We start from the raw sequence: 144179 nt of genomic DNA on the forward strand, positions 1-144179 counted from the left end.
GGCAGCCTTTTTAGTTGTGTTCCAGTGATAACGCTCGTAACAGCGTATTAGCAATCATTATAAAACCAGCTTTTTGTTTTCTTTTTGACGTATGATGTCATTGGTTATGACAACGGAGCATTCAACGCTCTTTCATCAACGAATAAAACAGTCAGAAGTTTTCATTTTCAAGGAAATATTTGTACCCTTGTACTATCAATCTCACAAGTCACATCGTTCATTTCTTTAACACATGAGTATACTCAGCTAATAAAGTTATTTCAATAGGATGTGTATATTGTGTGAACTTGCCAGGCTTTGTTGAACCGTGGGTTTGAATAGTTACCACAACGGCCTTTCAGTCGTATGAGGTCAGGAATCTGCGCAGACACTCAGATTATTCGCCTGAATGTAAACTAGACGTGGCGATCTAACAACAGGAAATAATTGGTTTTATTTATTCGTTCTCATATACACCAAACAATACATAACAACAGCACAGTGCTGTGATCTTCAGACATTGTCTCGCGGGTCGTTTAGAAGCAAAGGGTGTAAATATTTGATGTTTGTGTTAAGTTGTGCTTTGTTTTGATGTACCATGGATGATAGTAATGTGTATTTTGTTTAGGAGCGTCATGTTCTACCCTGCAACATCTACTGCATGTTACATGAATACAGACATATATATCCTCTCGGTAGATATATTGGCGTAATATATGAATATTAAATTTGTACTCTTACATGGCTTTTCATAGACACTAGCTGTGTAGTTGTTTCTCATTACACATGCTATTGCACGAGTAAACCAGAATATAACCATATATGGCTTGTATCCAAGGACAAGGTCACACTCACACTGACCACAGTTTAAAAATAGAATATGACATTATACGTGATAAGATGCAGCATTATAAACTTTTGAACAAAATATCATTTAGCGTGTATTTATACATATGAGAAAATATACAGTTCGTGAAACACTTTCCGTAATGGTTTAACAAATACACTTTGTATCCGTGAGTGCAAAAGGTTACTTTAGACTAAATTCCTCCCGAGAAAAGATAGCAAACTTTTAATATTTCAGTCCATGTGGTCTAAATATGTTCAGAACTGTAGAAAAATATGCGTAAAATATCCGATTTCAAAGACTCACCAATTCCAAAATTTAAAGCCAGCAATCGCGGCACGGTGCCCGGTTTTCTGTTTTCGCAGCGGGGAAGGGAATGGTTGATGGGTGATGGTTCGCGCCTCGTTTCGTCTCCCCATGTTCAAGTAGCCAGGTAGCATCTTTGCCCTTTGATTAATTCACTGAGTGGTTCCACCAAATATTTTAACTTTTAATGGATGGCTTGTGGGACATGAGCTCCTCCACACTGGGATTTGCTGGGTTGGTGTTTACTTACCGCTTCAAAACACGGCATCGCAAAGTAGATTGACGGTGTCCTCTCGATCGGTTTCACGAAGGAATAAGAATGCGGGATTCCATTGTCTTCGACGAAATAATCTGGTTTTGCTAAGTTTTTCAACTCTCATATCGAACCATAGATTATAACCCACAAGAGATTCAGTATCACAGTTTTAATATCAACACACTACTACATGTACAGACTTTAGATATAATGGTATCAAACTCCTACGAAGACGGTTTTGTTTGTGTCGTCGGGTGTTGCGTGAGCTCATTCCTACGCAGCAATATTTACAAAACAGGAATTGTCTGCGTTAACTTTTAACTGTTAACTGTTAACTGTTAACTGTTAACTGTTAACTGTTAACTGTGAACAACGTAAACAGATGTGCTCATGTCTCTAATTGTGGGAAGAGAATAAATGTAATTTTCCTTTCCCCACCAGCGGGACCCTTCCGTGCTGATTGTCAGCAACAATGCGTTAAAAGGACGGCATGATCTTCATCGCCTGAGAATAATTATTGTGGATTATGTGTGCAACCAGATTGGGGATAAAAGACAAAATATCAGTATAAAAATTAAAGTAAATGGAAAAATGAAAACTACATAAGATCTTTACCACCCCTGCTTATACCGTACCATGACAGTTGCTGCAAAAAATACATTGTATATTGAAATGAATGTTACCTATTTGACTGCCTCAAAACATCCACGGCTATTCTAGAATGTCTGCAGTATTACATTTGTCACTGCGGAATGGAACGGATAAAAAATTGAATTGAACTTAATATAAACATTATAGTGTACGTCCTCTATTAAATACTGTGTTAAGAGCTGTTTTAAACAAACTGTTTTAAACAGCTACTCAACCTCTTCTTCTTCTTCTTCTTCTTCTACTACTACTACTACTGCTGCTGATGATGATGCTGATAAAAGGTATACTACTAATACATTTATGCACAACAATGCATGTCGAATAAATATTTATTACGTGCCATGGCTATGTTATCCATGATCAACTGATAAGTGTGCAAATATAACTCAAATACGTCGGGATTAAAGTGTTTAGTCTGATAATGAACCGATCCACATTTGTGAACCATTTCATCAAAATAATTATAATAATTCATTATCAATCCGTCCTCAGGTTGTATTCAGGCATTATAATGTTAATTAATTTTCAATTCAGTGACAGTCCTGCAAAAAAAATATTATCAGACAAAAATATTCCAAACAGACTAGTATTATTAGTGTTACGTGATATGATTAATATGAATTATTAATGGCATGTTTTGTGACATATTTACTATTTCAGGTTGCATAATATCGTCATTAAACATTTGTGTTGATCACGAGACAAATTACACGTGTGGAATAATTTATAATCCAAATGGTCTTTGTACATCCCAATGTTAGCAATACATTATTATTGAGTCATACCCTTTATGTTGTCATTTTGTTAGTGTATCTCTTCATCATATCCAATTGATTTACTATATTTCTTTTATCGATTTGTAAATATTTTAAATTACATTTATTTGTAATAATTTTACCTGATTTTTGTGGATTTGAAAAAGTAGTATCTAATTGATATACATTTCTGCTCAAAAGAAGGATATTATCACTGTGTACAAAGGGGTATATATATCAATTGTTCTGTCGTGAAATTGAAAATTGTTTCCGATTTCAATTGCATGATTTATCTAGCAACATATTTGTCCGTTACACATGTCGCGAATGTTGAACCATCACTGAACATAACGGGCTATTTCGGTTTCTAATCAAACACAAATAAAGGCGCACTACAGTCCCTTGAATCCGTGTTTGTGTTAATTAAGGAACGTTTTCGATCTCTTTTGCCAATTAACACCCTCTGCCGGAAATCGCAATGATTACATGCGCTTATTTGAAGATTGGGCATGCGCAAACAAATGTAAACCACATTTCGGAAGAGGCTGTGATCTTAGCTGTAGGCGATGTCTCAGAATTTGCCGCAGCAATATGTAAGTCGTTGAGGAATTTAGTATAAACCAGACTGTCAAATAGTTTTATAACGACACTGGTTGCACTGGATCCAAGCTGGGCACAACGGTAAAATTATAACGGTGTAATTACCTTGTAATTTACTAATAAATAGAGTAATGTTTAGAGAAAATATTAAATAGCATCGTATTTTTGTAACAAACCGTTCCCTTTTCTTTTATTTCTCATAGAGTATTTGTACATGGCGGACCAGCTGTCTCGTATGTATCTGAATACTGCCTGACATAAACACCAAATGTTTTAAATGTAAATATGTTCTCATGCAAAAGATGAATATTGCTTTAATAAACAATCACAACCAACTTCCATCACGCAGGAATAACAATAAACAGCAAAATAGCAAGTCCAACACTAACTTGATACAAGTAAACATTCATACAAATCATAACATTCCAGCCAAATCTATATTCTCACCTCTCCAAGCACGCGAAACACTTCACACGGCGTTCTCTCTAATTCTAGGAATGCTAATACTTTCACGTGTCTACTACGGCCATGATTTGGTCAAAGCGTAGCTCCAGACATAAAAAGACTATCACTTTTTATTCCTAACTAGTTAGCAAACTGCCTCCGATTGCGACTTGACGATCCATCAATCTGCGAGACGATGGAGTAGAGGCAGTGCTCGCTGGTTCAATGACTCTAATTCTGAACACCTCGTTCTGGTGCCCCGACCTTTCTCAGGGTGGGTCTGGCTGGGCCAACGAGGGTGGAGACGAGAGGGGCGCGCTATTTCCTAAATCGAAACCGAAATTTAAGTAATTACAAAATTTATTTATGTATGTATTATTTGTATTATAACAAAATCGATTTATCTATAAGAAAATACGCCGAAACTGGCACTGCATTGCATTTAATTTGTTTGGGGCTGAATTCACAATTGAGCATCAAGGACTGAGTGTTCACTAGATAATACTGGGTAAAACAGATTTTCTGTACAGTTTGCTTGAATGCATGTTACACAATTGCAGGCTGATAGTAATTTCGTTTGCTGCTGAATGTGCTTCCTCGCTGTGTTCTATTAATAAACATCGCAGCATACACACTGTACGTAGGTTATCAATACTAGTTGTTTTGTTTTCTTTCTATAATAACGTAAAACAAATTAATATTACCTTTCTTATCATCTATTATGCTTGCTAACTCTTCGCACAAAATTTTCATTTAGTGAAAGCAAAACTTAACTAAATATACGACACTATTAATCCATATCTTCATCATTACAAATTCATTTTTTTCTCGCCATTTAAATTTATTATTTATCATCTGACACTCCTTCGATACCTCACTTGTTTATTCCCGAACCAACCCAAGTAAAACTCACTCCTTCACTGACGGACCAACTCACCAAACCAACTCACTCGTTCATTAATGCAATCATAATTGTTCGTGATATTGCACAGTGATGCCTCTGTCAGATGATGAACCCTAATATACTTCCACTTTGGAAACATTCATTTAAGCTATCGTAAAATTGACATAATCCAATTAAATATATAATTGAAACACATGATTGTGATCGTAAATGGAATTAGGATTTTCTCTTCCATTGTAAATTGATTCAATCAAATGAACTAAATTTCTCCAGGTGTTCGCGTTAAAAAGCAATGAAAAATATTTAGCATGATTGCATGTCATTTTTAACTGCTGTGCGAGTATATTATTTCCATTCAATTTAAAGTTTTTTAGAAATGAATATACTTTACATATTTGGTTTAGTGACTACAAAGTGAACGACAGTAGTTGTATGCAGGAAGGACAAACCACAGTGCATTGTTTCGTTGTAGGTATTTTGAAATTAAGATATTTTAGATATTCATGAACTGTGAACAACCAAACTTTCGTAAATCCAATCTTTACAAATAACCAATAAATAGTCCTTCATAGTTGGAAGTGAAACAATGTTCGTATCAATCTCTGCTGAGCTAAACAGATAGGAATATACATGTGTATCAATAGTCCGCCATGCAGACCTGAACCAAATATATGCAAGAGAGCCCACACAAGACTAGAAGATGTGGCAAGTCTAGATTTCCTTAGTTTCAGGAAGAAAGTCTCAGGGCTCCATTTCATTATATTTTATTTATTTTAAAAAAACTATGAACGTTTTCCAGTAAAATATGTTCATTTCAGAGACTAGTTGTCAGTGTCTATAATATACCTATCACTCTTGAAATATACCATCTCACCAATGAATAATGAATTCTCTATCATCACGCAGACTACCTTAAGATCAGAACACTTTTGGCACCTGAACACAGCCTTGAACAAACACCGCGGAAAAAATATTCACAATGATAATATGACCCATATACGTCGTCACTGTTAAAACGCGTTCTGTATTTCTAGAATCCAATCGCACGATCTTAAGCTTGTACAAATACAATCAAGATAAACAGATGACGAATTGAATACGTTTCGGCATGAACAGATCGTCTTTTATATACTAAACGTGATGCTTGATATGTAAATTCTGTCATTCCGAGATTATTGTATCACATTTTATCATACGAATTCAGTGGAATATATTACCATTTACTTGAATAAACCTCACATGATTTACCTGTGTATTAATGACTTTCATATCAAATAACAAGCAACACGTGGCGGATTTAATCTTTTGGAAAATTATATGAATTGCAAATGTGAAATCTACAATAGGTTCTCGCTTTGTCCGCAGAATGTTGGCAAGAAAACGTTGACGTGTGATCTTTTCATACACTCGATTCTCTTTTAAAGAGATTACGTGCGCTTTATACCAATCACAGAATGCGATTTTTTTTAATTTGAAAATTGTTTTACACATGTAAATGACTATTTGCACTGACGTTTATGTAATTATATAGAAATATATATTCATAAATTCATACGTGTTTTTGTCTTTTTATGTGTTTTGGTTATTATGCCTTGATTATGATGATGAATATGGACGTCAAACCATTCCCAAATTTCAATTTTCAAATTTAAACAAATAATGTTTCTATATGGAATACATCACTCAAAGCCAGAGATTACAAGCGTCATTACTGTGTGATATATGCATTATGATTAATGCCTACTTCAAATTGACATATAGAGTGCTTATGAGTTCCTGTAAAAATCAGACACCAATTTCATATAATACATTCATACATGTATACATACATACATACATACATACATACATACATACATACATACATACATACATACATACATACATACATACATACATACATACATACATACATACATACATACATACATACATACATACATACATACATACATACATACATATGCGTGCGTCCCTACATAAATACAGTGTATCAAATATGTTTATAGTAATTGATTGAACGTTCTTTGTATGCTCATGTGTAAGTGTACGTCCTATTTCATATATTGAAACATGAACTGATATATAGATGATTGCTTGCAGTCCTTATATTGGCTCATATAATTCTATATGATTGTTTGTATAAAGTAAATCTCATTTAGGTACATATAATTACAGTTGATTGCGTGTATATAGTAATTCATAAATAGACATATATAATTATGTATGGTTGCTCATATATCCTAAATTGCTTGTATGCAGTAAATCATATATAGGCACTCACAATATTTAAGCACATATAATTACACATGATTGTTTGCATAGAGTAACTCATAAAAAGGCACATATGATTATGTATCAGTGCTTGTACACACTATATCTTATGTTAGGCAGATGTAATTATATGTCATTGCTTGTATTTAGTAATTCAAGATATACATGATTATATATGATTGGTTGTAAATAGCAATTCATATATTGGCACATATAATCAAGTATTGAGGACTTCTTTAGATCATGTAACTGCATGTATTGATTTTTGCAGCAGTAGTCGCAGTAGTCGTGGTGGCGGTCGAGACATGTAGTAGTGCCTCTGCTGCAACAGTGGTTGTAAAGTTCTCAGTTACGGTGTATGTTCCACATTATATAGAAGTTGGTCTTGCTGCATTAAATGTTTTGGAAACGTTTTATATTGCGATCATTCTTGAATTACCTATGTTTCTTTAAGAAAATTTGCGTAATACTTCATTATTAAATTAGGGTCTTATTGCCGTGAAAGCAACACAACATTTACTCTGTGTGCTTTGTGTTTCAAACGTCTAAATAGAGCATAATTTCCAGCAGAGTGTTTTGCGTATGCATTGATGCAGCAGTTATTTCTACATATGTTTGTACATTGCATTTGTGAATATTCGATTTTGAGCATTGTTTCTGAATTCAAAATTTAGTCTTCCTGTAAAGGAATCTGTTTCTGAAGATAGTCGAATCTAGATATTCTTTTTCATTGAATCATGGTACGTTATCAATAAATATACAAACAAGTAACAAATAAATTAACAGATAATCCAATCAAAGGCATTATTATTTACCTCTGAATCGTTCACTTTGTAACGTTTGCTGCTGATTCTTAGTATACATTCATCCCACAAATCATTTTCAACTGCATACATCCATACAGTCATTTGTCATTCAAAGAACACATTTAACAGTACATGTTTAATACAACCAAACAGATCTGATGATAGTATTGGTTAAGACTGGTTCTCAACCCGAACGGTGGCAACACACTACCTCCTGAGAGCTTCTCAGAAACAACGTTTACCGGTGTAATTGAAGGCTGGCGACAGAGTCACGTCAAACCTCTTTCAATGGTCATTTGAACTGCTCTGCTTTATCGCGCGATCGACGTGGGGATTGAGTAAACGTTCATGTGATGGCACTTTGTTAAGTTCGGTTGGGTAGTGTTGAAATGTTGGAAACACAGTCAGGCTGAGGGAAATAGTATTTACTTATTCTCTGACCTCCTGTCCTCTGTAATTGTCAGTGTTGATGTTCTTCCCTCTCTCTGAGGTAACTGATTAACCTTGCGCTATATATCACCCTGAATGTGCAGAGTACCTCGGTAGTTGATGTGTTTCAAATTCAGCGACAGAGTTCAAGAACATGTCACTTTTAAATGGTTTGCACAAACTGTTTCGACGTTTGAAACTGAACATGACTTGACTTGATATCCTTGACTAAATTTTCTTTGGACAGGAAATTGATTGAAACTACGTGTATTTATCAGCTTAACATATATGTGGTGGAAGGATCAATGTATGCACGCACGCACAGACACATATACCATACGGATGTGTCTATTGTATAATGTTTGATGTTGTGTATTATTTACGTGTATCGTTTGTGGTATATTAGTATTATCTCGTTATGATTATGATTATTATTGTTGCTTATTTATATACATATTAATATTGATTTGAAGTCGACTTGAAATCTAGTGTATTGAATTGTCACCGAATAATTGACTAACCTTGATATCGTTTCTTTTTCATCTTTTTTGCATGTTTTGTGTTTATGAAATATCTCTACTCAAGTAACTAAACAACTAAAATGGTGGTACGTGAATGTGTATTTATAGAACATGGTTTCGGACAATTGTAACTGACATGATATGACAGGATTTTGCGCGAGCAACAGGTAATATTCACTGATAATTTATAAGGCACAAACTGTTTTAAAGCTTTATGTGGTATTTCTATTTTTCCCCATTCTGTATAACTCGCCTCACTGGGTTCCGAATTTCAAACGAAACAATTTTCTCAAAATAGCAGAAACGTTTGAAACGAAATTCGTAATCATTTTGGTTGTTTTGTTAATATACTGGGAATATTTTTACATAATTTATTAACTTAAACAAACATTTGTCTTTTAAAATAAATTGCAAATATGCAAATCATTTAACACATACAGAATACACTGCAGTGGTTTTACCATAAATTAAATATTTTCGCGATTGATTTCTGTTTATCTAAACAACAAAACCTTGGAGTATTTCGGCAGTTTGTTGGTTTTGTTTTTATTACAGACACAGGTCTTTGTGCAAGTTTTCAAACCATGAAAAACTATCATTGTATGATTAAATTAAATTCCAGTTGAACATGCCCCATGCATGAGAGGAATCTACAGGGATCGCAGCGAGATCTCTATCACCTGTCACACTATTGTATATATAATGCATAGAATTTTAGTCATTACTCATTTACCGTTTACCCATTGTTAAAACGCTGGGGGAAGTTTTGAAATGAAGTAATTCATTTGAGCTTCGATATTTTTCATTACTGTTTTGTGTGTGTGTGTGTGTGTGTGTGTGTGTGTGTGTGTGTGTGTGTGTGTGTGTGTGTGTGTGTGTGTGTGTGTGTGTGTGTGTGTGTGTGTGTGTGTGTGTGTGTGTGTGTGTGTGTGTGTGTGTGTGTGTGTTGGAGGGGTGGGGCTCTAAATGTTTCCAGTATAAACCAGGTCAAAATATATTGTGACAATTCTGAAAATGGAACGGTTACTATACTTTTATCGCATCCACAATTCTTCATAGAGTTCATGTTGATGACAGAAATCCTGTAGTATATACATGTAATAGATGTCAGTGTTGAGATACCTTGAGGGGTCTTTTCATTCTCTTTTTTCGATTCTGTGCAGGTTTTTTTTTTTAAAAAAAAACAAAACAAAACAAAACAAACTATTTTGCTTTAAAGTGTCAAAATTAGTTGACGCGGACCCCATTCACTAGCACAGAAACGTTATTTTTTCAAAGCTGAAATGCCCCCACTGCTTACCACTGCTAGAATAGCATACACGTTCCAATCAGAATTATTGGATTTAATCAGACACATTTTCATAAAGGAACAAGCCTGCAATGGATGCCTGTGGACAATACAAACGGTTTTGTTTGGGGTCCACCTTGGACAATACTCAAGTGACGAGTTCATTGACATCTGATAATCCGCCCGCTTAAAACTCTCCCGTCCTAGTAGATTAATTTGCCTGGGTAACAGACTATGTTCAGTGACCGTGAGTTTGACAAACAACACAAGCCATCCGTAGACTCCCAGGACACTGCGCTCACCCAACCGAGGAAGAATTCTCCACAACCGTGAAGATTATCACATCAGATAGATTGCACATTTAGCAGTGTTAGGGATGCAAGCATTCAAAAACGCTGCTTTGCTGGACATGCTTGAAAATCACTAAAAGGAATTGATTCAATCTGATATTGTACGAATCTGGTTTTTAGTGTGGCTGAGCAAGTTAAGGTTAAGTTTGGTACTTTCTTCCATTAGTCGAAAAAGACATTCATACTCCTTTGGAAAAGGAAAATAATATAACAATCTGAACAAAATCCTTGCTGTTTGTCCCTCGGAATAATTTCTGCATTAAAGCAACAGCTATTTATCCAGTTTTCAATTGGAGCAAAGAATTTAAAAGCAGCAAATTATTCTTTTCCGCAAAAATATAATCAAACGAAAAAACTGAATGAGTTATATTTATCGTTTCTTTCTTCGTATCAAGAGTTTTACATTGATATTACACATGTTTATTGCTTTGCCATATTTTCATAATGTGATCTATGTGTATAGCGTGCACAGCGTATCATTCATATAGAGGCACATTTAGTTCTCATTATTATTCCTGTAAAGGAATTTAAAAGCGTCGAAATATACTTTTCCGTAAAAACAGTATCAAACGAAATATTATATCAATCATATTTATCATTCGTCTATTTGAATCACGTCTTTACAATGATATTATATATGTACATTGCTTTGCCATCTTCTCGTGCTGTGAAAACTAGTATCATGCACGGTGTCTCATTCATATAGAAAGACATTTGCCTTTCATTATTCTTGGTATTTTCTCCGGGTTGCATGCCTGTTTTCCGTGCATGAAAAAGTAGTACTATCATATTCACCAGAAACAGCAGGTATATAGAGCTGTATCCCACATCCATTCACCCCATGCTGTCATCCTCTTAGTTATGTATGCACTGTACTGAGGACAGAGACACCGTGATGGGAACAAAACTCGTCAATCTCATCTCATGTATACACAACGAATAGAGATAAGCATAAACTCTTATTTGGTGTCATTTGTTTCTAACTCTCGGTTTGTGTATGATATATCTACCAAAAATCTCTAAGATACCGCCACTACCTCCCAGGAAGTTGGTACAAGGACATCGTGCGTTCTTGCAGGTAGTCGCAAGTACTTGATAACGCCAAGAGCATAAGAGTCACAGGAATGAGAGTAAACATTCAAGCAATTAATCCCCAGAGCATTAACACTACAAGGTATTAAATAATCATTTTTTAATTTTTTTTATCACCAAACAAAACTATACTGATTATCTAAAAACATTTTGAAATACCATTACATAAAATTATACTCAGGAGCACAAATAAGGGAACACATGAAAAAACAAGTACATGTATTCCTATATTCTTTTCCAGAATTCTTAACAAGGTATGTATTGCACTGTGGGTGAAACTTTATAAATAAATAAAGGAACAGATGTACATGTACTTTCATGAGTTCCTTATTAGTTTTCGTAAGTATATGTCTGTATGGAGACTGCCCGACAAAAGAAACCGAATATCTGTTTCGAGGGAGTAAAACTGAAACATAAAAACAAGACATGTTTTTTTCGATAGTGACGTATTTGATACAGATAAAATATCTGTGCTTTTGACCTAATTCTTTCAATTTTCAATTCGTGTTTTCAACCTAGTTAAGTTTTCCATAACGAGTGATCACTTCCCCCCGTGTAGAATAAAGCTGAAGGTAACCTGACTGTTGGAGTGTTCTAGTCATGAGGGGCGATGGGGTAGCCTAGTGGTTAAAGTGTTCGCTCGTCACGCTTAAGACCTAGATTTCGACTCCCCACATGGGTACAATGTGTGAAGCCCGTTTTGGTGTCCCCGCCATGATATTGCTGGAGTATTGCTGAAAGAAGCGTAAAACTAAGCTCACTCACTCACTCACTCATTCTATTCATTTAGTGAGTGCGTGTATGATGTTCGGATCCTGGAACAGCTTTCAATTCGTAGAAAGAACACAAGATCACTGTACCATATAAAGGTAACCTTTAAACTACCACAACATAATTACATATTAATTACCGATTAGTGTAGTCTGATCTTAATGTAATCGCACATCGGCAAACGTAATTTGAATACGTGTTACTTTAGGCCTTCCAGCCTTTTAATGTGACTCGATGTTTATCTCTTAAACCGGGCAGTCGCAGAATGGTACCACGGTATACACATAGGACATATGACAAATGTGAAGCGTATTCAACATAATAAAATCTAATTAAAGTTGTATATGGTAATATCAGAGAATGATCTACATTGCATGATACAATATTCTTGTATTGTGCATTTTTCAAAGATGCACACAAAACCTGAGTCCGTGACACACTTTATGTATGACTGAAAGAGAATGTGTGAATAAAATTCAATCCCAATAAGGACTTGTGTGATAAATACAGCTAATACACATAACAAGGTGACTGAACAAGAGAATGTAAGGTATGGAACCTCAGCTTCAAGATGAGCGGATTGAAACTCATCTCTAGACCTGTGAAATGGGCAGTTAACTCGATTCCGAATCAACTGAAAAGACAGAACATACCCATGTGATGTTTACGCGAAATGATCGCAATATGGAGAATAAACATCACATTTATATTACCATAATGTTGAAACTGTAAAACTTGTTTAATGATAAACTATATTACAAATCAGATATGCTATCATTTAGAATCTCCCGAACGCTAATACATACATCTCTTCCAAGGCATGTAGTATTACATGTTATTCACTGTCCGTCATTCAACAATCAGATTGGTGTGAATCAGGGGCACTACCTTTTCCCCTGTGTTTCTTTGCCAACAATTGATGAAAAATTCCCGTACCCACTTCACCAGAGAATTAACTACAGTAATAAACTCCCTCCAGAAAAATGACAGACATGGATTTAGTGGAAATGTGTCGATCTTTGTTATTGCGGTTCCAAATAAAGTCAAACACAGCGTTATCCCTTTCACCTGAAATGTTGGCTTATTAAAGAAATCGGATTACAAAGATTGGGTTATAGAAAACCAGACGGCTTCACCTGAGCACGACTAAATTTCTAGAATTCGTAAACCTCGATTTGCATAATTGAAAATTTGAATGTTTATTTAAGTTTGATTAGGAATCTGCATGTCTGAATACATTGTTTGGTCGTAGGATTTATTTCTACTTTTATTTTGAGTTGTATAGTTAGTACAGATCAATGTCTGGGGTATTTTCTATGGTGTAGGTTGTTTCACTCCCATGATTACAAAACAAGATACAGAACCGACAATAAAAAGCGCAGAATGATTCAAGTTAAATTACACATTTCACTAACACAAAGGGAACATGTTGGTCATTAACGACCTTAAATCGAAATATCAAATAGTGTATGCGTGGGGTCGCAAATATTGACAATGAACGCATCGCAATCAGCTGCTTCGCTAAACAAACCTGCAAGTGTTTAAGGGAAATGTACGAGAAAGTACAAACAATTGCCCAGAAGTTAGTTCCAGTGCTGGGTATATGTACCCTCCGCACAGCGGAACGTCACAATAATATTGACAGTGGAGAAAAATGTCTGAATTTTACAGACACTTTCGTAACGCATGACGAACGTCGCCTTGCTTTGTCGAAGCCCACTCACTCGAAGACAGTCTATGATATCAATTCATCACTTAACTTTATAATGTAAAATGCATGTCGCGCCTTGACAGCCTAACGTATTACACTGGTGGTTATGTCATTAAGAATGACAAAATGCAAGTATGAATGAGTTGTTTATAATACATGATGCAACTAAAACAACACTGTACATAAATACGCTGTTTCCACATCCGACTGCCACCAGCAGTTAAAGAGGTCCTGATTCAGTTTCCATCTGAGACTCCACCGGAGCGGCTCCACACAAAAACAATCATTTTTCTCAATCAAGGCATTTAGTTTCACCTTTATTTGAAATTAAGACACAGAAAGACATAGGAAAACAACAGATAAAATCATGTATAGCTCAACTTTCCCCCAGTTCGCCTAACGCAAAAGAAACGCGGAATACAGCGATGGAAGACGATCGGCAGGCGAGAGGACGCTTCTGAAAATACCCCGCGAGAAAGTTAAGAACTTGAGTATCTGATAATATCCTGACAAGCATATTTGTTTATTTATCTGGATGTATACTTTTCTCGTATAGCACCTCGCTCGCACCACACTTGGAACCGGAGTTCCCCAATCGCTGAAGCAGCACAACCGATCTGCTCGAAGTACGGACGGAGTCCACCTGTCTCCCGGCGTTCGTGTTTTACATGACAAAATTCTGTTTCTTCCGCTCAAGGAAACGGTGAAAAAAATGTGTGTGAGAGAAGACAGAACATTTGTCGTGTCAAACAGCTAAAGATAATAGCTTTTGTTCCTGTATTTCTGAGTAGGACGCCTCGGGGTGTGCGGAGCACATGTTCGCAGATGACTTGGTTTTATTGGCGATATGTATTCAGAACATACACGAGATAGGATTGTATAGCCCGTGGTTTGCTTGCACTTCCTATCGCAATCTCATACTGTTCTAATCAAGCATAACCAAATTTGTCAAACCTTTTTTGTGTTTTCTTCTTCATATTTTGTTTGTTTATTTTGTTAAATGTTCGGTAGTGTTGCCGTTGCATGTTTTGTATCATAAGGAGTCCAGTTAAACTAACATATATAGGCTTCAAAGACAGGGCGGTAAAGAATGATGATAAGTTTTGTGCTCATTCCTCCTCCTCCTTCTCCTTCTCCTCCTCCTCCTCCTCATCACCATCATGATCATCATCATCATCATCATCATCATCATCATCATTGCAATTATCATTAGTGCACCAACAGAACTTTTACCGTGAATGAACCTTATGAAAGGTGTGAACGGAAAAAGAACGTATGGTGTTAAATACCGTTACTGTGCGTCCTCTACCCCCAGTGTCGTAGCGCTGTAACATTACCTACTGTGCTTTAAAATAATGTTACTTCTCTCTAGAACTGCCTTGAAGTGCTAGATTGTGACTTGGCGATGTTGTCAATGTGCGTTGCATAAGTCACATTGTTTCTGAAAGATATACAATATGTATTTACCATACATTTATGGCTATATGAACGTAGTTACATGACTGCATGGTTTGACTCTGTCGTGTTCTGCAGCTGATTCTCCGATATGAGAATGGAGCCACCGGGCTTAAATGTCTTGTTTGTGGTATATTGAAGTGTTTTTCGTCACAGATAGAACTACGCTTTTTGTTCACAGATTGGTTCTTCACGACTACCGTCAGGAGTCGTCCCGCGTCTACGTGTACAAATAACCAGAGGTTGGAGCATGGAGCCGTCGTGCACATAGGTGTATCAATAGCCAGAGGTTGGAGCATGGAACCGTCGTGCTGGTAGCTGCGTCAGTAGCCAGAGGTTGGAGCATGGAGCCGTCTTGCGGGTAGCTGTATCAGTAGCCAGAGGTTGGAGCATGGAGCCGTCGTTCTGGTAGGTGTGTCAGTAGCCAGAGGTTGGAGCATGGAGCCGTCGTTCTGGTAGGTGTATCAGCAGCCAGCGGTTGGAGCATGGAACCGTCGTGCTGGTAGGTGTGTCAGTAACCAGAGGTTGGAGCATGGAACCGTCGTGCTGGTAGCTATGTCAGTAACCAGAGGTTGGAGCATGGAGCCGTCGTTCTGGTAGGTGTATCAGCAGCCAGCGGTTGGAGCATGGAACCGTCGTGCTGGTAGGTGTGTCAGTAGCCAGAGGTTGGAGCATAATACCGTCGTGCTGGTAGGTGTATCAGTAGCCAGAGGTTGGAGCATGGAACCGTCGTGCTGGTAGGTGTGTCAGTAGCCAGAGGTTGGAGCATAATACCGTCGTGCTGGTAGGTGTATCAGTAGCCAGAGGTTGGAGCATGGAACCGTCGTTCTGGTAGGTGTGTCAGTAGCCAGAGGTTGGAGCATGGAGCCGTCGTTCTGGTAGGTGTATCAGCAGCCAGCGGTTGGAGCATGGAACCGTCGTGCTGGTAGGTGTGTCAGTAGCCAGAGGTTGGAGCATAATACCGTCGTGCTGGTAGGTGTATCAGTAGCCAGAGGTTGGAGCATGGAACCGTCGTGCTGGTAGGTGTGTCAGTAACCAGAGGTTGGAGCATGGAACCGTCGTGCTGGTAGCTATGTCAGTAACCAGAGGTTGGAGCATGGAGCCGTCGTTCTGGTAGGTGTGTCAGTAGCCAGAGGTTGGAGCATGGCGCCGTCGTTCTGGTAGGTGTATCAGCAGCCAGCGGTTGGAGCATGGAACCGTCGTGCTGGTAGGTGTGTCAGTAGCCAGAGGTTGGAGCATGGAGCCGTCGTGCGGGTAGGATGTAAGACTGATCTATTTCAAGAACTCTGTATCTTGTTTATAACTCTATGGCGGTAGTTTCCAGTATGCATATATGTTTCTGTAACGGTAATCCCTTATATGTCTTTTATGTCTCTTCATCAAAATGTAAATACTATTCACAATTTAAATCTTTACTTAATGTTGAACACTACTTGTCCTCAGACCTCCTACCATTTCAACGGAAAGTTCTAGCTATGTTTCGCTGTAGCAACTTTAGATTAGCAGTGGAAACCGGTCGCCATACAAATACACCATATGATCAACGTCTCTGCCTCTACTGTCACTCTGCTGGTTTGAGCTATGTTGAAGATGAGTTTCATGTCCTGCTTATCTGTAGCAAATACTCAGAAATAAGAAATAAGTGTTTCACAATCCAGCAGACCCATCCTCCTACAATTGAAACCTTTGTACGTTTACTTACCTGCACCAACATTAAATGTCTTAAATCATTAACTACATTCCTCTCCACTGTATTAAAACTAAGAAGTAAATCCACTACATCAACAAACTGACCATGTACTTCAACCATTACTCTACACCTAGCATGTATATATTATATATTTTTGCATGATATTGTATTATGGGCCAGTGGCCTACATTACTGAATAAAATGTCTGTCTGTCTGTCTGTCTATATGTCTTTTCTCCTTGACAATACATCACGTGTTCGTTGCTCGGCTGCTAGGTGCATAGTCCGACACCCCGGCGTTACCCGGGGTAGGGTTTTCTCTTGTCTCTTTAGTCTCTTTATGACATGTCACAAAGAATGTCACTTGTAATAATAACAATAGCATATGCCATTTTGCTCATTACCTTCGTGAGATTATATTACACAGGTACATTGTTTACTTAAGTCTTTAAGAAGTTATGTTATTCAGATATGTGTACACATATTTGAAGTCATTCAATCATCGTCTTTATAAATACAATACATAACAATTTATATATAGATACAGATATAGATATAGATATAGATATTGATACAAATTCTATGTATCTACCTGCCTGCTGTTCATCAAATATGTATTAACGTGTGCATATACATTGTGTAAGCATTGCTGTTACTTCTTCTTTCACTACGGAAGAAAATATATTAAACTCACAATCCGTAGCCTGTGGTTAATAACGGAGGGTAACACCCCTATTTCATGGCAGTAACACAGACATCGCGGATGTAGCTGTACCAGAGATCAGGGTCTGAAACATGAAACCATCACGATTATAGTTGTGTCAGTTACGAGTGGCTGAAGCATGGAGCCATCACGGTTGTAGCTGTTTCAGTGACCAGAGGCTGAAGCATGGAGTCATCACGGTTGTAGCTGTTTCAGTGACCAGAGGCTGAAGCATGGAACTATCATGACTGTAGTTGTACCAGTAGCCAAGGCCTGAAGCATAGAACCGTCACGTTTTGAGATGTGTCAGTTATGGCAGCACGGAGCTTCTGCGGTATCAGCTGCATGTTAGCCACCGAACAAAGCTGCTTCTTCACTAGTGGGAGGCAAAAACTAAGACATGACGGTGCTGTCAGTAGTGTAGCATGACGTTTGTACAGTTGTTGTAGAGTGCACAAAAAGCCCGATGCTTATTTACTCATAGTATTATCTTTGGCGTGTGCTGGTGTGAGATCCCATCTAGGTTAGAGGTTACCCATCTTAAGTTGCTGTAGTGGTATTGTGTAACAATGTCCTTGGTTCGCCCCGAGTTCGACACCAGTACCCACTTCACAAAGAGGTCTCAGATATACGTGTGACGTAAGACTACAGTGTAAGGTCTTCTTAGTGGTAGGGTCGTTTGTGGCATGGTCCTCAAAGTCGCACGTTAGAAACAAAGATATATTTTAGGAACATCGTTAACACATGGGATGCTATGAATCTAAGGATGAACATAATTTTATAAAACAACAATTCTTATCTCCATGTTGATGAGTAGTACGTAAACTACCGTTCTTTCAACATTGTGATCCGGAGAAATCTTAACCTTGAATAAACTTACAATTGCAGATCGGGATCCATACAGTAGGTTTTAGGGTATCAAATGATCTGAATGATACATTCAAACCTCTGTAACATATTGTTACCAAGATGAATGGATAGTTGAACCACTGTAATTGCGAGTCAACTTGATATTCATCACATTTGTCTTCAACGGTTAATGAATGCTAATTAGTGTCGAAGATTATTTCAAATAAATTGATGGCGTGGCATTGCATTGTCCCAACTAGTAATTTACAATTCTGTTCATGGTTTATAAAGCGTTTTCGGTTAAAAACGAAGATGTTTAATAAAGCATACTTTTGAAGAGTTTTTGCCGGAGATTTTGTGAACAGCAAGGCGGTTTGTAGCTGAACATTTTGGGTGTAATTATTGACAAATGGTAATTGGTATCACACTGGGGTTAGGTCCTTCACTTAAACAGCTTTCCCCTTCCCTCTGTCCCACATGTCACATCGACCAGAGATCCATAAATTCTACGCCCTGTCGAACCTCCTCAATAGTCCGCCATGTTGTGTCACTCCGCCTCACTGACCTCATCACGCACTATGAATATTCTCTATATTGATCGTTCCACGAGCCGATCATCTCGCAATATAGCGCTGCTTTAATGTGATTTTCATTTAGATCCGCGATTTGTCCCCAATCGAAGAATGCTGAGCCCTAAAATCTCCGAAGGATTGGAAGAAATCTGGACTGGAGCCCCTCGCAAAATCTCATGCAATGGCGTAAATCTCGCACTACCGGCGGAGGATTTGAGAGTTGAACCCGGTGTTTTTGACATTTGGCCTCCTCGAGAACTCTTGGACTCGTTGGTGGAAGTTTTTAGTGAATCCAGAATTTCTTTTCACAACCATCATCAGCAGTATTTTCAGCATTTACAGACACCGCCTTCACTGACTTCAGTAAGACAATCTTCATTTGATCTCATCACACAATAAACTAGATGCTTGTGGAGTATTTCACACATTACTGACTTCAGTTATTTTTGTTTCAGTGATCACATTTTAATGAACCATTGTTTTCTTCGTGTGACCAGTTTGACCAGTTTGACCAGCTTGACCAGTTTGCGACGCTGTTACACGTCCTTGACATTTTTCAAATGCAAATCCATCATCATCATCATCATCATCATCATCACCTAAGATCTAATAGGAAATGTTAACACATTTATAACTTTTCAAATGATACAGTCCATCAGACGGGCAGAAATGTATTTCAGTTTGTTTCACAGTACTTGAGTTCTAGTACACTCTTGTGCCCCAATCACGTATGCATTGTTTTGAAAACAGTGCTTCTATTTGATGATCAGTCGTTCGCCTTCATTTAATATTAAAGAACAAATATCAACAACACTGCACGAGAGGAAGAAATGTGTTGGAGGAAATATGTTAACTTTCAATCACCATTCATCACCCAGCAAATGGTTACATAGGAAACATCGCTACAATGCATTCCGTCAAACTTCCTTTTGTACACTCAGATCAGAAAAGGTTCCAAAACGTTCAAAGAATGATCTGAGTGATAATTACAAAAATCAGCATTGGGTAAACGTCGAGATACTTGTTTGTATGAAAAGACACATGATTGAAACTCAAGATTCAACCCCCATATGCCTTTACTTGTGAAACATAAAACAACGACTGGCATTTGAAGAGGAAGCTACCTGGCTGACCACGGATGGAAGCTGCCATTGTGCGACTTCATTACCAGACATGCATGGTTCAACGGCTAATTGGAGCGGGAAATGCAGCAATAACAAGTAACGATGATTCCAGGACTGCTTTCTTTCTTTCTTTCTTTATATTTTGTCTTTAATGTATATACCAGCTTTGTAGAGTATCCTATTCTAGTTGGGGATAAGTGATACGTCTCTCGTTAATCCACAATCTCAAACACAGTCTTGGTTAAAAGCTGAGGAATCACACATATAATAACATTCACATGTTAAAATACAAATTTAAAAAAACATCAATATGGTATCACTGGCCCCAGTAGGTTCAGCTAGGGGAGTTGGTGTATGGTTCATTCATGAACCATCGATTAAACGGTGTAAGCTGTATTTTTTTCTGAATTGCAATTAGCGTTGTTTTGTTGGCTTTATGTGGACAAAATCTTCTCTCACGGTTGATTAACCGTGAGTTGTGATCGGTTTTCCGTCAGTACTAGCCAGTCAGTGGCGTGTAGAGATAGCTGGGGAAATCTCACCCTCAAACTCCAAGAATGAATTCAGTCGGCGTACAACACAATGCATCGTTCCCGTCCATGCTGGTTCAAGATAAGCCTGGCAGTCCCACCCTTCAATGGTGCTTTCAAACGTTGGACATAGGCGTACCGTATTAAACGAAAATTTTCTCACCCAAACATAGAACATGCAGTTTCGTCCATTTGACGTGCCAGTGACGTAGTAGGCAAGAGTCTAGGTTCGTGAGTGAGTTTACAGTCGAGTCTGCACCAGATAATCCAGTGATCAATAGCATGAGCATCGACCGATGACATGTGTGATCCAAATGAGCGAGCCTGACCACCTGATCCCGTTAGTCATCCCTTATGACAAGCGAAGCTTGCTGAAAATGAACACTCTAACCCGGACCTTCAGAGGTCTAGATCTAGAACGTCACTGACGGCTCGGGTTCGATTCCCCACATGGGAACAATATGTGAAGCCCATTTTTGGTGTCCCGCGCATTGATATTGCTGGAACATTGATACAAACGGCGTAAAACCATACTCACTCACTCATTTGAACTTATTATCAATAGCAGGATACCAGTGCCTGTTAGTTTCATTAAGAGGGAAACCTCTAATAAGGCTTTGAGTGGGCCTTGAACCCACATCAAAATGGCATACAGAAACATCTGCCCATTCATTCATTCATTCATTCATTCATTCATTCATTCATTCATTCATTCATTCATTCATTCATTCATTCATTCATTCATTCATTTATTTATTTATTTATTTACTTATTTATAAGGGGGTATATTAATAGCAGGTGAGTGTGCAATTTACAAAACAGCATTTTAATGCAGCTAGTAAACACGGAATACATACATGAATAAAAGAAAGACAACAGGGCAACTGGAAATTCGAAATCACGCCTGAGGGACGTCGGTTTGGGATGGAAGGCCGAGCTGAAGCCACAAAGCGCGCTTTTTGTGACTATTACGGTACGACTGCGTCAGCCTGTGCAGATCAATTATTTCTTATCACTTCACTCCAGTTGACGAAGTATCGACAAAACCCTCTGAATTCCTGTGCCTGCTCACCCTGATAGCGAGAGCTCAGTCTTTAGACTCGGAATAAATTCATCTCAACCGACCCTATCTCAGCACCCGAGTTTTTGTGCCATGTTTCTGATAATCCAATTTAAGATAAGGTGAAATTTGTGCAGAGTGTGGAGCAGCTTGCCAGAGTGTCCTTTAGGACAGTTACATCCTCGCTCTCTCCTGCTCATCCGGGGAACTGAGGTTTCATTCAGGCAATCACTGGATGCAGCTTATGGAAAATCTCATATTGAAGCATCGAATCGTTTTTATTCTTCAAATTCGCGACTTTATTATATCGTTTCATATCATAGGCTGGGGTAATATGTAGTCACGTACGTTACGATTCATGGGAAGAAATGTTCAGGTTTGAGGGTAGAATAGTGAAGGTTCAAAGGTTGAATAGAGAGTATTGACTTGAGGAATAGGACAGATGAGCAAGCACAGATTCAAGGGTGTATAATAGGGCATGTTCAAGAGTAGAATAGCAGGGATTCAACGGTTGAATAGTAAAGATTCAAGAGTATAGTACGACATGTTCAAGCGTGGAACAGTACATGATGGAAGAATAGTAAAGATTCAAGAGTATAGTAAGACATGTTCAAGCGTGGAACAGTACATGATGGAAGAATAGTAAAGATTCAAGAGTATAGTAAGACATGTTCAAGCGTGGAACAGTACATGATGGAAGAATAGTAAAGATTCAAGAGTATAGTAAGACATGTTCAAGCGTGGAACAGTACAGGAGAATAGTGCCGATTCAATTGCAGAATAGGACTGACTCAAGGGTGGAACAGGACAGATTTTAGAGCGGAACGGTAACCATGACTTCTTGACCGGGTGTGTCATCACAACTATCCTCGTGGCTACATGTATGATACGACAGACGACTAAAGCTTTCCTGTAATTGTTCCTGACGTTGAGCAGTATCCCAGCAGCTCCAGACAATGGTGTCTACCTTACAAACCTCCTAAGGTCCAAACGAGCCTGGCCCTCGCACGATGATTTTCAGCAACGTCATATATTTTGTGACAATTTCCAAGCCTTAGTAAATCTTTTTAAAAATTCATAATTTGACACAATAATCACAAAATGTATAAATTTCACAGATGGTTTGAAAGTTATAACCGTGATCAAACAGGTTTTAAGCATCCGTCTCATATTTCTGATTGAAATCTTGTGACTGGGTCTTTTGGAGCGTTCATAGTGACTGTGAAAGGTAGAGAATGGAAAATAAAAAAATGATCGATGTACCTTCAGTTTTAAGTTACATTCGTGGCTCACTTGTTTTGCCCTTGATTATGTGAGCCCGAGCAGAATTCGCGCTTTACAGAATACGACCGAAAAATGTTTACAAAATCTGTGTATTTTTATTCAGCTTAATTCAGATATCTCTAAGCAGTCATAATGAATTATTGTGTAATTGATGTAATTGTCATGACCTCAGAAAATATAAAATATTTGAGAATCTGTTGTCTATGCAGAATTTTCAAATTCTAATTTTCTACCAAGAACAAATTTTGAACTGATGTAAATCACTTGAAAGAACACGTGTAGCATGCAGTATTCGCGCAGATTTTATGCAGCTTTTCTTAGAAATATCTTCGATTAAACGCGGAAATTTTGTCTCTTGTCCCAAGAATCTCACAAATGTGTAACATAATCATGACTATTTAATGTCGCTTTTCAAGAGAAAAATCCTGAATTAATCGGAATCCTACTGAAAATGATATTCATAATTTTGTTAAAACGAAAGACGTTAGAAAACGGGTTTAGAAAATTCGTTGTCAAATATATTTCTTCAAGACATGAATGTAAGTAAATAATTGAATATTCGCCGCAGCGTTCGAATAACATGACAATACTGGGCAATCAGAGGTAGCCCATCAGCATTTTCCTGTCCTTCGGATGAGACTCAACCCAGTAGGTGAGAAACATTCGGAAACGGAAATGTTCTAAAACAATGTTCAGTGTCAAATACTGCCCTAACGAAATGTCCGATCTTTGTAATAAGTGGTGTTGGCACCGGCATGAGCTATTGTCCCTGTGTTGTGCCAAATTCCATCAGTGATCTCCGTCCGTACAGAAAGCCCCAATCAATAAATGGACAATGGGACAAGCGGAGAGAAAACGGTTCAACATGACGGATGAATTTCTGAATTACACAACTAACTAGGATGCCTGGAGCTGTCACTCACACACGGCCATACTGCGTCTCCGTCCACATGCTTTCCAATTTCATCTGGACTTGGGTCGAATGGCCATTTTGGAAATGTCAACGGCTTAGCCCTGGTCGTGACTCAGGTCAGATGTTGAGTTTATTTAAACAGCTAATGCCCTACGATACTAAAAGTCTTGTGATGAATAAAAAATATTAAAGTATGACTTCGCTGTTACTTTGGTCAATTTCATTTTTCAAAGAAGAGACGGGTCAATTTTGGCTCGAGGAGTACATTGTGATGGATGACCCTTAACCTTATTGCTTTGATCACGTCTCAGGAAACATGTCATCCATTCTTTATTTATCATAAAGGACATGGCAACTATCCTGATGGCTCTAGATGAATGAACATTTCACTTCAACGAAAGAAATGACATATTTCAATTAGTAGGATTAAATGTAATAATTGTAGTGTTTTATCGCAACAATTTGTGAAATTGATATCCATCAAGTGAATAGATATTTGTACATTAATCAAATCCGTTGCTGCTGAAACCTGCTGATGTATGCCACGGAAAGTGGTTGGCCCTGAGTTGTTGCGGTCTTTGCTTTAGAGAGTTAAGGAACAGACTTCCATCAGTTCGAGAAACATATTTCTACCGTACGATCATATAAGTATTCAAGTTATTAGTTTGATGATATAATATTTTAAGCAAAACAAATGAATTGTTCAGGCCTTTGGGTGGCATTTAGGAGTAAAATACAAAAGGAAGAAAATTTTGTGGATGTCGATTTCCTTAATTTGAAAAACACAGTTTCGGAGTATATCATTCTTCTTTGAGATTCTCTTTCGAATCATTCAGTGTTTTGTTGCTTCACGTTGACAATAAACATGACTTGCCTACAAAAGAATCTCCAATATTACAATATGTTTCAGTGAAAGCAGAGGCAAATATAAAGTAAGGAAAGGCGGCGTTGTCTTTGTAGCAGATCAACACCTCTTCACTCAAGGATGCCATCCATCTTGTACAGTTATTAGACCACACTGGTAAGAAAAATGCTCTTTTTAAAGCGCTTCTGTAAAAATAGATTCACGTTAAGTGTCTGACACCTTATATTTGATTAACAGGCAGTTTTTTTCTCCCTGGTCTGAGAATGGAGCCTGATCTTATTGAGCTTTAATGAACTCCTAAATGTCACCATTTTCCTTTGTGAACAACGCCCAGCGGGGACTTTGTTGCATATTAAGATGGAATTGTTGGTAGGTGACATGTTGAACCCAGGGTTTTCAATATGGATTAAGTTGTAACACCTACAAATATTTCAATTTGTTCACAATATTTGCTTCATCGACTTCTAGCAAAGCTGCCTTTATTTTTCGCCTGTATGAAGAGCGATAACAATTGTGTAGGGAAGCAAACAGTAGCTTTACTGCACTCACCCGTGTACCAAGACACAGTGTTTCTAAACCCAGATTAGTCCCAGGATGAATGGTCAACGCTGGCTGTCTTTCAGACAAGAACGTCGGGACGCTGTCATCGAAATTACTCTTAGTTTTACCCAGTAGGGGTCGAACAGGGATGTCTTAGAATGAGCGTTAGTTCATAAGACGATGGTGATCAACAATAGAGACAGACGATCCCAAGTCTATGATAGCACCCCGACAATTATCATCCAATTTCAGCCCCGTCCCGACACCTTCAGTGCTATTGTTGCCCTTTTAGGGACGCTAACGAGAAAATCTCATTCCTTTCATGTGTTTGAATTCGTCTTGCGCTTTTGCCTGCTTGGCTTGGAAGAGATGCAAGCATATCCATTTATAGGAGGGCAGGTGAACAAACACCCTCTCTTGATGGTGCTGCCCGCATGGGGCTTCATGGTATCGGCGCCGTACCTCCAGTCGGGCATTCCGTAGGTTACTATTATTTTTTGAATTCCCCTTTGACACGTTGACAACCGACCCGTGCCCCCTATCTGGTGAGCAGGGCTCATGGCGCGAAGCCATATCCCTCGATACGACGCCATTTAAAACATATCTTGACCTATGCCTGGGAGTTAATTAAAAATCCGGTCTCTTACAAACGAGCGAACATCAGGTTTGTAATCAACGAGGCATCAGGAGCACTGGGTTGACCATTTTGACAGAGCTCTGCTCCAGGGAGGTGCACGATGCTCCGTCATCCTACTCAATTCCCTGACGACCGCTAGATGGCGCTGACTACGACTCTGTCCGCCATGATGAATTGCGCGTGAGCTCACTGCAAACCAAATCCATTCTGTTTGAAGATAATCTAATCGCTATTCAGACGACAGGCTGAATTTATATGATTACGACTGTCAACGCGACAAAGTCTATTACTGATGTCTTATTTTGTAGCAAGGCGATTAAAACATGCAATTCCAATACAGCTGTCAAACAGAGGAGGCAGCCTTGTTTAATGGTGAATGCTTGATAGTTAGGGATAGAGAAAAGAGCAAGGAGAATTTATTGAATTCGATGTTTAAATGATACATTGAGAGTAATTGACAAGTATTTCCATCTACAATGGACGAAAAACTCAACATGGTAATGAAACGTCACCAAGGGAAGTTTTATTAAACATGATTGATAACTTTGCGTGTTCAAGTCTGCAAGATGTATAACGTCATTTGAAGAATAAAATGGGAATTAATAGGGTAGATAGATCTTCATTGCAGTACCTTGAAGGTCACAGGTAAGGTCAATGTCAATATAGAACTTATGTAAAGGGAAACTGTAAGCGAACTGGTGTCTATTTCAGGTTAAATCCAAGTTGTGACGGTAAATTTCAGGCAATGTATCTGTGAGTGAGTGAAGTTTTACGCCGCTTTTAGCAATATTCCAGCAAAATCACAGAGGGAGACGCCAGAAATGAGCTTGCCACATGGTATCCACTGGGCTTACCCGTCCCCCGTCTCAGTGCAGCATGTGTGATCACATGTGATCACATTTGAACGAATTTAGTCAGGTGCCCAGTAAAAGCAGGTTTGCAACCTCCTGGTTTTGTTGGAAGTACTAACTTGGCTTTTACTTTCACAGCACTTGGAATTACGTCTGGAAGTCGCCGAACTCTGAGCGTTTTTGAGCCCTGTGTATCTTCTTTGAGGTCTGTGCTTTCTTGAGCTGTGTACTTCTTTGCGTTTTATACGTTAATAGCACTCTACGTCTCTGAGCTCTGTGTGTTTCTTAATCCTGTACGTCTTTGAGCTCTGTAGGATTCTGAGAGCCTTTCAGACTGTGGGACTTTTGCAGCGAGGAGACCAGCCAGCTTTGTACGCCACTAGTACTGTGCTCCTTTGAAGTATGCACACATGCAGAGTTTTGTTCATAAGCTGTCAGGAATTGTTTCAAATTCCAAGACGTACCACTCTGTGGTTTTAACACCTGTCCTATAGTGCTGTCATGACTGGAGCCTGATATTACCTCTGTGACTACACGTATCTTCGCAGAATACCTACATGTCATAAACAAGTCTTATCTGCAGAGAACTGCATTAGCAACCGGAAGCGGAAGTGATTGTTCAATCCTGAGCACCAGCAGCAAACCATGGTATGCTATCTGCTCCCTACTCGTGTTTACGGGGGAGAGTAGATATCTTGGTGTAGGTAGTTGCCTGCAGCAGGCAGCTAGATAACGCCGCCACGCACCTGCCTGTTTCTGGATTGTGTTGCGCATGTCTGTCAGACAGGTCTATGGCAATCTGGAAGCGTCAGGCATGCGTGGTTTAATATGACGACATGGCTGTTCCATCATATCATCAGTGTGAAGCCCATTTTCTGGTGTCCCCCGCCGTGATATTGCTGGAATATTGCTAAAATGCGGCGTAAAACTAAACTCACTCACTCACTCACTCATATCATCAATCAAAATTGTATACAGCGTGTCTGATATTCCTGGGACATCTGTGGTCACCCAAAGTTGTCTGGCCCAGTGGTATCAAACCTGAATTCCTGTGTTTGAAACCACAGTGGTTATTGTAATAACGAAACATGCCAGGATAAATTGTTATTCCACAGCGTATTTGACTTACGTTTCTTACGTTGCGTTTCTACAATCACTGACACTAATGGATACATTAATATTTCAACAAGGGCTGAATTTATTAAAGTCGCTTGAAAATGAAAAGGTAAAATGCACTTTTGTACTTTTAAAACATTGAAATTGCGTTCAGTTTGAATGAGCGTTGTCTATTTTCCAGTTCAACGATTGACTGTAATGTCCTAAAACCGGTGTTCAGACTATGTGATTGAGACTATTGCGATCCGGCAATGCATTTGATTATTCAGTTACCACGAAACGGAGCCCAAAACCGCCTGGAAGGAATACACTGCTTGTAAAACTGGTAATAAACCTGGTAGTCGCCATTTGCCTTCTTTAAATGTCCCTTATCGGCTAGCGGCCACTGCAGCGGCTAGCTATCACTGAACAAGAATACAGTGGAACTACGATAAACCTAACGGCACATCATGGTTGCATAATCATTGCCAGCTGTTAATTCCGCACAAACGGCAATCTAATTATTGATGCCGAAACAGGCACTTTGATTCGATAATACCCGGTAATGATGTACTACTAAAGTGACAAATTTATTGTTACCCAGCGTTTGGGACTTGGGCTCTTTCACCCTAGCCCAAGAGAGCCTGGGTAATTTACATGATAAATGACTCCAGCACAAGCCAATTTTCATACGACTGCATGCGCCGTAAGCGATGACGAACTGCTCCCGGGAGAAACGAGTCGAAGACGAAGATTCCTAGAAAGATTATCCTTCCATTTTACCGATATAGCATTAATTACCTCCCTTTGTATAACTCTTCATAACGGAGGAAGAAATATAACTTCCAAAATGGCGTCCTTATTCGAGCCTGACAGATGCCGTTTGAGAGATCGGAGAGATTTTCTTCGAAAGAAGAGCGATCGAAAAGTTGGGAGAAAATGATCCGATCGGTATCTAGGATTATCACATACAAACTACCAAGACAATAGTCCATTTGACGCGTGTGTTAGCTGATGAGCTAAATGATACCCCGTTCCGACCCGACCCTCGCCAACCATTACCTCAGTTCCGAATGTCCGTGACTCGGCCCATTAGGAAGCGAAACAGTCAGTGTCCCGCTTCGTTCTAAACGGTTTATTGCGTGGAAATAAAAATTTGAAACCAGATATTTGCATCTGAGGTTGAGAAACTGCAATTAAGGAAATATTTTCCTCTTAACAATTCAGTGAGGGTGCTGTTTTATCCAGAAATCACTAGTCTGTGTGTTTAAACAGATTTCCACGCACGTGAAATTAGCACGTGGAGGGTTCAATTAGGTCATAGTATTTCATGCTTGGCCGGTGTTAAGGAGCAGCGACAACTAGATTCAACCTCAATGACATTAGAACGGTTCGTAAGAGTTAATCACTTTCTGAGGCAAAGCTGCGTGAAACGACAACTCCCTGGAGACAAGCGGTACCCTAACGCGAAACATGACTTTAAACAATGTAATTAATCTGCTTGTATTTTAATACTACAAAATACAGAATGTTAAATATACAATTATGTCCAAACGGCAACGACTGAGAGTCGATCTTCATCATCTACTGTTCCCGTAACTAGAACGTGATTAAATGTAACGCATGTAAGTACAAATGTTCCTTTATTGTTTTCCAGGTTTATTCATAAGGTATGTATTGCACTGTCATTGACATTTTGGAAATAAAAATTTTGATAATGGAACACTTGTACTTCAATGTGTTCCTTATTCGATTCAATAAGTATATTTTGTTAGGTTGTTCCATTCAGCATTAAGATTCGAACCCACACTTTCAGAGTCAGGCACATGATCGCCAACACACAAAGTCGGCCATCTAACCCACCCAGCCACCGCGACGTCCACATAATCTGTACTCTACTGAGAAATTGTAATTGCAAATATTACATGTGTTCCATCATCTACGGCAATAGGACATGATGAAATATCAATGAATGCATCACTAAAACAGTGACGGCACCAGGTGTTCGCTGTTCGCGAACAGGGAAGGTGTGTTCTGTAGTACTAGTATATGGTCATGCTCTGACATCAATTCTTCATAACAACTTTAACGAAATATCTGTCATCCAAAACTCCAATCAAAATAGGACCGTGTTCATTTTCTTTCCCTTTGCTGTACATACGACCAATTCCTGCAGTCATGGTATAGTGGTTCCTGCTGGTAAGTTTACAAGAAAATACCATACTGTCAAGAATACGGAGAATTAATGAGAAACAGACAGGAATACTGTATAGCTCTGATTGTCACACTGTGGTACTAAATTCAGTCACCCGTGCAATGATTATGACAACAGGACTCGGTACCCTTGCTCGCATTTCTTTTGATGCAATTTCTCTGTTCCCAGATCTTTGATATCGTAACGTTCTCTCCGAACCCAACAAACATATATATGTTACAGCTTGAGGAACCGTCATTGCAGCTTGTTCCTGTCTATATATCAGGCCGAGCTCCTGACAGCGATCCTTCCCATAACGTCGTGAAGATTACACACAGAATCCTTCTCATCCGCGTTATCTGCTGTAAAATTGTTTATGTCGAAATCTGAGTATAAAACAGAAAAGGGTTGTTTAGATACTGACTCTTTTAAGAATGTTGTAATTTCTGATTAACTGTAAAGATCTCATTTCGGAATATGGATTTCGTTTGAATTTAACAGATTTTTTTTATTTAACAGATCCGAGCGACCGGTTTTGTATCTGCTCTGTATGGATATGTTTTGTACATGTTAACACATGGAGTTCCACAGGTGCAGTCTAAATGACAGAGTACTTCTTAGTTTTCAGTTGTATAATGCCATCGATTGGATAACCTAATGTTCTTTTGCGCCACAACGTTTTGCGCCACAACGTCTACACATGATATTAAATTTGCAACAGATAAAACTAAGGTTGGGGTGTTCAAAAGTGATATCTTAAACAATGTATTCTTTGATCATGCCTTTCTAGTGACCTAGTTTCCATAGCTTGACCGAGTTTCGGACTTACGGATCAAATCACTTCAATATTTAATCACAGGTACATGTATTTGTTTTAACGGGAATACTGCATGATTTACGCGCTTGTCCAGGATGTTTGGTGTCACTTCAAATCCAGTTCTTGCAGAAAAAGAACCTGAACAACTGCACCACAGAGCTATCACAGTGCCAGAAACCTGTATACACCTTACACTGGAGATGCAATTCACGCACTAACGCACAACGGCAGTTTCTAAATATCTTAATGAAGTAACAAACTGAACTTTGTGAATTATTTTCGTAAAATATTTTGTGACAATGGTCGACGCATCAGCATGCCATCGTACACACACTCGTCCTGAGTTTCACTGACGTCACACTCGTCCTGAGTTTCACTGACGTCACACTCGTCCTGAGTTTCACTGACGTCACACTCGTCCTGAGTTTCACTGACGTCACACTCGTCCTGAGTTTCACTGACGTCGGTCATGTCGTAGCCGAGACATACTGGGCACATATTCAGAAGACATTAAGAGAGGACATTAATGGGGAAACAGAGCATCTGTTGAAAACGGCCGTTAGCACCTATCTCGAACACACACCACCATTAGTCTGTAGTTTACTTAAAAGAATACGTTAGTAATTATGTCCCTCAATTTCCTTGATTGCAGCAATATTTATGCCGTACTCTAACGACACAGAACATGCTACTTGGCTGCAGACGAATTGGCAGATAAGCAACACTTAGTGAAATAACCAGACTTCGTACTCACATACAACTCAACTTCATCGTATACACACTGAGATGTTATGCCATGGATTGGTCTGGAACTGTTAACTGGCTATGTGTTTCTAAAAGCATTAGCAATAGTGTGTGCATTTGCGTCATTTATATTATGTCACTGTCGATCCTCAGAATCGTTCCAAAGCACCACGCCTTATTACACACCCCTAACTTACGTCTCTTAATCTCACTAAATAACGTCGACAATGCTCTTTCCACAGCCATAGGAAACACATTCTAAATGCAGAGTCGAAAGTACGATTTCAGCATGTGATGAGCGTGTGTTAAGGAATCACTATCAATAGAGATGACACCGGGTGTTCTCGGCAAGGTGAGCGTATCTTGATCCACTGGTGGAATCCGTCATGAACACATGCAGAGACTAGTCAACTGAAACGAATGATCGAAATCAGAATAACTGATTACACTGGACTGGATTTTGTCAGTGATCTGTGAAACTTGGAAATGCTGTTCAATTGTCTGCTATGGAACACTTTATGCCTTGAATGATGTAAGCTTAATGGAAGAGTTTATGACGCTATTTGTGGACGCAAGGAGCAAGTGATTGTACCTTATACGTTGTGATGTGTAAAAACTAAAGGCTGCGGCTAGAAGACTGCTCGACATAAAGGGAAAGCTGACTACTGGAATGTTGAAGTTATTCTTCTTATCATCCTTGACTAAAGAGCCATATACTATAATGTATGTACCTCGAATATTACGAATTATTGCTTAACCCTTTCCACGATGATGTTCATCCATCTGGTTTTTGCATGCTGCTTTGTGCGTTTCTTCTGCTGGAGAGTGTATTGTCTTTCATTGTCCAAAGTTAAAACTGCCAAAATCAAGACGGCGCCAAAACTTTATGCAGATGCTAGTCTGAAGAAGAAGAGAGTAACTCTGTACAGCAGTGCATGGAGACTGTAACACAGTAAAACAGTGCATGGAGAAAGTAACACATTGTATTTATCAGAGCATGGAGATCCTGCACTTTTATAAAGTTTATCGAGACAGTAACACAATATATCAGTTTATGGAGACAGTAACACATTATAACAGTACATGGAGACAGTAACACATAACAGTACACGGAGACAGCAACACAGTATAACAGTTTATGGAGACAGTAAGACCGTATAACAGTAACATGGCGCGGGGCCGTGGGGAGAACACATGTTCACCGTGATTAAAACAGAATGGAAATGACAACGATTGAGCCCACGCTCTGTGTTAATCCCTGATCCTCCAGTCCCCGCTCGCGTCAGATGTCGTTATGTCCGCCTGGTTGGACATCGCTGTCTGACCATGGGTCATCGCACAGGATTACAACGCTTGATATCTGGTCATCGGATCACAGACACAAGAGAGAGGGCTCGGGTTTCCTGAGGGTCAGCATAGCCCCTGGGGCGGAAGAAGGAACAAAAATAAACAATACGTGATTATCTGCCCTTAAATGCCCACCCGGACGAGCATGCTGCATGTAATGAAGGGGCTGTAGGTAGGTATATTGAAGATTTACAAATACAATTGGTACGTTCGTGTGTGGTTATTGTGGTATTGTTGATGCAGAAGCGAGAAACGTGCTTTAAACACGTGGTATTTACGGAGTCTTGACTACATCAGAGACCATACATCGGTATATGGTCCCTGAATACATTGATGTGCTGTACTGTAACACGTGATTATATGCCAGAATGAGTACTGTTTAACATCGTCACTCACTCAGCCACAAACTCACCCACTCGATCGATAAGTTTTACTTCCGTTTCACCACGACTTAAGCTAGTCTCACAGGTCTCTACCCGAGAAGCCCTAATCCCAACACGATGCTGCTCGCTACGCCTGTATTACATTAGCTCCACTGGCCATTGGTCAAGCAGAACATTCAGTCCATGGTTCTGTCTCCGACCTCTTCAGCTCTTGATGACTGCTCTCCAGGATACTTCCAGAACTAACGCTACTGTTTCAGTCCCCGAGAACGTCCAGAACAGAATACTACGTGTGGTGTCCCTACCCTGTTCTGGAAGTACATGCTACTCGAACAGGGATAACAAGACACCTTCGAATCCTCGCGACGTCAACTTAAAACCTTTTCCTTATTGCAAGCCTACTGACTATACACACACCTGCTGTCTTGTTATTAAGGCTGGGTGCTATAATAGTGCTGTAGTCGTAATCGTAGTAGTAGTAGTAGTTGTTGTAGTAGTAGTAGTATATAGCAGCTGTAGCAACAGTAGTTGTAGTAATTAATTGTGCTGACATTGCTTATAAGCAGTAATAGTAGTACTAGTAGCTGCAGCAGTAGTAGCACAACCACCACCACCACCACCAGCAGTAATAAAGTAATAAAAGCTGTAGCAGACGTGGCAGCAGCAGCAGAAGTAGTAGTAGTAGTAGTAGTAGTAGTAGTAGTAGTAGTAGTAGTAGTAGTAGTAGTAGTAGTAGTAGTGCCACCACTGTGTAAGTTAAAGTTAGTAAAAGAGACGAACTCCACAATCCACAATTCCTTAAAGAAACGCAAAACGTTGCAACAAATTGAGTCACTAAATGCATGTCGACAGCAATGTAATTCGCGCACGAACATCATATGATCATAAAAATCAATTAAGCAAACACAGGAACACGAAAAGCACAAGGATGTCCCGAGGCAGCGTCCAACAACGTTACTGGACCTGACACACGAAATCAACATTATGGTAATCAGCCGATTAATTAACATCCGTGTAGCCATTGTAAGAGTTAATTACAAAGCCGTGCCTCATGTACCTGGATAAGGGTAGCATTGGGCAAGCATCACCAATACGCCTGTATTTGTGCACATGGCCCCAAGCCTGGATGATGTTTTGCTTTGAGCCCACTATGATATTTCCGCTCGCTCCAACCCGCATATATCTCCATTTTCCCTTGTTCAATCTCGTGCAGCGATGTTTAATTAGTTTATGAGAATATCCCATCTCTCAGCGTGAAACGTTCATGTCTCCTTTTACCCAGTCAGTGTATTATTTTACGTTATTTAATAGGATACGAGGAATATAATATGGTCTTCACTTTTCACTGGTCTGGATCGAGAACCGAGTGGGTACGAGGACCCAAAATCGATAAGTTCCTCGACCCGCGAGCCATGGTCCTCGGTTGGATACAAAACTAGAATCGCTTGTCTTGTAGCAGTGTCTAAATATTTGATAGATTCGTGTCTCTCAAGTTTTTAAAAGTTGGCACCGTTTTAGATGAAGACTGTGGTAGCTTGTTTGTGCCAATGGTTTGATATAAATATTTGACTAGAAATGTCTGTGATCGGTGTCAGTTACTCCGTCCTAGCGCCGTTGACCCTGTAGCAGGGAGACAAATCTCCCGCTCGATATATTGTATAAAACACGACGACAAAGTAACTCGACTGATCTTCTCTTGTGAGCGTTTGACGTGATTACAGGAACCTCAACCCTAGTTATCTCGAATTTCATTCGAATACAAGTGCATTCTGTGAATAATTCATTTAGGTTTTACACCACGTTTTGCAACATTCAAGCTATATCACGACAGGGAACACCAGAAATGGGCTTCAAACATTGCACTCATGTGGGTAATGGAACTAATGTAACGAGCGAACCCTTTAAGCACTAGGCTACCCCAGCGTTGCTCGAGTACATTCGAGTTAAGCATGGTTTGGTACACGTGTAGTTCCTGGAATTAACTGTGGCACTAATGCCGTCAACGGATTACTTCCCTTATGCATATGGAACCTAGACTAATACCAGCCAGGATTATGTAAAGGGAGATATCAAGGTTTCACTAGACAGACTGACGTCATGAACACGAATGATATTTGGGATTATCTTTAAAAAATTGAATAGTTTTTTGATTGTGACAAACAAGTCAATTTTACGATTGTTGATACTTTTGATAATGACCACAAAGCACCAAGTGTAGTTTCTTTCGTACCTCAGTATATGATTGTATCCAGACTGAATGACTTAAGCGGCGTAAAACTGGGCCTGCAACGGGGTGGGGGTTGTGTGTGCGTGTGTTTTTTTTTTTGCTTGTTTTTGTTTGTTTGTTTGTTGGGAGCGGGTTGACACACATCTACATAACGTTACTGGGCGTGAAAAAGTGCCAAATAATATATATATATAGAACAAGAACAACAACAGCCGGGCGCGGCCGCGGAAAGAATACATCCACACCCCATAGCGGCACGAAATGGCTATTCGGTCTATATATTCGGTCTATATAGATATATGTATTATATGGGTGTGGGGTGTGGATGTATTCTTTCCGCGGCCAAATAATATATATATATATATATATATATATACTTCCGCGGCCAAATAATATATATATATATATATATATATATATTATTTGGCCGCGGAAAGAATACATCCACACCCCACACCCATATAATACATATATCTATATAGACCGAATATATAGACCGAATAGCCATTTCGTGCCGCTATGGGGTGTGGATGTATTCTTTCCGCGTATATATATATTATTTGGCCGCGGAAAGAATACATCCACACCCCACACCCATATAATACATATATCTATATAGACCGAATATATAGACCGAATAGCCATTTCGTGCCGCTATGGGGTGTGGATGTATTCTTTCCGCGGCCGCGCCCGGCTGTTGTTGTTCTTGGTTACTAATGGAACTAAAATATTACCTGAGTATGTATGAGACACGTAATAAGGACAAGGTGCGAAAATGTCATTTGCTGGTATACTGATATAGTGAGTGAGTATGGTTTTACTCACTTTACTTCATTTACTTTTAGCAATATTCCCGTAATATCGTTGCGGTGGAGGCTTCATACTGCAGAAATAGGCTTCAAATATTGCACACATATGGGGAATAGCGAACGCTATAACCACTAGGCTACCCCACTTCCCTGGATACTGACATAACACCTCACTTACGTAAACATTACCGGTAATAATTCAGAGAATACGAGCGAACCTAAAATATTCCAACAATAGATGGGCAGGAGACACTTTATGTTGGCTTCACAGATTTGGGCGATTTTGGAGAATCGACACCGGGATTACATCACTTCAGCATCCGTTGGAGAGACATATGTCAGATTGTGCATAGTACAGTATAGTGCAGTACAGTATAGTACAGTACAGTACAGTACAGTATTGTACAGTACAGTATAGTATATCTACTTCAGACCCCGGATGCAGTGTGTAAGCAGACTCTGTCAGATAGTAAGACAATGCATGCAGATTGTTTTTATTAAAAGAATACCAATGCAGGTAGATAATGGGTTTTTTTAATTGGATCCTTGGGTTGTTGTAACATTAGTCCGCAGTGAACATATTGTGTTTCACCTTACACAGTCTGGCATGGTGTAGTAGGGTGTACGATTTATGTCACATATGCCAATCGGCACTGGGCCATATAATTGTTATTCATCGAGGCATATAAATGGAATTTTTGGGGAAAGTGCAATAAGTATTTTATATACATCTACAGGGAGTCTACCACGCCCTGACTGACCCAGGCGGCTGATGCGCGGAAACTCGCTGTGCAGAGTTGTCTACCCTGGGTGGGACGCAAACGTGTCACTGTGCATTGTGCGTGAACATTCCTAACGCAAACGTATGCGTGTTCCATGCCTGAAAAACGTGCTGCGTACAGATATTTAGGTCGCTTTTAAATTCTAAATACGTTTTGGATTTAAGGACGTTTCGTAATGTGTAAAGAGATAAACCCGGGTCTACCATGTTTAGGGACTCGTAACCCCGATGACCAGGGTACAATGTATAAAACCCATTTCTGGTATCCCCCTTCGTGATATTGCTAGTGAACTGGAATAGAAGCGGCGTGACATTATACTCACGCCCTCACCCTGACCATGATTAGAGCCTTACAGTGTCTTGAACTGTTTCACAGTGTTATTCAGAGCACAATGTACTACTTTCTGTTGACTAATCCAACGCACTACTTCCTGTTGAATTTCTCGATCCGAAATACTTTCTGTTGAATAATCCAATGTACTACTTTCTGTTAAATACCACAAAGCAATACTTTCTGCTGAAAAATCCAATGCACGTTCTGGGGAATGACCCACTCCTGTAAGAAAACAGAATGAAGCATGATGCTATCAAATGCTGTGTTCGAGGCAGTGTCTGGAGTACCTAACGGGACATTGTGTACATAATGATAATAATTTGGATAATCGAGGTTGTCGGAAACTTTGACCGGACCGTGATGACAATGAGCTCATCACATTTTATACATCAGGATTATAATCCGATGTTTTCATGTTTTTAGACCCTGAAGGTGCTCAGGAAGAATGGATGAAATTGTTTATTTCGTTAAGATTTAAACCCGTTCCAACTTTTGATCTAAACATGTGTTTTATGTGTTTAGGTTTCTAACTTATTTTCACAATACATTCGTCCGAATCGACAACCATGTCTGTTTTGGATTGCCTACTTTCGTTTGATGTATCAAGGTGCCAAACATCCAACTCCTGCCTCTCAGGCTCAAGGCTTCGTCAATTCACCCACTCACTCACTGCTGACCAGAGCACCTAAACGCAAATAATTATAATTTACAGGCACTTGTACAAGTGATATTTTAATGGGTAATCATATTCAATAAATACATATACAAATAAATCGACATAATATTATTACTTTGTCTGTGGTGCCTTTTAAAGAGCAATGTAAATTTCTCAAATCCTTTTCTTGTTCAAAGTGCAATTCTGATAAAGATATCAAAATATCCCGATAACCCACACCCGCTCTTCCTCGCACGCCTCTCCAGCACCCGCTCCCGGTCAATCCCCCCCTCCGTCTTGAACCCCATTTAACCAGGACTGTAACCTCCAACCATACAAGATGTTCGCCCGTTTGATCCTAACCCGTTAGATCATGGAGTCGGTATCTGTAAAAGAGCTGTTGTGGAGCTTAATACGCGCGCCAATATCTGTGGATTACTGTAATTAATGGGCCGCTATGCATATAATGCGAAATATGATTTCAAAGAGAAGTACGTTCACGTGCGCGCGGTAGGAATCGGTCTCGTGGGATCTCGCGGGATTGTGCGATGCTTTGTTCTACCGGCAGTTCTGTCATTGCACGAGTCTCATTACCACGTTAGTGCTACGGTTTAGATAGAAAATCCATTTTTCGCTGACAGTAACGGTTAAAGGTTGTACTAAGTCGTTTGTGCTTGTGAAATAGAAAATGGAAAATAAATGACAAAATACAACAGCATGGACGAAGAGTGGACATCAAAAAAAGATTAAACAAAGTAATATGGTAAAAGGGATAGAAAACCGACTGACCCCGCGCATGATGGTAATACCGTTATTACGGCGCTCGATAGGGGTCGGTGTGGCCCTCCCGGGGGACTCACAGGTAAATACCTAGGAGAGAATCGTTAAAAGCTGAGTTTGAACCGCAAGGGGGAACTATTTGTAGACTTAATGACGAGACATACAGATCGATACTAAACCACATAATTCATAGACAAATCAATACAACTTCCAACATCCGGGTAATGGTCCTCTGGACTGCAGAACACGCCAGAGCAACAGAAACAGAACATGCCGAAATAAATACATAAGTTACGAAAACTGCTTACAAATGGTACAATTACTATTTTGTCTTAACGTTTTACATTTGGACAATATTGGCATTTTTATCGGCACGATTGTAATACCATCAAAGATATTCTAGCTTTATATTTTAGATTCATCCACAAAATACACTGATCGAACAATAAACTCTATTTGACAATTAGCGCAGATCCTTATATATCAAACTGAATTACATTCAATATGTATGTAAACATCTTTCGTCTTGAAGGTCGTCCTCCCTTACATATATATATACATGTGTTCCTTATGCACGTAACATAATGACTTGGCGACATTAGTAAAATGACATCTGATTAAATAGTTGGAAAGTTTCGTGCTAATGGCAATGGCAACTGTAGATGCATGACCAGGACGAATACACGTATATACAGACAAAGAACTGCCACTACATGCTGTTCTCCTTTCTAAACTATATGATGTATAGTAATATTCCTCCAACACCCCCGCGTCTACTAGTGAGGGGTTATTTTATATGTCAAAACAATTCATTTCACCATCAAAATGTTTACTGTAAATATTTACATTTACAAATGTTAACTTGTATATTGTAATTAAATCTCCATATATATGGAATTTAGATTGTAATGTAGGTTGTGTGAGTATATTATAACATGGGACATGACACCGCAGAGAACGCGCTCGTCGCAATTTCTCGCCACAGTAATGAGTTAAACGAATTCTTTCTTTTGCTAGACAGTTAGGCTTTATTTATGCACTTAGGTCATAACAAACTGCACGTTGACGTGTGCTGAGTCTCGGTATTTCTACTGTTTCTTTGATCGTATATGTAAACTTTAGGAAATTACCGCTCCAGTTAAATAGGACATGCATTATATGGGCAATGTGTGACAGAATTCCGCCATATTCCCCGCGATTTGGTCTCAGATTTTATCAAATTGAAAAACGTACGAATCATAATTTATAAATTTCGTCATAAACCAGAATTTATGAGAGTGCGAAGTGATAATCCCGATGAAAAACTACAATTTATCACCATGGATGAAATAGCCAAAATTAATCTTGAATAGAGAGTTAGAGACACTCGAAAGTAATGACTTCCAAACCAAGTCCTGCACGTTCCTTTGATACCGGTAACATGAACCAAGTCTGGTTATATCAATTATAAATATACCGTTTGGAAATCTCACGAACCCACGACACAGGGTGGAAAAAAAGGAAATTTATTTCTTGAAAAGAAAACGATCCATCACATTTTATGATGTAATATGTCGAGTGAGTAATTCATGCATATCTGCTTCGAGATAAACTGATTTTTTCAGGTAGTTTTCTAGGCTCGTAAGTTGCTCTTATCTCCTCTCAGAATGCTGAAAGTGTGATTAAAATGGGACGTATCTAATCTAAAGTTTCAGATATTTAACTTATCAGCTGTATATAGGACTATCACCTTTAACGTATTGTAACATTGTTAAGGCGTCTTGGGGCACAAAACAATGTAGCATTGTTAAGGCGTGTTGGGGCACAAAACATTGTAGTATTGTCAAGGCGTGTTGGGGCACAAAACAATGTAGTATTGTCAAGGCGTGTTGGGGCACAAAACATTGTATTATTGTCAAGGTGTGTTTGGGGCACAAAGCATTGTAGTATTGTCAAGCCGTGTTTGGGGCACAAAACATTGTAACATTGGGCATACAATGTAATGTTACATTGTCAAGGCGCGCCTGAGACACAAAGTATTGCAACATTAACAAGGCGTATTATGTATGTTTATTATTATTTGACAAGGAATTTTTAATCTTTCTTTATTTTTTGCGATATTTCTGAAGTTTAACAGTGACACGTTTTATTTATTTTATTACCTGATATATTGGTGAAGAGTGTGCGACCTGTGTCGTGATATTGCTGGAAGATTTCTGAAAGTCGTTGTACCCACGAACTAACTCACTCTTATGAGAGAGTATAACAGTGTTCATGCCCCCATGAGATTCGGGTTTGAACTGGTCTTCAACACACGATGGCCACGCACGGATGATCGGATGATCAGGTTTGTTAAATTGGTCGGATCATGTCACCCTACACCAATCGAATGATGTTCATGATATCAGTCATCGGTTTGCCTTGTTAAGACCTGATTATCTTCACACCGTTACCACACAGGTGACGAATTGCTGGGTTAATATGTCCCGTTTTCACTGATGTTGACTGAATAGTATTATACCCGACACCCTGTCGTATCATGCCTTGATGAAACTACATGACAGGTAAATTGAACCTGGAATAGTCAGTGGTTATCAATGTCTGCTGATTCTGATGAGAACTGTTCCACAAGACGGACACCCATACTAGCTGCCCTCCAGTGAAACCCAAGTCTTTCATCTTCAGAAACAACTGACCGATGAACATTTCCGTCCAGAACTTTGTATCTAAAACCTGTGAAGATCGCGGCTAGACATGATCTTCAGTAACCCCTGCTTGTTGTAAGAGGCGACTAACGGCATAGGGCGGTTAGGCTCGCTGACGTGGTTGACGTGTCGTCCTTTCCCACTTGCGAGGATCGATCCTCATCATGTTGGTCATTAGATTATCTGGTCCAGACACGATTGCTAACAGACTTCCGCTATATAACTGGAATATTGCTGAGTGCGGCGTGAAACTACACTCACTCACTTGTATATACGAACCCTATCCTAGATGGATTAGTGGGGTTTCCGGATAAAAAGGTTTCTTGTGTGTAGAAATAACACAATCGCACAGGCTCGTATCACCAGGACATCTGCATATACCGCCCCTCTATTACATTTCTACATACATATACTGGGAATAGCTGGTGCCACACAATCTACATAAAGGACTATTCGTCAACAAGAATAGCCATAGCAAAACGTCAATACAGAACCGTTGGTGATACCGTGATGAAGGTGTTGACATCAATTACTTGACACTGACAGGAGAATACGGTCCAGTATTGAGTCAGGAACAGGGAAATATTCACATGTGTAAGTCACTTGACGGATATTCATCATCTAGTCTCATGACTTCCCAATATTAATCTGGTCCATGGAACCGGCCATTTCAGTGTCTCGTGTGGCCTGGGCAGTTTTTTCTTATATTTTTTTCTCTTTTTTTTCTCTTTTTTTTTGTTTTGTTTTGTTTTTTTTGTTTGTTTTGTTTTGTTTGTTTTTTTGGGTTTTTTTTGTTTGGTTTTTTTTTTTTTTTGGGGGGGGGTGTCTTTTTTGTTGTTGTTGTTTTTTAAACAACAATTTTCCTGAGTTTGCTGGACATTAATGATTTTACCTACCTATAAACAAACTGAATCAGTGACTGGAAAACTATTCTTGTTCGATCCCCCCTCACCTTCTCGCCCTCATGGATACGCATTTGTCGGACGCTTGAGTCAGAAAGGGTGTTCCATTTTCGCCAATGGTATCGCCTTCAAGGGATATATATTGGAGGTGGTCTCGGGGATGGAAACGAAAACTGATTTTTGTCATTATACATTAACCTGCTTCCGACAAACTCTCAACAAGCAGTTGCATGTAAACAGTTCGTCATAATGCCACCATAATGTGATAGCGACTGGCGGCAGTTCAAAGGTGGAGACGAGCCCTGTCTAATCCTCGTTGAGCTACTGAGCGGACAATACAACCATTATCTTTAGCTGCCAGGGGAAGTATTAGACTCGCGTGTGTCTATTTAAATCCACGTGGGGCATGTTAGCCACGCCCCCGTGTGGTCAGCTGGAGCAGATGGACACCCGCAACTGTCCGGCAGATGGTCAAGTATATAAAGTGTCCGCGCCCTGGGTGGCGATGACGTAATGGGCAGTTTCGTTTTCATCGCAGATGCTCATTTTTCGTTCCGACGATTTCCGGAAGTTTCCGGGGAATTCGGAATATCTCCTTGGGGAGAATACTTAGTTCTAATGTAACATGTCAGTCTTCGATAAGCAGAGATAAATTTGCTTGGTGAGTTAACTACCTGCGTGACCTGTGTGGAGTTAAATGTGGCCAGCATGTGACGAGTCTCTCACCATGGTCAGTGTTGATATACATACACCACGTATTTAGGGGATATTCCATTTTGTGAGCATATCACTAGCCGATGCCAATGCATGCAAGAAAAAGGCTTCATCATTATCATTTTATCAAGTGCAATATCCCCTAATGGTAACAAACAATGTCCATCACTCCCTGTTTAGAGCCATATGACTGACGCCCCACGCAGCTCCAGGTAACGGTTGATTCTAAATCGTTCTAAATTTCACTCAATAACTTACTCTACAAAGGTTGATCACAATTCAAGATCCCTTATTGTCACTAACAGTTAAAACTATTGTGGCATCTAGTGTTGCACTTACACCTGTTTGTTTGACACGTGCTGTGTTCAGAGCGGCCGCACGTCACAAACCCCTGTCCACCACATATAGAGGAAACGAAATTTCATGAAATGACTGAAATATATAAGATTGTTGCTACATAAAATAACGAGAATTGTCTGAATGATTTCACAATCTGACTGTACGTAGCACATATATCCATGGAAATATAACTACAATATAACTACAATAACTACAATTATCTTTAAATAACCACAAGTACGATGAGACACCTATAAGCCATCTGTTTAATCTCAATCCTCGACAATTAACCCACTAACGACTGTGTATGTAATATATTGTTTGATAAAATACATCACCGGAACAGTCAACTTTGTCATGTACGTTTCATAAATCCCAGAGCCTCAGACTGAAACATTTAGTATCTGATAATTGCATATGTGTATGCATATATATATATATATATATATATATATATATATATATATATACACACACACACACACACACACATACAGAGATACACACACACATATATATACATATATATATATGTGTGTGTGTGTCTGTGTCTGTGTGTTTGTATGTCTGTGCATGCATGTACATCTTCACATTGTGTGTATGCTAACGTCTAGTAAGTATATAAATATATAAGTTGTGTGTACTTCATCGTTTTGATTTTCTCTGAAATCATATCAAACAATCCATGTGATATTTGACACTGTGCCAGCGACAGAACAGTCTTGGTGGGTGCCTTAAAACACGGGAAACCAAGACAAATATGTATTTCTATATACTAGCACCTCCTGGGGCTCAAGGGTTGGATGTCTAGCGTTAATACGGTAGAGATGGACATGTTTCTCAGACCTTTTTCATCTCGTTGTTCTGCGTCAACGTGTTAACACTGTAGACTCTCGAGTGAGCCATTAGTCTACATCTGGACCATTCTCCATCTTCTTGTCCCCAAACACAGCTCAGGACCGGCAACTGGCAACCCTCCCCCAGGCTCGCGGCCTGCTGGGTCCCAGGTTGTTCTGAACAAACACGTAAATAAAACCAATTGGTGTGGAATTTCATTTTATTTGTTTGGGATTATAGTGTTGGGCCTGATACGGTCCTCACTGCGGTAACACTCCACAGCTGGAGCACCACAGCAAGTGGTCGTCATATTCACATTGAAAATTTCGAGGATTCGTTTGGAAATTATAGTTTAAGAAAATTGTTATGGGTGAAAATCCTTCCGTATGAGCTGATATTCTGCGGTGTGTTTTCTTCATAATACTGGGAGCAGTGCACCATGCCTATTGTGTATAATGGTCAAAGGATGCTTTTGATACCAGTTGAAAAAGTAAAATTCTGAAAATAAATAGCACTTTTTATGGTGACGAGTGTCAACTGATTTTGGAATTGATCTTGTTATTACAGTTATTAAAGAATGAACAAGGATGTAACATCGTTGGTCTGTATAATATCCACGCATGTAACAGCTTGTGAAAAATCGTTAGCACTAGTCATTTCTACTTTTGGAAAACGTTCGTAAATATATTACAGAACCTTTCATATGTGGTATCCGTAGTTTTTTGGTGCTAACACGTGGCGAGAAACCACCGCACACACCAAGCTCATACGGGACTTTGCACCAAGTACCTGAGGTGAAACATATCCATGGTAAGACATAGGAGCACTACATTGTGACGATGATAAAACAGAACACTGAACACGAGGGGCCACCATATTGAACTGGAAACATACGAAGTCAATCACCCTGTTAAACCGTTGTTTCGTACGTTGAGTACAGCTATTTCAGCCATTGTTTCGCATGATAATACGGGAAGCTATCATCCCAAAAGCGATTGTTTTGTGTGTTTTCTGCCGCTGATGCTGGTAATGGGTTTTGTAGGTTGTCGTTTGAATGGGAATAATAACGGTTAGTAAAGGTTCCCTCCGAAAATAAACAGTAATTCCAGCCGAGCGATTCATAAAGTTATTGTCGCGTTGAGGCGGCTGAATAAAGCCCTCTTTAATTTAATATGCAAGACTGCTTAGAGTTGATGTGATTTCCTCCCTTGCAACGGTCCCTACACAAGTGCGCCAGGTAAACACAGCACACAATCCCGATATGTTTGGTATTTGAGCGAATATCAAATCTCAGCCAGCATTGAACAACAGAGGAAGAATTAAAAGCTCTCAGTTGCCGCCGAGGTATTAAATCGCTAACGGATTATCCATTAAAATTTCATTCCTCGTCGCGGGAAGCAAGTTTACCTTTGTAATAGCTCTCCCCTTGAGACCAGGCAGCTTTGGAATCTCGTGCGTGTATGTGTCACGTGACTGTCCTCGGAGACCTTCCATTTTATTTCAAAACCTAAAGCATGTTTACACAGAAAATGGACCCGAGACTAACTCAGTTTAGGTTTCAAAGCCAAATTGTTCCAACCATTCTGTAAACCTTTCTATGGGACATTTATGGCTGTAGATTGACATAGCTCCCTCCCGTTTGTTTCAAACGAATACGGACTAGAAAAGGACGGAGGGCACAGCGGACGAGCAGGGGCATTGTAGCGAGCTTCAAACGTTTAGTCGCGAAGAGGGGAGATAATTGAAGTCAAATGAGATAAAACATTGTACATGTACGGCCTTTATGCTATCAACTGCAGTCAACATGAAGCTTAGTTGGGTGAGTAGTTACGTGGTCTGCGCAGACTCTTCGTACGCAGGCTGGGTACGTGCACTCCTTGACCCCGATAGTTATTCGAGCCACGCGCTTTGGTAAACAGTTTTAGGACTGTGTTAAGCTCAAACGAGCGACTGAAGTTTTCCAGCATAAATTAGGGACTTCTTTACATCTAGGGCACAGCTACGGGTCGTGGGGTCTTACGAAGTTCATCTTTATACCTCCCTCACTACGAGGGATACTGGCAGACACTGAACAAAATACATACAGAGGACAGACACTATGCTTGTCACGAAAAATGACGAATTATGTACAGATTTAAATTATGCTTCATTATTATGTAAAATCAACATCTGTTTTACCAAATGTACATTTAGTCCGGATGTCTCGAAGGTCGAGCTACACAGTGTCCATGGCACATGAGTCGAAGCCTTCCCTCGAGTAGTCCTTGACCCTTGATGCACGAGACATTGATTTAGTGAAATGTGTTGTTCTTTCTCGCTCACTTGTTGCTGTCCAGTCGCTTTTCCCAGAATTCAGTTTACAGGAAGTTGCGTCATCCAACTGCCGGTATGGGGACAGCCACTAATCACAATTCAACACACAAATCATGTCTTGACGCGTCACAGTGACCTCGGACACTTTCTGGTAGCCGTGTACAATGCTTGTACTCTAGGTATGACCCGTGATGTGATTGCGCATCTTCACTGCGCACGGCCCGATTCACTGTCACCATGCTTCGGACATTTCCGGGTGGTGATGGCTGAGGGACTGGGACAGAGACTGGCTGAAAGGAGTCCCTGGAATTGAGCGCGGAATAAACGAACCATCGTGTCCGTGAAGCGGCATTGGTTCGGGGGTAGAGGCTGGCGGAAGGATATCTCCAGGTAGAAACTGCCCTTCCTGGCCTAACCCTGAAAACAAACAAAACTACGTTACAAACTATTCACAAATTCCACCAAAACAAATATACCAAATATCATGTAAGATCTCACATATACTAGACAAAAATAGTTTGGAATATGTGTAAATTTTGAAATTATGATCTGTTTATTCATTGACACACTGATGAAATATCAATCATGAAAATATCAATATTCCTAACGCATTTTGTCCAGTGTATAAGGGGGGGGGGGGGGGGGCAGTGGGGGTTACCCTAGTCGCTAAACCGTTCGTTCCTCACGCCGAGGACCTGGCTTCGATTCCCGACATGAACACCATGTGGGAAGCCCATTTCTGGTGTTCACTCACTCACTCACTCATTCACATATAACAATGGACTTATTTCGTATGGTTAACCAGCAGTCCCAACTGGCTTCAAAGCTTCTCGTTTCATATTTTGTAATGCCTAATTTGGACATGCATCAACCAATGAGTGTGTCATAAATGCCTTTTGATCCGCATCACTGCTTCACAAATATTTGCCTTGATGAGACGGGCGCGTACTGTTATCAATATCGCAACAAACGTGACATTGAAACACAAACGTGACATTGAAATACAAACGTCCAAAGATTAATAGTGCGTCGTCAATCCTTAACAGAATGTCCAGCAGTTCAAGTGTTTTAACGGTCTGATTATATCAGCATGAAAATACAAAGTAAATGTTCCACAGTGTCGTTAAAGAAACCTATTAAGTTTTGTTTGGGTCGTTTGTTTATCATCATTTCAAGTCAAAAATCTAAGACCTGTCAACACGCATCGAAGAGACGTGGGCAAAATGCTAGTATTTTCCTGAAGATAAATTCCGGTGACAGTTTGGGCGTCGTATAAACCATCAGCTGGAGATCGTTGGGAGTTTACAATCCTAAAGCACTTTGGGAACGCTGCGTAGACAGTTGAAACAACCTACGAAGTGGTCGTTTTTTGTACCAACGGAATGCAATGGTGACTTTCAGCGATAAGATCAGTGCTAGCGTCTTGGAAACCCCCTTTTCTGCACGCCGTGGCCATATGCGTCTAATTAGGCAACGATAAACCGTCCTGCGGAAATCAAAGGGTGGTGATTTAGTCAAAGAAAGGCCAAGTCACAACAAATCTAGTACCGCTTTGTTGAATATTTCGCTTCTTGGTGCATGTCTAACACATGCCTTGGGGTTCTGGGTTGTCAGAACACAAAAACGGTCTGGGAGAAGATCGTAAAAAGCATTTATGACATGGAATGCATGGATTTGGATGAAGATGCGGTTAAAGTATTGAGAACTTCCGCGCACGCTGCCTTCAAGGCACACGCACGGGCTCAAACGGACATTCATCAATTTTAAAGCCGGTATCTAGATGCATAGCGTGAAGAACACGTACATTGGTGAAAAGTTTGGCTGATTCTCATGTTAAACATTCTCTTTCCTGGCATTTTATGGACCTTCCGAGACTCAGGAGACAAACAATGGCCCTCTTGAAGCCTGCTAGAACGAGACACTCTCTGCCTCTTTTGACATAAATGGCCAGTGTATAGCAATAAAACTCAGCCACTGGGTTTCAAACGAGATGGAACGATATGAGTGCAGCTGAAAGAACAGGAGGGCGATTTAGGAAATCGGGAAGTTGAGGCAAGGGTAAGGAAAGTACCTCATCTCCAGACATAAGGGTTTAAGGTTCCGGAAATACACTTTTGGATGTATCTATCGGTTTGGGTTTCAGAAACAAATGGAAACAGTTAAATGTTCTTTTGCAAAATGAAAAAGAGCGGTGCCACCTAAGATCTTTTGTCCATGTCGACATACTAGTTGAATTTCTAAGTCCCGGCTATACCTAATTTAGAGAACCTTGAATACAGATCGACCGATTAATAATACACCTAATCCAAATACTAGTTGAAAGTCGGAACGGTCACGAAGTCGGAACGGTTGCTAGGTTTGAGAATTAGAATACGTATCGACTGCCCGCGGTTATTATTGCTCCTAATCCCCATTGCAAATGATGGATGTTTCTTTCGAACTGCAAGCGTTCTTGCTAGCGTACTCAGTATTGCTTCTCTGTGTGTAAACATACGTGAAGTACATTATTGTCAGTCTTCCCCCTGACTCGAAACACCACCCATGTCGGGAATGGGGAGGTAGGTAGAGCGATATACGTTGATGAGTGAAACATATCCACGTGACAATCAAACATAGTTGTCAGAAATGCTGTCTGTCAGCTAAGATTGAGCGAACGTAAGGAGGATTGCGGATGACAGTTGGGCATACCCTCTGCTGACAAAGGTAGGCGATGCGGCAACAGCTGCATATGCTGGGCGGATGTCACTGCAGTCGTCGTGGATGTTGGGTAGCAGCCGGTGTGGGCATGTTACAGTTGGTGTTGTAACACGCTTGATGCCGAGGATGAGAATGGGGTGGAGGTATTATTGGTGGTAGTAGTAGTAGTAGTAGTAGTAGTAGTGGTGGTGGTTTTAGTACTAGAAGTAGTAGCGTCAGCGGTAATGGTACTGTGAGTAGTAGTAGTAGTAGTAGTAGTAGTAGTAGTTGTTGTTGTTGTTGTTGTTGTTGTTCGTAGTAACAGTCGTGCCTGACGACGAAAACAACTTTGATATAACCCTGAGTTTTGTCCATGAGATACCTACAAATCCAAGTAGTGTTTCCAGGGTTCAAGGCCAGGGAGGCTGAGCAGGTGTAGTACAAGTAGTAGTAGTAGTCGTGACAACATCCAGAGTGCCACGTAGTAGTTGTCACAGTCGATGTAGTTGTTGACATAATACAATGGTCGAAAGTAGTCTTCTCACATGCCAACAATCCCCAATGGCAGATTGAATGATCACGGGTGTGAATGGCCGGAAGTGCGTCGTGAAGAGTCCAGATAACGCCAAGCGTGACGGAACTATTTTCAAAGAAGACGTGACAAAGTTTGCACAACAAATGGCAGAGGGGCAACCGTGGAGCCGCCCTGACCCCATCCCGGAAGTGAGTCCGGGTCTGGTATCCGTGAAGATCGATCGTCAAACACGTGCTCGGGGTGAACAAAGACGGAGATAGCAACCATTTGAAGCTAAAATGTCGCTGACAGCCGCCAAGTGCGAGAAATTATTCTCCCTCACGGCCCAGCAAAGCCGGAGTGTTTGGAGTGTTAATTAGACAGTTGAGAATACTTTTCGAATTACCATATGTCTATTTGACTATGGACAGCGTATGTGCCAGAACATGGCAGTCCTCATCTACAAAACTGCATTTCCGATATGTTGAGAAAAATACAGCACGACGACTTCGACGGGTATGTCGTTCCTTCGTTGTGACAAATCTAAATCTTCCGTTGTTGAGGCGAGGCAATGTTAGTGATGACGTCATTGGTCTTGTCTGAAGGACAATGTCCTGTTCGTTGGGATATAAGAACAAGGTGGCTGTGCTAATATGCATTATCTGTCAAATTGTTTGCCTTATGCAGAAGCAGGCGGGACTCCCAGGATAAACTGATACAAGCACGGGTCCTTGTCCTCAGTGTGAAAAGTATATTTAATACTCTTATTTGTAATTCCGTGCAACTGAAATTATTTAAATTGAAACATTTTATATCAATAGACATTTAAAAACTACTGTCTATTATGTGTTTGAACATAGATGACTTCGCATGTCTAGTTTTGGAAAATAAACCTTTTCAATAGTTCTTGTTAAATATAACCAATGGTATTTCTATTTTTAATTTCATTCATAGAACGCGGCTGCTATGTTGGCGTTCATGGGTGTTAGTTTGTGTAAATGGACAGATGGAACCAAAATGACTGATTGACAAGACGTTCTCCGTGGCATGAACTTGCTTTACAACATCGTGAATGAAGGCGGGTTTGTTCATCGCTTCAAGAACGACCTTATCGAACTGAAGTAGAAGATATATGTTTATGGGGCACTAAGCCTAGGGTTATTTATTGCATAATTTACGGTGGACACGGATCTTTTAAGATTTATCAGGAGGTCTGAACCCATCCTGGAGGTCATGGAAAGCAATCAGCTGTCCAGTGATCCCCACGGCCGGGAACTCATTCCGTTAGGTACATTCAATACATACAAACAGATGCTCCTGCAAAACACTGAGTATGGAAATATTCACACAATGTTGTTCTCTTTACGAAATTAATTGATTTCCTTCGTTGCTACCAGAGGTCGTTTCACCTACTGTGAAGAGGGCGGCCGATAGGGGGCTATGAGCGACAGACACAAGTGCAGAACATTTGCGGAATGGTGCGGGCGCCGAAACGAATTTAAAGTCCGTGTCGTGGGTGTATGTCTCTCTGAGCCGTGCGCGCTCTTGGCATGCACGTGCGCAAGTGTCTTACATTTACGCATCTCGTACGCACCCTTTTAAGTTGGCGAAAACACTAAAACGACATTCTGTTTTGAATTATAAGCTGATAAAATCGCACCATGCTCCGTGTTCAGGGGACCGATGGCTTTTTGAAGCGGGGTGAAGTAGGTCTAGGTGAGTGAAAGCCTCTCTTCAGCAGATCACGAGAGTCCTTAAACACGACCTCCTATGTCGTGGCTTAATTGAAATGATTATGGTCTATGCGTGTTTCGCTATGTTTTCAAATGCTCATAAATCCAAAACGATTTATATAATTAAGAAAATATTCGCCGTTAGCAAAAATTATTTTTACGTATAAATCTTCGACAGATCACGTGATGGGTGACCATCCTCATCGTTAATTAAGCATGAGTCAAGTTTTTCAAGCAGCTTTTCTTAAGAAAGTTTTCTTTCTTTTATATTTCCGGGCACATCATGTCAACGGTCCAAAGAATTCTTTTGCATAATCTTTCGATATTAATCTTTCCTTTCTGGCTAGTGATGTCTTTATTACATGGGTGGCAAGTCCCGACCCTGAAGACAAGCATTGAGTTGAGCCCTTCCACCATAATCGACAGATAATTATAAAAAGCGCCTGTCAAAACACTCTCTCTATACAGCCGGTCCGGAGTCAGCTGGTTGGAGGGACATAATCGATTGAGCGTAATCCCCCGGGCTTTGGGGAGATAACGGCAAGGGAGAAGGGGGATACTTGGTGATAGATGATCTCCAAGACTCTACGGATAAATTTCCTATAACTCCTTGGAATGGCGGCATTTGCTCAAGCCCCGTTCTCCCTCGCGGCATATCATAACACTCGATCTATGCAATCATCCTTTGTAATTAAAGGCACGGCTCATATTTGTGAGAGAATGGCCGGTAGCGCGGGGATTCACGATCTAAATCACTGGCAGCTCGAACAGGCTACATACTCGTGCCGTTCACAAACTTCTGTGACTTCCAAGACTAGAGAACTATTGAACTTGTCCTTTTTGGACTTCCTGCGCTGAAGAGCTCCACTGGGCCCGAGGCTGTCTCGTTTAGTCTATCACAAATCTCGACCAAGAACGGCATTTCTGGGACTTCTTTATCATACAAGTAATTAATGACCTAACGAAAAGAAGAATGCTGAGGTTCTGTTGTGAAGGACTTAATTACTATTGAATGTTGAAGACGGAATGAGGGGCACAATGATTCCATGTGAGCAATGGCTGGGAGATGGCTGTCCATATGTTCCACTCTGGGAATGATGGAGTGAGTCTACGTATCGTGTCCTTAACATTTGTACCAGTGTTTGTAAACCCACCGATAGCTTGCATAATAATTGTCAAGTACCGCTGCGCGTCTTATAGGATTGCGCAAGTTGTATCAGCATCCCGATGACTGACTAATTATTTTCCTGGTCAGTGATTCTTAACAAGTTACTATCACTGACTTGTGTTACCAAACAATGTTAATTACAAACAGCCCGTCGGGGTGCCTGCCCACAACATCGAGGGGGTGATGTAGCAGAGGCTGACATGCCGTGGTAGATGGTGAAGCGTTATTAATTTAAACAAAGACCATTCATTGTATTGGTACAGAACTACAAGCACAAGATGTTTAGTTCAAATAATACGCTTTGTTCTCACAAGAGTTATGAGTAAGTGAGTGCGTTGGGTTTTAAGCAGCCGTTAGCAATGTTCGAGCACTCAGGGCGTGGTCACCAGACATAGGCTTAAGGTACAGATGGGGGAGTGGGGGAAAACTTTCTCCTATAGTAAAAGACAGGTGTTAGTGAGCGCGTAAAGCCTTGGGAGAACAATTCACGTTTTCAAAATAATTTTTCAATTTTTCAAACAAAATATATTTTTCCCTTTTCACCAAAAGACATAATTTACATGATTAGGCATAAACAGTATTACGACCTCGATCAGGAAAAAGAAAGCAATAATATTCAAAATTTTAATTTATGTAAGGATAATGGCAACATTATGTATAATAATTTTTACAGAGTAGATTATTTAAAAAATGTCATTGAAGCCGTTTCTCGACTGGGTTTGTTCCGTGCATGGCTCGGAACAGGTATGTCAGGATTATCTCCCTTGAACATACCTGGTGGGTGCATTGAAGGGTCTAAAGTCAGAGGAGGGGTACCTTGAGAGGGAGGCAGGAAGCCAATGCTGCCGTCTTGACCTTGACCTAGGAAAAACTCGTTGTAACCTTGGTAACCAGGATAGAATTCCTGTCCATTATCTGAAAAAAAAGAAGAAGAAATGTATTTTCAACATATAATGATCTATTTATGTTTCACATTAACATATCCAAATGCACGTGACAACATGAATTTTTGCTGACTAGGTAAAATATATCTTGCTCAAACTGTATACTTATATATCATCGACAACCATCGACAAATCAAATATTTTATGTCATTGCGAGAAAATTTATGACACCTGATCGTGTCATATTTCCAAGTTCTTGTAATTGAAGGAAATATGTGATAATTTCAGTCTGGTTCTAATGGAATAAATGCAAAACACATTAGTCATAAATATCATATATCATAGTTACCATCACACAAAACCATCAAAATACACATGACGATCACAATGCACGCACAGGCAATGGAAATATATGATCAAAAATCATAGAAATATGTTTTATGAGAGCTTATCAATTTCAGTTTACAATTCAATACTAATAGATACCAGATTCGCGAAACTGTTAAAACACTCGCAAAATACATTGACAATGAAATCCGATGATCTAGTAGAAGCGGAGAACCGATAGAATGACGAGATACGAGTTAAGTGAGCAGCATGTTACCACGTCCTCCTCCTCCCCTTGTCGGAGATAAACGACACAGGTGTATGACCTGTTACTACAACCATCAAACAAGCCCTCGCACATGCAGGCTTGAAATTCAACAGCATTTTAACTGGATTTATATATGTTGGGTTTTTTTGCTAGTCATATCAGTTTTGTGAACATCGACTCCTTGGTGTTAACGACATGACAGCTTCACTGCAGAGATGAGTGTGCATTCAGGCACATTTGCTGGTTTATGTTTAATGCATATGCATGTAGCACATATATCTATAACCTCCAAGGTGATCTCACGCATGAATACATTTAATATCTAGTTGGGTGTTAGACTTAGTACAATAGGTGTCTATCTGTAAGCTAGTGGACAAATTAATTCAGGTATGGTTTATACCTTAACAGTATTTGGACTTATGGAGACATCAAAATTATTATAATATATTTGAACAATATTGCACATTATTGAATAGAAGTAGTCGTAGTATTTATCCTCATTACCATTAATATTATTATTATTACGGTTGTTGGTACTGTTTAGAGCCTAGTCCGAGGATATACATGTCACATTTGATAAAAAGCGCTAGACACTACACACTCCTTAATATGAACAGTATGGGCTGACGCCGCCCTGATTAACGCCGAGTTCAGATTTACCACTGTGTTATACTATCGCTTCAGATTCAAGTTTCCAGAGGTGCCCAGATTAACAGTGTTCGGACTAACAGTGACAGTAATATAAAGTTGCCACAAACATGATTTTCCTATTTCTAGAATCCCTATATATTTTCAGAAACTCACCATTTCCAAACTTCTAATATATCCATTACAAAGTCTGACTGTACCTGTTCGTCTTATGACAAATGTAAATGTATTCAGTCACATTAATGAACCCAGAAACAATTACTCCTTTATTGGTTTTAGTCACATCGACTCACCCGCTAACTATTAAGTGGCGCACAAGTGATGGAGGGACGCGGTGCCTGTTTCATTTCATGGCTTCATCTTGTTTCCCACCGGTGACCTTGTTAGCTCTATTCCTCTGTGCACTTCCGGAACTAATAATATATTTGTATGAGTGATTTTCTATAACTATCCCTCAACATGTGTTGCAGATAAAGCGACATGTATTGACATACAGCCAACCTACAAAATACACCACCCCATAGCTTAACGTGACGAATCGAGCTATTATCCCGCGTTATTGTCGATACATTTGTCTTTGGTTAGTCGTGTACAAATTCATATTTTGATCACAGCTTGCGTATGAAATTTCTGCATCTGTATACGAGCTTTTACAATTTTTCCGACTAGATATTTTAATAACAGGTTTCAAATAGAATTAAACTGCCGTTGTGTGAGTAAATTCGATAAAATCATTGATAAATATATTTTTCAAGGCAATGTGATTCATTACCGGTTACCGTGATACGAACGTTTAACGAGTCGAATCTTGACCATTTTCAATAGGATATGTGTCCGTGAGTCCCTGCTTCTAATATTACTTAAAAATGGCAAAGAATATTTCTTGTATTTTCTGAGACGTGTGCAAATTCTGGAGCAGTTTTAGGAACAATATTGCAAAATTCAATATTGTTGATTTGTGTGTTTTGTTGCATAAAAAAATGGAGACGTTTTCATTTACATTCAGTTATATATACTATATTTCTACTAATTATATGTAAGCGTTGGGATGGGCATGTCGTTGTTGTTCGGACACACATACGTACCCCAAAAATTGATTGGGTGGGTAGAAACAAATGGTTGTTGATGTTGTGATCTAATTGTTTCATGAGATAGAGCGTGTACTACCAATGGCGGGAGGAGATGGGTGGTCCGGTTCGGGTGTGACCCGCCACATGAGGGTGGTCGCCTTGCTAGGGTAGGGGTGCGGGTGGTGGGGATGACAGCCTGACGAGTCTGCCTTATCGTCTAGCTGACACCCTGTCGGGTGTAAGACAAAAATAGGAAACTGTTGAAAGACTGAGAATGATAACAATCTCGCTGTAGCCGCGCGCTCTCGTAGGTGACATCGCCATGGCATATCAAGAAAATCACAACCGATTCAGCGCGATGTAGAATAATAAGCCCTTTATTGTACTAATACTTTTTTAGAGATGAACTGATACCAATGATGCGTCAAATCTGAATGTTCAATTGCGACCGACCGACCCGCGTGTCTGCAGGCTGTCTCGGGTGGTGGATCAGGTGCCCGTGTTCGGTTGGATGGCTTGGTTCAACCTGGTTAATGACGAAGGAGAGGTGTACTTTGACGAGTAAATTGGGGACACGTAGAAAACATATGGCCAAAACCACGTTCAATCTGTCTAATTACATTATACAAATTCGCCCTACATTTCGGCAGAAATATAATTAACCCTTAAAGTTCTGTCCTACTTAACATAATTTTATTAACCAGTGAATCTCACGAACGCACTGACGACATAGGAAACATCGATTTTTTAACAGAAAATATGTTTGACACCGAGAGTAATTTTGACACATGTTGCAAGATCAATCAGTAGGTACGGATCTACGGTGTAGAAGGCTTGGTACAATCCCCGAGCGATCCCATTGGGGACAAGGTGACATTCTAGCCGAGAAACACAACATGCGTCTTGTTCGCGCCACCATAAACAACTTCGCTGACCAACGTCGTGTCGAGTAATATATTCACATGGGCGGAGCTACGCTGCCATAGCCACTCAGTATCTACATCTGTGTACGACGGACGCACTTCTACACGGGTCAGAATACTGGAGAGCTGAGGTTAGATTACATCTAGCACTCGTATTACAGGAGAATGTCATTGAGCGGTTTACAAGGAACACTGCATTACATTTTGTAACAAGTCATGCTCTTTCTTCATATAAATAACGTTATGATTATTTTGTCAATAGTTTGAACGACCCGAGCATTACACAGTGAAATAGTTGTAACCACATTGAAGGGATAGGAGACGATCCACTGCATACAAACTGAATAACCGAGTTACAGTTGTGGCTCATAAACCATGGGTTTTGAGTGATTTGGGATTATTGTTCGATTTTTTCTTTTGCGTTTATTATTACAATTATTATTAAATTGAAAACCAAGTGATTGACATTTTGTTTGCATACACAAATGGGTCGTGTTTTTCAATGAATGAACATCGGAAATACTGCCCACGAAACAAAGAAACCGGGTTATGTACGATCTTGCGTGGATGAACTCTCGTACTAATTGTAAAACATATCACATATGTAAGCTTGAAAAGTAACGCCGAATATCGAGAGATTTCACGCGACCTTCCGCCCAACGTTGCCGAGTTGGCCTTTCATGTGCCTTCACTATGCCTATATCTAATCTGGGGATTGTCGTCAAAGCACAGTTGTCTATGATTTATTATCTATAATTTAGGTCTAGGTAAGCCATATTTTTTTGCCCCCCGCTGTCAGATGTGGAATCATGGACAGATGTTCTCCTCACCGCGCAATAATACGGCGATTTGGGGGCCATTGAAAGCGGCATGCGTACGTAATTCTAACCCGTATCAACATTCAGCTTGACGAGGGCGATACTATAGGAATATTATCACAAACTGCTTGACAGTAATGTGTCTATCATGTTAATTCTTGACAGAAGAATTTGCTATTTTTTCTTAACAAAAATGTCCTTTTTGAAATTTATGCTACATTAGCACTTAGCTCATACATAATACATAAATGCTGTCCTGCCAAATGGTCTTTAACAAGAGAAAGCTCCGTGCCTTTTGTCGAACATCGTTCAAGTGTACGCTACACAATGGACAGGGAGGAATACGTCGATATGCTGGAAAGTAAGAAAATACGGGTGTTCTGTAACATCATATATTATAAACAAATTGTTTCATATCACTAACCTATTCTTTTTTATAATATTTTCCAATTTACAAATCCACGATGTCATCGTTTTTATTTTCAGAAAATTTTATTAATTCAAGAATCCATATTTTATACAGAAGAATATGAAGAATCATTTCGCAAGCTTTACCCGTCTCATTTTCACACTCTCGCTCGAGCGCCCCCTAGTGATTCGATGACAAACCAAAGACCGCTCTACGGTAACTTTCATCGTTTCAGTCAGCACCGATAAGCACTTATCATTGACGTTATCACGTGGCGATGAGCGGCTTGTCAGCTAGCAGAGGTTGCTGGGTTCAGTACCAAAAGCAGGTAATGTGAAATGCTGCTGATCCAAGCGGCAGAATGCACGCGATCAGACATAAAAACATTCAATTTTTTATCGTTTATATCCATCAAATGGCGAATATACTGTCACAACTCATCATACAATAGCCGGTATTCAATCTGTGCATGTGAAGCCATTCCCCGTGGTCAGTATCGGTGAGATCGATGCCAGATCCTGTCACGTGATTTGCCGATGACGTATGCATGGCGTGTATTCGGGTACTAGCATGACTTACATCACAGCTTTACATGACGTATGTCCACCGCTACAAAAATATATCACTCCATGCAGCCATATTTGATAACGCGTGAATTATGCCTGTATCAAAACTAATGAGCTCCAATTGCTTGTAATAAGCATTTAGTTTTTCAGACAGATGATGAAACTACAATTCGAAGGTTTCGTCATACAATTCTCTGTGTAGTGAGTCAAGGTTTTTCATCTGCAGAAATCGAAGGCATTCGATGTGACTTCTATCACGTCAAAATATATATGAAAAGGGGGATATATAGTTCATTGCTTAAGCTAAACGCCATCTACGGAATCAGCATAGCCGCTACATACTGCTGCCATGTGGGCATGTGTATTACTGTATATTCTTGATACTCGCGGTTTCAGGCTGCAAGTTTGTCACAGCTATGCATGGGTAATAACATCATCTTCCATCCCATACTGTCCCCCACCCCAGCTGCTACCCCGTACCCCTATCTTCACTGCAGCAACACCTGTAACCGCTGAGCGTTGGGGATAGGTATGATCTTTAAGGTGTGAAATTCCCAGGATAATTCTGTTTGAACCTGTCTAAAGTTTCAGCAGGTTCCCGGTGTGAGAGAGGTGATATTCTTCGTCTACGTCATGGATAAGCCGGGGGATAATGGTCAGATCCTCGGTTTCACAAGAGCCAAGACAAGTTACTTCACACTTCGACATCGACACTCAGACATGAACCCTACACCGCCCTCACCAAGCATAACCACCACCATGTAAAGACTCTAATACCACATCACAACTAACATTAAAACTAGGCCAACTTTAGCACTAGAATAACAACTAAATCAAATCAACGTAGTTTACAACAGAAAAATGCGCAGTTAAAAAAATAAAATATAATAAAAAAAGAGCCCTGACATTTTCTTCATTTTCTTGAAGCTGAAGAAATCTAGACTTGCCATATTGTCTAGACATACGTGGGTTTTCTTGGACATATTTACTTCAGGGTCTATGTGACTGAGCAGCACTACACTAACGCTACATCTAACTAACATCAACACTAGAACAACTTAACACTACAAGCACTATAATAGGACAACTTAACAAAACACTACACATTCAGTAACACCAATACTAGATCAGCTTCAACACTACACTAACACTGGCACTAGAGCAGTGTTAACACTCCAATAACTCTGTATTAACGCTAATATAACACCATAACACCGCACTCACATAACACTAGAACATCGGTAATAGTACACTACACTTCACCAGATCACAGAAAAGCAAACAGTCGAAAGGAAACTTGCCATTCGGGCTTATACCACCAACCTGCACTTGGTGGGTCAATCTGGCAGGCCACCGTACCCACTTCATATACCCTGGGGGTGCGCTTGCTCAAGATTCCCCGCCTCTACCCCATCCTCGTGGTACTGAAGAGAGGACAGGAGCAAAAGTTTGGCATCCTCCCCTCCCATCCCCCAAAGCCTTGGGGTAAAGTCTGTAGATCCCTTGCCCACGGAATGACGAAGGGCGGGACTGGGAACCCACCAAAAAGAGATGCCAATCTCGTTGATGAGGGGGAGGGGTGTATGACGTCACTAAAACTACCCTGGCCCGATTGCACCCCCTCCCTCTCCATGGGGTATCGTCAGCAATTCTACCCAAGTATACTCGCCGACGAGGGAGGGGATCAGCAACAGCCCCAACACTAGAACACGTCACTAAAAGTACCCTCATGCGAGATCTACCCTCGCCTATGTGCCCCTCCCCTCTCCTGTCTCTTGGATAATGTCAACAGATCTACCCTCGCCCCTCGCCTATGTACCCCTCCCTTATCCTGTCTCTGGGAGTAATGTCAACATATCTACACTCGCCTCTCACCCATGTGTGCCTCTCCCCTCTCCTGTCTCTTGGGTAATGTCAACAGATCTACCCTCGCCTCTCGCCTATGTACCCCTCCCCTCTCCCGTCTGTGGGAGTAATGGCAACAGATCTACCCTCGCCCATGTGTCCCTCCCCTCTACAGTCTCTAGGGGTAAGGTCAACAGGTCTACCATTGCCCATGTGTCCCTCCCCTCTACAGTCCCTGGGGGGTAATGTCAAAGGATCTACCCGTCCTTCCACATGTGACTCCTAGAATCTGGGTAGAGGTTTAGTCTTTGTCTGTGTGAGCTGGAACCCCGATGTGCCTGTGACAAGTTAGCCAGGCCCAAGTGAAAGACGAGCCACTCAGGGCCACATTAATCATATTCCTCCATCCGTGGACAACAGGCTGCCGCTTGTTCCTTGTCGATGCTACACAACACAATGTACAGAGACAAATCACAAATTTCGTGTCGGTGAACTGACTGCCCGCAAGTTGACACCATCTCTTAATGGACGTAGATAAATAACAACATATCGCTGAGCTCAATATCGGAAACATATTGTGAAGCTCGGGCCTGCTGAGTGTCCATTTACACTAAAAAGAAAAACATCCTCATAAAACGATACCTTGTCACATGCAAGGCTGTGATGAACTCTTCATTTAATTTTATCTCATTAAGGAAAACAGGACACCCGAGGGAACCAAAGTCATACTGTCACAGATTAAACTAGCACGTCCGTTTAATTAAACTCTATCCATATGCGATCAAAACTTTAATCAACACAGTTATCAGTTCAGTCATATTGATAATACTTCCTCTGGGTCAGAGTGACATTTGAACAAACGCTAAAATTCCAAACAATTCTTAAATTCTATTGAGAAAAGTCATGATTTTCCTATAATACAAAGTAACAATAGCGACAATGACCCGGTGCGAAGAGTAAACATCCCCGCCATACAAAAGTCCTAGGATAATATGCCACGGGCAATATTTGCCCATCCCATGCCGATAGCTATTAGATTACATAAGCAACTCCAAGTGTCATTTCTACCGGGTCTCACTAAAGAATGCTCATTCCGGAAAGTGCAGTCAAGCACGAATGTGATTGGTCAGCTAGTGACCGGTGTCACGGAGTTAAGTGATTGACATTATTTCATTGGCTAACAATTAACATGTTGATCGGATTTTACTCCATTATTTTACTATCTGGAGCTTGACGACTGTTTAATGGATATCAGATTATACTATAGGTGATCTTGTTAATTACAAGAGAAACATTCAGACATCCCTATTCAGTTTCAAACCTTTAGAATGAATAGAAATAGCACATTTCAGAGTTTTTTCAATCAAATGAACATATTCAGTTTTCGTCATTTTCAAAGAGACTTAAACAGCTTCTGTTAAAGCGCCCATCAACCCAGCAGAGCTTGTGTTGTTCGACAGGAGTCTTTTCAGCAATATGTATATGATGACAGATTATCCCTCATTTATAACACTCGTAACATATTATTTATGTACAAAATAAAACCCTAAACCGCCATACCACCTACATGGGTAACAGTTTTAGTAGGAAGCTGATTTCTTTCTGAAAAAATATTCATCGCCATTCCTTCAGACACGTGTTTTCAAATGGTCCCACTTTTCGTGACACGACTTACAAAACAACCTCGATTTGTAGGTGGTTGAGAAATAAAGACTACTTTAAAACTAGGACTCCCACCACTGGTGTCACTAACATTAAACGACATCTCCTACGTTGGCGCGTTAAACATAATCGTTTGAAATGCAATAAAAGTATAAAAGCATACATCGCAACGACTAAACGACACAGAAGGTGTTATATAACATTTCATCCCATTCTTCGTTGGGAATCACTCGTCGGAACGGGGGTTCCGTATTCAAATAAGAATTATGCTTCATATTTGAGCATATGTATGGGCATCACAACACGTATAGAAGCTGACAACATTTCACTAAAATCAACGAGGTGATTTCGGCAGCAGTTTAAAGCTTAACGTTGCAGGGTGTTTCGTTAACTGCCCACCCGTCAGTCCGGAAAATAGGCAAACAACATTGCCGTCATCAACGCTCGTAAATCATCACCATCTTCAGCCCGTATCTTCATCCCATGATGTAAATTTAATTCCTTTTCTCCTTGGCAAACACCCGCGTAAGTGTCAGTGTGGGTAGAAGTGGAGTCTACTGTAGACGATGTTCCACGTGTCAAGCTCTGCTCATGCAAGCCCAAAGTCGACGCCACTGCTCACCTGACAAATAGTTGACTATAGTCAACCGGCGTTCCGGAACGTTGTGATTAGTATTTTATAGCATACCTCCCCGGCCGAATGTGACGTCATACCGAGAAGGTTGCCGTTCAAGTCGTTGATGGTGGCGAGGCTTGTTACCAGTCACATAGCTGCATTGTTATCACTCCATTAAACAGGAAATGGTGAGAGCGTTCTCAAGTCTTATAGAAATTAAAAGATATTTTTATCAACTCCGACTTGTACAGCTTCAAAGAACCTTATACCGCCGGTAACAGAATTTCGACATAAGGCCATTCATAAGTTGTGGATATGAAAGCAGTCCGTCCTGTGAGTCGTGGTTATAAAAACACTATCTTACAACATCGACAAACATATCGCTTCAAAGCGACAATCGTATTGCTTTTGCTCCCGAACAATAGCTAGGGTATAGGAATTTGGGAAGGAGCCTGGCAAGACATTTCTTTACGATCAAACGAAACAGGTAGATGGGTCGAGGTTGAGATGCAGCCTGAGGATAGAGCGTCGGGTGGATGGACGAGCTCCAGCTCCAGGTCGCTCGAGTGTTTAACAGTCACTCGGTTATGTTAAATCATAAGGGGAACACATATCAATCTTATCCACCGTGAAAAAATCCGTATTTATGCACATATGATCTTTGATCTGGCAAAATGGGGATCTGCAAGGATAGAATATCTAATGTGTTAACAAACACATCACCGAAGCGCTGCACCATTAGGGCCACTTGACTGTGTGGGTTGATAGTCATGTTATCATGGGGGACGGTTGTGTACATACTGCAAGTGTTTGGATAGACATCTAGCGCAGTATATCATATATATGTACGCGTGAGTGTATGTTTGTATGTTATCTGTATACATGCTATTACAAGATATCTAAGAAATGTTTGAGAAAGAGGCATATTTAAATGTCTACATCTGTATTAATATGAAGTTTATAAACTATAAATGTCATATAGCGCCATGCATGATTCTGTGTGAACAAATCAGCAAGTTTTTCGTCTTAAAAACTCTTTAATAAATGGATGCATAATCAAATTTACATAGATATGTTATTATCAGTAGTGTTGTTATTTTCATTATTGCTATTTATGCAGATGACATGTGATATGAACAAATGTGACATGAATGGGAACATGCTGTGGTATAACAGTGTTTGTGTATAAGTCGGTGTGTTACCCTTCTGTAACCTGGGTTATTTGTGAACCCCCGCTTACCACCTGATGATCATGTTATTTACTAAATCTTGTTTACCATTCATTTTTAACACGCCGAGATCACAGTGCACCTGAGTTTAGATACAACTGAAAATAATTACTTTGGAGTGAGATCGATAACTGATCATTAAGCCCAGAGGAATGGAAGCAGGTCTTGTCACAATCAGCTGGAGCCGGTTTGTCAATATTGCCGGGCTGCTTTTGTTGTGCGGTGACGATTTTTTCGGTTTTGAAATTTTACCGTGAAGAAAGTCGGCGAGAATAACAACAGCTCCCTGCATGGCGCTGGCAAAATGCGCCGAAGAATATGTGCTTGATAAAATGTTGGGTTGAATCGTCCATTGCATGCTGGGCGACAACCAGACCACATTGAGATGTTTTCAAAAGACGAACGCCCGTTCGCCCACTAGCACGCACCTGTATGTGGGGTACAAACCAAATGTCTTCTCTCTCTCCCCCTCCCTGGGGAGGGTCAGAACGCCTAGGCCCCCCTCCCGCAAACTAACCTTTGTTCCGCTCCAAAGGTGGTATGGAAGTCTTAGCGGCTTGGCGCAATCTAAGCAAGAACCAAACTACCCTACAATGCCTCTATTGTAAATCCCTTACAAAGCAAGGATGGTTGTGTAGGCCGTATATTGAAGACGTTGAACGCTCTTACTATGGACAATAAGGAAAACACTGAAATCAGCTTACAAACTAAACACAAAATTGTATCATATATACTAGACTAAGCATCGGATCCTAAATCCAACGCCTATCCTTTGTCCCAACGCGGCGGAATCCTCTCAGATATTCGCGGTTAGTCTTGAGACCCCAGTCCCTTTAATATCGTCAGTGTGTCGAGGGGCGACCCTAAGAACGCCCTCTCAGCCTGACACTTGTCCGTATTGACAGACATTTGTAAGGACGATGTACCCTCTCTCATTGTCACCCCTGAACGATAATTGCCGATAACAGAAAGCAATGAACCCCGGTATGCTCAAAACTAGTCTATGCTACTGCAGTAACTCAACAGGCTATGAAAATGTATCGAAATAATATCGATGTCGATTTACTGACAAGATATTTCTGAGTGTATATTTCAAGCATAAAATCGGAATACCAGTGCAGCGTACATGAACTGTCGCACAAACATCCTCTACATAGTATGCGTCTCCAGTTGTGCACCTTCACACATTTTTAGTTTCATTGATGAGACTTGTATATTCTTTCTGAACGAAGGTTTTCCAGTAAACGTATTCGCTCCTGATATACACTTCTTACTTTGATGTATTTGATATAATAAACACAGGCACGTGTTAGAACTTTACCTCTGTCACCAGATTAATCGCGATTATGTGAAAATCTGCTTTTCAATTAATTTGGGGGGATTTTCTCGAAAGAGTATATTTTGCACGTTTCTCAAAAGAAATGAAAATTGAAGAATCGTTCGAAAAAATATATATTCCGTTACAAAAACAACAAATAATATGATAGCATATGAATTTTCATACCACATGTGTACAGTCCGATGGACTGACTACAATCCCCGACTTGAATATCTCGATAGCAATGTTCTGTTTTCACACAACCTGTATTAATAATTCACATTTCCGCTAGGCGTTAGGAAAACTTGTAGTTTTTTCACAAATCGCTTACGGCATCACCACAAACAGAAAACAATCTGGAAACGTTATCATAAATATTTAATAAAACGTATTTATTGCTTGCAAACGCATATTTGATTTGTAAAAATGGCATTAGCATACAATGTCACAATATGTCAGATAAAATCATAATTTTCAACAATAACCCTAATCCTGACTTTGAGAAAACTATTTCAAAACAAGATGTTCCTCTCTATCACTTGTAGGAAAACAAGTATCGTCCTTGATGGTATTTATTTGCAATTCGAGCACTACTCTGTCATGTAATATGTTGTCATATATGTGTTACCCAAAAAATACAAATATAGATATTTTATAAAAAAAATAGGAAAGAAAGAAAAAAAAACAGAATATAAAACGGCAGCCGTTACTTATTTCAGTTTGAAGGATGTGATGATATATTTTTCCTATAAAGCACACGTTTCTCTAAATCCAGAATATAAATTAATTGTTGCTATGAGAACCATTCAACCGATAGCCCTACTTACATTATTGTTACCTTAATAATTAATTAAACGTTTGGAAATATAATGTTTGTGTAAATGTGTTATAGAGCATGTGTCTGCGACTAGATCCAGTGTATTTTCTAGTAAATATTTGTTTAGCGAATAAAAATTCGTTGCTAAGCAACGATGTTACTTATTAATCAGAGCTAACATTCACTGTCATACGTGACATATCAGCTAATATTGCTCATTAATGATTGTTATTTTTGCGTGTATCATCTGATCCGGTCTTATATTGATAAATGTGGTTTTGATGCGCTCTTTTGCGCCAAAAATAAGTGTGTATGGAGTTGTCATTCTTATGTATTTTAAGAGAATGCTATGATATAAGCTACTGCGAAAACTCAAAACTTTCTCGAAAGAATCATAAATTTGTCATTTGCTTCATCGAGCACATGCAGCCAAGCTTGATTAATATTTTGGGAAAATATTTAAAATTCAAAAGACAGAAATATGCAAATTTGCTTTCAGAACAATTCTGAAGTAACTCCTTTTATCCGGCAGTAAAACCAAGTCGGTTGAAAGACGCACGTGACCAATCACACGTCAAAAAGGAGAAAAGATAGGGTACAAACTTTGCATTTGCAATAAACTTGGCTTAAAAGTTTTCATTAGAAGTTAATGAAATTATAATGGGTGTTATTTTGAATAGTCTCTTTGAAGCCACTTCCGCTCAATTGGGGGTGCATCGTTCGTGGAGCCCACCCCAGCGAAAACCTGTGATAAGTGCAGTTTAATTCCTTCCTCCCAACATATTCCCTGATAATAAATTTTAAACAGTCACAAAATATGAATAATATCGTCGTAAACATTGCTTGTTACATAGCCGACTGCTTGGGTTACACATCGTGCCGACATGTTTGCTGATTGGGCCGAGATATTTTCCAGTTGCTTACCAGTAGGAGCATTAGGTAAACATTTCAATAATTTCGTTGAAATTAGAACAATGTAATATTCAAACCGCTTCCCATACTACTTGTAGACACCCACGTGTTACAGCTGAACATGAACTTAAGTATTTCCGATCCGAACTATGTAGACGATACCTCTATAGTGAAATTATGATGTCATTTTTAACGTTACACCCTGATATTTTGTACCGCCATAACAATATTTTTTAATGAAATATCGTATATCAGACATTTCAAGAAAAGGTAATTGAAATCAACACGTTTCCAGCAAAAGTATATTTCGTTCCGCGTCGCAAAGGTTGTAATTTTTTCAGAAGTGTATTATATGTCTAAAATTAAAGATTTATTGAAAATGCATCAACAATTCTCACAAATTTGCAATAGTATCGTTAGTCTCAAACTCATTTCAAATCCATGTCTATGAGAATTTCACTCCGTGAGAGAGCCTCAAGAGAATTCAAATAAATGTGAACAATAGTCATACGTTCCTCATATATATTTTTATTGCCAATGCAGAGTTAATCCAATTTTTGTAGGTAACAACAGCTTTCACAATATGCAACTTCATATCGCAAATATCAGTCTTTTCAACAGGTTCCCCTGTGTAAATTCAGCGATATTTCCATAGTCCTGTCAACATTTCACGATATACAACATATGGACAAATTCATAAATACACAGAAGTAATATGTACACCATGTTAAGTTGGACACAGATATGCACTGAGACATTATGCTAAAACATAAACTGAGGCACCATCCTGATAATTTCTTCAGACGTAAACATTTCACAGAATGTCAAGTAAAAATGCAATGTCAAAAAACAACTGCGTCCCAGTCGACTAGTCCATGCAGCAGTCACGCATCACATCACATAGGTTTCATCCGGGTACCCACCGTACCCCCCAAATCCCCCCTGATTCCAAACCATTTCGGAATGGTTGGAATATTCGTTATAGTCATTATGACTGTATTCCATGGGGTCGAAGTCGGGCTGGACGTACTCGGGGTGGTCGAGGTACATGTAATTATCCATAGGGTCCGCAGGGTGCCTACCTGACATATAGCCGAATCCCGGGGCCCCTAGCATATCCGGACTGTCTGCCATGTCCTCGCCGGGACGTAAACGCATCCGCCGCGGATTACGGAAGAAATGCCGCCTTGCACCCAGGGCGCTCAACTGTTTCATGCGCCGTTCCTTTGACCGCCGGTTCTGGAACCAAACCTGAAAGAAAAACATAGAAATTACTCATCTTGCCTATTACATATAACGTCTAACAGAGACACCTACAGGTGATCTTTAGTTCAAAATATATAAAGATATTACAGAGAAATGATACAGAGAAATGATAGTTTTCATATATGAACATATATATTATTTGAGATATATATTTACAAACTCCTTAATAAAAATATTAATATGTGCGTGCGTGTGTGTATTCCTTCTATGAATTATCCGAACATGCTTATAAAATGTTATGATTTCTATCCAAGGTTAGAGAATTGACACATCTTATTTCGATGAAAACTACTCAATAATAATTTGCCATCATGAAAACGCATTCAAGGATCTCGTAAGTAAACTTCTGCATGACTGAATAATACAGCGATTAGATCGTTAACACTATATTCCTAAACAAATACATTTAATTTGATTTGTTGGTTAAGTCAGCTTCGGAAAGTTATATGCTGGAAGTCAGAAAATCCGTAATTGTTCGAAATGCTAAAAAACATCTTTTGTTCATGTCATAGTATTGTGTATGTGGCTGACGGAGAAACAAATGTACAATCCACATGGAAGGAAATCCACACACATTAAACCATGCGTGATGTTCATTACGTCGAACCGTGCGTAATCTATAATACTTGACGACTCTAACCATGTCCGTTTCATGTATCAACAAGATGTATTTACATAAGGAAGATATGATTTAACGAATTACTAAAATAAATACAATTGATTTTTGATGTTGATCTAAGGAACCTATGGAGAGAGAGGGCAGGGGTAAAATCGACAGAGACGTGCTGCGTCCCGCTAGAAATGCGACCCGCGTTCAGAAGTCTAGGTGGAAGAGGAGTTGCCCAAACAAATGAGACAAAATTAAAGAAAAACAGCATGATCCCTGAGAAAATAAGCCTCTGTAGTGGCGTTATCCAGGTACTCAGGACTGTCCACTCGACGTCACAGTCTTTGGAAACGTTGTTGTAATTGGCGTGTAACTATCCGAACACAGCTCAACTCATGTGACAAAGCAACAGCCATGCAGGTGCTACAGCCTGGAACTGACTGTCTCCACTGGGTAATATCAAACCCCATGTTAAGTTTATCTCGGAAGGATTACGGAGGAGCCCTCTTAGGTGCAGAGTTAATTATTAAACGCAATCGCCCTCTTGCCATGAATTTACCAATGCAGCAACAGGTGTTTTAATGGTGTCAAACAGTTGGGAAGGGACTCCCATACAATTGTGATTCATAGTTCTTATGTCAAATGTAAAAAGTCATCATACGAAAATTCGGAACTAGGTGTAATAATAATAAATAAGTCAGTACCGTGTACGTTGAAGACTAAATATTTCCCAGTACCGTGTACGTTGAAGACTAAATATTTCCCTTCATATTAAACGTTAAGTTGGGATATACTTAATGTCATAACCATTTCGAGTTAGCATTCTTTCAAACCCAAAGTGTCAGATCGCCAAGTCTCGGAAACAGCCTTAAATACACTAACTCATAACAGTTATTTTTTAAAATGAAAAACTCTGCTAAATGCATTTCGTCGTATCTACATGCTGTAGACTTTTCTAAGCAAATTTAGTAATTACTGTCACACTAGATTGTGCTGATCCGTGAGTGTAATACACTAGCGAAAGCTGGATTACTTGCCCAGTCTCACGCTTCGGGAGACACAAGGAGCATGAATGATCGTTTGTGAATAATATAATATAAAGACCTATTCCAAAGTTATTTGATCTAAATGTCCATAAAAGTCTTGACAATGCATCTATAAACCTTCTCACGTCAATTGACCATAATCGTGTCGGCATCCCCGTCCCGTTTGTTCCAATATCAACTTGGTAACAATGGGAGCTGATATTCTCACATCTTCTCCCACTGTTATTATCTTTCGACCCCCCGTTCCTTTCTCGCGCTACCCTCTCGTCCCCTACTCGACACACCGTGTCCCCTCCACATCTACTTGTCCCCACCCCTTTCCCTCTCATCCGATCTTGACCATACATCTGCCCCTCAACAATTGTCCGTCCACCCTTAGACACTGAACAGCAAAGACTCATTGACAAAGAACCCGTCAGCGTTCTTATCGCTGACCGTCAATGCTACCTCCAAATCAGAAGAGCACCCCTGACCCGAGCAGTCCCGATTGTACAGGTTTCATAGTCTCTGTCCTCCAAACGTATGTATTATAACACGAGGATATAGGACCGAGGATATATGTCCCGATTCCAAGATAACTGAAAATTTCGGGGTAATTTTCCCATCTCTCATTCCACCCTTGGGACAAGAACACGTCAGCCTGCTGGTTCGCCAAATTGCCTCTCTGGAACTGTGCAAGATGAACCGACTCCTAATTACACGTAAAGGGCAGGCGCAGACTTCACGGTTTGGTTTAGGAATGTTCTTCCAATGTAATTACAGTCCGACCAAGTAGAAGCATGGCAGTTACCGCATATGTTGCAGCAGAGTCAGGTTTTCTGGCGTCTCCACGACTGTAGGTGTCCCCTGCCACCACGACCACGAAACTGAGACAGGACTCACAGGCTTATCACGAGGAAGAGACCAGAGGAGACAGTTTAACGGTGATTGTAATATCCAAAGTCTATCATTACACCGTTACCCGGTGTCATCTAGGCCGGCCCTTTCACGCACAACCACTGCCAATTACAGGTCCTTTCAACAGTTAAACTGCTGAATTGCCCGCTACAAAACAGTTGACTTCCCGTTCAAACCATCCTCAGTCAGGACCTTACCGAAGTCCATTTAGGACAGGACAATCAGGGATGACTACAGACTGGACCAGTGATGAAGCAAAACGTATCTGATCTAGACTCAGTACCCGGGATTTGTCGATCCTGCTCACAAAGCATCTGTGATTCCAAATCTTTTGTAATACCTCTGAATTGAATGTTTATGGGCGAGGAAATTTGTTGCCCTATGTTTACGAACCCTGGATGCCATAACCGCGAATTACCGTGCCATGTTGGCATAGATGCCCACCTGACCGTGTAATGAAGGAAGGTTTAAATATCAAATAAATGTGATTCTTAGACAAAAGGCTCTCTAAAGATGAGAGGAAGGGGTTTATCAGAGCAGCTATTGGTGTCTATTTGTCTAAAGACAGTTATCCTGCAATTCCCGATCAATTATTGAGTTCCCCTCCCACGACAGACTACCAACTGGATCTTTAAAGTGTCATGCAACGCCGTCACGTGCGGAATGGGCTCCTGACGAGGCCATCAATTCACAATACAAATTTGCCTTTTCTTTGCAGTCATCTCGAGTTACCAACATGCAACACTGACCAGGTCTATCCTAGGGGCCATGTTGGCTCCGTTTCATAGCCGAGACCTGTTTCCACAGAGCTAATCCCAAGAATAACATATTTACACTCTCTCCGCCTATTGTCGCAGTTTCTCAGATAGAATTTCCTTGCGATTCTCTCTGCGAGAGAGAGCAGCTGAATTGGCTTAGGCCTTGAACCAAACACGCGATTGTCGTGCCGCTACCTTTGTTACTCGCTCAGCTTTCTACAGTTGAAGAAAAATGGGAAAGGGTGTCCCTACACCACGGAACGTTCCCTAGGGCGTCTCCACGGGAACAAACCTCCACTAGTGCTTGTGTGAGTTGAGGTTATAGAATGGCTCCACCGCGGAATTATTTCTGCCTGGCAATGCCTTTGGGGTGTTTGTTCAGTGAGCTACCCACTACGAACCCCTTTTGCAAGCCCTTGTCTTAAATCAGGCCTACACTAGGCGACAGTTGCAGCGCTTGGCAAAATATTAAACAGCTAATCAGTAAAATTAGCGCGACCCCCCCTCCCCCTCCCCAATGCGTGTGCCCCTTCCCGGTATAGGCTTCAACTAGCAGTAGGGTAGCAGAATCTAACGATAAACGTTGGTTTAAGAATTCTAAATCGCATTGAAGACCTTTTAACATCATGAGCTGGTTATGAACGATTGCTTTGATCTACACAGTCCCGGAGTGCTAATGTCCCGCTAGCAAATAAAACCCTCTGTCTTTAATAGGTGATACGTTTTGGCTGTTTTAAACAAACATCGGGACAACAGTATGATTATATTGAATATCAATACACCGCGAAATGGGGTTTAACACTGATATCAATACAGATTTAACACCGGGGTTGGAACTTAAACTGCAGGGCAGCACCAGTACATTAATATATACCACACATTGGTTGGTTGATAGTAGAGCGATATGGCAATTTACTGTTACACAGGAAGAGTATAACTGTCACATGACTAACGTATTTCTATTCAGATTTAAATGAAATATTCACAGTATATCTAAATATGATAAGAATATTTACTTGTTGACAAGGATTTACTGTTGATAGGAATACACACCTTCAAATAGAGGTACAAACAATAGCTCTTTATTTTCAGGAAATAGATACATATTATAGAATTCACACACGGGGAATTCACAAACTTGCAGTTTGTTGTCACTGTTTGGCATGGCGTTTTTCTGTGACAGACACGCAAAAAGTATTTATACACTGTAATTCATTAAATTCAAATTATATATATGGCGGGGGTGATCATGTTAAACAAGCTGGATTAGACGCACGGCGCGATCCACCCAGTGAGTGACGGTAGATACACTCCCCACGGTAGGTGGCGGGTGTCGGCACCACTGTGAGGGACGCCTGTCTACTGCTGCAGCATGAGGGGGTCTTTGAATGTACCACAGTGATGAAGAGAACCATCTCGCTTCCTCTTTGAACATCAAAGCTTCAAATTGAAAACGACACATAACAAAGATAGCCCTTTACCACCGTCACTGTTCTCGGCTTGGAGTAGCCGAACTCAAGATCCAGTTGTTTAATTTGGGATGTGAAGGTACATTATTTGCTGAGATCGTGTGTGGCAGTCTGGCTCGGTTTTCGGGGTCGTTTTACCCCTGTGTTCACATCTCTCACCCCCTGTCGGGATCCACAATGGTCCCTGGGGAGACACAGGGGGAGGGATGGGGTTTCTCAATGTGCCAATAGACCCAAGCTCGGTGGGGAAGATTTCCCGTGCATGGGGTGGCTGTAGATGTCGCTTGTATCTCTCTGTTTTATTCTTTACAGACTAGCAACGTGTTACACTCTGTATGACAGTATCCAACATGTCCTCTTGAATTTCATTTCTCCCTGCGTAACATTCTCAAAATTTATAAAAGATTCATCATCTGTTCGAGATATCATGTTCGTTACCTGACACGTTTAAATCTTTAATGTCTGTCTGAACGTACACAACCGATGTGTAAAACAGCAATAAAATTATCATATATAGTATATGCACATTTTATGAATATAACTCCACGATGCCTAATTCTGTGTCTCTCTCTAACAGGACTAATATGATTTATAGTTAATCTAAATTTAAAAGATGTTCCTGTTTCAACACGTACTCCTTGTTCGTTAAACCATTCCAGTTGGCGGACAGCATCTCGACGTGATTTCAAGGAGTGCCTCTACCGAAGAAACATCTCCTCCCCTGTATTTATGTTATGGTTTCGTATCCCAAAAGGTGAAACCTTATTCGCATCTTGCAGCCGTGGCTAGGAGAAGTATTGCATGCGTGAAGGGCTAGCAACGCTCGGCGTAGGATTACAAAACAAAGACAAGTGGGAGACCCATGATTCCAGGCACTTCTCTTTGAGGGGGGCTGAGATCAAAGATGGAGGGAATATATCTGGCGATAACACCGTGTGAGCGGTGACAGAGCATGAGGAGGGGGAGCAGGAGGGAGCGTTCGAGTTGAAAAGGTGAGGAAATCCCGAGAACAAGGGGCAAAGTAGTTCCAGCGGAAGAATGAAAGTATCTGAAGATGTGTGACGCTTCAAAGAGAAATCTGACCCTGTTTCACATGGCAAAGTGTTCACATGGGATTTGTACACATGTCTTTGCAGCAATATTGGGAAATAGTCAAGCCTCTTGACGTTGTTCCGCCGTGACCTACTTCGGCGAAATAGGTCAGTGTTGACGTTTTTTGTTCCGCTGGAACATCAAGCTAATGTTTGATGTTATGGCTAGCTAAATCAAGATATCAAATTACTCAAAACGAAAACGTTTTTTTTAAAATATGAACCTGTTTGATTTTTTACACCCTTTTATTTATTTTTACACGGTCTGAGAACGCTTACGTCACGGGCCAGACATGGCAGTTATCATACACGGAATATTCAAGGGGCGATCTTAGGGGAAATGCAAAAATTCTCCTTCCCCCTCCCGTCTTAGATCTTGGGGATTAACTAACTGCCTTGACGGATCACGGTCCTGCTCACAAACACCAGCTTAAGACACATTCATATTCAGTACGACAGACGCTTGCCGGCGTCGGGCAAGCGGACTCAGATGCTGGGAATTAAGTGTCCTAAATGCTTCAGTTACTGCTGAAATGAGAACTAGAGACCCTGGGGACCAAAGCGCGCGGTCTCAGCTTCCACGCGAGTGGGACCAGTAGCGTTAGAAAACCATTTATTAACGATCTCGCGGCTCTGGCCGAACCGTCGGCAAACGTTGTGGCAATGTTATGCCTGGAAACCAAATCAGCCGGCCATTACGCTTCAAACTTGCCAATTCTGTTACCTACGTGTTTGTAGTTTGTTGACGAACGGCAATTCTATTATAGAGGTTCTGTCGTCGCCTTTCAAAGGGGAATGGCTGTAATTGATAGACAAATGCGCACGCGTATGGCGATTTACTCCTCTACGCCGGAAAACCCTCCGCCTAAGTAGTTCTGTGTTGGTAATTTTACCACACAAGAGAAATCAACTGCTTTTTAATTGCGAATTGCCTTAAAGAGACTGACACACTGTTCTACTCAGAAAACATAGGCAGTCCGTTCGATTGTGCATTAGATAACACTCGTCCGGTGCAGCCAATCAATACTCCATCACCACTTCAAACAACGTTCTGATTGGAAATATGCAAATGAGCCTCTGCTCTTTAAGAAGTGTTAAAACGAAAATAGAAAAGGAAAGAGCTTTAAGGTTTTAAGACACCTTGGCGGCATCTCAATTTAAAACAGTCTTTGGACATTACTAAACTTCACCTATTCGAAACCAGGATAATTGCTGTTAGAAAATCTGAGAAAAAGATACTAATGTGGACGTTTTTAGGGTCTCGACCGCTTCAAATCCAATTCTCGTGTTTGAGTTATAAATAAAATTGACATCAAGTACAACGCCATTTATACTGGAAATAATGTGGTGAACAATTCGCTAACATCTGACAACCTCTCGTTAAGGTCATCCGCTGATAAAGTAGAGAGACATGGTATTATTTCAAAATATAGGAATAATTTTCACATTTGGCTACGCTGCAAGACGTTCATCAGAAACCTTAGCAATGAAAATATCATGATTAATACGGAAAACAATGGTAACTGACATGATGGCAAGTCACAACCGGATCTGGAAACCGAATAAGACACGGTCTTGTAAACAGGCCGTTAGTGGATAGGAGAGAGCAAGAAATGGCGGGAAAGGTCGAAGATGTCGTCTGTTCGGCACGCTCAAGTCTCATGTTGCATAGCCGATGATGGATCTTGTATCTAGCCTTTGTCCGGGAGGCAGCCACGGGAATCGTGTTCTAACACATTTTCCAAAAAATATTTTTGTTCAATGACCCCTCAAGAGAATTTAAGGCGACATCGAACCGAGGCAATTTGAAAAACAAAGATGGCGGCCGCCTACAAGCAGATATGCTCCGATGGACTTTCAGTCTTTCATCATGCGATATGACGATTGGAGAACAGTGACTGTGATGGAATAATAGAAGAACCAGGAAATATTATTCAGGAAAATATTTCAAAGTCGGTGAAATTTACATGATGATGCATTCTGCTCGTTTCTATGACACCAAGTTCAACTAAAGCCGAAAAAAATTGTATATTTTTCTAATTGCATTTATATTGCATTAATTATAGTTTCCTCCGTTCAGGCTGATCTTGCCACTTTAATGAAATCTCTTGAATAGGTTCAGTTCCATCAATATTTTACCTTATCCCGTGCCAGCCCTTCAAACTCTCGACTCAAAAGAGAAAACATTGATTTATTTGAAGGCCAAAAGGTCAACAACGTCAATTCTTGTTTCTCCACAGACGAAAAAACACGTCTATTTGAAAGGAACCCCTCTAGCGGTGACCAGCGCGATCAGAGAGAAGACACTAAAATGCGATTTCCCTCCCAAGGGCATGCGGGGATCGAACCCGTACGAGACTGACAGTCTCACGTCAACTCGGCTCGAACGCCGCAGGGAAGAATCTAATCGAATCTCTACAATTCCCTGGGAAGGGGGGATAACCCAACTATGTTCGTGATTCGTTGTTGAAAACGAGTCATTATTTTGGAATCTGTGTCAACGCTGAAGTACTTGACTGGAAATTCGCTTCCAACTGAAGCAAAGCAGTCAGCAACTCTGTTTCTGTAATATTTGTATGGACATTGGTCAGTAATAAAACATGTGACATTTCCGAATGACGTCAAAGACAACCAAAAAACATATTTCTTGAGGGCAAAACATTAGGAAATATTTTATTTTCAAAATAGGAGTTTCGACACAGAATGTCAGCTACTTTAAAGATGACAGACTGTCAGGTCCAAGGGGTGTCATCCGTTCCAGTGTTGCCATGGCGACTAAAGTATGACCGTTGTCTCGAGGGGAATAATTCGATTTTTCGCTGGGTGGTTCCAACAGTCAGATTCGTCCGTCCCGCTTACAAGGCAACAGACAGACATTGTCCTTTCATTAGCAAACACACAGCGGTCTCTCAATGACAACCTCAAGCTAACAATACATTCATGAAGTGGAGGATCCCCATGTGACGTGCACCAGTAGGACCGGGTCGGAGAAGTCCATTGCCCAAGTCACTGTTACCAGAGCGATCCCTCCAACACAGTTAGACAACAACCTGGAGCCCGGAGCCACATCACAGATCCTACCAAACACTGTCACCGTGTGACAGCTCAGTTCCATTTGTATATTCCTACCTAATAGGAATCTATGTAATATTCACAATTACAGCTTTGAAGATAACTATCGGCTGTAACAAGGTACTTTGTAAGATGATGACACGTGGCACATTTGAACGTCGGTCACTGTTACTGCGAACACTTCGCATAATACGACGTCACTACAACCGCTTCGTGCTTGGAGGAAAAATATTTCAGATTCTCCTCCTACAAAGCTGAATGAGTGAAAGGAAGATCCCTTCCTCAAGACACCACTTGCAACAGTGACGAGGTGTGGGGCTACCCAACACCCTCTCCAACTGTCAACCAGCTTAGGGTTGCTGGTATTTTAATACCCCTGGTAGAGTGAGGGACACCAAATATTGAACATCTCTACTTCGTACTGGGTTGCGAATCCGTTAAACGATTCTGTAACGCCGAATACCTACGACAAAAGATGGAACGCTGAGAGCGAATCGCCTCGACTGTAGGCCCCCTTCCCTTTTCATCAAGTCATGCACATGCGTTGGAAGAGACCGAAGCTCTCCCACAGCTGTGACCACGGGACTGCCTGGATTATAACACGTTTCCGCTTTGCAGAAGGAAAGGTTTATAGAAACCAATCTCTGTTTAAAAATGTTGAAGCGTGTGTTAGTGTTGGGAGCTTTGAAGCAAGAACGGGACTTCAGGCCTGGGGTGTTAGACAATGACCAGGGGCAATTTGATAGGATATATACAACAGCCCTTGGGTGCATATGTCACATTTGCCTCATGCACGGGATTCGGCACGGACTGCGCGTAACGCACGTGCAAAGCGTGAAGTTACGTTGACGTTGGTTGGAGTCTACATGCCCATCCAGCGTTGTGAATCTTGCCGTACAACAACACAGACATACTCGCCCACATTCTGAAAAGGACATCAAAGAACCGTGACTGGAATACACAGTGCTTCCATCGCCGTTCCGGGTCGTTCGGAAACCTAGGTCTGATCTACACATACTCTACCTGGCAAACTAAATATATCTGTTTGTTTCTACAGGTACCCATGCGGCGTATGGATACTGTGCGCAGTCGTACGCATGCCTTAAATGGGTCTAGATGTCGTAAACAAGTTCGGCATGTCGAATAAAGATATTGGGTCCATGCTGTCAGAATTCAAGCGTGTCGGAACTGATTTACTGTTGGCCTGGCTGGCTTTCACTGGTGCATGGATTGTGTTTTCGGAGTCATTGTGAGAAACGGTTCACTTGCATTCAGGACAGTTTCAATAATACATATTCTACATAGAAATAATTCATGTAATTATAAAACGGATATGGTCTATTTTAAACGAGATGTTTCACTATGCTCAGCCATCATTAATAACGCCAGCAAGAACTTCATAAACGATTGATAAATCTGCCAAAGTTTTTTTAACACAATAGACGTAATCAGACATGTCCGTGAACGCTACCGTCAGATTGACATTCAAAGCACTTTCACATTTAATCCAACAAAGGAATAATAGTGAATAATTTAAAAAATCACTATTCCCCGAAAACCTATTCTGCAATGAATACAATAGGCTTCTACTCAATATTTAAAGAAATGGAATTGACTGTACAAGCAATAAACAAACGATCGCCACACCTCGTCTGATCTTGAGGTGACCCCGGTGCAGGGAGAATAATACAGATCATATCGTTTATTCAACCCGCGGTGACTTGGCTACATTAATAATTTACCTTAATAGTCATGCGTTTGAATCTCCAAGACTTGACATCCAGTTATAATATGTCTCGTTCACTCTGAACACTGGACTTCCCGAATGCGATTTAATGACCTTTATAAACTAGGACCTTCATTAGTGAAGGTATGTTCATTTTGTAAAAACCAATATCTGTAAGATATAGTCGTTCAGAAAATACCATCAGGATGAATGGGACTTGTCATTAGCGGGGAACAGCGATGTAAACAAACCAGATCTTAGGGAAGATACTGTTCACTTCGCTCTGAAGGGCTCCGATCGGAATTCGAAAACTTCCAATTCAAATCAATTAAAGTTTGACACCGTCAGCGCCAGAATCGATGTCCGAAATAAACGCGCATGCGCAAATCAATGCACGTGAAGGAGTCACGTGATTTTCGACATTCACACAAAGCCTCTTCTCAGATTGTTGAGTCTTCGTCAAGTCGGATCAAGTCACTTGAAAATTGAACTTGCATTGGTGGTAATCGTTAGGGAGGAAATAGAAGTGCATGCTCTCACTGGAGTTTTTCAGTTGAGCTTTTGAATCCGAGATTACAACAGGTGTGTTTTACAGTGTGCGACTGGGAGTAAACTCTCCAGATCGATCTAAACATTGCCCATCGATAGCCGAAACAAGCACTACCTTCTCTCAAGTTTTTTTTCACACGAAACCCCCACAATTCTAGCATATTTGACACCATATCATTGATTTTGATAAGAGAATTGGTTTCGCCATCCCTTAAAATGTACTGCTTGTGTTGTATTTATTTTTTTCAAAAAATGCATCACCTAATACTATTAAAGATGTGTCCTTACCATCATGTTCAAATCCTTCCACATTTACCCTCAAATTTAAACAATAACAGCGAATAAAGCGCTACCTAATAATACTGTGATAATCAGCCATATTTATGATTAATTTAAAATTTACAATTATTCACAGATGAGAAAATCACAGTCTTCGAGTTTTAGCTCGAATCAAAGGTTGCCTTACAGTGCAACTATTGCAACAGCTTGCGTGGTATGCTATGATGCGCATATACTGTCGACAGTAAACATAGACGTCATAAACTTGTTTCAACTCCGAGTATATGTGTATGTTGATGTGACTCTTCACCCTTGACAACAGATCTGACGATCATAAAACAGCTGATCAAAGCCTCCATAAATTGATTAGAGTACTAACGCTTTGATATAATTTTATTGTTATTATTTATCTTTTACACACTTAGAGGAACAGACGAGCCTTTATAGTGTTTAAAAGCAAAACAAAACATAGCTGGTGAGGGGTGTAATTCTAAGAAAATAATGCAATAAATTTTTATATAGTTGCCTGGGAAGGTATATTTATAAAGCTTGTTCAACATTCAGTCTAAAATGTGTATCTTTAAGGTACGGAAAGTATGTGTGTCACTCGAGTATGTTTGTTAATTTAATTTGAAGACAGCCCATCACCAAGGTAGTATCATCAGCATCTTTTTTATCATTAAAATCATTTTTTTTAAATAGTTTATTTCAAATTCAAAGTATTTCAAATTCTAAATAACACGTTTCAAATATAAATTCTGACAAGAGAGAGAAACAGAATGTATCAGTACCACTGCTTCCGTGTATTCAGGCTGATCTAAGGGAAATCGATAGCAAAGTGCATGCGTACAATACGCAAACAACATCCGTATTTGTACAGAACTCGTGTACCTATGTCGGTTTGTGTCAACAGAGGACATAGTTTAGAGGTCAGGGGTCATGTTCTGTGTCACGGAGTAAACTGATTGACCCGTCACGTCAGGGTGCCCGTGACGTGTATTTACTTACCCTGCCTATCGCCCACAGTTAACGGTTCCGACAACACACGGGAGCACCTGCTTCATACACGGATACACTTGCCCAACAGGAATACAGCCTGTCATTACAGCGGATTTTAAACGACATATGTACTCTTCTATAGGATTATATTAATGATTAATACACCAAATCATACTACAGACATTTCACATAGTGTCATTTTAGTTACATTACGGCCCTTTGACATAAAGGTCTCGAATGTGATTATTATGCTTTGATGGACGCTTGTTAATTTGTGAGACACACATTGCTTCTGGGATTTTGCTAGCGATGGGGTAAAACTGTACTCACTTAATAATGTGTAGGATTAAGTCATAACACAATGTACTTGTGTCCGTGCTCTTGGTTAGGTATAGTTTATGAATACATATGTATATACTCAACGTTTGTGGTTGACAGAAGATTCATGTACAAAATAAATTAGAAAATTAGCGTCAACATTTCACCAATCTAAGAACATTTTGGATAAGAGAACAATCAGATCGGAATAAACAGCCTCGGTTAAGTGTGTGCGTGAAAAGTCTACCAGAATACGAGAAGAGTCCGGCGTTTCCACACCCCCTCTCTTTCACCCACGGTGATTTAATGCTTCCGTCATTGCCACGATCCATTGAAGAACAATTTGTCCTCTATGTAATTCGCCTAGCGTTTAAAGCGATACGGAGTGAGCGGTCATTATAACATCCACCGATAATGAAGGGGGAAGGGGAATACTTAATAAGGGGACAAAGGGGATCAGCGTGTGAAGGGGGACGGTGCCAGGGGTATGTTTTAGTACCCCAGCCTTTGTCTTAGTCAATGTGTCGAAGCATAGATCACACTTGTGTGTTAAATTCGAGCTTCGCTGAAATTCAAGTCGACCCTTATCTCTCATAAATATCCTTTTCGTGCCACATGGCGTGAAAGAACAAGAGATTATTGTTTCGTTCTATGATATTCGCACTGAGATAGCCTCTTTGGAAACCAAGACACACTTCTTCCCATGGGACCCTCTGCGAGTCAGATTTACGTATCTCTCCGCGCTGAGGGCAGCAGTAATGGGACGGCAAACAGCGGTATCGGCACTATCTTTGACCGTATCACTGAGGTATCGCTCCGCGATTCCATCAAGACTACGTACCAATGGTGTTATACGCCGAAACTCTCAAATTTATGATTTTTAACTTGGATGACCTTGGTCGATTCATATGAGTCGACATGAAAGCTTGGCTCGGACCATCGCCAGCATTTGTTTACAGTGTGAGATAAACCGCAGTCACTGGCGGATCCTGCAACAAGGCTTAAGGATATCTTGCCTATCTCCTATCTTCAATTTCCCCCGATTTAACTTGAGACGGTTATTTATATCTTACTTTCCACAAATGCACACTGTGTCTGATTCCTCCGCTACGTTGTACTTGTGAAACTATCGAGCTGTGGGAATCGTCGCCTCAACAATCTTCTCTTCTACTGCCCTGTCATCAAGACGTATGTTTAATTCCCCCCAAACAGTGACATGTTTATGCCCCGTTTCGTAACATCTCGCCCCGTGACGAGACGTTGCGACATTTGTGTGTTTTCACGACCTATATTTACTAAAATAGCCAATGTTTAGTGGCATTCTTCGTCAACTAGATGAATATTTTTGTTATCAATTTCACAACCCATGTCTTTCAAGCATTCTCACGTTAAAGGCGCAGTTTCATATCCTACATTGAGAGTTCGAACCTTTACCTATTTTCAGTACCATGTGCTTCCATCCATATTCAGAGCCAATACTTGCCACAACTTTGCATGTGTTTGTGTCGGGTGGCAATGGTGGGGCAGGATACGTTGACCGATTCGCAAACGCCCGTTATCATGACCACTTGATAAAAATTCAAACATATATGCTCCTAACAGGGTCAGTTTCGAAGAACGAACTTCGAGATTTCTTATCGTAATGGAAATTACGTTCTGGCATTCATTTGTGAAACACGTCGTCGATGGCAACTTAATATGAATCAGTTCTTCGACAAACCAACCAAGTTCTATCTCTTATCACAAAAGTTTGAAACCATGCACATTCATGTTAAGCCAATTTCTGATCTTCTAGCCATCTAGCCATCAACCTCCACCACCCCCACCCCCACCCCATGGTATTAAGGGAACATTGCTAAAAGCTGCTTAAAAGTAATCTCTTTGACTCATCGCATTCAAGGTAGGGTTACATATTAATCTCACGACATTAAGAAACTATATGCAGTACGATGCTTAACAAGTATCTACAATATTGAAGAAACACATCGCTCTGCTTTAAGCGTAAACCCGATGTTCTTTTCACAGTTTCATCCAGACAAGGGTTTACATCCTCTCCAGACCCACAGATCCTCGCAGAGATAATGGCACCATTATCCTGCCAGAGAATCGGACGAAAAGACAAATTATCGTAATGGCCGTTTCCTTCCCGTATCTTTAGGGTTGTTGTCAGAGATTCATTTAATCTCTCAGCGTGTTTAGGGGAAGAGTCGGGGAGAGGACAGATTAATGGTGACGGGGAGTTTACACTAATCTGCTGGCATACGTCCTTAAATTGAGAATACTTGACCTAATCGAAAGAAGAACACACCACAAGTGAAAGTAGTGCGATTTTTGTTCTCTAATTGGCGACCTTATCGAACCATTGGTGATTAATAGTGGCAATTAACAGCACTCGTGAAACTAGGGGCTACTGGTGCGTGCCAGACCGTTAACTCAAGTCTGTTAGCTCGCCTCACACAAAACGTTTGACAGTAATTAACGCAAATAAAGTCTCTGTCCTGTTTTTCGGATCGTTTTCCAAAGTCTATTGGCCAGCTGTGAGCCACGATCCCATCCTGCTCGCGTCCAGTCTGCCAACGGAGACAAACGTGCGGATTCCGAATTGGCGCGTCCGCGCAATGGAGTCGATATGTATGGCATCTCTCGCGCGGCTCTAAAGGAAATGACTGTCATACACATCGCCCGAACCATAAATAGGACCGAATTTTCCCCATTTCCTTTGATTCGAAAAACATATCGCCTTCCCTCTTCATACATCACGCCTGGGGCGATGAAATTAAACAATCTTGCTAGAAAGCTCAAACACAAGCCGCCACTGCTCGCTAGAAAGGAAGTCTTGGAATTGGAAATCAACTCAAGCGCTTTTGATTCTCCGTTGTTCGGTAATCAAGTCGAGATCCAACCATGAAAAGCCTCCCCTGCAGCTTCCCCACCTCCTGCTATATACTGTATTATAGTCTCATTCATATTACGTGTTGAATCATTGTTAACCTTATGCTTAAACACAACACTAATGATCATGCGCAAACGTCATTCCAATACATACACTCAAACACGGGTAACCTATAAAAATCGAAGGTTCGAAAACATCGAAAATTGTGGAATGCATGTTTCTTCTGGGAAGTAATACCACGTTCCTCGAGTAAATTATAGTTTTTGGGCCACCAATATTTTTCATAAACAGGTATTATACAAACCAATCCTAAGATAACAAATATGCATACTGGTTTTTATGCATACAGAATTTAACAACAGTTAGGCCAGTCTAAATGTCTAATTTCATAAACCACACTCACAAAGTAGTAGAACATCTAATTTTAGCCTGATCATGTTATGACAAAGAAAACATGTTTTGACTTAGCCCACCCAAATAGTCAGACTTTGCGGGGTGTAAATATGAAATTTAAAAATGTATGGCGTCTAAAACACTGGTTCCCTACTTCTTTCAGTATTCTGTTTTACAATAGCTTGTCAAAGAGCTGTTTTCTTTGATCTCAGTGTTTCATGCATTAGACATACATTGTATTGTACAACTGAGCAGAGGGCTCCTTCTGTTGAATTCGCAGAGACACTTTGATATCCCCCTGCAGACTACACAACGTGGGTATGTGCCTTCATAGCTACAGGCATTGTAACGGGAAATAAACAATACAAGGGAGACAATAAAACGTATCTTACAGCAGAATCACCGTCATAAAATTTGATGCAATTTCCGCGCTGATATGTCTGTGTACAACAGTTGTTTGCGTGTCTTTGTACCAAAACAAAGCCTGGTATAGGTTATGCTGGAAAACCTCGCTTGTACCAATCTACCAACCATACCACCCAGGGGGAAGCTAATATTGAAAGCTCCGAGAGGTCCACAAAGAAACAGAACATTTGGAAAGACTACTTCCTTCGAACACATACGTTTACATCAAACGTTGGGGTTAATGAGTTCAGTGGTTTTTAAAATGTCCGATTTCCTAACTCGACTAGTCGCCGGGAGGAGTTGAAATCGTGTTGTAAACGCGTTTACGGCGGTGTTGGTTGCACGAACAGCTAAGTGTGAGGGTAACTTGACGCCATGAACTGTAACAACGTGTCCGATACGAGCTTCGGTTTCAGCTAATCTCGGAATATTCACAAACATTTATGCAGCGGGCCGCGACCTTTGGAAAAAATGATTACAAGGTTACAATATGACGCGATACTCTCCCCTTTCTCACTCTCGAAGAAAGAAGACTGAAAAGACTCGCGTATCTTCTACCATAAAATTCTAAAAGGAGTGTAAGCCTTTGTTGAACACTCTCGCTTGGAAAATTTCAAAGAGGCGTTGAGCTCTTCACCTTAAAGTCCCAACAGAGGTGTGAGTTCTCGAGCGTCAAGAGGGTATAAAGAGAATCTGTGTGTCAATACATCTGATTTATCATTTTTACATCCGAGCCCTTCAAGGTGACAATACTTGAAGCGAAATGGAAATGGGATTACAAATTATAAGGTATTATCGAGATAAAGGGGGCAACAAGCACACATAGATACAGCAAGCTGGGAATAAGCGTACAATCACTCGAAACTTCGTGATACCCTCAAACCCACAATGGCAATAGAAAGCCAGACAATGCACTTAAAGAATAACATTATTAAAGGCATTGAAGGGAACAGTGGATTGGCCTGTGATAGACTCAAGTCTGTCGCATCATATGCAACTGCCAACACAAACACTGCTAAAAGAAATTAGGCGATGGAGTTTACTATTGAAATGGAAATGATTTTTTTATCAAAAATAAGTAACACATCCTCGCAAAGAATCAAAGCGTGGCGGGATGTGACACCTAAACATGTCCCCAGATTGACACAGAAGTCCGTTTCTTGCCCCCCACCCTGGGCTTCCGCGTTACCCCAGACACCCTCCGTTCAGCTGACACTCGCGACAATAGCGCTGACAATACCAAGCCCGTCACCCCCAACCAGAGCGACTCGAGGCCATTTCGGAATACAAAGATGGTGGTAAGAGATTAATGCAAGACATACTCTTACCTGAATCACTCTCATGTTGAGCCCTGTCTCCTGCGCCAGCTGTTCACGTATATGTCGGGTTGGTTTCGGCGTGGCAGCAAATGCTGCTTTAAGAGTCTCCAACTGCTTAGCTTTAATGGTTGTTCTTGGACCCCGCCTTTTGGCCCCAACCTGTGTGTTTCCGCTTCCGGTATTCCCGGAGCCGTTCGACCCCCCGACCCCACTCCCTTGGGTACCGCTCTGAGGACTTCCGCTTCCGGTACTTTCGTTACATTTAATGTTACCACTGGATGTGTCTAGTCCAAGATTCGAACCCACAGAAGCATTGGAATCTACTGATGCAGGACTCACGTCGAGGGGACAAGAGTCTGGTCGTAGGGGTTCCTCCTTAATGGGGGCAGGGCTGTTGAGGCTGGGGGACAACACGGGGTTCGACCCCATACTGCTGTTGTTGTTATTGTTCATGAAGTTAGTGTTGTTATTATTCCCTATACCCGACATGATATTTTCTTTCTCTTCTTTGCTATTATCGGCTTCCAGGGCGAAGTCCTTGTCGGAGATGTTGCCTTGCGTGTCTATGCCGCTATCAGGGTCGCCCTCGTCCTCGCCGTCTGAACCTGAAACAGCCGAAGCCGTGATTAATCTGAATCTGTTCACCATCAACAACAACATCAACATCATGATAATTCATGTTGGCAACGACATCATCTGCTGCATCCTGTGCCCGAAACCACACCTACTATTCATCGTCCGAACTGACAACTGAATATTACTGCTCGCCCTATATCAGCAGCAGCAGACCATCAGTATATATCTCAGTAGTGTACTCATTAATATTCTGCTTACTTACGTCAGTTAATGTAACTCATTGATCTATCTGAAAAAACAGCAACAATTTCTCCCAGCGTCACACTTTGAGGTACACATCAAAACAGCTTAACCTGTTCGGACGTGTTTGTAGAGAAAACTTATTGCATCTCAATGGTATATTACAAACGCGCAGATCCTTAAATGGAACTTTTTGTTGCAATATAGCAACAGCAACGCTTTTACATTCTATTTGGTACTACTAATTATACACGACCTCTATTCATCAGTCAAGTTACAGGTTAATTTTAAACGCCACTGTAACTTTGGAAAGTAGGTATTAATTGAATGTAAATCTTCATGTTCATCTTGTAAATCTGAAACATCGCAGTCCAAATATTTAAGGAATGTATGCTCCATGACGAGTGACGTGCCATATATTTGATATTAAATCACGGCTTTAGAAATTCAACTGGGCCAGCGCACACGACGAGAAATCCAGTCGCGTTGTATCCATTCGACCACATCACGCGAATAGTCGTTGGGCGATGAATCATGTACTTCTGTCGTTAGTCATTGTGACGGAGAGAAAGTGACACCCGCTCTGTCCCAGCGTCACCGTATATACAACGACGAGGGCACGAATTATTGTTACGTTTTGTTGGAGCGGTAAAAAATGTTACTTCTTCAGCAATGACTGTGCTTTAGTAGCCGAGCACGATACTGATCCACTGCAGCCTGTCACAGATGCAGAGCCCAGCTGATGCAGAAAGTGAAATATGACGGAGCGTTCGGTAAAAAGCATTCTCTCGCCCCCACTATATCACTCTCAAAGTATCGCGAATTCTTCCCTCAAAGTTTGTTTTCTTTAATGCTTGAATTGAGTATGTGGAGCTGACGGCGTCTATGTAAAGCGTCGCTCACATACCAGCTAGGACGGCAAAACCGAAGGTAATATACCCTGAATGCAATCGGCATGTTGCAAAACACAAAAAGGAAAAGAGTTTTTACGAAGCCTAAAAGGCTAATATCACAGTTTCTTTTTATTGGTCAATATTTGTTAACATATTCAACAAAACCACGCTGTTTTGTGAAATTTAAAAAAGTCTTAGGAGTGAAAAAATATTAATTAGGAAAAGCACAATTACGATCGGAATAGTTGAGGAAGGAAGGAAATTATGACTGGACAAGATCGATACATTTCAATTGATTTACCACAAATGATAATCGTACTGAAGAGAAATTGTAATCAAAATATCGTATAACCAACTGTTACGTTATTATCTCCCACAGAACACTACACCGCCTAAACACGTGCTTTTCGCAAATTTAACAAATTATAACTCTAACGGTGTGCAATCTATTCAATATGAATTCCAATTTTCAAATTTCTATTCAGTTTCTTAAACGAAGTATGATATTTTTTCTCACTTTGCGTCCGACGGAGAACTAATGGTAGACCCCAAGGTGAGTGGTTCTAGCTTGCAGCGCGCTTCCCTTCCCTAATCGGCGAGTTTACAAATAAAGGTGAAATTGCGAACAAAGCCAGTGTTTAACGTTGCTATGTGCTTGTACAACACAAATGATGGTTGTGGTTGAATGAGGATTGCAGACAATTACAACAGCGGGAGATCAGTACGATTTTGTACACATGCCAACAAATAATTATTGCTATTATCCATACAAATATAATTATGATAACCGCCACCCCCACCCTCAAGTCAATCGTTGCCACTAAAACAACCCCGAGAAGAGTTAATGTTTATTTTTACTAATAGAAAATAATTCCATCGGTTTTATCAAACGTGGTCAATAATAAAGATTAAGTCTAATCTGTATTGTGTGAAGATAAATGGTGAAAATCTGATCGTGTATTTTGAACAAATCCCCATAATTTTCATTTATCTGTACATCGACTAGATTTTAATTCAATGCACAACATTAAAGAAAATGTGTCTTTGATATACGTGTTTGAATAAATCAAAGACTCTGGCAGCCCTGCACTGCGAGACGGCTGAAACAAACCATACATAATAAATAAGATGCGTGTCACAACAACTTAACGTAAACTCTCCCTCAACGAGACAAATCAAAGCTAATCTTGAAATATCGTTTTGTCCTTATTGTAGGAGACCCTCACCCGTGTCGACAGAGCCTCAACCTTTGAGAGGGCAAATTAGATATCGGTTAGTTTTAATGAGATCCATGAAGTTTTAATGAAGTAGGCCAACAGCATTGTTGACGAGACAAAAAATATAAACGCAAACATCGATCGTCCTCTGAAACTACCATAAACAGTAGCGTTATATACACTTAAACATCAGTCAGTCGGAAATTCTCGGTTCGCAACGGGTGTTGTTTCTTTTTCGTCTACGACATTCAAGTTAATAATTTGTTAGTTTCGGAGAAGTACGACTTCAAAGAGTTTGTTACAAACTACTTTATGAACATAAAGGTATTGTTCATTGTTCATATTGTATTGTCCATTAACCATGTGGTTATTCCACCCCTGGGACTGACATGATCATTAAAACTGTTGGTTTTGGTTGACAGAACTTGTCAAATAAGATTTCTTGTCCTTAGAATTGTTACACTTGCATCGAACGCAATAATACCCGTGAAAAATATGACTTTCAATTTGCGTTCTCAATGAGCGCAACATTAAATCATAATTCGTTTTTATATCAATTTAGAAAATAGTGATCACTTTTGCAACAACACAGAACCGCAAATGGGGTAATACTGCATATTACACGTTCATCACAAGGAAAATAAAACGAAACGAAATTACAGGAACGACGTTAACGATTGCGGCATCAAACAACGGTATCAAAAGCTTCAGAAGGAGGAGAAACGAAGGGAAATTGTCTGATACACTCCCCGTAAAATAGCTGTCTTGTACGCCATGTATTGTCTAGTCGCTTGGTGCTGGCCGGCGCTATGGATGAAATGCTTGTTACGCGCTAACATGATTACCAAGCCCCCAAGGTGTTCAATTTGGGACGAATTGAGAGCGGTATCGTGTCCAAATCCAGTTATCGGTGTCCACGATTTGACAAATTAGTCACAAATTATTGTCTCAGTGTCCCCAAACCACAGTTTACCATCGTCGCTTAAGTAATTGTGTGAGAATGACAGTACGGACACGCGTGGACATGGCAATTGGTTCCAGAATCGTTTCTCCGGACTTGTGAGTTGTCACTAAAAACCCGGAATATCTTTTTAAATCTGTTCAATCATTTATGCTCAAACACCATCGTGATATGAAAACGATGACTTGTTAATGGGAGCATAGTTGGCATGAATCAACGCAGCGATTTCGCGTACCCTGTTTCAGTGTCCAGTTCCAACATTTTTCACAGGGACTAGGTTTTATCTTTGTCCTTTTTAATGCACACCCTGCTGTCGAGGCGAATAAGGTTTCCATGGTAATACACGTCTGTTCACCATCTAAACTGTAAACCATTGTCAGAAGCGTCATTCCCATAATCTTCTGCTACACATATGAATAAACAGGAAATGATACTAAATATGCATATATACAATGTGGACATGCAAAATCATGAGCAAAAAGTTCATTTACGATTATACTTTGCGATGTATATCAGTCTCCTCTCCTTACGATGATAAAAAGATATATCAAGCTGTATTACGATTGTGTGTTAACATGCAAACATTATTGTCATATCTGCACGTTATATCGCACTGAGGTATTTACAATCGATGTACTGTGCACAACATGCAAGTTTGTTTATAAATCTGAAATGGGGATGGCGACAGATGGAGTTTGACGGTTGCTGCTGCCGCCCCGAGGGTGCTGCACAGATTTGGTTAGCCTGATGACGGCTGAAGCGAGGACCCCACAGGGCACCAGCCTGCGGCTGCAACCAAGGGGCCGATGTGTTATTGAATGAGGACCGGTTCCCCTATGAATGATTGTCTTTAAGTGATGCTGTAAATTGAATAACGTACAAACCGACCAGCCAAATGTCATAAGATTGGAGTAATAATTGGATAGAGACGAAGAAGGGTCGAGATTTGGGCAGACGACATTTTGAAAAAGGCGGGAAAGTAAGATACAGTTTGTTTGCTTAGTTTCTTTAAGTCCTAAACAGTTGCCTTTGAAACGAGGTAACACGGGCGTCATTTTGATCTTCTTTTCGTCCTTTGACAAAGGTTTAACATGACGACGAAACAAAGAAGAGGATGAGTCAGAAAGTCGAAAGAGAGAGTCCGCCATTCAAATCAAGAGATCCTGGTCCGACAGACGGGGCGCTTCTCCTGGAGTAGTCAATATTTCCTCTATAGCACGCCATTGCTGTCGTCCGAGGCTCAAAGAAAAATATTCCCGTTCCGTCTTAAGGGACAGAATTTGAATAAAACCCTCACCGGAACTGGAAAACAAACACAGGACCGCAGACGCATCCCAAAGCAGAAGTCACGGAACCAAATAACAATAATTGGTCAATAAAGAAAATATTGAGACGAATTAAATATTCACGTGAGGAAACACCACTGTCAACACAACGAAAAGGAAAATAGTGAAATATTCACGAGTACCCCTGTAGTTATCATTGACAATAAAATATTCACACTCTTTTCTAGAACTACTTTATGTACGTTTATATTTCAAATGTCGATAAAATTTTGTAATGTCAAAGTGACTTTAAAATTGACTTTGTAATTTCAGATATATTACACTACAACGAAGTGATATTATCTATAGTAATAACATTGTACAATTTTCACAATATCTTCTTGAATTACCAATTAAACCTTCCACAAGCGTCCAATTCGAGGATTCAGTTTCATTCAACAACTCTGACAAGCAAACATGATCAGATTATCGCTTAAATGGCGAAGCAATGCAAACAGTAACTCGCAAGCTGGCTCTCTCTGCTTTTGGGAAGGACAGTGGGGTAAAACTGTACTAGACAAATATTTATATAGATAAAACGGCGGGACAATCGTAGGAGAGTTCCGTGTGTATTGTCAATATGGCCGCACGTGGCACGTCTGTTAATGGCTAGGTTACCTGTGATTGTGTATTTCAGTGTAAATACACACCTATAGCAAGACGACAAGCCGTGTTTGATGGACATTGCACATCGGTCATTATCTATACATGAGTATTATCAGAGCTTAATTCTCATAATGTGTAATTAAACATTCGAGATGCCATTCATTTAATAAACTTCCGAAACACTGCCATTATGCCGCGTTAGATAACAGCTTTGTAAAGAGCTACGCCAATATCAAATCCGTTAAACTTGTTCAACCAGAAATCAAATAAAGTGAAATATTACACTTTTTTCAATATGTGAGTGAGTGACAGTTTACGTTGCAAAGACAATTCTTTGGGTTCAGAGCGATTAAAAACGATGGGTCTGAATACATTTTCACTTGATTGTTTAACTAAAATGAACAGAAACTTTGGAACCATTTATTTAGCGATGAATTATCACATTTCAGGTTCGTGTTCGGTGCTTTTAGTTGCACTGCGACTGAAAATTTTACTTTGAATTTTAACTCACTCATACCCGACACAGCGACATCTCCTCATAATCTCGTTGTATCTCGCGATAGACAGGAGGTCCCCCTCCCAGTCTACCCTAAACACCCAACCTCCCAATACCTCTGCATTCATGAACCTAGCATGAAGTATGCAGGTCCTGTTCTTAAACCAACTCTAAACTTGACATTTGCACTCCCAATCTGTTCCTAGCAGCAGAGATGGTGAACAAGGTGTCTTGGGCCAAGTTAGTTTAACCCCTACAGGGCTAACAATGCCCCCGGTCAGGCGAGTGTGAACACCCCCTGTAATTAGATTCGTGGTCCGAGTCCTGTGTCCGGGAGACGTCTTGGACACGACTGATCAGAGCCTTGGGGCCAAGGGAGGGGATTGGGGCTCACAAATTCGGAGGCAGGACCATTATGGGCCCATTGATTTTGTATTATCTACTTGACACGAATCGACAATTTAATACGACAAACAAACGTGAGAGGTTAAAGCAAACAGGGACCGATGTTGGCGTAAATCAGGTCCGGCCCGTCCAATATCGAAAGACAATTCCCCTATCAAATTCGATAACAAGTCCCGCTCGCGTGAGACGCTCCTTTTTCAATGGGAAATCAATCAGAAAATCCATTCCTAGGACGATTTTGACTCCAAAGCCTTCACCGAACAAACCCTTGTCTTTTTCTTTGAATTCTTTAAACTTGATCTTTAATTTCTTTCAAAGATTCTCGCTCGACATCTCACAGAATACGGTCGCGTCCGACAGACTTGATGCCTCTAGGTGACCAGCGGATCTTGGGGCCGGGTTGACGGACGTGAAATAGAAGTTGTGGTCGCGGTAGTTGGGGCACAATTCCTCAGGACATAACCCCAAAATAACTCCAACTTAAATGTCATTCCAACAAACATTAACTTTTCATGCAATGGACAAGTGAACATTGTGCTGTTGGCGATAAGAAACCCACCGCTTGGCGTAAGTTATTTTAAAAACAGAAAATGAAATAAGGTGTTAAGCTAAACAACTACAATGTTTAGATGTGTGAGAGTGTGAGTTACTTAACACTCACGTTTTACACAGTTGTATGTAAACGTACATACTGTTCGCAATGTGTCTGTTAATGCAATAATTTATCAGATAATCAATCAGTTACATAATATTGATTGTTTCGGAATTAGGGTGCATCTAAATTACGGAATCATTAACAAAACACAGACACGAGAAAACGTGACTGCCTATGGGTACATCGTGATCGATTATGTGGATATATTTTGGTCCAACTGGGTTTTTTTTAATTATGACGATTTTCAAACAAATACATGAATATTATACAAAGCAAGACATCGGGATATCAGTTCTGATCGATCAATGTAGGGAAATAAAAAAGTATTGATTTGTACACCGTAACGTATCATAGGAGAGGTGTCTTCAAGCTGATCGTTATCAATAATTTCGAATCCCCTATGTTTACCAATGACTACGAATCAACTAAATCGTTTTGTCTGTCATACTGGATATTTGAAAAGAGACGCCATACATGTAGGAACAATTTGAAGCAAGATAGCATTTTCGCACGTGCCACGGCGCGTTACAATGCACGCGCGAGGAATGAGACGGAGTACACATTAGAGCGCATTTGGTGACAAGGTGCTTTCAATCCGATTACGATTCTAAACGCGCGCATCAATTTACTGTGCCAATTAAATTTACATTACAGATGGGCGGATGGAGTTGTGTAAGTTAATTTTATTAAACGAGTGTTAAGTGTGTTGTGAAAGAGATTCGTGCACGACCAGGACTAACACACTAGCGAGATTGAGACAACGTTTGATCATCCGCGAGAAATTTTACAATTTGCACGTGCTATCTGCTCTCGGCCCATATTTCACAGAACCATGTTGAAATACTCATGAATTTTTAAAAGACATTTTGCACTAATTTTCGTATTTCAGCTACTGAAATAACCAGTTAGGTGATTCTTTTCTTGGATTACGCGTGAATTACTGAACTAGCGTCGAGGTTTGTTTGTGGATATTTTAAAAACAAGTTCATTGAAAAGACATAGCGAAGCAAGTGTAGAAGTTTTACGTAATAGTAACAGGTGAACGTGTTAATTTCGATCAAAACAAAAACATGAAATTCGGTAGGACTTAAAAATAAAACATCTTTCTCTAGATAATAATCAACTCTTTCAGATTTCTATTGAATAAAAATATGCAATTGGTAATATTGCCGATAGTGATGAAAACAAGAAAATACTAAACTTTTAAAAAACGAAAAATTATCAGTTGACACGAGCTGACAATGGTGTGCGAGACTCGCTATTTGTAGCGTGTATTTACATACGTACATTCACCAATCGGGAAAATAAATGAGTTTAGAGCCAAACCTCAAAGTAAATGGCGCTTTTCACTCGTCAGTTCTGTAAAGCCGTTCACGGCCAGCTAAACGGCAAACCATCCGCTCTCCTAGAAGCGGGAACCCCTCAACTACGGTCATTAAAATTCTGTTAGGGAAGGATATTTGTAAAATATTCCCAAGTCACTTGTTTGATGAGAACATCTCTTCACTCCTCGTTCATCATAAGGCGAGTAGTCTGGTGCGGCTAGCTGCTCAATGTTCGCTGGTAAGGGCATTAGACAGGTGAGTATTTAAAAAGTAAGAATTACACATTCTTGCCATGGCCGTTTACATATCTGTCGATAGCTATCGCAATGCAAACTTTAGTTTCATTCTCTGGGTCTTATTTTCTTGATATATATTGTGACATAACTGTATATATATATCGTGACATAACTGTATATTTTCACGCGCGCTGTATAAAAAAATACATAGTTTCCTATTTCCGATCAGAAATTTGATTTATTACTAAACAATTTAACACACACAATATTATATAAAAATTACAAAAGTTGAAAATCGTTAAGTGAAAAATTCATTTCAAGACAATTAATAATCAAATGCATCTGGAAATCTGTAATTGATCATTGGTGAAATATTCTCCAGGGACCGTGCATGAAACACTTTACGTTAAATAGCCTGTTGTGTGAATATAGGTATATCACATGAACATGGATACACAAAACACGTCCTCTGAAGCACATCCTTCGGGCGGCCTTCCGCAGTATGAATGCTACACATACCCGAGATCAAAGAAAAATTATCTACCATTGCAAAACTTGTCTTAAATGAATTTCTTAAAGTTTATTCAATTAACGTACTTTTAGCCCTTTATTTGTGTTCTCCGGTTCTTGATGGAAGCGGCGAGACGGTACGACGTTTGAGTTCAAGTCTTCAGTGTTGTTATTTAGTGGTCCAAAATTTCTCGATTCATTAAAATAACGTATCATCTTATAGCGTTTACTTTTATCTCTAGCAACTGGTTTGTTTTCAGAGGTATAAACTGGCCTGTGATTTCTTTATGAGACACAGCAGGTTATCTATCTAAGTATACCCCCTTGCGTTCGACAAGTAACATAAACGTTTAGGAACTAAACTCTCGAGATAGATGCATCTCTTTGTCCAAACTTGTACACAGATGTCGTAAAATTTTATTTATCCGTGCTTCGGTGCTTTAAAAGAAACGGGCAGCCAACACTGCCTCGAAACGCGGGTAAATTTGTTGCTCAGACATAATACAACAATACCATACACGTTCACTGCAGTTGTAAAACTACCATATACATGTTTCCCATTCACGAACGCTGTGAGAAGATGGGACTTAAAAGGGCTGGGGATACCACCCGTAGTCTGGGCCCCTATGTGTATGACGGCTTCAAACCCCTGCAAGCAGCTGAAGCTTACATTTATGCTCTTTATCGTACAGTCACAAGGCGTCTGTAGCAGACTTCAGCATGGACGGGCTAGGTGTATACATAGGCTCAGTGGCCACCCTGCTCTTTTCCTCCATGGTTTGTTTTGAAAATAGGATTTAAGGGTTTGGTATCCTTTGGTCTAAACACAGAACGCGATAACTCAACGGGATCCTAATTCTCCATCCCTGCGATATCTATCTCTCGGCGCTGAACCGTCCTCTGTGTTAAACGATGTGCAGTCTACTAATTGTTGTTGCTATTGTTCCTGCATAAACGTTTCCGCAATCTCGTTAAAAAACAATTATTTCCCCCGCTGCAGACATCTCAATACAATTTTGTACGTGTCACATTATTTATGAAACACGTCACAGACTAAAGTTGAAACGATTACCCTTTTTCCAGCTCCCATTGTTATGACGCAAGATTTGCACCGAACTCGGCAATGGTCATTGCGTTCTAAATGCTATCGGTACAAGTGACATCAGATATGCCTCTCCTAAACAATTCCACCTTGCGGTGTTTATTTAGCGAATGTTAAAACACTACAAACATATTGTCGTCTTTTTTCTCAAGTATTTCCACTAAACCAAACAGAAACATATCTGATTAATAGCTTAAACGGATTCGATTTTTCATCCGTGAGCCGTCAGCGTTATTCGATGTGACTATTGTGGACTGTTGACGGAGACGTGGTGAAAGTAGTACGGTCTACCAGACCGTGGCGGTGTTATCATATCCCTATCAGTGCTAAAATCCATTTGGCGTTCAATATGCCGATAAGTTATCAATTTACCTCATTGTTAGCGATAGGGATGCTTATAGTCGGGGATGTTTCAAACCGGGCGAGTAGTCGCAGAGCAAATGCTTATTCATAACCACACTATGAAGACTGACAGATGAGGAGAATGAGGCGGAGTTTCTAAACGGGGGAATTATATTTACAAAAAAATTTCAAATATTACAAAACAGTTTTCCGTGCGCAACTTTAATTTGACAGCATATCGGCTCTTATGGCAAGATTGCGGGATGGTTTAGGAGCGGGCCATGGTAACAGGAGGAAGGAATTTCGACATTTTGTACGTTTAGATATTCAGACAGCGCCTCTGGGTAGCCCAGCATTCTGATTTCAGAATAGATTCGATCGATGAGAGCACTTGACCAAAGAATCTAACAGAAGTCCGCTCCACTTGCCATTGTAGGAGCTCCGAGTACATTGTCCACACAAGTTCTATTGTTGCAGGTTCTTCAGTTCGATCGTCGGTGTCACCGCGCCAGTGAGTGGGGAGGGGGGCTGTTGCAGTCGCAGTTGCTCTCCTCTCCCCGGTTCCCGTCACATTGGGTTAGACGTCGGGACAACGACATCGACATTGTAACGTTGTTATTCGTATCCGTGGGGAATATCAACCAAGTATTGTCTTGTATTTAACTGTAATTATGAGCTTCTAGTTACATGGCGTCTCTAAAATGATATCAATACTTAAATCAATGTAAAACAAGTTATATTCATCATTTTGTTAATAGTTAAAGCTATATCTCACTCAAAGTACATAGCTAAACTATGGACTGCTTTAACTTTGTTGTTTTAATGCGGTATCTCCACAACATTTAGTGTGTTATGTACAGCGGACTGAAAAGAATACACCCTGTTTGAAGTTGTGTTATAAAGTCATCATATTTAACATTCAAAGGAGCTAACTGTCCCCACCACCCCGTTTAATCTGATAGTGCTCTGCCGCAATGTATTTTAGCATCTTGATTTCAACAAGGCTGTGAAAAATATGTCGAGTATTGTATGCGTACTACAAACCCATACATAGGCCGAGATACACGCTGAGACTATTTTACACCATCGAGTACTTTCTGTGGCCCTTCTACAACATGGGGGAATATACGCAGCTTTGATCATCCGTCTGAGCAACAATATAGTTTGACTTGTGCATAACAAGAATTCCTTTTGTTAAAGGCCTCAAACATAAAATATAAAAAAATGTTGAGAACTAGTCCTACTGAAGCATCCAGCGCCTAAGAAATGTGAGTATATGCGAGATTCGGTGAGAGCCCTACTGCGGCCGTGTTGTTTTCTTGAATGTGATTGAGGCGTTATTCACTTCACCAAATCCCAACAATAAGAATAATATCGTTTATGTTTTAACTCAACAAATAAGACAGGTATCCGATCCCTTTGTTTATTTATATGGCATGTATACAATCCTCACTTGAATCTTGAACATAGGCACTTATCTATTTGATGAGGCAGTGATTGAATTTAATGGTTTCGGCACGCGTCGCCCTATCCGGCTTTTAAACATGAGCCAATTAGCACGTGAGATACAGGTTTAGATGGCCGCGCGCTAAAATGTGAGCCGATTATCGCCTGGAATAAAATTAAGTTAATTTGCGAGAACTTCTGACAAACAGACCAGTTACCGGCAATTTGTATCAAACGGCTGTTGGGGATTGTGAATGGGAATTGAGGAAAGTGGGAAAATACATAGACGGATGAAGTGAATATTTCTGAAAGGGACAAGCTGGAAACGAGAGTTCGTGAACGAGCCTGAGCAAGTATATAAAAACATTAATTTTATCTCACTCTTACCTGAAAACTTGCTGCTGATGTAGTCTTCTTTACAGATGAATTTATTCTCATCTAATATATAGAGTTCCTCCCCTGTAGATAACTGTTTCCGACACACCATACAGGTAAAACATTTTAAATGAAACACTTTGTTTCTTGCCCTCCGCACGAGATCGTTAGGGGATATACCTTGTGTACAACCAGCACACTTGGTTCCGTACCGTCTGAAAAATAAAAATAAATAATTGTGTTAATAGCAAAAAGGGCTTTAGAAAGAAAACAAATATTAGATGAATCGTTTCCTTGTTTGACGCCCACACATTTTTATGTACAAGGGTGTCAAAATGAGTTCACATAGTATTATACAACTGTATGGCCTGTTAGAATATTGTATCCTCCTCGGAAGGTTTCCCGGTAAGATCATATGGTAATTACAAAAGGAACTGGTTTGATTATTATTGCAATTTTATTGGAAATTTTCAAATTTAGCTCAGTATGTTCTGGTGCTACTAGATCTTTTAAATGGAACACCTGTATATATCGTTTGGGTTTTTTAATTTATTTAAAAACTCTTGAGTGCACTTTTGTTTAAATGAAACGTGTAAATTGAACAGGGAAGTAATTATGCTACATAATCTGTAAAAGATATATCAGTTAGATATGCACATATATCTTGTAAAGCCTACATACCCACCCGTGTTCCCGCCCTATCAGTGTAATCGAAGGGGTCAAAGATAAACATCGATCTCCTTCTTGTTTCCACACCTCCGCCTTTGAGGAAATACCCTGTCGAGTTATTACTAGTTATGGACAAACTCCCAATAGACCCGGATAAATTATTAATTTACTCTATTGGAAATACAAATAGCCCATGTGTGTAATTAAGACTATTTCAAAGAGTTATCTCTCGACTCCACTCGAGCTTGTAATTAAATTCACGTACAGGTTCGATCTAAAATCAAAACTTTGAATAAATATTGTTTTAATGTAGCAAACTGTAACAGAATTGTGAAAAAAATAAGTTGAAAATATTGATACATTTTCTCAGACCGACTGTGTGTTTATGTCTAAGTATTTGTAGCGTGACAACGCGAGTGGAGGATAGTGTAGTGTAAGCATGGCAGTGTTGACATGTGAGGCCGTTGAAATTACATCAAATAGCCATGCAAAGTTGACATAATTTTTAACTGAAATGTGTGAATGCATCCCGGGTAATTTTCAAGCCCTCCGTCTATCAATATTGTCATGCCAGTTCAATACAATGTTTTGTTCCTGTTGTACAGTTTGTTTAATGTCTTACCTGAAGAAATCTGCTCGGCAGTACAACTTTCCGTCCCTATAGAAACATTTTTCTGTCAAATTACTTTTGCAGTCGCTGCACTGAACACATTTAGCATGCCACGCTCGGTCCAAAACATTCAGTAAGAATCTGTCCAATATGGGTCGTTCACAACCAGCGCACTGCACCATTGCTCCACCCTCACCACTGCCGCACCCCACGGGCCGTGACACAGGCTCCAACTTGAGGGTCGGGATCAAAGCCCGCGGGTCAACTGACAGTGCCAGCCTTTTAACTTAGACGCACGGCCAAAGGTGAAAATGTGTAGCGGGTATGCCACCGACTCACGACGACAATTACTGCAATCCAAATGAAAGGCTGTGGAGACTGTAGTGATGTGTCCCAGTGTGTATGAAACTATCACTGTAACACAGAACACACGTCCGTAGATTAGGGTAGAATCCTATATTGTTCATTCACGTCCGGGTTTGCATGTCTGCCCATGAGATTCCACACACGATCACTCGTCCTCTTATTCGGAGTTTGTGCTGAAAGTTTTCGTGTACCATAACATCATGACACGCTGAAGGGGCGGAGCCAACAACTGCCAGTCACCTTCACAGTCACCATAGAAACCCTCACGCTGATCGCCCATTGAACACGCCACACTCACATACGTCGGCCAATCAGAGTTCCGATTGTCTTGACAGGAGATCGCCGCACCAGCCACTCGCTGTGGTGACTGGCTCCGATTGTAGAAGGATCTCCCATAGGGCAGCAGTTAGACTGTCCCCTGAGGCAGACCCCTCAACACCCGAACCTCAGAAGGGGTCTGAGTAGGGCTTATACAACACGTACGTTCTCACTCTCCCGTCTCTTTGTATGTATATTCTTCAAGAACTCATATCGGATTTCCAACGCACTGCTGAAAACGAAATATTTACACATAAATCCCTAGCCAAACATTTCAGTATGGAAGTGGTGTTTTAGTGAGAATCTCCTACAAATTCAAAGTGAAACATTCGTTACATGGCTGTGATCAAAAACCCTGTTGAAAGCAAGTTAATACAGTTTCAATTTCACGTACGTTTGCAGAGACCATTAGTATAGCTTTAATATAAACAGTTGCCCCAGTCTCGTGGTACACAATGGTCGCGGGGTTACACGAACACTGATTTAGATCACGTTAAATTCTAATAGTTTTCATCCATTTTACAGTTTCAGTTTAAATGTACCTTGAAGGAACGATGAGATGGAATATAGTCGGGCACGTTGCAGATGTAAGACAACGTTGTAGTTGTAAGACAACGTTGTAGATGTATCCCAACGCTACAGACGTATTACGACGTTGCAGGACTGTCACAAATTTTGAGAAAGTCAATAGATAACGTTGAAAATGAATTAGTTATCATTCAGACAATAGATTAAAAACATATTTGTCCTCAAGAATCAGTTGATAGATAGGCGAGCGAGTATGAGACGCGCGTTAACTACTCTGTGTATCATAATTGCGAATCATATCATTCGCTCACGTTTCCAAGTACGTGGTGAAATCAAAAACTGTCAGAAAAATGTGGATTATGTTATATCTAAGCCAAACAGTCTCAGTTTCGCAATGAGAATGTTGATGACGTCATTGTGAACATCATCATGGTTCCGTTTCATAGACGGTACGGGGAAGAAATGGATTAATGTATAATTCCGTTAGTATTTTATATTCAAATTTTCCCACATATACTGTCGTCAAATCGTGTTTCCAACCTTCACTTATATTACACACTGTAATGTCATACTATGATTTTCAAAATGTAAAGCAGGAAACGTATAGAATCCAAGTGCTGACTTTGTGCATGACAAGAACGTCCATATTACTGCAGCGGGACTACTGGGGCTGAGATCGATACAGCGATCACACTACTCGTCCACCCCGACTCTCAGAGTAGGACGTTTCCGGGTGTCATCTGGCAGATGGCCATCTCGTGCTGGCTCACTGACCATTCGTGACCACATGAGATGACCACTTCTCCCGCCAACTCGGGATCTGCGAAGTGTCACTCACATAAATCCGGATACAGAGACACTTGTCAAAAACTGACGTGGGTTTTGTAACAAAGTCCACCACAAGTAAAACAACCAGATGTTTTCCTGTCTGAATAACATGTTTCAGCTTCAACAATATCTCAGGTTTTGTTTAATAAATTTCATGAATTGATAACATTTAGAGAGATAAGATAAAAAATTTCAATCAGTTAAAACATGTATTTGTCCGCTGGTGTGAGATAGATTATTTTTAAGTTTATGCCATAAATGGAAAGTTAATGAATTATATAATTCTGCTGCTATCTAACAAACCTTTGTTGAAACAATTGGAAATTCACAACGGTTTATTCTATGAATGGAGTTTTGAACACGCCTGATGACAAAGAGATATGTGATTTAATTGTGTGTACAGCACATGGCAACGGTTTGTTGGCCAGCACAACTATGATACATATCATAGGTACAGAAGGAATAATTATACAAAAACACCCACATTGTATTTTGAGCCCGTAAAACAAATACCCGCATAAGGAAGAGGTGAAGTAAATGACCCGTACCCCAGGACAATGCATCTCGTGATCCAAACCACGTTAAATTATCATTTTGGAACCATTACCAAGTTCCTCGCTCTGGTAAATATCAAAGAGACGGGAATATTACCGCCGTGCGACACATTGCACGTGAAGTGAGTTCTGTCAGATTATTATCATTTGTTGTGTTTTCAGTTCATTTTATGTGAAATAAATGTTCATACAGAAACAGCTAGAGCCAACATCTGTCTGTGAACAGTTCAGTTAAACAAGGCTCAGTAATAATATAGCATCGTGCAACATCATCGACAGGTAAATGTTTCCGGCAAAGTCGCCCCCAACGACAGCTTCGTTTCTGATATGATATTCATCGTTAGGCGACATTAAAATCACTTTGTTACTGTTTGTGAAGCCGTGAATTGACAACTGATGACAGTCCTAGCTCATTGAATGTTGCTTCTGTTTTGATATTCAGAAAAATCACGCGTTTCTGAGAATTCGATTTTTAATTGTTTTTATTGAACTGTTACGGAGGACTTGAAGATTATAACGCAGCGTTGTAGCAGGAGTAGTGTTCTTGTAGTTGAAACGCTTCCTCATCGCCCGAAGAGCCTGGGTTCGAATCCCAACGGTAGAGTTTTGTTGACAATTCTATCAGGCCCTGGTCTCCATGATAGTTGCCGGTCTGGGGATATTGCTTCAAAATCTGATCTTTTTCTTATAAGTATCAAACATTTTAATTGAATAAATGGTGGTAAAATCTTTTTGTTATAAGTATCACACATACTAATTGTATGAATGCCTGCTGTCGTAAGTTTTCAATAGACACTGCTGCAATGCAAAGGAATGTTAATGAACGCCAGCACTAATTACGATAGACAGGTCCACGGCAGTCGTCACTCATGTGCCGTATGGTTTATACTGCCGTGTATACACTATTAGTGGGGGACGAGTTTACGACCCGATATACCCACCCATCCTTATTGTTATGTCCCCGATAATACACCCCTGTATACACTACCCGTGTAATAACACCTTTAATTGCTCAATCAATCGATAATTACTCCCACGAACGAGTGCGCGTTCCCGATACCTACTGCCCATGTGAAGACGTTCGCGTTCGTTGCCAAATTGTATCCTCTGGTTATCGATCACTGCAATCGATCAACGTTTATTCATTGCTAAATCAGTTTACGCACATCAAGTATAATTGATTTCATTTTGTTTTTAAGCGAGTCAACTTGTGTCGCGAGTGCAGGGAGATGTTTTCATGAACTATTAATAAACGCAGTCTTTACATAGTTTCAGTGAGAGTATATATTGCGCGGTCAAGGCTGATCAACATAACTACAACTAGCTTCAAAGCAAACGGCCTTTGACATGTTTTGTTTAAGATGAAATGCCCATTAAGTTCGAGATTTCCTCGAAAAAAAAACTCAAAACCCGCCTTACATTTAAATTCTATCGCCTCACCGACCTTTGATGGGTTGGCAATATGTTCCTGCTTCTTGTTCAAAGTCTAGAATGCTATTACTTATACTGTCATTCTGAAAGAAACTAAGATTATATTTTTGATTTGATGACACGATTACAAACTTATCAACCTGAAAACAACCGCCCAAACGCTGTAAACTTTAGTTTCAGAACACAATTATAATACTCTTATAAGTGAGAATTTTCCTCCAACTATAGCTGTTTATGTTCATGACATTTTTCTATATTATGCTTATAACAGGCCAGCTTTATCTACTTTAATCACGAGTATTTAAATCTAATCATTTCAAATGACCCACATACAGAAACACTCTGACATGTCCAATAGTTTCCCAGTTCCTGTTATGATAAACATCGTCAAGATTGACAGGTGAGTTTAACATCATCGTGAGACTCGCACCTAACACAGCTATGTTATGTTCGTTCTTTGAGATACCCGAATGGGACGCAGCACGTGAAGGACGCGACCGAGCTGTTTCCACAATCTCCATTAATGGATGATGTAACGTGCATACAACACATACGAGGTAAAGCCAGCACCGTATCGCCACGGCGTAACCACCACGGTGCGGGATAGGTGCCAGACCAGTCTCACAGCACCGTGAAATGATCACAGGGGTGATGGTGTATCGAGGCCCGGGGTGAGGTGTTCAGGAACTCAGAGGGGATGTTTGTCCATGTTGGGGGTAGACAAAAGGCAAAACAATGATCATTCACCGCAGCTGAAGTTACACAAAGCCCTGATAAGATGTATCGCTCTACGGTCTTTTGTGCCAGTATTTACCTATTTGAACTACATTTGGCAACAGTTTAAGGGTAATTGCTACAAAAACATAGATCCCCGGGTAAATCCATTAGCACTGAGGATCAAAGCTGCTGGGTGCACCCCGACAGACGGGTGGGACATACCCTGAACAGACCCACCCCTAGGGCAAAACCTCCAGTCCTTGGGTGACGAAGAAAAATATTGAAAATAAGCTTCCAAACAAAACTGTCTGAAAGTGACCGCCAAGTTGCATCTTGTGTAAACACTCCCTGGATCTCCTACCCTGATACGGACCCACAGCCACTCCTGTTTCTGCCGCCCCGACCCCCCGGGCGATTTGTAGTATATCCGTGTCCCCAACTTAAATGGTATCTGACGGGGGCCCGCTTTGCCTTTAGGAGAGGAGGACAATGTTTTTGATGCATTCAAGAGGTTCAATAGAATCGGGAACTGTTTTTGTGGAATATTTTGAATATTTTGTCAATAACGGTGCTCTATGCTAACGCTACGTTGAAGCCGTGCCCCCTCAAAGCTGCGCATTGTAAAGGAACCGTTTGATTGTCTATTGTTGACATGACGGACGTGTGAACATATTTCACTCAGCCAAGGGTTTATCATGTAATGATGAAACAGCGCATTGTTCAAAGAAGTCTAGTGTGATGTGTTTGGTTATCTTTCGTAAAACGTGTTTGTGATGTTGTTGTTGTAATAATGATGATGATGATGATACTCCGCATTCTTCAAAGACGTATCTTGTGGTGTGTTTTTGTCTTTTGTAAAGTGTCGTTGTTGTGATGATGATGATGATGATGATGATGATACTCCGCATTCTTCAAAGACGTATCTTGTGGTGTGTTTTTGTCTTTTGTAAAGTGTCGTTGTTGTGATGATGATGATGATGATGATGATACTCCGCATTCTTCAAAGACGTATCTTGTGGTGTGTTTTTGTCTTTTGTAAAGTGTCGTTGTTGTGATGATGATGATGTTTTGACAATTATTATGATCATACCCTGCATATATTGTGATGTGTTTTTATCTTTCGTAAAGCGTAATTGTGATGATGATGATGATGATGATGATGATGATGATGTACCCTGCATTTCTCTTTCGTACAGTGTCATTATGATTTTGCTGTGATTATGAGACCTATGATGATAATGATGGTAACTGATTATTTGTCGGATATCCTACTGAGTTATATCAACAACTACTTTTTCAGATACACCACGAATCTGGGACATTACCTGCACTATTCCGCCGTGATAATGCTGGAACATTGCTAAAGCAGCTTAAGACTAAACTCATTAACTCCGTGGTCAAATGGATACAACGTAGGCGAGCGGACTGTCTTGGGTTCGAATCTCGGGTGCGTCAACCCAAAAGGTTGTACTTGCGTGCCTGAGGCTCGACTTTAAAGACACGTGTCGCTGTTAGTGTACTGTTCATTTGTCAGAGATTTTGATGTTTAGTCTGAAAAAGACTCTATTCGCTACAGTGTGTCTCCTGTTTCAGGTGCTGGGCGCGGTGACTACCTTCCATGACCATTATGTGTTGTATACATGGAAAATTGCATCGGGGAATAGTGACTTATTGGGGTTTAAACTCACTCACTCACTCACTCACTCACTCACTCACTCACTCACTCACTCACTCACTCACTCACTCACTCACTCACTCACTCACTCACTCACTCACTCACTCACCCACCCACCCACCCACCCACCCACCCACCCACCCACCCACTCACTCACTCACTCACTCACTCACTCAGTGTTTTCACAAATGCCATTTTAAACAACGTAACATTACTGTCCAGTTTAGTGGCTCATTTCATCTTAAGTGATTTTATGATTGTCTGAAAAGGACTCTATGTTGTCTACAGGGTGTTGTCTATTTCAGTTCTAATCCTGGAGGTTTAGGCGATGAGTGGTTGCCACATCCATCATGGGTTTCATGTCTTCTGGCTGATCACAGTATGCTCAGCTGGCATGCAACAAAAGCTACAGCTTGCAACACTTCAGTCAAAATCGTTTACATATGATGCTGCCGCTTATTGTTATATCTACAGACAATATTTATACATTTAAGATTCGGCATTTAAATAATATCAACCGGATCAAATTTTGAATTAGATAAAAGCGAATTAAACAAAAATTCTTGGAAATCACATTGACAATTCATTTCTTAACGTTTGCTTATAAAAATATCTTCTTCATTATGATCAGTAATTCCATTACTAGTTCAAGTTGTTCCCTATGCTGCGCTGGGCTTCAGCTCAACCACGTTGATTGGCTGTTCATACTCTGATATCACAATGTGGTCATCACCGTATTACTGTCGCTTATTAATGTCACTGGATTATGTCCTAAGTGATAATTGTTTACCTCTTGTATTTTTAAGCTTGGGACCGGGATAGATCCGAGGGTTCTATGTTGGTAGACATGAGATCACAATTAACACATTCGTCATTCAGGGGATTACACTTGGCTTGGAATGCATCGTGGTGAGTGCAAATGTACCGGCGATCTTACAACCAGGGTGGAATCCATATATGCGTAGAACGGGTGGTATCCATTCCCCTCGCAGTGAAATGGTTGGAACTCACTCACTCACTCACTCACTCACTCACTCACTCACTCACTCACTCACTCACTCACTCACTCACTCACTCACTCACTCACTCACTCACTCACTCACTCACTCACTCACTCACTCACTCACTCACTCACTCACTCACTCACTAGCGAGCGTTACAGTGGTGTTAAGTCCTGGCTGATTATGTCTATAATACTATTACACTTCATCAGACATTGAGTTTTTCTCCCAGTTTACTACACCGAAATATTGTTAATTTGAAAAAAAACGTAATTGTGTTTCTGGTTCTTTAGACAACGTGAAGGTGTCTGTCAGTAATGTCCTAGTACTCCAATCAATGCTACACAACAAGTTCAGTCACTGCAAGATACTCGCCGTTCATGCTCTGGTAAGTTCCGTCACAGGATCGAGTTACCGTGATGGACAGAACATATCGACCCCTTAACAGATTGAAAATTTGTTTTGTCCGGTTTTCCTGGCCAAGACAGGCCATAAAATGCCCCATGTAATACCACAGTGACCCATGAAGCCAGTCCTGTCCCGAGGCTCTGAGCCATGGGCTATAGGAATAACACACTACAGCCATTATGACGAAGAAGAAGAGTTTTCGTGCGATCACGCGTCCTCCAGGGACTTTAAAATGGGGTAATTTGCCCCAGCAACGATGTTACTGCCGTCGTCTTTATCTCCGCCTGCTGATGCGCATGTCCGAGCCGATGCCGTTCGACCCTGTCAGGAGCTTTTAAAGTTGTTACCAGAGCGGTATCCAAAGTCCCTGATGTGCGTGTCCGAGTGAAGCCTTTCGACCCTGCCAGGAGTTTTTTTCCGGGAGCGTGGTGGACGTCAGTCTAAGCACCCCTAGGGATCTCACGGCAGGGTGCGGCGGTTCCATCAGTCCCGGGGGACCGGGATCTTGGCTAGGTGAGATCGGACGGCTGGAGTTGACGGGTCAGGCAGGCTCTGGGGATCAACCGTGTCACAGAGATCATCGTTGACACCTCGGGATTAGCTGGATCTGGCGGAAGATCAGGGATAATCCCTTGAGTGGGCCTAGTTGATAGCACAAAGCCTTTCGCCATGTTTTTGTTTGGGTTGTCAATATTTTGAGATAAAAGATAGAAAGGATGAGAGGTGGCGTTAGGGAATATTAAACGTTACTGTCGAGCTAAATCACAACGGAGAATTGCCTGTTAGGGAAGTAATAGACGGTCAACAGCCCATTTGTCTTTTATAGAAGTACTGTTTTGAGACTGATATCCCTTTACTACTTAAACACAACCACCGAAGAGTTCCCGAATAAAGTAAATCTTTACAAAAATGTTATAAAATATTTTAAAGTTTGATGTAAGTTTGTTTCATATGTTTCTAAACTGATCTTCAGGGTTTGGGCTTATTAATGGCCTTTTAGTCTCCCAGGTTCTAATCAAGTCTTGAACGAGTTCGTAACTCTAGCTTTCCTCTTGGGTTGTTCTGGGTTTCGATTTGATTGAATAGATACACTCATCAGAGGGGTACACACGGTCCGCAGTCCAGACTACCGGCTGTCCGATATCCGACACACTTGTGGAAGTCGTGTTGGCTAAGCGACTATGTGTGCTGGCGTTTAGGTGTCTGGTTACAACCATGTGGGTTCGAATCCCTAATGGCCCAAACCAAAGTACATGAATTTGTACTTGACTAAAAATGTGTAATCCGAAATATAACATATGTTCCATTTTATTTGTTTTGTAGGCGAATAATGTATTTCTTAAATAAGACTTATCCTGGAGGTACTTTCAGTCTAGTGTGAAACCGTAGACATTACTTCTAACACACCTCAAGACACGTATCACCTTTTGATATACATTCATTCATACTTTCAGTGCATCAAGTTTGAATGTTTACTTGTTCATTTCACACTGTATCAACACCTATGGGGTATCTTTGTTTTAAAGAATGATTCAGAATATTCACTGACTGTATCATATCAGAAGAGAGTTATAGATATATCGCAAAACTGTCTCAGTTCAGTATTTTGTAATGAAGGGATTATAAACACATACGTTTTGAGTATTCGCGCCTTACGTGTTATATTTTATGTGCAGGCTATTTTCTTGTTGAATTGCTGGAGTGGTGGTGGTGTTAGCACTTCCGTGGCAAAGTGAAATATGGGCGGCGAGATCATCATAACACTAAGATCGGTTTGTGCAACTGGGGCCACCTCCAATCTTTCATTATCTCATTCCCTCGAGATGATCCATTTAATTTGACCGGAGTGGATCCGAGTAGGCACGTACAATGTTCCACGCGGTCGTGCGGTCGGTTCAGTTAATATTTGAGCCCGTGGCGCAGTGTTTGAGACTATTCTGTACTTGCTTGGTCCGAATGAACATCTTAAACGTCGTACAAGTCTGCATGGGAGATACATATTCTGGGTGGATCGGTGCTCATGACGTGAGTCACTGGATAGTCTGGCCCGTCTCGATAATTTACAAACAGACCATACAGCTGCCATGTTGCTGAGTGGGCATTAGATAAAAAAAAACCCAAATAATCAAGTAACGAACGTGTTCTTTGTACATCATCGTGTCAGGTTCTACAACACGTGAAGCACCGGGTTAGAATTATATCCAGTACCAAATGTTTGTCGTTAGAGGCGGGATCGGGTGGTCAGGCGTACTGACTTGGTCGGCGCATCGAATCCCAACTGGATAAATCGATGCTCATGATATTGATCACTGTACTGTCTGGTCCAGACTCATATGACTGGAATGGTGAGTGCAACGTTAAACAACAAACTGGCAAGCATCATATCTCTACAACCCCTGGCTGAAACACATTTACCGTTACACCTAACTTAAACCTTACTTGAATAGGTGTAATGATTGGTGTCCGCAACGGTTCAGCTGAATGGATCTATATACCTTTGACCTCTGTGTAGGTAATCCTACTGCAGGCAAAACATTGCATAAAAGGATGTAATGATACACTAAACTGCGCCCACTTTAGCCCAACCAAACTGTACTTGTTTCCTCACGTCAGTCTGTTTAAATGGCCGAGCATTTGACATTCTGTAAGACGGGCTTTTATACAGTATGTGTTCAGTTCTACATATCTGCCTAGCATTTTACAGCATGTACTCTATTTGAATGTAAGAATCGACATTTATCAATTGAATTGTAAAACCAGCCTATAGTTCCTTCAGGTCAACGTTGATCCCATGTTTTCTTGGCGTTACATATAAAAGAAGTATAAGCACCATTCTGAATATAATGTTTTTAATTGTTAAAAAAAATTATTTACCAACAATTTGGTATTACCATACGGTATTCCGTTATGACATGCAATAGTTGCAAATTTGTGCCCTTCTATTTAATTAAGTTCTTTTTAAATGCCTCCAAATATTCATGATCCAGTTCACACCTGAATATAACAGTGACATAATGAGTACAAAAATATAAACGGTATTAAGAATGTACAGGGAAAACTAAAACTGCTTATAACGCCATGTGCACCCCGCAAGCCAGGCACACGTTGAAATGTGTGTGTCTGTCAAATACCGTATCCTCTTCCCTCTTTTGAAGACAGTCTGACACCAAATATTGCTTGCTTTGAATTCGAAACCGGCGAACAATTTTATTAAGTGAATATCTGAGTGTGTGTAACAGCAATTAATCACTCGTGCATACACGATATCGTGGCCCCCGATCTACGGCCGCTTGGCGGGGACCTCACACCTACACAACGGTAAGTACCGCCCCAGAGAACGAAATTGACACATAATAAAAGTAATCGGATTTAAAGGACCGTCTTTATATATTGTCATTATGGCCAAAGTACTGTTATTCTTGCTGATATGGATTAAATAAACATGCTCTCTTGATCGGAGTAGGACTGAGTATACAATTAAGGCGATTGCCGGGTTAAGAAATGACACTTGAACGTGTGTAAGCTGTGAGGAACTTGCGCTGTACATTTGGGTGGGCTTGATGTGAGAGCTGATCTATCGGGTATTGTTCCCGGGTGTTGAGGGGATATTCAGTGACCTTAAGTAGATTATGGGATTCTGTAAACAGAGACTCCTTCCAAGGTAGGTGTTGACGCTGAAATGTTTTCAAACAATCGTATGTCAAGTTGATGATTGAGTCCAGTTAGTCGTTCTGAATGTGCTCTAATTTCCCGTGAAGCCATGATGTGTGTCAGTATCGCATAATGTTTTTGACATTCTGTTCGATATTGGACATGATTGTAAACTAAATGCATTAAATGTTTATGATGAATAACATACTTGTTGTTTAACAACGAGACGGGTGCCCATGATCGAACGACTGATGAGCTGAAAAGCCCTGAATGTGGCTACAAGCAGTTAGCCAAGGTCACTCAGAAAGTCATTATGTTTTTCCAACTCTTCATGGTTCATTAATGAATTGAGTGGGAACTGCAATAGAATATGACTGTTTCTGTAAGTATTTCATTGTCTACGTATATTTTATTTCTAGCATGTGACACCTAAATAATTTGTCCTTCCTCTGTTCTTCATTGTTAGCGAGGACAAATGGCGTTAGCGAGGCATGCATGTCGAGCTGAAGTGGAGGAAGAGGTTTTACTTATTTAGTTGCTTCACTATAACTGATGACTGGCTTCATCCCGCATCAGGTATCGTCCCTGTCTTCACTGATGATGCAACCTCTAAGGGATCGTCCCTGTCTTCACTGAAGATGCAACTCTGAGGGATCGTCCCTGTCTTCACTGATGATGCAGCTCTGAGGGATCGTCCCTGTTTTCACTGATGATGCAGCTCTGAGGGATCGTCCCTGTCTTCACTGATGATGCAGCTCTGAGGGATCGTCCCTGTCTTCACTGATGATGCAGCTCTGAGGGATCGTCCCTGTCTTCACTGATGATGCAGCTCTAAGGGATCGTCCCTGTCTTCACTGATGATGCAGCCTGTAAGGGATCGTCCCTGTCTTCACTGATGATGCAGCCTGTAAGGGATCGTCCCTGTCTTCACTGATGATGCAGCCTGTAAGGGATCGTCCCTGTCTTCACTGATGATGCAGCCTGTAAGGGGTCGTTCCTGTCTTCACTGATGATGCAGCCTGTAAGGGATCGTCCCTGTCTTCACTGATGATGCAGCCTGTAAGGGATCGTCCCTGTCTTCACTGATGATGCAGCTCTGAGGGATCGTCCCTGTCTTCACTGATGATGCAGCCTCTAAATACCCGCATGTATACCGGGAGTAACACTGTACCAACGGTGTACTCAGTCCGTTTGTTTTCTTGTTCAGCTCTCTGTACAACAATATTCCCTTCGCAGATTTTTTGTTAATCATTGTGGGTTCGAATCCAATTTGTCATCGACTATATCTTTTGGTTTGTCAACGTCATACCCGTGTTTCATCTGGTACACGTCTAAATCGCTGTATGCTTCCATTCTACACTCTTCTGTTTGATAGCCTTACAGTCCCTGTAAGGCATTACACACCCCTATATTCAGTGATTAAGCATCAGTCAACCCATGTCATAACATGTACGTAGAACAGGCGTACACACTGAGACAAGACGTACACAGCCCAGTTGTGCTCCCCCGCATATCAATCGGAATGTCTGGTCGGGAAACACAAATCATAAAGTAAACTGGCTAAGAAGTCTAATTTACGCTTCGGGTATATCGATGATCAAATATCGTTCGATCATGATCAAATTGCCAGTTCCTTCTACCGATTTACCAATTTTAACCTGAAATGAAGCAGGAAAGTGGGACTGTGTCATATGTAGGAAGATTCCGTGAGTCAAAGAGCACTGTAGCATACTGATACCAACTGCAGGTTCGCTTGACTTTGTTGACATTTCGAATAAAAAACGTGCTAGTAGTAGGTTCCATATTGAAATAGTGTTCAGGAAACATCTCCAGTAGAGAGGTCATATAAACTGAAACTCACTTGACGCAAAACCCCAGGCTCCTTTGGTAGACATAGTTTTTCGTTGTGATTACACAATGCCGTATGTCACATGGTTACATAGCATTTCGTGCACCAATACCTCAACAAGTACTCACTAACTAAACAGACAATGGTCTGCATACTATACTGTATTTGATACAGTTGGAAAGGGCAAGAATTTATGGACGTCACCATGTCGTTGTGAAGGACTATGTTCCATCAAAACAGAGAAACTGACATCCAAATTCTTGCCTATGTGTGTGTCACTTCTAAATGCCGTTCAAAGACTCTATAAGATCTTTGGACATAAACTTCATTTTGTTTTATTACATAAGTTTACTGCGTATTGCCACGGTACTGTAAATGTATCCAGGAATAAACAACCCAATGCACGTTGTCGGTTATTCGAAAAGCGGAAAACGAAATCAGTATCAAATTCAGACTGCCGAAAACTATCAGCGAGGCTGTAGGACAGAAGGAATGATTTCAACCTTCCAATAGTCAACTTGCCTTCGTGTTGACCAACAGTCCTGCAGTTTCCTAAGGTGTTTATATTTCTCAACCTGTGACAGACAATCGAACATGTTCTTTTGTCCAAACTGTCTAAGAGCCCCATACCACTCGCTCTTGCTCAGAAATTGTTCCACCAACGTTACAACATTCAGGCCTCCATGAAGCGTTTGACAAACATTTATGGTAAACAAGGTAATTGAGGTAATTAAGGTAATTTCTAAATTTATTCAGTGACAAACTTTTTACCTGGACAATATTTTGATTTTGTTCAGGATACAATTCACTGGTCTTGTTTATAATGGAGACAGGATACGCTGGCCTTTTCGCGAAAACCTGGTGTCATGACTATTTTGATTTTGTTCAGGATACAATTCACTGGTCTTGTTTATAATGGAGACAGGATACGCTGACCTTTTCGCGAAAACCTGGTGTCATGACTATTTTGATTTATCATCGAATGCTCATGAAATATTTGAAATTAAATCACAGACCCTGTTTTAGCAATGATTCCTTGCTGCACAACGTGCCATAGCAATTGTACATTGTACAACAACGTGCAGATATCACTACACAAAGGCTGTTTAATACACACAGGACATGCTAATTGTGATACTTTTCTGTGCCACCTGTGATGTCACATACGCGTTGTATTAAGGTAACCACGGGGAGCAAAATGCACAAACAGTATACATTTTTTACCAACCGTGCATGATTTACACATTTTTCAAATTGTCCGAATTTAAGTATGAAGGCACATTAGCATTGACGACGGTAACGCGTTACCCGATGGCAGCAGCTTGTCGGGTAAGAAGTGGCGTCCGACCTGTGGCCAATATTTACTAATTAACTCATAGCTAACTCTCAACGATGTTCAGTGCTGACTTTTCTAACAACATTCACGGTTAAAGTGTAAGAATGACGATTTTGGCTGTTACACTTCACAAAATATGTACCTAAGTCATGCATAAATAGACATATGTAGACATATTTGTTATATATTACAAACTGGAAACCACGAGTGACTGAAGCTGACCTCGCCAGTGTCACCCCACTGTATATAGACTGTGTGGACATTAAGACTAGGGCCATGATTTATCCCAGTGGTTACAGTGTTCGCTTAGAGCTCCGAAAGCCGCCTTCAGTTTCGACCATGGTGCTATGTGTGAAACCAGATTTTGTCCCCACCATGGAATTGTTGAACTGTTATCCAGCCACCCTGTCACTGTTTTGAAAATGCTTTTTTACGTAACGTGTGTCTATAACATTACTCTATATCTTTGGGCAACACTTTTCAGCGATATTTCAGCTAGTTTCTAGCAACAGTTATCTAATATTTCTGAAATATTTCAACAATTTTCAGTATTTCAGAAATAGTCTACAGTTTTATAAAGGTGCTAAATTATACACGATTCAGGGATGACGTCACAGGTTATATGAGTAAACAAATAAATATTCTATCAACATCAGCTGAATTAACAACATAATTTATATTTGTCCTAAAACACACAAAAAATTAATATTCTTTCGTGAAATGTATGCTATTGGAATCAAAACAGGAAATTCAGAGGTATAACCTGTATTTGACGTATTTCCTGTAGCAGGAAATCTAGGACGACCGTGTTTCACGCCTCCACCGTAATGTAGGTCTCCGCTCAAACGCGTGATATACAACATCCTATTGAAACTGCAAAACTAGCAATAGAAGAGAGATTATCAATATGGCCGACAGAACAGCCACCTTGGACATTTATAGTGAGTGTATTATCTTCGTCTTCTTCTTCTTCTTCTTCTTCTTCTTCAGGGTAGTAGTACTTGTCAGCCTGGTCTAACTGGTTTTAGGTAATATTTGGGCCATGAAACTAGACTAAACTAAACTAAATTAGAAGTAATGATATAATATTAATGAAGAAATGATATGATGTTGAACGCGTATATGTTCTGTCAAGATGGAAGGACTGTATTATCAGGCTACGTAGTTATACAGAGAAAATATGACTGGCGTGAAAATAATATTTTTATTGACATAAACATTTTGACTTACGAGAATCCAATATAAATACGCGTGAATTGAACATCATGCACCGGGGAGCACCATATCACGCACTCAGTGGCTACTAGTGATGCACATGGTGTCGTCGTCGCTTTGATGCAGTAGACTTCGGTATTGTTGTTACATCCTTGCTACCGCCGTGCTGACAGCCGTCGTCATTGTTGTTGCACCCTTGTCATCGTCAAGGTGGCCACCGTCGTCACCGCGGCGGAGACGTCCAGGGGAAATATCAATAACTGTATGAGCGGTGATCCGACAGCAGTGTCCACGGGGTATTAACACATGCACGCCCACAAACTCGGACAGGGAACGTCGGATCACATCAGAATGGGAAACTTGGACGTTTAATGGGAGATGGCTTGCCGATAACACTAATGGTTACCCGTAGTGAGTCCAGCGCCAGGATCACTGGATGATCACCGGGGATCACTGGGGATCAGACGTTGACATTTACCGGGTGACTTCATTATACAGGTTGTTATTAAGACGTCTGCAAGGCTCGGCACTCTGTCCACCAACTCAGGTGTATAAGGCAATGTATGTTCTTATTCATACCGTACCATTTGGGTTATAAATAGTTCGCAGCAGACCAAGCTCGTACCCCGTGAAGGTCGTGGGTAGAACTCGCGTTCAACAGCCCATGCTCGTACCCCGTGAAGGTCGTGGGTAGAACTCGCGTTCAACAGCCCAAGCTCGTACCCCGTGAAGGTCGTGGGTAGAACTCGCGTTCAACAGCCCATGCTCGTACCCCATGAAGGTCGTGAGTAGAACTCGCGTTCAACAGCCCATGCTCGTACCCCATGAAGGTCGTGAGTAGAACTCGCGTTCAACAGACCAAGCTCGTACCCCGTGAAGGCCGTGGGTAGAAATCGCGTTAAACAAACCATGGTTTCACAAACCACGCCTCGAAGGTCCATATTAGAATTGGTTCACAAGAACCCATGTTTGTCCCCCGAGGAGGATCGGGTTAGAACTAGTCCTCAGCAACCCATGCTTGCTCCCCACGTGGGTTAGAACCGGCATTCGGCAACCCATGCTTCTCCCGTCTTGAAAGTCCGTATTAGAAATGGCCCTCAGCAACACATGCTTGTCCCCGTGGAGACCCGGGTTGAAACTGATTAGACAAAGGGGATAGGATGGTAGATCGATGATTATGACATCAGTTTCTGGACTGACTGGCCCGGAATTAGAAATTTACTGCTCGATGTCACTTAAAGTGCATGTTGCTGAGTGCGCCGTGAAAAAAAACAGACAAACAAATAAGCTAGCAATTTTATTTCCACGCCGTTGTTCTACATGTCACGACGGCTTGTGGAGGTCTGAAGGTTGTCAATATCCCAGATCATATCGGACTTAAATTGCCCAGCACCCTGTGATGTAGTTTGTCTGAAAATCCGTGAACCGCATAGTTTTCCCTTCCGCACAACCCTTTCTGGAACGCTAAAGCCCCACATGAAACATTTCCCTTCGGCACAACCCTTTCTGGAACGCTAAAGCCCCACATGAAACAATCAACGGCCCAGGTTACCCGTCAGAACCACTGACACCTCCAGCCCTCTGACAGAAACATTCATTGTCCCAGGTATATCAACTGGAACCACTACCACCTCCCTCTGACAGAAACATTCAACGTCCGAGGTGTCCGTAAGGACTACCCACCAAGGCTATGCCGTAATATGTTTATCGGGGTCGGGTGGTCAGACCCCAAGTTGCATAGATATATGCTCACGATGCTGATCACTGGCATGTCTGGTGCAGACTCTATTATTTACAGACCGCCGCCATATAGCTAGAACATTACTGAGTGCGGCGAAAAAGTAAACTCATGCACTCACTCTTCTCTGAAATACGTATCTTCGTGTATCTCGCACTATCATGTCCTCCTCTCCCACATACATGTATATAAATATATGTATTGTGTTCTGTTTGTGCCTTGTCATATCTTGGAGTCTTTGTTCGTTCGTGTCATCTTGTTCCTGTATGTCTTTGTGTCTATGCGCACTCGTCGTACTCTCTGAGCTTATGGCGTACACCCTGACGTCAACACCCGCACCCCCACCCCAACCCCACACAGGACAAGATAATCCTGCATCTGAATCCATACCAAACCCAGACCTCCCCTCAATACCAAATCCCCCATCACACGCACAAACCCGCATGGAGGCACCTCTATATATTCATAAGCCTGGTCATACGTCGTACTGTCATCAATTACCCCCAACCCCCCAACCCCCCAACCCCCAACCCCCATCCGTCCCTCAGTGTGGGAGGGTGATGTGACTTAAGCAAAGTTGCTACCGCTGTGGATCAAGTTGCCTGGTTCGTCACCGTGGTTGTACATTGCTGCTTAGTGACTGAGGATTTAGAGATCAACTCGTGAAGTCAGGATGTCTAGCGGAGGCTGGGGTGGGAGTAGGGCCAAATCCCCTGGGATAAAGACCCCCCATTCCCCACCCAGGCGCTGCCACCCACGTGCTCCACGAGCCGGGCTTGCATGGGGATCATGTGTCGAGGTGTCGCCAATTTGTGTGGGACAAGCTGAAGGAACACACATGACTGTGATCACCTTAATCTTATGGCGCCTGGTTTGACGGAGATGAAGCATCATTTGCCCTACACACATGAAGGTGACATGGAACAGTACCACTTCATCTCGTGGTAGGGGATGTGCAGCTTGTCTAAGGACACGTGAAGACATGTCGTTCCTTGATATCGCTGATGTCGTTAACGTTAATGCCGTTGATGTCAGTAATGTTGGTGCTGTTTACGTCTTAAAACTAATGCTGTTGATGTCGTAGTGTTGATGTCGTTAATGTTGATGATGTTGATGTCGTTAATGTTGATGCTGTTGATGTCGTTAATGTTGGTGCTGTTGATGTCGTTAATGTTGATGCTGTTGATGTCGTTAATGTTGATGTCGTTAATGTTGGTGCTGTTGATGTCTTTAATGTTGGTGCTGTTCATGTCGTTAATGTTGGTGCTGTTCATGTCGTTAATGTTGATGCTGTTGATGTCGTTAATGTTGATGCTGTTGATGTCGTTAATGTTGGTGCTGTTCATGTCGTTAATGTTGGTGCTGTTGATGTTAATGTTGATGCTGTTGTCGTCTTACAGTTAATGCTGTTGATGTCTCAATGTTAATGCTGTTGATATAACCGGTGTCGTTGATGGCGTTAGTTTCGCCGTTGCTAATGTCCGTCCAATCGATGAACACATAATCCACACGGCTGGCTTCGAATCAAGCAGTGAAAAACTCATACCACTGGCATCAAACCATTCCTATTTATATATAGGCAACTCATGTTTACGTGAGTGGGATTTTGTTAATGTAAATGTGACTTTATCTGTGCTGTGGTGTGACTGAGAAGCCACCTAATCCTGGCGCCTTTTTAAGTTTCAACAAAATAGTCCTGTCAATTTTTTCCTCTGTGAGAAAAATGGGTCGAAGCGTGTGATATTTTTCCTGTAACGTTAGAGAACAAAATACGGAGAAGGACGAATTCAACTTTTACTTTTATTTCGATTTTGTTTGTCACATTTGAGTCTAGCCTGTATGTCAGCAACGTGCACCTGTTCGTACAACAAGCTTGGGCTGACGAGGACCAGCTCTACATCGGACCGGGGACAAAACGTGACAACAAGCTTGGGCTGCTGAAGACCAGCTCTACACCGGACCGGGGACAAAATGTATAAGTTCCATTATTTACTACACGCCATCGGACTTCAAAGGAGACAATTTATGTTCACCATCGCCTAATTAAACCTGGTGGATGATAAACCCAATTTGAAAAATTAGAAAACTATCTCTAGCAACCTTATAAGACTATATAGAGTAAGGTATGATATAGATGTATGAAGGACGTGAACTAGCTATACACAGGAGTGTAAAGTTGGAAATTAGCTAAATAATGGCAAAGTTGAGTTACAAACACACTGCTGAACCGTAGCAGGGCTGCACAGAAAACAATGACAGTGGCTAGGGTAGAACTACGCCACAGTCCGGTGTTCAAGAAGTAGAGTCGGTGAACAATGACAGACGCTTGTCTCAGCTCGCCTTGGATTTAGTCGGGGCATTCGACTGTGAAAGTGCTAAGTCACAGCCTATCATCATATCAATCAGGGTAGCCGAATTTTGATCGGTCAATTCTACCCGTAAAGCCAACAGCGACATAGGCCTCCACCTCTTCTACCTTCTCTCAGAGTCTGTTCCTCAAGATGGAACCACGTCCGGTGGCACATGGGTACATGTGTGCAATGTAGAATATGCTATGTATGCAAGAAGGTGACAAGAAAAGTACAGAATGACTGCTGAAAATTAAAAACGTATACATTTGATACATTTTGATAAGTTTTTGATTGTTGAAGTTTTAGTGCTTGACGTCGGTTTTTATACGTAGTGAGATTAGGGAAGGAACTAGCACTACCTTCTAGGTGAGTGATGTTGTTGGTAAATATATGAACACCTAGAGATACAATGGAATTCATCCCCAATAAGCTGTGAGTTACAAAGATTACATACTCTTTCTTTTCTTGCGAGAGTCGTCTATCTCCCACTTTCTATTGGCAGTTTATGATTAGATGTTAAACCTATATGATAGGTTTTCATATATTTTCTGACAGCAGTAATTGTTTTTCGAGTGAAGGTAAGCTTATAAAAAATTTATAATATTGTCCTTTTGAAGAATTATTCATGTTTGCTGGTCCAGGATTGAAAAACCTGGTCTTTCAGGATTGATTCAGTTTTTGATATGATCCAGGATTGAGCATAATGAAAGTAGTTTTCAAATACATCCGGTAGGCCGCATTTACAAAATATATGTTTCACATGACTTAACCAGGGAGCACTTGCCATTATGTTATCTAGACTGAAAGCTGCTATTTTGGTACTTGAATAGGAAAATTCAATTTGCACCAGTAAGGGATTAATTGTTTAGAGATTTGGAGCTGAATATGGTGTCTTCCAAGTTCCCCACAAACCATAAAGTTCGGGGTGATATATCTAAGACTGCTGGCTAATTTAAGGAAATTAATATGAAACACGTTCAATGAAATTGCAATTTTCGAATCCCCATATCTTACATCCATGTAGTAAGACTGGCAAACGTAATGTATCAAATGAGGAGAGTGTGGTCTCTAACGGTAACTGGATATGTCTTGCTCGTTTCAGCAATGATATATATGCTTTCAAGCCGGTTTCTGCAACGCGTGTAATAGCAAAGTTCGAACGCCTATGTCCTGAATATGTATCTGTATCGGTAATCTCAGTTTTCTGATCGTTGAGATAAAAGTGTTTTTTAATTAGCTCCAGATCCAGAGGTAGCTATCACTATTTTGTCAGTATTGAAATTAAGTTTCCATGTTGCGCAATGCGTATCAAAGCTAGTAAGGGCATTTTGTCAATCATCATGTGTGTCTGCAAGATGGACTGTGTCATCAGCATGTAGAGGTACAAGCATTTTGAAATATAACGCTACATTTCCAGTGTTGGAATGAAGATGTATTCAACTAAATGATTCGTTTTATAAAAATAACTCTAAATCATTAAGGAAAATTGAGAAAAGTAGAAGAGACAAATTTTCCCCTCGCCTGACACCAGACAAACGTGAAAAAGGAGATTTATAGACCATTGCACATGAGTTGATATCGCTATATATTTTTGGATAAAGGTTAGTAGTTTTCCCTTCTTAATTTATACCAAAGACCAAAGTTCCATACTTTATCAAATGCTTTCGAGAAGTCTGTAAAAGCGCAAAATAATATCTTGTTAGTCTCTTTCATTTAATAAATGAGGTTATGAATGATGAAAACATTTTCCATTGTGGAAAGCCATGTCTAAAACCAGATTGAGCATATAAAATTACCTCGTTATTGTCACAAAATGTGGTGTGCCTGTCGTTTATAATGCTGGTGAATAATTTACCCAAGCAACTTAAGATCGACATGAGTCTATAAGAAGCAGGATCCATACGATGGCAATCTTTGTTATGAACAGGTCGAATGATAGCACTCAGTCCTGATCCAGGCAATACTCCACTTTCTAGTGCTACATTCAAATATTCTTTATTGATGATTGATTCATGGTACTCCTTCAGTGATACAGGATTGTTTTCTCTCCCATTCAACAAACTCCAGAAACGTTGGGAGGATGTGCGACACGCTTCCCGCAGTTTCCGTCTTACGTAGTTGTTCCTTTTCTTACTGTATTTACCCATCACTCTCATATACTCCTAACTTGCTGTATTTACCCATCACTCTCATATACTCCTAACTTGCTGTATTTACCCATCACTCTCACATACTCCTAACTTGCTGTATTTACCCATCATCCTCATATACTCCTAACTTGCTGTATTTACCCATCACTCTCATATACTCCTAACTTGCTGTATTTACCCATCACTCTCATATACTCCTAACTTGCTGTATTTGCCCATCACTCTCTTATACTCCTTACTTGGAGGGATTTACAATTCAGAACACGGTAACACGTGGTGCAGAGTCAGAATATGATAACACGTGGTGCAGAGTCAGAATATGGTAACACGTGGTACAAGGTAGAATACGGTAACACGTGGTACAAGTCAGAATATGGTAACACGTGGTACAAGTCAGAACACGGTAACACGTGGTGCAGAGTCAGAATACGGTAACACGCCGGTCAAGTCAGAATACGGCAGCCAGTAAATTTAATATTTTAAACACAAGCCTGAAAACCTTGTCCCAAAACATTTACATGGTGCGGCCTAAAACTGGTGTGTAAATCTAGTATACCTCCTTTACAATCTATTCCATTGATTTCAAAACGTGCTTTCTAGCTGTTTCTGAGTACACAGAAGGGGGTGGAAGGGGAAGGAGTACTTCAGATATGGTGAGGGCAGGAGGGCAGTTTTATGTGTCATACATGAACACTGCTTCGCCTTAGTGGGATCTGAACCGGCTACCGGTTTATGTGTTGTCTAACGTGTATTCTTGTTGTTCTCGATTAGCCTTATGTGTAGGTGTGAACGCCGTGTCTAATTCATTTGTAGTAATTGTGGTATATGGAGTATGCAAGTGCCCAATAGTTAATATACATCGGATCCATATTGGAAAAAATACTTATGAAATGTCCTGCACGTCTGCTGCTAAACGTTTTCACGGGGGACTCTACAAAGCGGGTTTCACATATCATATCCATCTGGGCAGTCGAACCCGAGACTGGGGCGTCATTAGAGAACGCTTCCACTACTCGACCACCCTTACGTACCCATGAACAAGTTACACTTTACTTAACATGTCTGTATATTGAAGGCATCGAACAGTTCCGTGATGTTGCAGTCCGATAGCAGTTAGACTGTCCGTACCAATGTACGCCAAATACATCGAATTACGTCACAGCCTAGTCATCAACAGCAAAGCAACGCTCATCACAGTGATCTGAGTCACCCAAGACAGCGAGTCTGACCACTCGATCCCGTTAGTCGCCTCTTTCGACAGGCATGGGTTGCTTGACACATGTCGTTGTATCCCAGTTGCGAAGTGTGATGTTCGTGTTGCATGTCTGGTCCAGACACGATTATTTACACACCGTCGCTATATTAGCTGGAATATTGCAGAAAGCCGCTTTGAACAACCACCGAACTAAGCAAGATGTTCGAATCAATAACGATACCTATTAATTAGATTTCACCACATTCGACATGTTGAACAATGAGCGTTATCTGTGTGAACATGTTCAAAAATAAGTTTCGTGATTTTTACATAGTCGGCCATAACGCGATTCGTCTTTCTGTTTTCTCAAGCTAGTATAAACATAAACATTGTGAAATTCATGCAATTATTTCGGCACAGTAGTGTCAAACTAACCGTGACGAGAGACACGTGTTGACAGATATGATAATACATCTACCATAGGCGTGTTCCAACACGACGTTGTTTTACAGAGTATGTCCTATGAAAACAGAGCTGTCGCATAGTTCAATTGATGTTCAATCAGCTGTTAGGCGACGAAGGAAGCGAGGCAAAACGCGTGCTGGTTGTGTCTTTTGTAATGGCCTCGACACACCGCCGAAGCAAATAAATGTTGTTTTCATTACAATGGTTGAATTAATTACTCTTGGTTACTCAAGTTGGACTAAAAAATACTGCATAATTTTGATTTAATTATCATAATTTACAAATTCAGGTTTTCAACACAACCCCAATTCTGATTTATGCGATATTTCAACTTGTTCATTGCGTCATCAAAGCATTTTAGGTTTATGTATTGTGAATGCTTGTGCGTGAAATCTGTGGCGCATTTTAAACTGAATAACTTTAACTGCGTAACTTCACTTTGATCAGGGAGACAAGCTGCGTCATGGATTGGAAGAACTGACCTTCAGTTGTGTTGGGCACATACACTTCCCAGGTCATCCTTATTCCTTCTTCATGTGATTTAAGTGCGTTTGGCGAATATAAAAGTTGACATTCCAGACATCTTTAACTTGTGTTCAACAATGTCACATGCCCACAAGGGTAAGTGAGTTTAGTTTTACGCCGTTTAGCATTATTCCGGCTATGGACTTCGCACATTGTACCAATGTGGGGAGTCGAAATCGGGACATCGGCGCGATGACCGAACACTTTAACCACTAGGCTACCCCCACCACCTCTCCTCTTCAAAAAAAAGTATGCGCCGTGTCGTACGCAGTCTGAAACGCGAGTGAAAGGGAGTGGTTCTCGGACGTTTTACATCTCATCTTTAGATCATCTTACGGGAACCAAACTAAACACTCTCTCTCACACACACACATACACATACACACACACACGAGGGGCACACGCCACCACCACCATCCACCCACCCACCCTAATTCATGTCTTACAAAACAGGGTCTTTCTGATTTTGTTTCAACCGGCCTTTTTCGCTGTAAGTGTTCCGACACTCTCTTTCAAGAAGGCGGCACATCCAACTTTACCGTAACCACTCACACATTTCGTAGAGTGAGTGAGCGGTCTGGTGTGACGTTGATACCATGAAGGTGTCTACCTAACTTGAGAGAAATCGTGACTTGAGAGAAGGCTATAGGTATCGTTATTGATTCGAACATCTTGCTTAGTTCGGTGGTTGTTCAAAGCGGCTTTCTGCAATATTCCAGCTAATATAGCGACGGTGTGTGAATAATCGAGCGTGGACCAAACAACCCAGTGATCAACAACATGAGCATGGATCTGCGCAACTGGGAACCGATGACGCGTCAACCACGTCAGCGAGCCTGACCACTCAATCCCGTTAGTCGCCTCATACGACAATCATAGTCGCTTTTATGGCAAACATGGGTTTGCTGAAGGACTTTTCTACCCCGGGACCTTCACGGGTCCTTTACACTTTGACTCAACCAGTGTGTAAAATATGCGCTGTATTGTAAGGTCTTTTTCGTCCACGCTAATAATCACCACAATAGGAATCTCTCATGTATATTATGACGAATGTCTTACATTTGTATACGTCATATCGAGGTATATGAATACAGGATATATGATATACTCGACGCCTTCCTGGGATATATGAATATGATTCGCTAATACACGAGCTATGGGATATACTCGTCGCCATCTGGGCCGTGACTACACGCTAAACAACAAGGAAATATTCTCTGCCCGTACTTCTTTACGTTCTGTGATCACATATCGCGTCAGCGCGGCGCGGCGCCTCATCCCACCAGGAATTGTACGGGCATGGGATAACGCCATATTTAGGACAATGCCGTGGGAGACGGATGGAGGAAAAACTGCGAAGGTCCTTTGAAAACCATTCCCCGTAACAGTTTTGACACGATTCGATGTTGTGCACAGGCGAGTGCTTTCACAGTACCACTTGGATAGACTGAAAGCAATGAAACAGCGAGGATGAGTGTGAGCTGGGAGAGAGGAAGAAGAAGTGCCATCCATCTTTAGAATGTATTATACCAAACAGCGCCTGATGTGCGAACATATTCACTATTGACTTTCAAAGAAGGGAGTTTTACACAGCGCATCGTGTCTCCTATTGACAATGTAGTGACACATCTCTACCACGGCGTAACGTCGCGGTTCTCACTGCTGTCGAGGGAGATGTTATGTCGTTGTTCTGCTGTATCTTTCAACTCAAAGAGATGTGAGTCACTTAACCAGTCTTCTGGGTTCGTTTTGTAAGCTGGCTGTTAAATGACACGTTAAATCATGTTTGAGACTCGTAAAAAACCGGGATGATTATGGCAAACGGAGATACAATTATATGTCTGTTATTGTGATCGCATCCCCTCCCTGCCACGGAGGTGGTTCGGGTCACAGCAGACCGACACCTGTTATTGAAACATCAGATTCAAGGTGCGAGAACCTGGTTATGCGTTAATATGAATCTTTAGAAAATCTTAGAAATTGCTCAACGTCTTTCAAATATTCTTTCGTGCTGGAAAACACAGTGCATGATTCAGTCTTTTCCTTCTCGTGGGATGCACCTGCTGTGTTGGACAACACAATCACGTGATAAGTGTGCATGTTTATGTAGTTTAACCTCTAAATATCTTGAACCGGAGCTAGACTGCCGACCTGTTCGAAACAGTAATGTTGTAATGCGGATAATAGGCCGCATAGGGCATCCCCCCACCCCCCATTTTCACCAATGTTGCATTACATCACAGACCGAGCTCCAATATCACAGATACATGTTGTTGCATTGTTACAGACCTATAGCTCCAACATCACAGATAGTTACATTATCACAGACCGAGTTCCAACATCACAGATAGTTACATTATCACAGACCGAGCTCCAATATCACAGATAGTTACATTATCACAGACCGAGCTCCAATATCACAGATAGTTACATTATCACAGACCGAGCTCCAGTATCACAGAGAGTTACATTATCACAGACCGAGCTCCAATATCACAGATAGTTACATTATCACAGACCGAGCTCCAATATCACAGATAGTTACATTATCACAGACCGAGATCCAATATCACAGATACATGTTGTTGCATTGTTACAGACCTATAGCTCCAACATCACAGATAGTTACATTATCACAGACCGAGCTCCAATATCACAGATAGTTACATTATCACAGACCGAGCTCCAGTATCACAGAGAGTTACATTATCACAGACCGAGCTCCAATATCACAGATAGTTACATTATCACAGACCGAGCTCCAATATCACAGATAGTTACATTATCACAGACCGAGATCCAATATCACAGATACATGTTGTTGCATTGTTACAGACCTATAGCTCCAACATCACAGATAGTTACATTATCACAGACCGAGCTCCAACATCACAGATAGTTACATTATCACGGACCGAGCTCCAATATCACAGATAGTTACATTATCACAGACCGAGATCCAGTATCACAGATAGTTACATTATCACAGACCGAGCTCCAATATCACAGATAGTTACATTATCACAGACCGAGATCCAATATCACAGATAGTTACATTATCACAGACCGAGCTCCAATATCACAGATAGCAACATTATCACAGACCGAGCTCCAATATCACAGATAGCAACATTATCACAGACAGAACAATATTGTCACATATATTGTTTGCACCGAGACGTTCATTATAAAGAGGTTCATTGCTGCAGATGGAGATCCAAACACACAGCGGGAAGACCAATACAACAGAGACCAATTGCCATACATACACGTCAAACTTCACAGCTAACTCTGTCATGTGTGTCACTGTAAGAGGCAAACATCCCAGAACACGGTCTCGGTGCTGTTACAATGTCTCTACCAGTGTTTCTAACACGGTCGCTATCGTTTTACTGATATAACAAAGGAGGATAAAATGTGACATCGGCTATAACGAACTGACTTTCAAACTGAGCTAAGTTATGGTTCTCTTGAACCGCCTATTAATGTCATACCATGTATAATACCGCCTATTAATGTCATACCATGTATAATACCGCCTATTAATGTCATACCATGTATAATACCGCCTATTAATGTCATATCATGTATAATACCGCCTATTAATGTCATACCATGTATAATACCGCCTATTAATGTCATACCATGTATAATACCGCCTATTAATGTCATACCATGTATAATACCGCCTATTAATGTCATACCATGTATAATACCGCCTATTAATGTCATACCATGTATAATACCGCCTATTAATGTCATACCATGTATAATACCGCCTATTAATGTCATACCATGTATAATACCGCCTATTAATGTCATACCATGTATAATACCGCCTATTAATGTCATACCATGTATAATACCGCCTATTAATGTCATACCATTTGGCGTGTGTTTGCGCGACCCGTGTAAGTCCAGCGTTCCAGGTAGGTACAACATGTGAAGCCTGTTTTCTAGCGAACCCTCTGTGATAAAGCGGCGTAAAACCCTACTTATTATCATTTCTTAATCCTTACTTTTATTGTTGATGTTAATATATCTGACACACCGAAAAAAGTAATTGAGCGAAGTACACCGTTATATTTATTATAAGTAACCATAACGACTCGCACAACATCCAGTCTGTTCCCATAGCCATGTGTTCAAACCATGAAAGATTTGAACATATTCAGTTCCCGACATATAAGTTGAGCAATTGAGAGGTTGCCCTGTTTTCGTACCTTTGAACTGGATGTGCCAACATCAGCCTCCAGGTGTACCCATTACATAAGAGCTGACCATAGATGAAATCTAGGCTAACGACATGTCGTAAATAGGGTTAAATCGAGGGGAAAGAATTTGTAAACTCCTGTATTCCTTTTCAATAGATTATCACACATTTCGTCTGAAAATAAGTAACGACAAAAAAACACAATTAATTTTGCTACAGCGCGTGAATTAGGGACGAGAGGAACTAGGGCTGGTCGAACGGAGCTATTGATGCTGTGAAAGGTAGTGGAACACTAGACATACAGATGTAGGTTAACGATCTACAGGTTTCTTACCCGCTTAGTGGCGCATGTGTCCTCTTGTATGAGAAGAGCGAGTGAGTGAGTGACTCCTATGTTAACCCGATCCCGCTAGTCGCCCCTTACGGCGAGCATGGCCTACTGAAGACCACTTCCAACCCGGATCTTCACGGGTAGTTTTGTGCCTAAACGCAGTGTTTTCAGTTTCAGGAAGTGACGTTTTGATAAACTTCGTCGGAAGAGGGGACTGACGGGATCGAGTTGTAAGACTCGCTGACTTAGCTGACACATGTCACCGGTCCCCAGATTCGTAGATCAATGATCATGTTGTTGATCAGTGGATTGTCTGGTCCAGAGTCGATGATTTATTTTATTTCGTCATATAGTTGGAATGCTGTTGAGTGTGGTATAAAACTAAACTCACTCTCTAAGCCACAAAACACATTTATGAAGCTCGAATCACATGCACCATCATCGAATATTCACGTATTGTGTGTTTCATTTCTAGACACTATCAAGCATGGATGTACTCTCTTCTGTCCGGGTGTGTGGCATATATGTTTTTTTCCTTGTACTTGAAGATTCGTGAATGTTTGAACTAATAAGTTCAGATTCCGTCAATGAGGTTCGCAATATTACAGAAACGAACACCCTACCCACTAGGCTACCTCTTCACCGGATCTTTTGTATCCTTTGTGAGACTCCAAGAAAAACAAATGAACAAACCAAAGTTTATGGATAGACTGAAAGTTATCTACTGAAAAACCTAAATGATATTTAGCACGTGTGTGGAGGACTAATACGGAGTACATATTATTGAATACCGACATGAAGTACTGTTTCTGAGTACCAACATGGAGTACTAATGTGGCGTTCTAACATGGTGTTCCAAGAGGGTTTTTGATACGGAGTGCTAATATGGGGTACTAGTATCAATACAAACACGACATAGATCTGTTTATGGTAACTAGCAGAGTTGTGCCGTCATCTATGAACATGAACGTGTTTATTATAAGATGAAAACACGTAAACTATGTCGAGTGTGAGGTTCATTCACTTTCTCCCCCTTTATGATTCAAACTATCATAGTACGCCTGCTATGAAATGGCCCATGTATAACTTCTCCTGCTGGTGGAAGTCCCGGATAGAAGTGACCTGAACCTCTTCATGAATGCAAGGAGCGCATAAAGTGACAAAAAGAGAGAAAAAAAAGTACCACATATTTCATAATCTACGTGAGTTAAATCACACTGAGGTATTTAGCAGCTCAACACATGTGGATCTGACAGAGAAGGGTGTAGCAGTCTCTCACGGCAACACACAACTACACCAGGTACAGGGGATCCGGAGTGACACCCCCCTGCGGGGCCATAGTCACAGATCCGCGGGGGGTGAGGCGAAACGTGAGAACGATGCACGGCGAGGGATTCGAAACGAAGCATTCCTCGTAACAAGGTTATAGCTGTTTCAACACATTGTGTAACATTTGAACCGCACACACTGTTTCCCCATGGCCATCAGTCTCCTGGGAGAGGGACTCGCATTAGAGGTGCACCACCCCATCGGGTAGATTCGTTCTGGAGTCGGATGACCCCAGCTGACCTGTCGAAGACACATGATGACGTGAGGCGTTTAATGGGTGCAGACTATTGATTGTTTCAGGTAGGAAGGATCGTTACATACAGACAAGCACTGTCTGTAGCGAAGAAAACAGCCATTTCCATTCTCCCAATAAGTAAACATGAACCGTGTGTCTCGCCTGTGGTCTTTAATAAACAATTTTTGTTAGTCTAATAACTTGTGGAATTATCAATAGGTGATTTTCATCTAGTACATATTTTATATCTGGATGCAATGTGTCTACTGATACTTGTGGGGATGGTCGAAATAAGCCTAGTCCGTTTTAGCTAGAAGCCTGATTTTATGTTCCTGGTAAGTTAATATGAAATGGCATCAAAGGACAACCTTTATTCAAGGCATTAAACCGACGTAACAAACAACAAAGGTTATGTGTCTACCAAATGGATTAACCAACGTAGACAAATAATGCGATCTAATCTGCCTCATAACCTAGATCCAAGGAATGACATTTGATGAGAATGAAATTGGGATATAGTCAACCACGCGCATGCGCGGATCGTCTCTGGTGACTTCCGGACTCTTCAGGGACTTCCGGAATAGCATGGCGCAGGCGTGTTTTCATTGCCGTCTTGTGCGAATTGTTGACAGTAAAAACACATAAGGGGGTCCTGGCAAAACATATAACGCTTCGAATGAGTCACAAAGATTGAAAATAAACTTTAGACGAGCATAATGATCGTAGAGGCGGCGAGGGAAAAGTAGTAAGGCCGGCCGCCTTTCATTGATTTTCACTCGGGTTAAACAGCAAGAAGAAAGGTCGTGTTGAAATAGCCCACAACTGACTTAACCCTGTTAAAATAACTTGCTTGTGCCTATGTAACTATGGCCCTGTAACGGTTCCCGTCAGGCATTGGTGCCGTTATTGCAAACTGTGTTGGGGAGGATTTTGTTGCAAACTTTGTCTACGTGGCCGTACGTATTATCTACGTTGATGAAAGTATCTTCCACGTACATTTAAATACTATCTACCTAGATGACAAAATTAATTTGGACATCCAGAAGCCTTCTGAATCATATGCTGTATTACGGCATTTCTCGCGTACTTTAGAAAGTAGTATAGGGAATGGTGAGAAAAACCGGTAGCGGGTACACTATACTCAGAAGCTTCTGATTATAGCTAATTCTGCTACCAGCATATATATTTCAACAAGACCCTTCGATAAGACCACTTTTCGGCTGCTCCCAATGAGTGTATTCCCAATTAGAGCTATGCGGGTACATAGACATAGAAATATGCCAGGAACCAAGCTCTCGCGAGAAGCATATACCGAGATCCGATCGGGTCGTTTGTCCATTCGGGAAGCGAAGAGGAAGTATCACATATCGCAAGCTCGATACACACGAATCCGAGGTGGTATAGACAAGCCCACAACTCCCGATATATCCGAAGACTTGGAGGCCCTGCTGCAGAAGTGTCGCCCCATGTTGCTTTCCGACCGAGAGAAACAAATCCTGGAGCAATCGGGACACACCTTCTACGAACACTACCAGATCCCCAAACAGTTTCTCGAACTCTACTTGCTGTGCTTTCGTCCACTAGTAGAAGCCGGCAAAATAGTTGATTTCGTCTACATCTACCCACCCAACCAATTTCGACCCTCGGCGGGCAAACTCCGAATCATTCTCGCTGATAACTGCTATCCGGGCCCCAAGGACAGACACAACCGATGCACCGACTGCCTAGCCACTCTATCGGAACTGCCTGCTCTCTTCGGACCCGACAACTCTACGTGCAAGTGTGGTGCCACCGACCACTGCGTCGACAGCAAGAAATGCATTCTCTGGGAACAGAAAGCGATAGACTACACACCCCAGGAGCGACTTCCACTCGAGGTTCCAGAAGAGATCGAGGTTGGCAGCTTTTGTGTGAATATAGAGAACCTATACGACAACGCCTGCCTTTTCTGGAGCATACAATACGCACTCCTCATCAACAAATTGATGGACTGTTGTACGTGTAAGGAGAAAGAGTCTTGTATCTTCTGGCGGTTATCGGAGAAAGCAGAGGTACCACAGGGGCGGGGTAATATTTGGCATACCCCATTACCCGACTATGGTGGACCCAAGCATATGGAAGTAGCACCCCCTCCATGCAGCGAACACAAAAAAGCTGCGAACGTCCCAGAAGGAGTCTACTTATGCAAAAAGTTTGCTGTAGCGGGACACGAAGGGAAGAACCGGCTGTTATTACTACTCGATCCCCCGACTGGGGAAACGATTCCAGTCTATGGCTACAAGATACGAGAAACGATTCGGGCTGCCGGGGGAATAGAACGCCTACGGTTAGTGCGGGAACCGTTTCTATGCAAGCTCGGTAAAATCTGCTACTCACCTATATCAGAAAAGAAAGACGATAGAGAAATCGAATTACTGCTTCCAGACATTGGACGAGAATAGGTCCGGCAGCTCGCCTAGTATTTTGGTAGATGCAGTCGTGGGCTTACAAAGGACGAATACTTATCTAGGCTAGTTTTTCGTATTCCAACTGCTTTTCGTGGTACCCTACTACTTTTTTCCCCTCAAAAAACAACACTCTACTGCATAATGAAGGGATCCCCACGTTTCGTCTTGGGTGTTTCTACCTTCTCGGTCGGTGTGTGCACTGATTTGCTGTGCTTCCAGGTCTTGTAGACGACCTTCCAGAGAAAAACAGCGGCTAGCGAAAGGTAGGTCCACCTTTGGGCTGTTTCTAGTATCTGCCGCACCTTCTGGATATCCAGATGGGTCTCTTCTTGTTCCTCCTCAACGTTTTCTATTTCCTCTTCCTCATTGTCCTTATCCAGCATCGACAAGATGTCGACCAACAAATTCGTGGTTTGCTCCATATGAGCCGGCAACGTATTCGTGGTTTGTTCCAAACGAGCCGACATCGCTGCAGTTTGCTTCACACTAGCCTCTAGCCTCCCCAAGCGGTTGTAGAAGTCCTGGATGGTGGACACAGTCGGCTCTGCAGCAGGCAATACGCTCTCGCTAGGGGGTAAGATGGCCGCAGGCAATACGCTGCCGGCAGACGTCTCACTAGCGGGAGCAGGCAATGCGTCTGTGCTGGTCGGAGGTTCTACAGCAGGCTCTCGCCATATGTCGTAGAGTCTTGTGGATCCAATACCGAAGCGCTTTTTGACCTCGCTTGCTGGGAGCACCCCTCGAAGGGAGCGTATTTCTTGGACCTTTTCCGAAGACAAATCTCTTCTTGGTGGCATGGGGTGTTTTTCCTGGGAATATATATATATACCATACTTCCTACTTGTCTATATAGGAACCAATCCTCTCCCAGGAAACTTCTAATAATGCTTAGCAATGCTTAGTAATGCTTAGCAAATGCTTAGCATTACTAACGTATTGCTAAGCATTACTAAGCATTGCTAAGCATTATTAGAAGTTTCCTGGGAGAGGATTGGTTCCTATATAGACAAGTAGGAAGTATGGTATATATATATATTCCCAGGAAAAACACCCCATGCCACCAAGAAGAGATTTGTCTTCGGAAAAGGTCCAAGAAATACGCTCCCTTCGAGGGGTGCTCCCAGCAAGCGAGGTCAAAAAGCGCTTCGGTATTGGATCCACAAGACTCTACGACATATGGCGAGAGCCTGCTGTAGAACCTCCGACCAGCACAGACGCATTGCCTGCTCCCGCTAGTGAGACGTCTGCCGGCAGCGTATTGCCTGCGGCCATCTTACCCCCTAGCGAGAGCGTATTGCCTGCTGCAGAGCCGACTGTGTCCACCATCCAGGACTTCTACAACCGCTTGGGGAGGCTAGAGGCTAGTGTGAAGCAAACTGCAGCGATGTCGGCTCGTTTGGAACAAACCACGAATACGTTGCCGGCTCATATGGAGCAAACCACGAATTTGTTGGTCGACATCTTGTCGATGCTGGATAAGGACAATGAGGAAGAGGAAATAGAAAACGTTGAGGAGGAACAAGAAGAGACCCATCTGGATATCCAGAAGGTGCGGCAGATACTAGAAACAGCCCAAAGGTGGACCTACCTTTCGCTAGCCGCTGTTTTTCTCTGGAAGGTCGTCTACAAGACCTGGAAGCACAGCAAATCAGTGCACACACCGACCGAGAAGGTAGAAACACCCAAGACGAAACGTGGGGATCCCTTCATTATGCAGTAGAGTGTTGTTTTTTGAGGGGAAAAAAGTAGTAGGGTACCACGAAAAGCAGTTGGAATACGAAAAACTAGCCTAGATAAGTATTCGTCCTTTGTAAGCCCACGACTGCATCTACCAAAATACTAGGCGAGCTGCCGGACCTATTCTCGTCCAATGTCTGGAAGCAGTAATTCGATTTCTCTATCGTCTTTCTTTTCTGATATAGGTGAGTAGCAGATTTTACCGAGCTTGCATAGAAACGGTTCCCGCACTAACCGTAGGCGTTCTATTCCCCCGGCAGCCCGAATCGTTTCTCGTATCTTGTAGCCATAGACTGGAATCGTTTCCCCAGTCGGGGGATCGAGTAGTAATAACAGCCGGTTCTTCCCTTCGTGTCCCGCTACAGCAAACTTTTTGCATAAGTAGACTCCTTCTGGGACGTTCGCAGCTTTTTTGTGTTCGCTGCATGGAGGGGGTGCTACTTCCATATGCTTGGGTCCACCATAGTCGGGTAATGGGGTATGCCAAATATTACCCCGCCCCTGTGGTACCTCTGCTTTCTCCGATAACCGCCAGAAGATACAAGACTCTTTCTCCTTACACGTACAACAGTCCATCAATTTGTTGATGAGGAGTGCGTATTGTATGCTCCAGAAAAGGCAGGCGTTGTCGTATAGGTTCTCTATATTCACACAAAAGCTGCCAACCTCGATCTCTTCTGGAACCTCGAGTGGAAGTCGCTCCTGGGGTGTGTAGTCTATCGCTTTCTGTTCCCAGAGAATGCATTTCTTGCTGTCGACGCAGTGGTCGGTGGCACCACACTTGCACGTAGAGTTGTCGGGTCCGAAGAGAGCAGGCAGTTCCGATAGAGTGGCTAGGCAGTCGGTGCATCGGTTGTGTCTGTCCTTGGGGCCCGGATAGCAGTTATCAGCGAGAATGATTCGGAGTTTGCCCGCCGAGGGTCGAAATTGGTTGGGTGGGTAGATGTAGACGAAATCAACTATTTTGCCGGCTTCTACTAGTGGACGAAAGCACAGCAAGTAGAGTTCGAGAAACTGTTTGGGGATCTGGTAGTGTTCGTAGAAGGTGTGTCCCGATTGCTCCAGGATTTGTTTCTCTCGGTCGGAAAGCAACATGGGGCGACACTTCTGCAGCAGGGCCTCCAAGTCTTCGGATATATCGGGAGTTGTGGGCTTGTCTATACCACCTCGGATTCGTGTGTATCGAGCTTGCGATATGTGATACTTCCTCTTCGCTTCCCGAATGGACAAACGACCCGATCGGATCTCGGTATATGCTTCTCGCGAGAGCTTGGTTCCTGGCATATTTCTATGTCTATGTACCCGCATAGCTCTAATTGGGAATACACTCATTGGGAGCAGCCGAAAAGTGGTCTTATCGAAGGGTCTTGTTGAAATATATATGCTGGTAGCAGAATTAGCTATAATCAGAAGCTTCTGAGTATAGTGTACCCGCTACCGGTTTTTCTCACCATTCCCTATACTACTTTAGAACCATGTGATAAACACCAGAATTTGACTAAAATTGTTACGGGATCTTTCTCCAAAATTGACGCAGTACGTAACTCAGGTTTTAGTAAAGATTTGTATGACCCATACTGGTTAGGAAAACCTTATATTCATCCAAATGCTCGGTCACCGATTCATATGACTATGAAGTTGAAGTAGTAACATTTTAACATGTGACACACGACACATTCATCCATTTTCATCGTATAATTTCAGAATGTCTCAGCAAGCCCGTAGCATAGCAAACGTTTCGCGCCCATAACCACCACTCTGGGCCAATCGTTTATACAGTGGTAAAAATACGATGACACGCGTTGCATATCGACCAACCTTTCCACGTATACCATTATATTAAGCAGAAGGAATTTCTTGATATAAAGACATGCTGCTCTTTTAATGCCTTCTCTGACAGATCTCCCCGTCATGACATCCGCTAGGTGTAATCTTTGTGTTGGAAATAGAAATACTTACATTAAATGAAAGATTTGGGCATTTCCTCACGAGTTAATACTTTGGAAAACATGTTTTCTTGTGTATAGCTAATGTGTCGCAGGTTTGTGATTACACAGAAAATAACAACCCAAGATATATTAAATACCATTATATTTTTTCCTCCCTTTTGTCATAAAACAACTTCACAACTCCTTTAACACATATCTGAAAAAATCATTGCTAAATTATATATGTTTTACAGAATGACAAATTTTAGACAAAATTTAGGGATAACATTTTTTCTTATTTCCTGAGACCGGCGTTAATCCTGAAACCAACACAACATCATCTTCAGTCAGCAGCAGCTTGTTTAGCTCAATCATGACATTTACGAAAATACTATTTTTTACGATTTCCCTCAACTCGGTCTCCAACTGATTGAGAAAGAACATAAACAGGACATGACCGAGCATACAACCTTGTCTAACAGCACTATGCGTGAAAACAATGTCTGAAGTCATAATGTCTGCACGAACACAAGTACAACAATTTCTGCACATGCTTCTTTCAAACATATTATGCATTTCACCATAAATAACTATCAGTCATAACATTTTCAACTATATATTCCTACCAGTTGTGTCAATCGCTCTACGGCAATCAGTATTAACGGCAGGGAAACGACGAATTGCGATTACACAAATATTTCTTTTTAAGTGGCTTCAAGACAATGATGTTATCAACCCTTGAATGATCCTTTTTAAATTAACTTTGAGCATCGAATACCACTTGATTTAGTTCTTAACAGTGTCGCAATCTGAATTCAATCATTGATCACTTTTCCAAATATGTTGATAGTGATATTTCCAAATAATTGATTAGATCACCCCTGTATTTCATTTTAAACAAACGCTCTGTCATCCCAGTATTTTCTAGATCTAAGGAATGACTTCAAGAGAGGGAGTTCTTTATCACAATCTTTAAGAAGGTCAAATGCTAAGACATACATGTATATGTTCCTGCTTTAAAGAATTACAAGTTATTTCCTCTGAGTGAATATAATTGCGCCTTATTACAATCATAACAACATCTGAAGCATGCTCTCACAACAAATCGGCCACAGAGTTGTCACACTCATGACAGTTTATATAAATTCTCAAAAATGTGACTTAGGTAAACTAGGTGAGATAATGTTTCCATACCGGTCAGCCAACTTTATATTTCGCCAAAATAGTTTATTATTCTTATAACTTTCTCGTTTATTAAATCTGTTTTGTAGGTTCTTCGAACCCACAAGAATTGCCACATCAATGCCTGAATCAAGCTATTTCACAGTCGAACTGACATATCGCCCCCTCGCCTTGGTTGTCGTGTTGAGGAGACCTGACGGAGGACACAGATTTCTACCCAGGGTGAATCGTCCCTTGCTTCTGGCCACTGCCGTGACCCTAACTGTCACCCCGTTCATGTCTGTTTCCTGCTTTAACGGAGGCTTTCGTGGTCTCGGCAGACTTGTGCCAGATCCAGCAAGGAAAAGAATATAGGCCAGGAGACATACCTTCCGGCAGCATCCGTGCTATGGTAGATATTCAGTGTGAAGTTAAGCCCGTTTCCCAACAAAGACATTTAGAGAAAATAACTGTTCATATAATAATCATAAAATATTATGAAAAGGAGCTAAGAGACTCTTGTCGTTGTCAAAAGAGACTGAATTTGCGGAAATCTAATCTTGTCGCATATTCTAGACTGCATGGACACTCTTTGTTGTCTGATTCCGGGTCTGTGTGAAAGACGAAGTGAGTTGGTAATACATAAAACTCATTGTATGTTGTAAGCCCGGGATAGCTTCTTTCTCCGACATGGGGACAATTTGTGGTGTACATTTCACTCCTCCACTCACTATAACACTCACATAAGCGGGTAAGTGAGTTTAGTTGTAGTTGAGCTTGTAGAAAATTCCCGCAATATCAGCGGTGCTTTATAGAAAAAGGGTTTGACAAACACACACATTGGCATCGCACTTGACAGTTGCTTCAAAAGCTATATCAACGTGTATTGAATTACATTTGGGACGTTTGTATTTGTGAAGTGATTCCATTGTTAGCCATTACACGTAAGGAGTGTAGCGATGTGTACCAGTTTCAAATTAAAGACTTCATTGTGTCATTTACATTTGATAACAGAAATATTCCCAATACTTTGAATGTAAAAGTAGGGTAAAACTCCCTCGGATCCATTATTTTTAAGGAATGGATAGTTACTCGGACACTACCCTATACGTCATGCAACCACTGTTTGAGGAATGGAGAGTTACTCAGACGCTACCCTATACGTCATGCAACCACTGTTTGAGGAATGGAGAGTTACTCAGACGCTACCCTATACGTCATGCAACCACTGTTTGAGGAATGGAGAGTTACTCAGACGCTACCCTATACGTCATGCAACCACTGTTTGAGGAATGGAATTACTCATGATTCGTTGTGTTCTGTATTTCGGGAGGAAATGCTGTGTTTTTCTAAAAACATCCAACTGATATTCCAATTTTAATGGCAAGAAGACCACCTTACTATCAGTAAGAAGTATTATTCGGTTCTTCATTTGAAATATCAATTTCATTCAGTATTGGTAAAAGTTTGCATTGCCACTAAAGGTCGTGATGAGGCTTGCCAATTTACACTTCTCTTTGATAATACAAGACAAGTCATCCCTGTATACAGACAGGTGTGTATATGAGCATCTGCACCAGATGATTCACGAAAACAACAAACATGGTGTCACGACTTGTGATAAATATCAATGAATCATATCACGTCATACGTCACACGACCCAGCCGGATCAAGACTTGTACGTGAATGTGGTGCTATTTGACAATTAAACATCTGTCCGTATACAGAACATCACCATCACCCGCACAAACCGATTCAAACACCAGTTACATAATTACCAGGCCAGACGTTTTAATTGTATACAGCACTCAATTTAACAAACAACACGCAAATGAAATACCGTAACCGAATCCTTCTTTTTGATCGTACTGGGGACGTGCTTTCTACGCCATGTTGAAACTAAGGGTAGTCACATTGGCAGCACAAAGGTAAATCTCTTACTTCACAACCTCAATGTACCTGAATAACTCATTCATCAAGCATATAACTGTTTCACCCCCATGTATCAGATGTACACCCAAATTGTATTTTATCTGTATCCTTCAAATAATTCTTGTTCCCATTCAAAAAATTACTTTGAAGTAAAGTATCACCTTATACAAGATTCTTTGAAACCTCGCGCACACTGCAAGACCCGTTTTAGACACCGAGCGGTCTATCTCTCTTGTGACATACTGTGGGTTGAACAAAACTGAAATCACGAAGCGGTACGAAAACGGAAAAATATTTAGCATTTTCTCCAAATTCTTATCCCACGTGACCTTCAAAGCAGTACATGTTTCAAGAGCGGTGTTAGATCCCGGCTAGATTTGCATATACGCGTGATTTGGACACAAAGGAACTTATGGCAACGCAAACACGTGTTCGACCCCGGAGTTTGTACCCTTGACGGGGAGAAGCCGCCGACACGATCCGCTGTTGGGTGCTCAATACCCATATGTTTAGTTTTTTCAAAGCAAAGTAAATTCCATCGTTAAGGATTCAAAGGGAACAAACCATGCGCCCTGAGTAACATAAAAATGTTTTTAAAAGATTTAAGAATAAGACTTTTCGCACCTTTGTTCGTTTTAGTTATGCGATCTGGTTTTCTTTGTTCCTGTTTGTCCTCTATGTACATGTACTCTAAATTGTTGTATTGGGCAACACCAAGAGTGAATCACGCAACACTGAATATTGACTGCATTACAAAGTCAACAGAGAAATCCACAATATTTATATGTGCACTGATTTTTTTTGGAAAAAACATGTATATATATATACATACACACACAGAATATTCTCGATTTCTAACTATAAAAATATGATATGTAATACTAACGAGAGACTAAGGCTGAGAAGAATGTGAAAGGTTTCTGTGGCAATGGCGCGTCACTTTTATTTGATATTGCCAGTTAAACAAAGTATATAAGAATGAGTGTCTGTGAGAACGCGTGTGCCTGAATCTACAATTCATTAACACATGCTGACTGGTTTATGCAGCCTAATTGGTCTCGACTATCCGACAAAACCAACGAGGCGTTAAAGACAACAAAGCGTGAAAAGTGTGCGATGGTGTTATTGACAATGGGGGCGGTGGGGTAGCCAAGTAGTTAAAGCCGTCGTTGGTGTTCCGGGTTCCATTCCCCAGAGTGGTACAATATGAGAAACCCGTTTCTGGTGTCCCCCATCGTGATATTGCTTAAGGCGGCGTAAAACTAAATTCACTCATTTAATAATGGGTATGTGATGGCACCAGGTGTTCATGTACACGGTCGAGGTTAAGTTAGTGCTGTGGTTCAACACTGAACTCCAACACTTTGTCTACCTTCCCAGCCCATAGATTCAAGCTGATGTTTTAGAGGAAGTAATTTCATCTTCTTCCTCTTACGTGTGATTGAGGCAAATATTGTTGTACAATGGTACTACTACCGTCACATTTACGATAGGTACCGTCTCTGGCGAGCAGCTTACTCCACCGACTCATGGAGCACTTTATGTCAGCTTCTATATCTGGATGGTTGTTCTCACTACTTTTGTGGAGTGTGGTTTTGCAGGGGTAGGATCGGCTGTGCAGGGGTGGGGTCGGTTGTGCAGGGGTGGGGTCGGTTGTGCAGGGATGGGGTCGGTTGTGCAGGGATGGGATCGGTTGTACAGGGTTGGGGTCGGTTGTGCAGGGGTGGGGTCGGTTATGCAGGCGTGGGGTTGGTTGTCCAGACTGGTGTGAGTGTGGTAGGGGTGGGATGCAGACTGGTGCGAGTGAGGGTGCGGCGTGAGTGGTGAGTAGGGAGAAGCGTAGCGGCAGGAAACATGTTGTTACTCCCCGTCTGATGTTAATTAGCTTTCTGTATCCATATATCGATATTTCAAACAATATTGAATTTAACTTAAATCATATCTCTGAAAGAGGACTACATCTAATCGCTTATCAATACTGGTATCGAACACCGTGATGATACCATCCCAAATGATTAAAGATATTGAATTTCCGTAACTAATAATCGATATAGTAACAAATACTACATACCCAAAATGCTCTTAGAAATAAAAGAATTGTATTTTAAAACAACGCCAAAATAAACAACTCCGCACAGAATCAATAAGCGCCTCGTGCGCGCGCGCGCCCGCCCGACGCGGACGTTGAATGCGTGTAGTTTATGAGCTTCTCCTTCGCGGCTGTGGGATACTTTTACTGATCTCAATCAGAATCGATGCCGGCAATCTTCATAAAGGAATGAGTTAATGACCAAAACACATGTTCTGATATGGCCATTGTCTTTCTAAATTACCGTGTATTTGATATACTAGAACTGTCGACGACCTTTGAATAACACTGGTTCAAGCACGGCTCTTTGCAAACAGAGAAGGCCCGTATGAACAAACAACTGCTGGTGAAAAAAGCACGGAGAAAATTAAATCCTTTTAGAAGTCAAATAGATCGTCTTATATTGAGAGAAATTTAATTTCCATCAATGATATTTTCTTCTGTAAATAAACCGTTTGATGATGATAATAAAAGAAAGTCTTCCAACAGGTGCTTGTTTGTTGTTTGTTCCCCCCATATCGCTGTCACCAGAAAGAAAACTAATGAGAAAAAAACAATAGCTGCTTGGAGCACACAAAGAGCGTATCAGGTTTCCTCCGTGGTTCGTCATAACGAGAAAAAGACAATATCTACTTCAAATGGACATTTACATGGCATTCAGTCTCTGTCTTGAACAAAACGTTTGAAAATCAACAACAGACATATAGCAGGCAGACTACAGTTAATGTACAAAAATTGTGGTCCTTTGAAAGTAATTGATGTGGAATGGATCCGTACTGTTGACAACGAAATTCTTTATTGTGAATTTAGTTTCCGTTCGGATCTGTGTACCCAATACTCCACATTAAATAAGTTTTTCAATAAATCGTCAAATCCAAATCAAGTTTTCTTTTGAATTTGCGACCAACCTACTAGTATTAAATCACAGATTCTGCCAAAAATTTTAAATGCCAGAAACCTGATAAAAATATTCTACTATTTTTTCTCAACAGGAAATTAGCTTTCAGTCACGAGGAACCAATCAGAGAGCATCACAAGATACTGCCTGTGTGCAGAGAAGGTCCTCAGAACACAGAACACTAGCCAATCCGGGTTCGCATCCAGGCTCAGGTCTTCAGCAACCAATGCTTGATTGTCTGGTCCAGACGCGATTATTTTATAAGCTGAAATAGCGCTTTAAAGAAACAAACACAGCATTCCTGTAACAGATAGAATACAGATTAATTAAGGTTGTTTGCAAAATGTTGAGTCCAGTCATGGCAAAACCAGAAGCTGACAACATGAGCATCGGCACGAAGCCAACGACAACAGTGGTATAACCATACCCGGCCGAGGCAGAATGCGTTAGATGTTTTACCAGAAATATATTGGACATTACGAAACACACGATAGATGCAGTTAAACAGCTTGAACGTCTAACGAAACACAAGAAACAGCCAACGAAGCATTTCCATGTTTAGGTGAGTGAAACAAGAGCTGCCTTGAACCGAATGCATGTACTAAGCTTTACAGTTGTATCACGGCGTGGTATGTTTGATGTGGGGAGGAAACCCGAAGCAATACAGACCTCAAGCGTGTACCAATAAAATCGGTACCAATACGATCATGTATAAGTTGAGCCACGCATCGAAACGACGTCTTGGGGCCTCGACAGTATCTAAGCATGTGTTCCAGTCAAGGGCTGGTATATTCCATATGTTCTTTGGTTCCATACCAAACTCTTGACGTTACCTTATAATCACAGACTGCTACACTGCACTCTATCATTCATCTGCCATAGCTTCATTCCATCAACCCCCCTCCCGCCCCTTAACCCTCACCCAGGGGGAGGACCCTGTACCCCCAACTGTCAATCATAGTCATTGAGTTGAGATTCCCGCGTATGATTGATAAGTTCTGTCGGTTATGTAGAACACATGCTGGACCTTATCGTGTGTTGTGTCAACATGTTCTCATGGAAGTTTAAAGACGTTCTCCATTCAACT

General features: G+C 41.0%; 1 protein-coding gene across 2 annotated transcripts; it reads right to left on the reverse strand.

The window, feature by feature from the left end:
- Positions 1–44900: 44900 nt before the first annotated feature.
- On the reverse strand, positions 44901–101045 carry LOC137257367 (LIM/homeobox protein Lhx1-like). 2 transcript variants are annotated; one of them, XM_067794706.1, is made up of 6 exons: positions 100503–101045; positions 99224–99426; positions 86511–87106; positions 68497–68665; positions 53919–54017; positions 44901–47428 (listed from the first exon to the last, which is right to left on the reverse strand). In XM_067794706.1, the coding sequence occupies exons 1-6, from the start codon at positions 100670–100672 to the stop codon at positions 47244–47246; spliced, it is 1422 nt and encodes a 473-aa protein (XP_067650807.1). In that variant the 5' UTR covers positions 100673–101045; the 3' UTR covers positions 44901–47243. The 2 variants fall into 2 exon arrangements, with proteins under 2 accessions (XP_067650807.1, XP_067650798.1); XM_067794697.1 differs by having other exon boundaries at positions 53877–54017.
- Positions 101046–144179: the final 43134 nt, after the last annotated feature.

This window comes from Haliotis asinina, chromosome 1 (genome assembly GCF_037392515.1).
Source record: "Haliotis asinina isolate JCU_RB_2024 chromosome 1, JCU_Hal_asi_v2, whole genome shotgun sequence".
NCBI classification, from domain to species: domain Eukaryota; kingdom Metazoa; phylum Mollusca; class Gastropoda; order Lepetellida; family Haliotidae; genus Haliotis; species Haliotis asinina.

Bases quoted from the DNA above. Each gene is read 5' to 3' on its own strand.
- LOC137257367 (XM_067794697.1), bottom strand. From the start codon at position 100,672: ATGGTGCAGTGCGCTGGTTGTGAACGACCCATATTGGACAGATTCTTA. The intron at 99,427-100,502 runs GTAAGACATTAA...TTTATTTTTCAG, and splicing joins TGCCGAGCAGATTTCTTCAG to ACGGTACGGAACCAAGTGTG. The intron at 68,666-86,510 runs GTAAGAGTATGT...TTTTTCTTTCAG, and splicing joins TCAACATGAGAGTGATTCAG to GTTTGGTTCCAGAACCGGCG.